Here is a 120,262-nt window from a genome sequence, read left to right as displayed (position 1 = left end):
ACCTACCACAAGAACTTGGCCTACCTCCAGCAAGCCAAAAGGCTCAATCCCCGCCAGGTGGTCGCTTTTCTTTGGGCGCTTCGAGTTTACCCTCTCCTATCGGTCATTCCCGCCTCTAAAATTGTTGCGCCCATTCAATGGGAGGTCGAGACCGCCGTTAAATGGGCGTTAGCAGCCGATCCTGGCCCAGGTGGTGAGCCATCGGGTCGTCTCTTTGTCCACCCTAACCTGCGAAAGAAGGTCATGGAATGGGGTCACAACTCACCCTTTGCTGCGCATCCTGGCTCTCGTCGTACGGCGGAACTTATTCGTAGACGGTTTTGGTGGCCGGGGATTGATAAGGACGTTAGCGACTTCGTTTCGACCTGTGTCACGTGCGTACAAAATAAAACGACCCACTCTAAGCCCTCGGGTCTTCTTCTCCCCCTGCCTATTCCATCCAGGCCCTGGACTCACGCCTCTTTGGACTTCGTTACGGGGTTGCCACCCTCCCGTGGCAACACTACCATATTAGTTATCGTGGACAGGTTCTCCAAGGTAGCTAGGTTCGTAGCCCTTCCCAAGCTCCCGTCTGCCAAAGAGACCGCCTCGCTCTTCCTGCACCATATTGTCAGGCATTTTGGGTTCCCCGTCGACATGGTTTCCGATCGTGGGCCGCAATTCACTAGCTGGTTTTGGGGGGCTTTTCTGGGTCTGCTTAACGCCAAGGCCAGTCTGTCCTCGGCTTTCCATCCTCAAACCAATAAAATAAAATTTGATTGATTGACAATATATAATAACACCAAAAGACTTGAAAGCTGATATACAACTATTTATTTTTTAGCTAAAATCTCCAATACATTTAAAAATCTTTCCTCTCTCTCTTGCTTCCCTATCCCTCCTTTCCTCTCTTATTCTAGCTTCTGCATCTCTCTTCTCCTCTCATGCTATTCTTTCCCTCTCTCTTCTTTCCTCTCTCTCTTCAGCCTCTCTCCATCTTCGTTCCTCCCTCTCCTCAGCCTCTCTGTCTTCTCTCGTCTCTTTCCTCAGCCTCTCTCTCCCTCTCATTTTCCCTCTCTTCCAACTCCCTCAAATAGTTCATTAAATCCCCCCGCCTCTTCTTGGAAAGGGGTTCCTTTACAGAGGGCAGTAGCTCAACAGCAGCACCCTGGCCAGATGAGGAAATAAGGGTGGGTGGACTAATTGATGGCCTCCCACCTATTGCCTCATCCATGGCAGCATACCATTTCCAGGATGCTGCTGTTGCTACACCACCCTCTGTACTCACCTCAGTGGGGGAGCACTTCAGTTCCTACAAAATTCACCTTGTATTATAACTAAACCTTCACTGAATTTTTTTTAATCTGATAAATTATCAGGAAGAGACTTACATTATATTTTTCCTTCAGGTTCTCCCACTTTTTTTTTAACATAAAGTGGCGAGATTGCCTTTGGCAGTTTTTTCTCCAAGACGAAGACTCTGCAAGATAATGGACATAACTGTTAACTACAGTAAAATGCATACACTGTCTTTTAAAACGGTTAATACTACATCTCTATTACATACAGTCTTTTGTAATTAATAGTGTACATGACCTGTAATGCAGATGTATTAATTTAACCAAAGTTACAAAGTTACAAAAACCTCATACTGCTGCATTCCTTTTACCGGTGAAGAGGGCCGCACTGGCCACCTTCCACCAGATGAGGATAATTGATGGTTACTGTATCAGTGTAGCAAAGTTACAAAAATCAATAATCACAAAGCTAGATATATTTTTATAGTATAGAATATGGTAAGAATAGGTTAGCCTTTCAATAGTATTACTAAAAATGTGAGGTGAATGCACGAACATCTTTATATCAGTATGACAAACAACCAAGGTTTAAAATAAAAGAAAATAAACAAAAGAATTTGACCTGCAAACCAATTGTAAACCAGATTATTTTAGTCATGTCTTAAAATCATTGCGAGCAAAATGGTCTAAAATTGACGGATGTGCTTCAGATTTGTTGCGAGTTAATCGGTACGACAATTAGTATTAGCTTGACGGGTCAACTAGCGAGCTAACAACAGGCATGAAAATGTACAATCTGGTAAATGTAGTGGTATATGTACGATCTGGTAAATGTAGTGATAAATGTACAATCTGGTAAATGAAGTGGTAAATGTACAATCTGGTAAATGTAGTGGTTATTGTACGCTCTTCTGCCTTGTCCCCGGTGTAGATAGCACTAGGTCCTGCGCCACAACATGAATGAAAAACGTTTGTATGATTGAAACGCAATTTGGCCTCTATGATGGATCTGGGCAGAAATTGCCGATTTCGGAAGCATTCTGTTTACTTATTAAATCAATATGATTATATATATATATATATATATATATATATATTAGGGGTGGGATGCGATTAAAAAAATTAATCGGAAGCTTTGTAATTAATTAATCGAAATTAATCGCATTTTAATCGCATTTCAGTATTTAACATGAGAAATATTAATTTAATAAAAGTTTGAATGATGAGTGAATCAATGAACATAATCATAAACTTCAACATCTTGTTTATTTTTCCACCAGTCTACTACACAGACCAATATATGTGTAGTGTGCAGAAAACAGTTCAGAACATTGGAAATTCTGATCAAAAATGTTTAATTTTGGGAGTTTTGCTCAGGATATTGGAAGAATTGAAGTAAATCAGATGTTTTTTAATAGCATTTTAGCAATTTCTTTAATTTCCCAGGCTTCTGCCACAGGCATCTCCATAGTGCCTAGAAGTGGTCTTCTGCATGCTCAACAGGGCCGGCGCCACGGGGGGGGCGAATGGGGGCGTCGCCCCCTCAGGCGAGGTGTCCCGCCCCCTCAATGTAAAAAATAAGACCCATTTATTTTACAACAATCGCTACATGGTGCCCCCTCGGCCGCTCGACAATCGTTACACGCACCAGCCCCCCCCCCGCTCAACAACTTACGTTCGCCCCCCCAAAATTTTCTGACACCCCCTCACTGTATATGTTCTGGCGCCGGCCCTGATGCTCAAAGCAAATGACTGGATCTTCATCATCTATAGATTCATCATCTATATGAGCTGTCACACCAAGATAATTCTTGTTGCTAACAGAGGTCCAGTGATCCCCAGTCAGAGCCACATTTGTGGCGCTCTTCACAATAACCTATTTTACTTCTTTCCTCATCATACAGCTGCTGGATTTTCTTCGACATTGTCTTTCTGGGGTGAGTTTCCCAAAACGTTCTTAGCGCCAAGTACTTCGTTACCTCATTCTTACATACGAGGTTAAGAAGTACTTGGCGCTAAGAACTTTTTGGGAAACTCACCCCTGGACGGTAGTTCGTAACTTGCATCAGTTGACGCAATTCGCAGCGCTTCTTGTAAGTCTTTATCTTCGACCACAGGGAGCGGACAACACAAATAATGTGACACGTCATGTATAAACGCGTGCGGAGTCGCGCGCTACGGCCACTCGCGAAAGTTTAATCCAGTCTTAATGGTCCAATGAAGGTAATTTAAAAACCAGGACATTTCCTCACAGGATGTGAATTACGGACGTTTGGGCACCCTATCGTACTAGGAATACATTTAGCAGCTAAGTTATCATTACTGACCTGCGCGTTAAGCTGGGCGTACACTGTGCGATTTTTGGCCCATTTTCAGCCAATTTTTCACTCGTTTCGGCTCAATCGCGTGTCGTGCATCGTATAGTTTACACAGGTATACGAGGAACGATTCACAACTCCCGATCAGAAATCGCAGCGTCGCAAGAATATCAAACATGTTTGAAATTCAAATCGCTCCTTGTGAGAGTATCGCACTGTTGAAGCAGCTCCACGAGCCGACTCTCCCTGCGATTTAGTCATACAGTTTGAGCTGGAGCTGAGTACACGATTTAAAATATCGCACAGTGTACGCCCAGCTTTAGCCGCAACATGTTTTGCGTTGAGGTGGTAACGAAGGGTGGAAGTGCTCCTGTGATAAGCGAACTCCTTCCTACATAAAGTGTAAATAACACTATTTTTGTTTGTAGCCTACTTCCATCTGGAAGTTTATATTTAAATTTCCCATCCACCAGCGTAGCCTCTTCAGTCATCTCCATCATGATCTTATTGTGCGTCCATATAATCTGTATGTCTGGAACTCGTGCACTGAGAAACATTCCACGGTGCAAAAGTGTCTCGTCCGTTAAATGCGTTAATTTTTTTAGTGCGTTAATTTTCCTGTAATTAATTAATCGAAATTAACGCGTTAAAGTCCCACCTCTAATATATATATATATATATATATATATATATATATATATATATATATATATATATATATATGTATGTGTAGGGGTTTCACCTACTAATCTTTTAAAGTAGATATAATTTGTTTTACCTTAATTATTAATCAGTGTGGGGATGTGCCTTGGGGTAGGCGCGACTCCACGGTTCACACTCTGAGAGACCAGGGTTCTCCCCGAAAAGATCAGGCCGGACTCCGAAGTAAGCTTCACCCAGATTTTAATCAGTGCAACAGACGTGAACATAGTCCCTCGGATCAGATAAAACAATAGTAAAACCTCGTGCAATAAATGGCTCTGGCGACATGTCGGGGCACACTCGCTACCCCTCCAGGAAGGTCGTTTTTTCTATAGAGCTTCTGTTCGGCCTTTTAAACGAGTAGCCCCGCCCCCAACCTTGTTAGACTGAACCAACATCTTGGAGCGGGACCACCCGTGCCGCCTGTTGGAACATCTATACAATACACATGAACATGATAATACACCATTGTTTGTTAATCACATCCTGCATGGTTATGATTTCCTGTCTTTCCCTTGTCCTCCTCCTACAGGATCAGTAGGGCCCGTCTCCCCCCCTCTACTGCCGACCGTGGGCTCTACCGGCCAGCACCAGGGAAGCCCTGGAAGACGGTCCTCCCCCCCCTGAGAACATAGGACATCCGGTGAGCTATTTATCTGCATACCCATACATATACATACACACAGTCCAGGTGATGGGTCAAGTCTCTGACCCCATCACACACCCCCCCCCCCTTTAGCTAGTCACTCGGTAGAGGGACGTGAGAGGAAGTCCGCAGGCACATTTTGAGTTCCCTTCCGGTACCGCACCTGAAACTTAAAAGGTTGTAAAGACAAATACCAACGGGTAATCTGTGCATTGGTGTCTTTCATCCTCTGCATCCACTGCAGTGCACGATGATCAGTCTCTAAGATGAAATCAGACCCCATCAGATAGTATTTCAGAGAATCAAGGGCCCACTTCACGGCTAGAGCCTCCTTCTCCACTGTTGAGTAGTTCATCTCCCTCGGAAACAGCTTCCTACTAATGAACAAAATTGGTCTCCGTGCATCAGCATCCCCTTGAAGCAGCACTGCCCCCAGGCCATGACCCGACGCATCTGTCTGGACCACGAACTGCTTCTCGAAGTCTGGGCTACACAGAACTGGCTCTGCACACAAACACTGTTTAAGATCATTAAAGGCAACATCACATTCTTCTGTCCATTTTACCTTTTGAGGCTTGTCCTTTTTGGTCAAATTAGTCAGTGGCGCCGCTCTATTGGAGAAGTCCGGAATGAATCTCCGGTACCAGCCAACCAGACCTAGAAAGGATCTCACCCGCCTCTTTGTGGTTGGAACCGGTGTTCTCCTGACCGCCTCCACCTTGTCAACCTGTGGACGTATTACACCACCTCCTAGGATATAACCCATGTATGAAACAGAGTCTTTTGCTAAACAGCACTTAGATGGATTGACCGTCAGACCTGCCTCAGCAATCTTCTGTAGGACCACTTGTACATGTTGCACATGTTCGTCCCAGCTAGTACTATATATTACCACATCATCAATGTAGGCAGCCGCAAACCCTTCAGTGCCCTTCAGCACTTCGTCCATGAGGCGTTGAAATGTAGCGCCCGCCCCATGTAGACCGAATGGCATCACCACGAAGTGGTACAGACCAGACGGCACTCGAAAGGCAGTCAGTTCACGGGCTGTATCGCTGAGTGGCACTTGCCAGTATCCCTTGCACAAGTCCAGTGTTGTAAGAAATTTTGCTCTTCCTAGTCTTTCAACCAGCTCATCTGCCCTTGGCATAGGATACGGATCGAAAGCAGACACGGCGTTGAGCTTAGAGAGATCTACGCAAAATCGCAGGCCCCCGTCTTTCTTGGGCACCAGCACCACAGGGCTACACCACTCACTCTTTGACGGTTCTATCACCCCCAGCTCTAGCATACTTTGTACTTCCCTCATCAAGTCTGGAATCAGGCGTGCTGGCACTCTGCAGTTCGTCTGTCTGAGTGGATCCGGTTTCAGCAGACGGATGTTATGTTGCATGATGCTTGTTCTGCCCGGCTCGTCTTTAAAGAGGTTTGGTGGAATTATGCTCCTAAGCTCTTCTTGTTGTTGAGTATTGAGGTGTGACAGATCAAGAGGGGTACTGGTCTCTCCTATACTAGGAAAATACTGTTCTTCACGCTCTTCCTCCTCTCCAACTGCTCTCACCCATAACTGTTCTGCTGGATTCAGCTGGCCCTCTCGCCACGCTCTTAGCATGTTAATATGGAAGGTTTGTCTTGATTTCTTCCTGTCAGGGAGAAGTAGTTCATACGTAGTCTTACCTATCTTCTGTAGTACTTCGTATGGTCCCTGCCATTTAGCCAACAGACCTGTGTCAGATGTGGGGAGAAGAACAAGTGCTTTATTGCCTGGTTGCAATTCTCTGTCTTTTGCGACCATATCATACCACTGTTTTTGGTGTCGCTGAGCTCCCTCCATGTTGTCTCTGGCCATCTCTGTCAGCTGAGCCATCTTGTCTCTCATCTTAAGCACATGTGAGAGCACATTGATCTTCCGCTCTCCATCTTGTCCTTCCCAAGCTTCTTTTAGGACATCCATTGGGCCCCTCACTTCTCTAGAATATAAAAGCTGAAATGGTGAAAATCCTGTAGAGGCTTGGGGAACCTCTCTATAGGCAAAGAGGAGATATGGCAACCACTGGTCCCAATCTGCACCCGTCTCTGAAACAAACTTCTTGAGCATGCTTTTAAGTGTTTTATTAAAGCGCTCAACGAGCCCGTCGGTCTGAGGATGGTATGGGGTGGTCGTTATACCCTTAATTCCTAATAGCGTAAAAACCTCTCTGAGCAATTTAGATGTAAAATTTGTTCCCTGGTCTGTCAAGACCTCTCTTGGGATACCCACCCTAGATATTAACTGGATCAATGCGTTAACTATTTGGCGCGTTTTAACTTTCCTGAGTGCAAAACATTCAGGATACCGTGTTGCGTAATCACAAACCACCAATATGTACCGGTTCCCCCCCCGACTTCTCGGCAGGGGTCCGACCACATCCATGGCTATGCGAGCAAATGGTTCCTCTATGATGGGCATGTTAATCATAGGAACTCTATCCGCACTCTGCTGAGGTGCTGATAACTGACACTCTGGACATGTTCTACACCACTCTGCCACATCCAAATGTACCCTAGGCCAAAAAAACCGGCTTGCAATTCTAGACAGTGTCTTAGCCTGTCCTAAGTGGCCTGCCCATGGCTCAGAATGTGCCATTTTAAGCACTGTTTGTCTCATGCATGTGGGTACCACCAACTGCTCCACCTCACCCTTTACTCTGTACAAAATGTTATCTCTCAATTTAAACTGGAGCTCGTTCTTACCCAGAGTGTTCCCCTGATTACATTTCAGATATAGGGGTTTAAGAGACACATCCTGCATTTGAAGTTCCCTTATATTCCCTGGTAGTTCTCCTGCATTAGTTTCTGGAACTGTTAACGGTTCTGAAACGACTGTGCCCTTCACTTTATCATATCTTCGTTCCCTGCGAGACTTCTTAATTTTAGGAACTATATTAAATGGCATTTCCTGCATTAACTTAATATTATCTGCCTCATTTTGTTTTGCTTGGCTTCTGGTAACCACAAACGCTTCTGCCGTTTTTTGACTCGATGTTAATAAGTCTATCAGAATTGGTAAGTCTCTCCCCAGAACCACAGTATACGGAATTTGATCTAGGATGCCGACATTCAATCGGTACATTTGCCCATTTATTTCAATGTCAACCGCCGCTGTCGGGTAGGTTTGTTCCTCCCCATGTATACATTTCACTCTGAGCTTAAGCTCTCGTTTTACGTGAAGGTTTGGCACACATTTCGCCGAAACTAATGTCTGACTAGCGCCTGTATCTATCAGGGCTTTAACCGTTTTGTTGTTTATTTTTACATCCACCAGACTCTCCTTCGTATCCGCTACCGGTTTAAAGCTATGCTCTCTTCTAGGGGAATAACACAACCGAGCTGAACTCTGCAATAACGGGCATACGTTTATCTTATGTCCGAGTTGGTTGCAATTGAAACATTTAAAAACTCTGTCCGCACGGTTTACAATCGCGTTTCTATCCCTCTCTGGTTTCCTATTAGTATCACGCCAATGCCTTTGCGCAGCAGCCTTACTATTTTGCCCATTTGGACCACCCCTAGCCATACCTTCAGGCCTACCTGGCTCAACGCGGTAACGTTGTTTGTTGGGATTCCCCAACTTGAACTCTCCGTCGGCCAGTCTCGCCGCCGCGAATGCTTCCGCCATTTCCTCTGCCTCTTCGGCCGACGATGGGCTTCTCTCGACAATCCAGCGTCTTAACTCGGGACTCACCATGCTCAGGTATTGTTCCAAGATAATCGTTTCTCCGATCTCTCCTTTAGTTTTTTCATTTGGCATCATCCACTTTTCATATAGCGACTTAAGCCTGGTGAATAGTTCCCTCGGAGTTTCGTCATCCTGGACCGTACAATCTCTAAACCTTTGGCGGTAGGTCTCCTTGTTTATCTCGTACTTCTGTAGGATTGCCTGTTTGATTTTACTATAGTCGCCTGTGTCGTCGGCGTCCATGGCGACGTAGGCTGCTCGGGCTTTGCCGTCTAACAGTGGGACTAGGTGTATGGCCCAGCTTCCTATCGGCCATTTAGCTACCTGAGCCATCCGCTCGAACGTCGTCATAAAATGTACTATATCGTCAGTATCTTTGAGCATTGGCATTCTAGGAGTTGGCCATATCGCGCTCGTGCAGGGTTGATGCTGGTGCGGGAATTCTGAAACGCCTTTCCGTCCTCCACCGGCGGTGTAAGAACTCCGGAGAATTTGGGACTGTGTCGCTTCATACAACTCACCACTTTCCCCGGCTTCATGTCCGCTTTCCGTGTGCCTTCTTTGCACTTCTTCTTGTATTAAATTGAACTGATGCTGCATTGTGCGCCACCGTTGTTCATTTTTTGCTGTTTCACTTCGCATGTGCTCATCTTTAGCCCTCTGCTCCGTGATAAAACTTTGTAGCATACTGCATACGTGCTCAATGTCTTTGCCCGAGTCGCTTGGCGTTATCTCCACTTGTCGACTCGACATATCGTCCTCCTCCGTCCTTGGGTCACTTTCGTCTGTGCTGTGCACGACGGGGGGTCTCTTTGGAGCCATCCTTTCAATAACGGGGTTGTCTTGAATTTGTTACTTGTACAAGCCGTCTCCTGCGCCTTACTTCTACAAACTTACAAGACTTCTCCGCTGCCACCATTTGTGGGGATGTGCCTTGGGGTAGGCGCGACTCCACGGTTCGCACTCTGAGAGACCAGGGTTCTCCCCGAAAAGATCAGGCCGGACTCCGAAGTAAACTTCACCCAGATTTTAATCAGTGCAACAGACGTGAACATAGTCCCTCGGATCAGATAAAACAATAGTAAAACCTCGTGCAATAAATGGCTCTGGCGACATGTCGGGGCACACTCGCTACCCCTCCAGGAAGGTCGTTTTTTCTATAGAGCTTCTGTTCGGCCTTTTAAACGAGTAGCCCCGCCCCCAACCTTGTTAGACTGAACCAACATCTTGGAGCGGGACCACCCGTGCCGCCTGTTGGAACATCTATACAATACACATGAACATGATAATACACCATTGTTTGTTAATCACATCCTGCATGGTTATGATTTCCTGTCTTTCCCTTGTCCTCCTCCTACAGGATCAGTAGGGCCCGTCTCCCCCCCTCTACTGCCGACCGTGGGCTCTACCGGCCAGCACCAGGGAAGCCCTGGAAGACGGTCCTCCCCCCCGAGAACATAGGACATCCGGTGAGCTATTAATCTGCATACCCATACATATACATACACACAGTCCAGGTGATGGGTCAAGTCTCTAACCCCATCACAATCAGTCTTATTAATTTAGAATCAGTCTCATATTCTAATTATACCAGAACCATAACATTTAGTTATCAACTAAGGGTAATTAATGGTTTGGTATCTGAAGGATTTAACTATGAATTCTTTGGAGGTTTTGGCAACAACCACTTTTGAATGACATCAACACAGACAATTTGGTGAAAATAAATGATACATTTATTTTAAACCAACTATTCTAAAACAAACAACATCAACAAGGATCAGTATATTTACAGTGATGACTGGGTATTTAGTGTGTGTGTGTGTGTGTGTGTAAAAAGGGGAGGAGTGTAATGTGTGCACGCGCTTGTGCGCGTGTGAGGAGGCGGAGTTGTAATCTCAGTTCTCCTATAGAGAACAAAGCAACTAAAATGGTGCCGACTTTAAACAGTAGAGCAGCGCGACGGTATGTTAATGAGCTCAGCTGGTTTATTCCAACGTGGTCAGAACAAAGAGTAATGGAGCTGGCTTAATAACTAAAAATGAATGTGGTGTGTCTGAGAATGGGAAAGACTACAAGTTGTCCATTAATCAGATAAATAAAAGATGGTGGCATGCACAGCAAAGAGAACTTTGTATGTACAAATCTTGATGAAGATTATGAAAATAAAGTTAAACACATTCAGAATGTATTAACAGAAAACTTGGTTAACTCTGCAGTTCAAGTAACTTTGCCCTTCTATAAACTATGCCCAGCGGTTAGAGTCTCACGTGTTGAGGATTTGGGGTAGTGTCGTCGTCCTCCCTGAATTAGGAGGGAATTTCCACCGCAGGCTCCTCGTTGATAAAGCGATGTCGTCCAGGTGTGCTGGGGAATCGTCCAGGAATGAGTCTCGTTCACGGTTTAACAACAGGGAATTGATCGCCTTTGTTTCAGTCCGTGTGGCCGCGTTAGCAAGCTTGATTGAAGTAGTTAGGTGAATCTGTTTCCGCAGTAACGTTGATCGGTTGCTGGTTAGATTACAACGTAACTCGGGCTCGTTAATTAACTAATACGACTTTCAGCTGTTTGCTGTTAGTCGTAGCAAAGTTTGCATGCTCTCAAACAAAACCAGATAGAGAGAAATGGCGGAGCCTCTCTTTAATAGGTCTAACCTCGGTATCAGTCAAACCAGAGAGAGAGAAATGACGGAGCCTCTCTTTAATAGGTCTAACCTATGTGTCGGTCAAACCAGAGAGAGAGAGATGAATGGCTGTCCAGGGTATTTAAACACCTGAACTGTAGACACACCCTTACTTCCGTCAAAGCAAGCTTGTTCAATGTGTTGCCAGTGGTACTGCCACCTGCTGGTTTAGCATGGTACCTACATATATATATATATATAACACACACAAACACACACAGTTAAGGTCAAAATTATTAGCCCCCTTATGAAATCATATAAAACCCTTATCCTTCCAATGACTTGGGCCATAACCTTGAGTCTTTATAGTTTCTGTGTGTCCACAAGAACAAAGACAACATCTGCATAAAGTCAAATAAACATTGTTATTGGTTTGCTTCACTGAAACAAGAAAAAAGCAAAAAATGCAGTGGTCTCCGAGCATGGACCCGAACCTTGAGCTCCCTCCACAGATTCTCAATAGGATTGAGATCAGGGCTCTGAGAGGGCCACTCCAGAACGTTGATTTTGTTGTCTTTCAAAAAGGTTTTGACCAACTTCGACATGTGCTTTGGGTCATTGTCTTGTTGGAAGACCCAACGATGACCTAACCCTAGACTGGCAGCAGATGACCTGATGTTGTTCTTCAAAATTTCCACATAATCCTCTTTTTTCATGGTCCCATGCAGCCGAACAAGGTTTCCTGTCCCTGAAGCACCAAAACAGCCCCACAGCATTATGCTTCCACCAGCATGTTTCACTGTGGGGACAGTATTTTTAGGGTTGAAGGCCTCGCCCTTCCTACGCCAAACAAAAGCAGCATGCATATGCCCAAACAGCTCAAGTTTGGTTTTATCAAACCAAAGGACAGACTTCCAAAACTCACCCTTATGTTTCAGATTGTCTCTGGCAAAGTTCAGTCTGGCTTTGATGTGCCGCTGTGAGAGCAATCGGGTTTTTCTTGGACAATGACCACGAAGTCCACCACGATGAAGAGCCCTCACAACAGTCTTGCGTGAAACATCAAGTCCAGAAGAAGCAAGTTCAGCAACAATCATCTTTGCAGAGGTCTGGGGATTCTTGTTGACATCTCTGATTATTTTTTGCTGCAAAGTATTAGAAATCTTGCGTTTTCGACCACGGCCATGTTTATTTTTAACAGACTTTGTTTCTTTGTGCTTTGCGATGATGCAACGCACAGCTGTTCTAGAAACCAAGAAACGCTTGGAAATGGCAGTATATCCTTCCCCCTAAAAATGAAGGTCCACTATCTTCTGTCTGAGGTTCAGACTGATTTCTCTTCTTTTTGGCATGATGATATTGCTTCCTACAACAATTATAGAGCAACCCTAGAGTATCCCTTTCATTCAAGCAGTCAAGTAATACTAAAGCCCTATCCGGACGGGATTAGTTTCTCAGGGGGTCCTGGGGTAATTTTCTCTTTTACGGGGGGTCCTCTGTGATTTTAATCCCGTCCGGAACGAGCATGTCTGTGTTTTTCTCAGACGTCCTCAGAGAAAATTACAGGCGGAATTACCTACTGTTTTTCGCTGTACTCCGTGGACGTCTGGTAATTTTAGTCCCGTCCGGATCCACATGTCTGAGTTTATACATGCAGACATCACCTCGCGTTTAATAAAACAGCTATATGTCCACTGCCACGCACCGTAGTTACACGTTGGGCGTGCGTTTTCACATGCTATCACGTGACAAGGCGATGTCATGTGACCGAGAAAGCCAAAAACTCACGGGTCCTCCTGTTTTTTCAATTGCTGTCCGGATGCAAGAGTTTTATCACTGAGTACAAGGGTGAAATATTTTTCACAGACGTCCCCCTGAGAAACTAATCCCGTCCGGATAGGGCTTTACTCTGCTTCTTGTAGTCACTTAAATAAGGTTCAGTGCTAATTGATTGCTCAGGTATGTTTTCAAACCTAATTTATTGGTCAGGTGTGGTTTGAAACTAGGCCTGTGTTGAAAAAATCGATTTTCCTATTCAGAATCGATTCGCATATGATGATCTGATAATCGATTAGTTTATTACATTTACCGAAGCGCAGACAGCGCACATAAAACACGTTTACATAGAACATGTGTGACTCAAACAACGACGAGCACAGGACGCTGCGCGAACACACAAATCCCACGAGGTGAGACGGATGATCACAGGACGCACCCGCACCCACGGAGCTACACTGACGCAGACGAGTAGACGCAGACAACGTTAACACATGCCCAAAAGGGAGGGGTCAGGGACCGTAACGTGACAGTTCTGTTCTTATATTCGCACTTTAAAGAAAAATACACGTTTACATTTTATACTTACAGTTTATTAAGTGTGAGCACTTTTAAAATAAAAATGTATTTGGTAGCAACAGCTTTTAGGTGAATTCTTAATTATTTCAATCATAATAATAATGCACTGGTTAGTGTCCCAGTAGGAGTCCACTGTTGCAGATATAGACACCTCAAAGATGTCCGCTGTTTATTGTCCTGGATTACCTTTCTTGAAGGTAGATTTATGATGACCCTTTTCACCAGTCTTCCAGCCATCAGTAACTACCAACTACCAGTAACTATTTGCTGATTAATATCGATATAATACTAGTTTTAACATGTTGCTTCTGTACATAGTCAGGAAACAGCTCAAATACATTTTTAATAACACTAAACCCCGAATTGGATCAAATCGGATCGAATCGATTAAATCGGATTAAATAAAAATAAATCGATTCTTAATCTTCATGTGACGTCAGGTGCAGCTCGAAGGATGAGACACAAATCCCGGCTTGGTCACAGACGTCACGTTTATTGTGACACAGAATAGCGCAGTATGCGCACGTTTAAACACGTAACGTAGACCTGAAACGTTCAGACTTATACAACGTTCACAGAGAACATTCAGACTCAGACAACGACGAGCACAGGACACTGCGCGAGCGCACATTAAATAGACAAACCACATTAGCCCCGCTTGATTACGAGACGATGCACAGGTGAGACGGATAATCACAAGACATAACCGCACCCACAGACAACCACAGACGCAGACGAGTACACGTGGACCACGCAAACACACGCCCAAAAGGGAGGGGCCGGGGTCCTCACCGTGACACTTCAGAATCGGAATCTTCAGAACCGGATCGATTCTTGGAATTTGAATCGATACCCAGCCCTATTTGAAACCCAGTTAATTGGCTTTGAAAACACAAAATCACATGGGGGCTAATAATTTTGACCATCTCAGTTTTCACCAATTTGTTTCATAAAGAAATATTTAATATTTATTTTACATTCCAAAGTGGAGCAAAACAGGCCTATATCATGCATTAATAATTTACTATATGAAATGTTATGCATATTGCAAAGAATTGCCAGTATTTTAGGGGAATAGTTAAAAGTTCCTAGGGGGCTAATAATTTTGACCTTAACTGTATATATAACTCTATATTTATTTAGAGCTTATTTTAATTGTTAAATTTGGCAAAGGAGTTGGTCACCCAATGTGTGGGACAAGAGAAAACGGCCATTTTTTGAGGTGGTCCAAAGGTATTCGGTCTTTTGAATAATATCTAAGGAGCTTATTTTTCCATCAAATTTTACAGTTTGTCTTATAACAAGTACATTGTTTAAAAAAATAGTCATTTAGATATTTGAAATTTATGTGGTGGGACAGGAAATGTACCAAAATCCTGGAATGAGCCAAATAATGTGATAAAAAAAGCTAATTATTTTTAATAATTTTGAGTACATGTATAAATATTTAACTTAATTAAGTTTAACGTGCTGGGAAATATAGACATGGACCTTGAAAGTGACGTACAAGTGCTTGTACAAGTGCTTCCACCTTGTATAGGTGTATGAATCCGGCAAACATGACTTTGGCCCCGTCCAAATTCGCATACTACACTACTATATAGTAGGTGAGAAGCAGTACGCAAGCAACCTAGTACGTCCGAATACACAGTATGCATTAAACCAGTACGCGAAACGTACCCGGATGACGTACTGCATCGGCAGCCATTTTTAAGTATGTGACTGCAGCACACTGTCCTATCCCATGATTCAACTGGAGCAGCGGAGGAGTTCGAAGTTAGAAAAAACTAAATGACGGAAAGCGGCGAGCCAGCAATTTACAAGTGTAAGTAGATACAAACACAAAATAAAACATAAAAAAAATATGAAGATGTGCAAAGCAAGTGCAAACCAAGTGCCGTTACAAGTAGTGTCACTGAGAATGAAAAATACAATTTGTTAGATTACATATATATAGTTTTTACATTTTTTATTAACGTAGCTAGCGAGTACAAGCTGAGGTAATCTTGTTAGCTCGCTAGTTAACCCGTCAAGCTAATACCGATTAACTCATATATCCGATAACGCAAAAAATGTGGAGCTGTTGATTTCTGTATTTTTTTTAGTGTTTATGACCATCAGCGAGTCCAAGCTGAGGTAATCTTGTTACAGGCATGAAAATCTGTCACCTTTCGGCTAAATTCGCCGTTTTGAAGTTGAAAAGGGTGACCTACATGAATCGTGTAGATCCGAGAAGTTTGTTTTTTTTTTTGGGGGGGGGGGGGGGGGGGGGGGAGATATTATATATATATATAAATTACTTCCTCTTGTATATTGTTGAAATGCATCTCCTTTACTTATGAAAACAACTTCTTTGGTCTATATTGTATTGCATGTCAGTTTTTACACTATTAAGTTGTGTCCCACAACATGCGTGCAGCCCTGTTACCATAAGGAATTTTATCTGGCAGAGAAAGAGTTAAAAAAAAATTTTTACTGGCACAAAGGAAGTTACATCACAAGGACATTTCCTGCCCACATGGCAAGACCAATGGTAAGTGCTCTTAACAATTTTCAAGGCTTTTCTTTTTTCCAAATGTGTTTGTCCAAGTTGTGTGTGTCACTCAGTGAATGCAACTCTGTTCCTCATATTGTAATATTGAGTAGAGTCAAAATTTACTTTATATACTTATATAACCATATTTGTCCTTGATCTTGTATACATAGCTAAATTTTAGTTAGCATCTTTTCCTGGGGTAGACCACAACTTAGCCTAAATTTGCAAGCTTGTTAGTCGCAACCCTGTTACTGCATACCAACATACATCTAATTTAAAAAAACTGCTTCCATACCTGAGCTTGACGAATCAAACTTTTTGATAGTCTATAACCTGTAGCTAATAAATATATGACTAAAAATTATCAAATTGAAGATCAAATTTTCAGAAGTGGCCACCCCTGAAATGTACCAAAATCCTGGAATGTCTCATTTAATGGTTTCTATTCAAAACGCTCAATCTTGATGGCTTCACGTTCTCTCATGTTTTCGCCCTGGAATTACAAGAGGCTTGTTAACGTAATATATAAGAGAACTGTTCAGTCAGATAGCTATTTGTTGTAAAACCAAGTAGTTACAATTTCAAGCATTTTCAAGTACTTTAGCCTTCAAGTACTTTAGCCACAATGCAACATAAAAAATTCATCAGGTACATGTTCATTCCCGTTTTTGAGGGGTGTTTCTTTATACTACCACATATCGTTTCGGAGACCACTGCAAAGAATGTCACGTGCCAAGTATAAACGCCTCCGCCGTTCGCGCGAGGTGTGCGCTACGGTCACTCGCGAAAGTATTATCCAGCCTTAACTGATACACGGCTGAACGGTTCATGTTTCAGTTTAGTTCACGGCCTCAGGGACCAGGAGATGAGAGTGTATTATGTCATGTAAAAAATCATAAAAATATATTTTTTCCGCCGATCGAATTCCACAGACAACCGGCGAAAAAGTGAAGACCCACGTATGATTTTCCCCATTAATATCTTATAAAAACCCGTGAAAGAGTGAATTCACAAAAGCTGAAGCGCGGCACAGGATCACTAACATAATACAAAAAATAAATATGAACTAACCTACAACTGAGTACAAAATAAATATTTTATTATTTTTATTTATTTATTTCTTATTATTTTTATTAAGAGCAACATTAATATAAAAACTGAAGAAAATATCAACTTAAATGTACAATCAAAAAGAATGTGAGTGAGTGGCAGCGCAAACGTGAATGACGTCCTTAGCAACAGTTCTCTGGGTGACAGTGCGTTCAGTGAACAAATCAGAGAGTGAACAAGAGCCTTCAGTTCAGTAAACAAATCAGAGAGTGAACGAGAGCCCTCAGTTCAGTGAACGAATCAGAGAGTGAACGAGAGCCCTCAGTTCAGTGAACGAGAGCCCTCAGTTCAGTGAACGAATCAGAGAGTGAACGAGAGCCCTCAGTTCAGTGAACGAATCAGAGAGTGAACGAGAGCCCTCAGTTCAGTGAACGAATCAGAGAGTGAACGAGAGCCCTCAGTTCAGTGAACGAATCAGAGAGTGAACGAGAGCCCTCAGTTCAGTGAACGAATCAGAGAGTGAACGAGAGCCCTCAGTTCAATGAACGAATCAGAGTGAATGAGAGCTTTCAGTACAGTACAGAATTTCAGAAGGGGAGGCATTAAATAAGTGTGTTGCTCAGTTTTTCTGTTTTATTTTACCGATGTATATCCCACAATAATTATCATTTCCGCAACGGCCATATACTCCGCATGGCAGTAGTACGTCACCTAACAGGTGGAAACATCAGACTGCCTAGGAAGCTGCTTTTCTTATTTGAGGGCTGCGGCAGGAACAACAATACAAGGCTCCGATGCAGACATGGGTAAATGTCGATTCAATGAAGTGGCTGGAGGATGAAAAATATTGTGGCTGGCTGAAACCTTCCAGTGATTCGTATGAGGTGCGATGTGAACCTGCCGAAAAACATTCAAACTTGGTACAATGGGCTGTAAAGCGCTGGATTCTCATATGAAATCTGAAAAACACAAGCGACATGATGGCACTCGTAATAGTAATATGCATATCGAGTCATTCGCTGCTAACTGCAGTTTAACTGTAAGTGCCAAAAATGATTTGTCTACTGTGTAGTGCGACCAAACGTCCGTATTTCCCGGGACGTATTTCACGTCCTGTCCCGGGTTTTTATTTTTAAGTGAGGAAATGTCCTGGTTTTTAAATTACGTTCATATGACCATTACAATTTAAATGTACAGGCACTAGGGCACTGCGCACGGCGCTGCATGTGCCGTAATCCCTAAGCCGCGTCAAGCTTGGTTTATACTTGACGCGTTGCGACCGGCGAGAGGTTCCGCGTGCCGACAATGACGTAATCGCGGTGGCTCCGCCCCTGTGCAAGGTCCCTGCCTGGTCGCAAGGTCGTGCACCCCCCCCCCCCCCCCCCCCCCCAAAACAATTTACACTCGCCACCCCCTCCAGGTTGGCAACCCTGGTATTATTTTTTCTTGTGAGATGTATTAAAAAGGTCTTAAAAGTAATTGAATTTGAGATTTTAAAATGTGCAGATAATGGTAAACATCTGTAAGGAGGTTATACTGTCAGAGGATCAGATAAACACAGATGGCACAGTTTTTGCAAGAAGAGCAGGTCTTACTCTCAAGTTCAAACTCTGGCTCCATATATGACAGCCCACTATCCTCCTCAATTCACTTCTCTTCCTGTCCTGACAATGTAATCCTCCAGAGGGGACTTTTTCAATCTTTCCCACTGGGATGCCAGGCTATACAGCTCTCCATGTAATGTACTAACAGTTGCTCTGTCATCAAACCTCAATAGACACTTGCTAATCTCTTGGAGTGCTGTATTGGGGAGTCCATTTGCCCTTATCTCTGGAATTTTTTTAGGGTCAAGGCAAGCAAAATCTGAGGCAAGCTTTGCATTGGCTGAAAACCTCCTATCTATGCTGACAACAACAGTGTCGAGAATTACATTATGGACCTTAACCTCAAATGCAGTATCAGGTGAGGTCACTGGATCATTCTATCAGCTCTCCTGGCATTCTTTTTTTTTTTCGAACACGTTTTTGTGGAAGTGCAATCTCCACAACAAGCTCACTGTCTTCCTCTTCCAGTTTCTCATTGGCCCAACTCGCAAACACATCAGCTGCTCATTTAACTCCCTCAAAGTCCCTGACATATTTATTGAGACTATTCTCTGTCCCCTCAACCAAACGCTAAGCTGCCAAAATATCCATCCCATGTGTCTGTATATTACCTATTTCATTTGTTCTTCATTTTAATTAATTTGTCCTTTAATTTAATTTGTTCTCATTTGAATGCATTTTTAGCATTCTGAATATCTGGGTACTGGGTATCATATAGAATCTATCCATCACATCTGTTCTGTGTGCAAACTTGTTACATAAAATAGGTTTTTTAGTTAATTTTTATCCTCTCTACCTGTTGACTCTGTAGGCCTGGTCTCTCCATGCCTACTCGGTTCACCAGCAGGATCAGACTGGCTTATCTGCTGCTTTGAGGCTACAAAAACATTTCATTTAAGGGTTAGCCTATTTTGCTGAATAACATAACATGCTTGAAGTTTTGTTAGATTTTACATTACAAATAACTATCTTAGTCTAACAGAGTTATTTAAACTATCTTCTACCTGTCCCTTTGGTAGTCATGGTCTCCTCGGGATCATCAGTAGCATCAGAAGGGGTTTGCTGCTCCGATGCAAAAAAAAAAACATTCCATTAATGAGTTTGGTTATTAATATATTACACTTCTGAATTATGTTAATTATTTTCAGCTTGAAACTGGACATGTGATTAATGGTGTATATTGGGCTCAACAAAATAAACTATGCTAAGTCGACATTGCAAACGTTGCGACATTGCAAATAGCTGACAATTCAAGATTATTTCTATATCTGGTTACCGGCTGCAGCTGGAGTGTGTCCTCTGAAAAACAAGTTTGTTAATTTTGCACATTTGGCAGCTTCTTCCATCTTCTTTCTTTTTTTAAATCTGGCCTTTTCGGCTCCACCTTGCCTCTTTTTACCCTCCATCACCTCAGACTGATGCTTTGCTGTATTTAATTTTACCACTCCAGAACCAACTTAAACATTTGCCATTCCCTCAGATGGTAGAACCCACCCAATCTACTGCGACGTAGGGGCTGTGTTGTCAGATGGATCAAGAATAAATATGTAGTTGAATGGAGAATGAATGCAAGATGAAGTTTAGATAAGTGTCAAAATTATTGTTCCCTCCCTATCAGCCCAAACTAGAGATTGACATGAGCCGGCCCATCGGGAATCCTCCTGAATCCCTCGATTAGCCACTCAGGCTCTGTCTGGGGGCCGCATACAACTTAATCAGATCTCAAGAGGGCCAGATTAGTAAACTCATTCCAAAATTACAGTCCACTTTTTTTCTTTGTATTAGTGCAAAGAAGTAATTTATACACTGCTCAAAAAAATAAAGGGAACACTTAAACAACACAATGTAACTCCAAGTCATCCACACTTCGTGTTCAGATAGGAAGCAACACTGATTGTGAATCAATTTCAACTGCTCTTTTGCAAATGGAACAGACAACAGGTAGAAATGAGAGATTTTCAACTAATTTCAAAGATTTTTATTAATTGAGATCTAGGATGTTATTTTAGTGTTCCCTTTATTTTTTTGAGCAGTATATATTTTTTATATGAAATTGATTGTCATTTTACTAAATATATTATGAATAACGTTTTACTTTTTTCTTGAAAAATCTGACAAAAATAATTTTTTTCCAACTCATTGTTTCATGGTACTTTTTTCAAGTCCATTGTAATGGACGTCATGAAATGAGTGTAAAATATAATTAAACCTTAAGAAATAAAATGGACATATTGTAATATAATTATCACGCAACAAATTATCACATATGACCTATATATGTAGAACAGACTTTCTGCATGTGTGCTTTGAAGCAGTTAACCAGACCCGTTGTTAAGCGGGGACTCACTGTATTCTGGGATGGACATTAAACTTTAGAAAAATCCTGTACTTTATTATTATAAAATATATTAAAAATAACTTGAAATACTGTCACTTGAAGTGTCTAGAAATAAATTTAATGCTAATTGATCAGGCTAGCATGAACATAAATTTATATTTATGAGGGGAAAAAGGTCCTTACTCCTCTTCCTTTGCAATTTCAGAGCCATGCTTGGTTTGTCTGATGACTAGTGCACTCTCGGGTCAGTGGACAGGTCAAGACTTAATTGTAATTGGATGATCATGAACCAATCAGTGACAAACATGATTTCACTTTAAAATATCACAGATTTCGATTGGTTTAGGGCAAGAAATATATGTCCATTCCAGTGGACGTGGGGTCTGAAGGGGTTAAGAGGGTCCCAGGGTCAACAGAAAAAGTGGGTAAAGCAATAGAACTGACTAAAACACAGACAATATAGCGGACAATATAGGAATTGCAGATTTTAAATAAAATTGAGTTCATTATTATTTAATAATGCAGGTTTATTGTTTTTTTCCAATTTATTTAGTTACAATATTTAAATACAAAACAAGTATACACGCACGCGAACAAAGGACCAGGGGTGTTAAACAAAAACATGCAATTATGTACACAGAAATTGTCCTTTTAGCTTTTTCATTGGTAGAATCTTTTGTTATTGATTTGACATATAGCTCCACATCTTTAATAAAGTGAGGAAAACATTTTATTAGCAAATTTGCATTTATGAATATAAAATTTAGCAAAAAGGATAAGCAAATTTATTATAAAAAACACTTTGCATCCTTTCTGGGGAATTTATAGAAACAAAATAAAACATTTTCCCAGCATAAGGATAAATTCCTTAAAATATTGTTATTAATAAATCTACTAAATCCTTCCAAAACCATTGTGTGAAAGAACAAAGCCAAAAGAGATGCGTTACAGATTCTGGAGGGCTATCACAAAACCTGCAATTAATATTTGTCTCTTTGACATTTTGCCATATAGTGCACTGAAAAATAAAATATCAAATGACTGGCAGCAGCGACTGCCAAACAAAAACTTTTTAAAGTAAAAAACCCTGATTTAAATTAAATGGACAAACAATAAATTTACAGAAAAATTCATTAAACAGTCTGCAGAGAAATACTGTTATTTTACAGATTTTTCCTGGATTATTATGATTTTGCACTTTTAATAAAGTGACAGCACTGATAGTTTTGCAGAGAAATACTTTTATTTTACAACTTTTTCCTGAATAAGTAAAATTAAGCACTTTCAATAAAGTGACAGCACAAAAAGTTCTGCAGAGAAATACCATAATTATACAGATTTTTTCTGTCCATATTCATCATGACTTCCAGGACAAACTCAAATGTGCAATGCAAATTACAAAGTTATTTTATACAAATTAAAAAGTATATTATACCAGTGTTGAGCACCTCAATGTCCTCTATCATCACTTTTAATCATTTAAATCCCCAGGACTGTACTCGGTGTCTTTGTCCATCAACTATATCAGTAGCCTGAACACAACTACAAACACATAACACTGATGTGAAATGAAAGATACACTCTTATCCAGAGCGCCTTACGAAGTGCTTTGCCATCTGTTCACAGAATTAATTCTAAGTACATAGATAGGTCAGAATTCAAGATACCATTGAACCAGAATATTACTAAACTACAGAAATCAATGCAAATACCTAGAAGTACACAAAAACATAGGCTGAATATTGCAAAACTACAGGAATTAAAATGGATACTAGTGTAACAGGAAGACTCCGTTACAGAGTGTGCCTGAAAATACAGCCCGGTTTAATTAAGGGCACCGCCCATAGTGAATTAGTGCACATCACGAAGGGTATTTAAACTCTCGTGTGTTCTCGTTAGCTCGGAAGCTGATTGACGGGACGAGAGACGCGCTCGGGTCCGGGTGGCAAGAGTTATTACTCATTCTCATGGAGTTTCCGGGTGGCAAGAGTTTTTACCCATTCTCGGAGTTTGAGATTGCTCGGGGCTTTTAGAAGCTGACTGGGTGTGTTGTGAGCTGCATACGAGCGGTAAGTAGGCTGATGATAATGAAATACATTCCATGTTGTTGGAATCAATTAATTTGATGCATTTGTGCGCGTGCTGTAGGTCGCAGAGGTGGCCAAGTCGCGGGCGATCTGAGTCATTCCAGCTATTGCACGGTAGGGCCGAGCTTGAGCGCAGGCAATGTTTTTAAATGATGTTCGTCTTAGTTAAAGTGTGTTCCTTCCTACAGGAGCCATTAGAGTGCGCGTGAGAGCTAGACCACTGTTTTCTCCCCTTTAATTTTCTGTATAGGAATTGGAGTTTGTTAGTGGCAGACGTGTTTTGTGGAACGTGATTTACTGTTGTGTTTTTATTTTTAGCCCGGCGGTACGGTTGGAGAAAGGTGGGAGCAGAACGAGTGAGGTGTTGGCGGCACCTACCTATTTGGGGTTTATTTGCAGTGAATTTGAGTTTATTTGGAGCGCGTTCACGCGAACGTGTGGTGTGGGTTATTTGTGTATTGAGTGGTTTGTTTGCTTTATTCTTTTAGGTGCGCGCCAACCCCCGCTGGTGGAAGTGAGGTAACCTGTGTTAGGTAGCTGCTCCGGAAAGTCTGTGGCTGTACCGCACGGTGCTTCTTTTTAAGAATGTCCGGTGTTTTATATTTTGTATAATAAATGATCTGCATCTCAGTCTCTGCAGTCCAACAATTTTATTTTCGCTGGCAGTAATCTCGCGCGGGTGAAACGTTACTGATTAGTTTCCCTCTAGTTGAGGGTGGCGTAGTCCAAACTATTATAATCGTCGCTGTGTGACGCGGTGAGCGTTACATTTTGGCGTAGTCGGCAGGATTAAAAGGCTGACGTGCAGATTGAGTTTCTTGGGTGTTTGTTTATTGTTAGTAACAAGGGGGAGAAAAACAGTGGTTGGCTCCGGAAGAGGATCCGCAAGACGACGTGGACGAAGACATCTTTGTTTTAGAGTGTAAATTGGGTTTTAAATATGGATCAGCAGCTCAGAGAGCTGAGAGAACAAGTTCAGCAGCTACAAGCTGATAATGAGACACTACGTGCTGCTGGGTCACCTTCTAGTAGTAATGTAGCAGGTGCTGCATTAGAACAGGCTGTTGATCGTTTTGTTTATGTGCCACGGGAGCGGAAGTGCCCCAGGTTTTCGGGAAAACCATCCGATTTGTTATGGGTTGATGATTGGATTGAGGAAGCGCGTAGGTCCATGGAGGTTCGCCGTATGACTAGTGCAGAGCAGGCTCTGTTTTTATAAGACCATTGGGATGGGGTTAGGTATAGGGTGGTTCAGTGCCTGGATAGTGGGGGCAGGGTTTACACTATTCGCCCAGAGGAGGGAACAGGCCCCGATAGAAATGTACATCGGGCTGAGTTGCGGGAAGTTCCTGGCCGGCATTTGGTTGCACCAGGAGTGCACCTAGTAGGTCAGAGCGAGGATGAGAGCGAATCGCCGCTGGAGAGTGAAGATGAGGGGGATATCGGTTTGTGGATTGAACCACACCAGTCAGGCTCTGCCTCTAATAGGCGGCTGGAGTATCAGGAGGGTGAGTCCATCCCTGTAGGAGTAAATCCAGGGGATGTGAGGAGGACGTCCAGAATGACTGCAGGTCAGCATCCCAACCCTTTTAACCTCCCACGCTCAGTGGCGACATCATCAAGGCTGTTAGTTCACCCTCCACTAGAGATGAGACCAGTGCTGCATAGACCCTGGGAGTGAGTGGGGAAATCACTGGGACAGTGATTTATTGTATGAGGGGGGTAGATGTAACAGGAAGACTCCGTTACAGAGTGTGCCTGAAAATACAGCCCGGTTTAATTAAGGGCACCGCCCATAGTGAATTAGTGCACATCACGAAGGGTATTTAAACTCTCGTGTGTTCTCGTTAGCTCGGAAGCTGATTGACGGGACGAGAGACGCGCTCGGGTCCGGGTGGCAAGAGTTATTACTCATTCTCATGGAGTTTCCGGGTGGCAAGAGTTTTTACCCATTCTCGGAGTTTGAGATTGCTCGGGGCTTTTAGAAGCTGACTGGGTGTGTTGTGAGCTGCATACGAGCGGTAAGTAGGCTGATGATAATGAAATACATTCCATGTTGTTGGAATCAATTAATTTGATGCATTTGTGCGCGTGCTGTAGGTCGCAGAGGTGGCCAAGTCGCGGGCGATCTGAGTCATTCCAGCTATTGCACGGTAGGGCCGAGCTTGAGCGCAGGCAATGTTTTTAAATGATGTTCGTCTTAGTTAAAGTGTGTTCCTTCCTACAGGAGCCATTAGAGTGCGCGTGAGAGCTAGACCACTGTTTTCTCCCCTTTAATTTTCTGTATAGGAATTGGAGTTTGTTAGTGGCAGACGTGTTTTGTGGAACGTGATTTACTGTTGTGTTTTTATTTTTAGCCCGGCGGTACGGTTGGAGAAAGGTGGGAGCAGAACGAGTGAGGTGTTGGCGGCACCTACCTATTTGGGGTTTATTTGCAGTGAATTTGAGTTTATTTGGAGCGCGTTCACGCGAACGTGTGGTGTGGGTTATTTGTGTATTGAGTGGTTTGTTTGCTTTATTCTTTTAGGTGCGCGCCAACCCCCGCTGGTGGAAGTGAGGTAACCTGTGTTAGGTAGCTGCTCCGGAAAGTCTGTGGCTGTACCGCACGGTGCTTCTTTTTAAGAATGTCCGGTGTTTTATATTTTGTATAATAAATGATCTGCATCTCAGTCTCTGCAGTCCAACAATTTTATTTTCGCTGGCAGTAATCTCGCGCGGGTGAAACGTTACTGATTAGTTTCCCTCTAGTTGAGGGTGGCGTAGTCCAAACTATTACATTTTGGCGCTGTGTGACGCGGTGAGCGTTACACTAGGGCTGGGTATTGATTCAAATTCCAAGAATCAATCCGATTCCGATTCTGAAAATTAAGAATTGATTTATTTCGATTTAATCAGATTTAATCGATTTGATCCAATTCGGGGTTTAGTGTTATTAAAAATGTATTTGAGCTGTTTCCTGACTGTGTACAGAAGCAACATGTTAAAACTAGTATTATATCGATATTAATCAGCAAATAGTTACTGGTAGTTGGTAGTTACTGATGGCTAGAAGACTGGTGAAAAGGGTCATCATAAATCTACCTTCAAGAAAGGTAATCCAGGACAATTGAAGAGACACACAGAGTCTATCAAACTAACATATCGTCGTGCTTGTGCTCCTCCGTAGGTGAGCTTCAGTACAAGTGAAGTACAATGAACCTATTAGTGAACCAATTTATCACTGTCAGTTTACAACACAGAATTACTTAAACTTAAACCACATAACTCGATGGCAGTATAACACATTCTTTGCTTCTGCAATTTCTTCAAGTTCAAATTTTTTTTTTATATAACGAGCACTAACTCAAATGACATACAAACTCAAAGGTTCACTTAACAGTCCACCTGGTAGAACTAATTCCGGAACCTCTCCGGTTTCTGAACTATACCTCCGCTGGACGTCTTAAGTCTTTCCTTTGGCTCACATCCCAAGGCTTCCAGGTGAGGTGCTCTCTCTCAATCACATGACTCCTTAGAAACTCCTTTCTCCACTAGGTTGTCACCATTGCTCTCTTGTAATAGCAGCTCTGGCACCAATGGGGCACCCTCTTCAGCCATCTGTATAGCTAGGCCCTGGCGCTGCTGTAGCACTTGGCTCCTTCGTCGTCCAACCCACACAGGAATCACTTCACCATCATAAGGTTTCAGCCGATTGTGATGCATTATCTGGCTGCGTTTCAATCCTTGAATCTCATATAGGACAGGACCCCGGCGTGCAGAAACGATGAAGGAGCCCTTCCAAGGTGCCTGGAGCTTGGGGCTTAGTCTTTTCCTTTTGGTGTCATCCCTCACATACACCAAGTCACCAATGTTGTAGGTGCACTCTCGTGCTCGAACATCATACACCTTCTTCTGTCGTTCCTGTGCAGTGCGGAGGTGTTCCCTGGCTGTGTTCTGTGCCTCCTTGAGTCCCTCTTCCAGGTTGTAGAGGAAATCAGTCACCTCCATTCGGGAAGATTTGAGTTCTGCAGCTCCCAACTGGATATCCTGGGGTTGGTGAACCTCTCGGCCGAACATAAGCCGATTAGGCATGAACCCAGTGACTGCATGCCGGGAACTGCGGTAGGCTGAGGTGAGCAACGGCAGGTGCTCATCCCAGTTCTTTTGGTTTTGGTCTACATAACATCGGATCATCTGGAGTAAGGTTCTGTTGAACCACTCCACCTGTCTGTTAGATGCCGGATGGTACGGGGTGGTTCTGGTCTTGGTGATCTGCAGAAGCTTGCATACATTTTGGAACAGGGAGCTTTCAAAATTGCAGCCCTGGTCAGTGTGCAACTCAAGGGGGGCTCCAAATCGAGCAACAAACTCGTACACAAGCTTCCTAGCTGTGGTCTCTGCCCCTTGGTCAGGGACGGGGAAGGCTTCGACCCATCGGGTGAACTGGTCAATTATGACTAGAATGTACTTATTCCCAGAGCTGGATACTGGAAAGGGACCAAGGATGTCTAAGTGGAGACGGTCGAGGGGTGCTCCAGCCTGATAGTTTTGTAGCTTGGCTCGTTTCAGCAGCCCTGGGGCTTTGCGTGCACTGCAATGTTGGCATCTCCTTACAAACAGATGCACACCCTCACTCATTCCATACCAGTGGTAGCTCTGACGTAGGCGCTCGAGAGTTTTCACTTCCCCTAGGTGACCAGAATAGGGAGGGCTGTGACAACCCTGTAGGACCTCTTCTTGCATGGAAGCAGGGATGAGCAGTAGTGTAACACCAGGTTTGGACACCAGTAAGTTGTCAACACCACAGAAGAGCAACAAGACACATCAAACATACTTGAGGGTTTATTTAAGCAAATAACATCAGACACATGAGAGGATTGGAGGGGTAGCTGCTCACCTACAGGGGCAACACTACAAACAGGGAGCACAGCAATCATACAACACAGCTACAAAGCTCACTACAAAACCACCCAACCATTTGGTGTGAAAAGGGTTAAAACTATTACAGCTCATCAGAAGTAAACCTCTACAAAACCTGGACTAAGCCTGTAGTTAACAGCTAGACTCCTCACCCCAGCCAGTGGCCCCAATGCACAAGCTTGAACACCACTAATTAGAATTACCTTTATTAGCTTTAAAACAATATCTAAAAACATACATCAAACACACATTGCCGAATCCAAAATACTGCCTGCACTAAGCCACTAGCTAGAATAATTGGTGGCGCACAGTGTCCCAGTACTGGTTGGCCACCCAGTCTGAGACAAGCAAAAATCAACTGAATTAAACACGCACACAACCATGCACTAAATCACACGTTGAAATGGCACCCACTCATACACTCCCCCAAATCTCAGCAAAACCCAACCACAGAGATCAAGCAAATCACTGATAAGTTAACCAGACCAGTCAAACAGTCTCAACCCACACACCCACAAACAATATCTCACACGCCTAACACAGACACTCCAAAAGAAACCAACCTGTATGCCACCAACCTTACCCCCTGCACAGAGGAGACCAAACCCCCCCCCCCCCCCAACTTCCTGCTTTTAAAGGGGAGCAATCATTTCAGACTGGGCACTTTCTGTCACTCAGCGCCACAGCTCCCCTATTGTCCCAGCCCAGGCATTACACCCACCCTGAACACAGTCCATTCTGTTACATCAGCAAGACTGAATGTTGAGCTCCTACCCTGTCCCAGGAATAATGGAGAACTCCTCCCTGCAACACAACCTGAGGCCAACAGAGCCAGAACTTCCTCACTGCAGGGCTCTCAAGCATCACCTGATCTTTTGTAGGGAGCGTTCCCGACTCTTTCCACATGTGGAGGGTAGAGAGGACAGGGTCAGCTTTCTGGAGTCTGGCCAACTCTTCAGAGCTGACTGAGTGGAGCCAGTTAATGACTGGAGTCTCTGGCATAGGTTCAGACACTTGGCTTGCTTCCATCGATTGAATGTTGTCACCAGCGGTCTCACAGCCAGACTGGACACATCTCACCGCCAGCGGCACCACATCATCGACATCATCCTCAACCCTTGTCCACTGCTCATGAAGTCTTTGACAGTACTTGCATCCTTGGCATGGAAGGTCTGACGAGTTCTTTCCAGCTTGATAGCAGTCACACTGATACAGGCCTCCCTCTGTTCGCCTCGACAAAGCGTCAGCATTACAGTGTTTACGGCCTTCTCTGTGCTCGATGTGGTAGTCATACTGGCTCAACTCCTCCAGCCAGCGAGCCAACTGGCCTTCGGGGTATTTGAACCGGAAGAGCCAGGCGAGACTGCCATGATCTGTTTGCAACAGGAACTTTCTGCCCAGTAGGTAGTGGCGGAATTGGCGGGTGTAACGAACAACAGCCAGTAACTCCCATCTGGTGACGCAGTACCTCTGCTGAGCTGGTGTGAGTTGGCTACTGGCATATGCCAGAACCCGCTCCTCTCCCCACTGTAGTTGTGACAGGACTGCTCTTGAATACTGTGGCTTGATGCGTCAGTGTCAAGAATGTACTCGCCTCCAACAATGGGGTATCCCAGTACTGGTGCAGTCATTAGTTTTTGCTTTAGTTGTGTGAAAGCATGCTGGTGCTCACAGGAATGTAGCACCCTTCTTTAGCAGGTTGTGGAGTGGGCTCGCCAGTTCTGCAAAAGCTGGGACAAACTTACGATAGTAATTACATAGCCCAAGAAAGGCTTGGAGCTAGGGGTGGGCGATATGGGAAAAAAATAGTATCACGATTTTTTTCATAAAATCACGATTTCGATTTTTTATCACAATCTTCCATTAAAAAAAAAAACAAAAAAAATGGGGCTACAAAGCTTTCTTTTTAAGCAGATTTAAATGAATGATATTGCAATTTTCCATGTGCAAACATTGTAAACAAAAAATGTAAACAACACACGTGACATTGTGTCACGTAGGGCTACGCCCCCCTCTCCTAGCTGTCACTCCGGTTTCCCTGTTCCTCGTGACTGTGGGGCAGTCACGGCCTGGCGGTTAGGGAACTGGTCTTGTGACCGGAGGGTCGTGGGTTCGATTCCCAGACAGGCCATGACTGAGGTGCCCTTGAGCAAGGCACCTAACCCCAGCTGCTCCCCGGGCGCCATGGCTAGGGCTGCCCACCGCTCTGGGCACGTGTGATCCACAGCCCCCTAGTAACCACTAGTGTGTGTGTATGTTCTGACTGCACAGATGGGTTAAAAGTGGAGGACAAATTTCGATTGGGGTGTAAAAATCACAATTGACAAAATATGGCACATTTCATTTCACATTTCATTTCATTTTGTTCCCTGCTCCTTGAGCCCGCCTTGTTGTGTGTTTCTATGGTTTCCCCACGTCTGCCACGCCCATGTCGTTATTGTCTTCACCTGTTTCCATAGTTGCCAGGTTTGCGGTTTTCACAGCAAATTGGGCTTGTTTGAAAATCCAGCCGCGGGAAAAAAAATTCTGGGGTTGCGGGGTGCGGTTCTTTGGGCTACTTTTGAGTTGGGCCACCACGGGGGTTACAAGTCAACACAAAGAATCGATCGCGATATAATACTTAATTTGTCTCCATTTTAAACACCCCCCCCCCCCCCCCCCTCGTCAACTACTTTGGGCTAGTTTAGGCTGGTGAAGGGCGGGTTTTACACTGACTTTGTGCAGGATATTTTTGTAGGACCTGGCAACCCTGCCCGTTTCTAGTCTAGTTCAATATATTTATAGTCCCCGTGTCTCATATGTCGGTATCGGTTATTTTGTGCTACTTACCTGTTTATTCTCTTGCCTCGTTCGTGCTCTAGTGGATTTAACTGTTTCTGTTTCATCTTCTCTTTCTCTTTCGTCGTAAGTGCCGTTCAGCCTAGTCTTTGTTTCCCCTGCCTTGTTTTGTTCTTTGTGCCACCATGCCCGTTTATATTTCATGTTCGGACTGCCTACCTGTTATGACCCCTGCCCAGTATTACGACTCTGTCCATTCAATAAATCTCGCTCTCCTCAGCGTTTGTGTCCACCTCCCTGCTCTGCGTCACGCAGTTCCTTACACTGTTAAAGTGCACTATTGCACTAAATATTTCCCAGCACTTTAAACTTAAAGTTAAATATTTATACATATAGTCGAAATGATTCGATATAATTCGCTTTTTTATCACATTATTTAATGGTGGTTTATTTTCAAAACGAACAATCTTCACGTCTTCACGTTCTCTCATGTTTCGTGCGGGAATTACAAGAGGCTCGTATTTGTTAACGTAAAGAGAACTGTTCAATCAGACTGATATTTGGTGTGAAACGAAGTAGTTACAATTTCAACCATTTTCAAGTACTTTAGCCTAAATTCCAGCACTTTTCAAACCTGAAACACAAAGCAACTTTAAACTTCGTCAAGTAAATGTTCCTTCCCCTGTTTTTGAGGGATGTTTCTTTATACTACCACATATCGTTCGCGCGAGGTGTGGCGGAGTCGCGAGCTATGGTCACTTGTGACGGCTGCCCCCGCTGCCCGCATTGTTTCACTTTTGGCATATTACTTGGGATGTCTACATCTCAAGTGATTTAATAAATTTGTTGTACTGGCATCGGACGTTTTCACGTGTTCTTTGCACACTTTACATATCGCTGTAGTTTGGTCTTGGTCAGTGGAAGAAAATCCGAATCAATTCCAGATTACAGAGGTGGATTTCCTCTTCTTTACCAGCTCCTCGGTTTGGCTTTCAGCCGTCGTTGTCCACGCAGTTTTTAGCTTTTACAAACACAACATGTAGGCGTGGAAGACACACAGTTCGCTGTGATTGGTCAGTCATACGCCCTACGTCTGACGCATGGGTGGGAACCATCATAAAAAAGTCATTGCACTGATTGGCAAAGGCGATCTATACGATTTCTCTAATTTGGTAGATCGCCTCGATTCTCCACTCGTTATCGCCATTCACGATTTTATATCGTCATATCATGCACCCCTAATTGGAGCTCTCGCAGGTTGCTGGGGGGCTCCCAGATCTGTACATCCTTGACCAGAGCGGGGTTTGGGCGGATTCCGTCGCCACTCACAACATGGCCTAGGAAGAGGACTTCCTCCTGAAGCAAGTGGCACTTGGATGGCTTCAGTTTCAGTCCATAGCTGTGGAACCGCTGGAAGACCTGTGCAAGCCGACTCAGGCTTTCCTCCACCCCCCTACCGAGGACGATTACATCATCAAGGTAGATCAGCAAGGCGTCCCACTGAAGTCCTCTAAGGACGAGCTCCATCGCCCTTTGGAATGTGCCTGGAGCATTGCAGAGCCCGAACGGCATATGGGTATACTCATATAGCCCCCATTTGGTGATGAACGCCGTCTTCTCACGGTCTCCATCATCTACCACTATCTGCCAGTAGCTAGACTGGAGGTCGAGTATTGAAAACATAGTAGCACCCCCAAGAACATCAAGGCATTCCTCAATCTTGGGCAAAGGATACGCATCCTTGACTGTCAGGTTGTTTAGACAGCGGTAATCCACACACCACCGCATGCCCTCATCCCTCTTTCGTACCAGGACGACCGGAGAGGCCCACTCTGATGAGGAGGGCGTAACGACGCCTGCTTCAAGCATGGCTCTAAGATGCTTCACCTCTTCACATTGGAATCCAAGAGGTGTCCTTCTCATTGACTGGGTGCGTGTTTGACTGGACTACATGTGAGGCTGGTTTGGCTTCCTCTCTGATGGTAGGGAATCTTGTATTTTTGCTCTAGTTTGCTGGCGCTCTGCATATGTAAACTGAAATTGGTCAAACTGCAACTTTAGGTCCCCTACTGAGTGAACGAGGGCCTTGACTTGGTCCGCCAGCTCAGCAAACTGATCAGTGGTTACATACTGGGGGGTCTGCACCCTACGAGAAGTAGCAGTGAAGCTCTCACAGATGTCCCCATCTTCAGCCCAGGAAACGCGCCTCGCCCGGCTCTTTTTTTTCCACCCATATTTGGGCCTCTGCCAGGGAGCACGGATCTCGGTTCATAACTTCATAGGCCACCTTTTGATTTCTCAGACCCTTGAGGAAGGCATCGGTTGCCAGTTGATCCTGCAGCTCGAGATCCACCCCTGGGTATGCAAGTGTGACGAGGCGCCGCACCTCTTCTGCAAACTCAGCTGATGTCTCTCTACTTTGCCAAAGCTCTCCTAGCCTCCTCCTTACTGTGGTAGGCGGGTCCCTCTTTCCAAAATGCTACTAAGAGAACATAATCCTCCCTGGTGCGTTCTGGCAGCGAACAGACATAGCGTATTGCAGCTCCCCGTAAGCAGTCTGTCTATTCATGCAGTCTGTCTATTCTCTCCGCGGTACTCCACCCATACTTCCTGGCCAGGCACTCAAATGGCAACAGAAATGAGTCCTAGTCATCATTTCCATCAAAGGTGGCAAGTTTAGGCTGATGCACTTCCTGCAGAGTGTACCGACTGTTGTGGCCAGAGCTATTCACTCTCTGCCCCTCCTGGTAGAAAAACGAGCGCTGGGCTTCCTGCTCAGGGTCTCTACTGCTTCTCTGTCTGCTAGGTTCAGGTTCAGGATTGACATCCCTCCTGATTGGGCCAGAGTTGCGAGCCTGCCTGGAAATTACATCCAGCTCTGCAGCAAAGGGGCCCCCAACATAATCTCTTGGTCTCACAGGCATCTCCCAAGAAACCGAAGGTGCAGCACTAGACTCTGGCATACGCCTATCCCGGGTATGATGTGGTGCAACTTCATCCCCTTTTTCACCAGGACAGCAAGAGGTGGTGTGACTTGCTGTACAGCTGGGTCTCCCCCTGTTATGTGTGTCAGGACAGGGTTAAGCATCATTTGCAGCTGCTTAGTCTGCTGATTTTGATTATCCAGCAAAGCTTGTAACCATTTCAGGGCTCTGTCAGACTCAGGAGATCCTGCTGAAGCTCCTTGTAGCTCCTCCGTCATTTTATTATCCTCCTGTCCACAAGGTTGTTTGTGTTGTTTTTTAATTTTTTTTTACCTTTGTCCTTTACCCTACTTATTTATTTATTATTGTCTTTTATCTTACTTATTTATTTATTATTGTCCTTCTATTCCGTTCATTTGCTTGTTGTTATGCTTCCTGGGTTTTTATTATGAAGGAGAGCCGTAATGGTGGACAGGAAGTAGATCGCACAACAACGGCAGGACCTATTGTAGCATTAGATCTCGAATCCTGTCAGCCAGCTAGTTAGTTTTCCCCCACCGGGTTGGAGTACTCACGACTGGGAGAGTTTTTGGACATCCTGCTTCTGACACCAGTTGTCGTGCTTGTGCTCCTCCGTAGGTGAGCTGCGGCACTTGTGTGGATGACGTGAGTGGAAAAACTTCGCACGACAAGGAATCTTCAGTTTACCGTTTTTACTGAAACCTCGGCAGGTCAGTACAGAACATTCAGCATTACAGCAATAATAACAGATTGTCAGATGTACGGGCTCTAGCTCGGGCACAGAACAGCAGTTTGCACTGTCCATGTGATGAGCCGTGAGCACCGCCTGTTTACATTACCATGGCAACCATTCTAACCAATCAGCATCCTATGCCCATCCTCCAATGCCCGATAGCATTCAAGTTTGTTTTGAGTCCGAATTTCTTTTTCCCAATGTTCCAGATAATCCCTTTGACTGTGTTTGATGATGTGGTTAATGTTTGGTTTTGAGGTTAAAGCAGTGCTGGAACGGGGCTGTTGTCTGTTACTATCTGTTAGAGGGTTAATAAGCCTCAGAACCAGCTGACTGAGGGGGCTCTTCTCGGGGTTCAGTTCTTGGGTCTGTAACGTCTTAAAATGTAGCGTATCACTGGGACTCGTTTTCAGGTGCATCCAGAAATTTAGAGCTCGGTTTTGGATATTGATGAGCAATGGGAATCGGCCTAATTCTGCCCTGCATGCATTGGTTGGTGTTTTTCTTTGGACTTTTAGGGCGTACTCACACTAGGCACGGTTTGCTCGTTCCGTGCTGGGGCCCGGTTATCCCCCCTCCCCACTCCCCCTCTGGCCTGCACTCACACTGGCTTCAGCAACCCGGCCAGAGCACGCTTACGTCATCACAACGCCGCTTTATTTGGAAAAAAGCGTGCTCGCACAACACTATGGAGTTCACGATTCTCTTTTTATTGTATTTTTGGAGTCGTTTTGGGAGTGCAGAAACACGGTGCAAGCACAGATTTATCGATAATTTAACACAACGATTGTCTGCTAATCGCTTTGCTGCTATGACTGTTTAACGTGAGCATCGCATCACTGACGTCATGTTTGAGTTCCAGCGAAATGAACCAATCAGACGAGGCACCAAGCGGGCCCGGGCACGGATAGCGCTCACACTAGATGCGAACCGTGTCCGAGTCCAGATGAATCGTGCCCTGGCCCACCTCTTCAAGCGGGCCCGAGCACGGTTAACTGATCCGGGCCCGGATCACAGAGCCTAGTGTGAGTACGCCCTTAGAATCATTCTGCAGAATTCTGCATGCAGGGCTTCAGCTGGATGCTTGTCCCATCTAGTGTATCCTCTCTCAAGCTGAACCTCACTGTTTTTCTCTGCAACTTTTTCTCCGATTCTTTCTTCCTTCTGTATCTTATTTTTTGTCTTCAAGCTTTTCTCCCTTTTTATTTCACGCTCTCTCACGCTCTGCCTCTTTCTCCTCATGGGTTGCTTTAAACTCTCTATTATATTCTGGAGTTCCAGATCTCTCTCCTCTCGGTCTCCTCATCCTCTCTCAAGTTGAACCTCACTGTTTTTCTCGGCACCTTTTTCTCTGATTCTTTCAGCTTTTCTTTTCTTCTCTCCATCTCCTTCAGTGTCTTCAGTGTATTCTCTCTGGTCATCACATCCTCCATCTCACTCTTCTCTTCCTTTTTTCGTATTACAAATCTCTCCAGAGAGGCCACTTTGTCCTTTATTTTCTGGAGATCTCGTTCAATTTCACTCTTCTCCCAGGTCAGGTGCACCTTTCTCTCTTCCTCTGTTCTCCCATGTGAGAGTGAGCATTCTCCTTCTTCAGCACTGCTATCCTCTTCTATAATTTGTTGCAAGTGGGGTAATATCATTTCAATGTTTTCTAAGCACCTCCTGATGTTTTCAAGTACTTCCTCTCTGCTTAGGACTGCACTGTTGAGCTGTAACAAACAGGCACTAGTGTTAGTGTTAAGATCTGGTACTTTATTTTCCTGATCTACTGAGGATCGGCCCCTGTTGGGTTCTGTCCTACTCTGCTGACTTTTCTGACTGTGTCTGTAACTCTCTCACACACAGTACTGCCACAACACCTTCTACAATACACAATAAAAACATGTAACAAACACTTTAAGCACATAAGGTGCAATTAATGAGTGAATTAATCTTATTGCAGAAACCCTGACATGATAACTCACTTTTCTCACTGTAGGCCCAAACCTCTCCAATCATTTGCCACTAATCATAAGTAACAGAATAGATGGATCCGGTCACATGACTTACATTTCTCATTACTAGTGGCAGAGCTAGACTTTTTTTCAAGGGGTGGCCAAAGGGTGACCAAGGTTTTATCAGGGGGGTCCATATACAAATTATGAACGAAAGGAAACACATTTTCTCTTCAAATTACCATTTCCAGTGGGGTGGCAGTAGGGGTGGCAAGGGCTCTGTTGGGGGTGGCAATTGCCACCCCTTTGGCTTCTGCACTGATCACATGCCCCATTTTCTATCTCTATTTGTCCAGAGTGCTCAGTACTTTCAGCTGTGGTTGTTTCTGCTGGAGTAACTTTAGCTGCTGTCTCTCACGCTCAGCTATGTTGGCGCTAGGGTTGCAGCGGTAACCGGTTTCACGGTATACCACGGTATTAAAATGCACGGTTACCATACCGTGTGCGTTTGCTTATTACCGGTAAAAAGCAAGCCAGCGGAGAAACTGACCCGCGCATGCGCAACTCCGCTCCGGTTCAGCTACTCAGCACACAGCGGTGAGAATGGCAGAAAGTGCATCAGACTTAATTTTTTTAACAAAAAAAAAGCTAAACTAAAATCAGCGGCGAAAATGACGTAATCGCGGTGGCTCCGCCCGTGCGCGAGGGTCTCACGCGCTGTCGATTCGCGAGGTCGTGCACCTCTGAATTTTGTAACTTTGCGCGCGCCGCGCCTCAGCGCAATGAACAATGTCATGTTTGCAGGGTTCATACATCTTTATAAGGTGGAATTAAAGCACTTGTACGTCACTTTCCCAGCACCTTAAACTTAATTAAGTTAAATATTTATACATATACTCGAAATAATTCGCTTTTTCATCACATTATTTAATGGTTGTTTACGCCCAATCTCAACGTCTTCACGTTCTCTCATGTTTAGTCCTGGAATTACAAGAGGCTCGTATTTGTTAACGTAATACAAAAGAACTGTGCGGAGTCGCGCGCTACGGTCACTAGTGAAAGTATAAACCTAGCTTTTATGGTCCTTGCTTTCACTGGATGTGAAAGACGCCATTAATTTACATGCGTTCATTTTCAAATTCTAACGTGCCTGTTTTTCATATGTTAAAACCAGACTCAGTGTGAAAGCCTTAAAATAGAAATCTCTATTGTGAGGGTCATGTCAGAAATAAATCCTCTCTTTCTGCAGTATCTGGTTATATTCCAACTTGGCAGTACAACGGACGTTTACAACAGTTGTTGATCAGACACTGACCCAGGCTCAGTTTATCAGATATTAAATTATTTAAACTTAAATAATTATACTGAAATCCATGATTTAGGTTTCTCAAATTTTGCAGTATTTATATAAACATGTGTACAGCTTTTTTTTTATTTAAAGGAGACATTTTGTATACAATTGTTCCAGGTTTCTACAATAAATAGTTAATTGAACAAAAAAAACTTGTTGTAATTTCTTTAAGGGTCAGTGTATCTTTTAATAATATACAAACAAACTGTGATACCGTGATAACCGTGATACCGCGGTATTGTCTGAGACGGTTATCATACCGTGAAAATCTCATACCGTTGCAACTCTAGTTGGCGCCCTCTGGTGTTGAGTTTGTCCTGCACTCTCTCTGTTCTTATTTTCCGAACTCTCAGCTCTGATTTGGGAAATCAGAAATAAACAGTTCCTTTTAAACAGTCTGTTTTTGTAACACATCTGCCAATTTTTGACAAATATGTATGACAATGTAGGTTTACCTAATTTCATATAAAAAATTATGCTTCTGAATGTTTATATGATTCATTTACCCTCATGTCACCACTGAACAAATCCTAGTCGTCATCATGCCGATTAGAACTACTTTATAAACTAAACTAATCTAATGTTTTGCACAGCTAACCAGACATTTGTTGACACGCAATGACCTAAACCAGGGGTGGCCACCCCGTCAGAGAAACCTGCTCAGCCACACAAACATCATAAAGTAATAAATGTTACACACAAACATCATAAAGTAATTTTCATAAACACATACTTCGATATAAACGTAAAGATCCGAAACGCCCCTAAAGCGATAGACTTAATTTCTCAGAACAAGAATAGACTGTTGAGTTTCAATTGAAAGTTGTTTTTTTTCTGGCCATTTTGTGAGTTTAATCGAAGCAACAATTGTAATGCTCCAGATTCTGAACTAGCTCAAAGGAAGGTCAGTTTTATAGCTTCTCTAATCAGCAAAACTGTTTTCAGCTGTGCTAACTTACTTGCACAAGGGTTTTCAAGGGTTTTCTAAATATCCAATAGCCTCCTTACACAGTTAGCAAACACAATGTACCATTAGAACACTGGAGTGATGGTTGTTGAAAATGGGTCTCCATACATCTATGTAGATATTGCATTAAAAACCAGATGTTTACAGCTAGAATAGTCATTTACCACATTAATAATGTATAGAGTGTATTTTTGATGCATTTAATGTTAGCTAAATTGAAAAAAAAAAAAAAGAACATTTCTAAGTGACCCCAAACTTTTGAACGGTAGTGCATGCATATATATATATATATATATATATATATATATATATTGCATATATATATATATATATATATATATATATATATATATATATATATATATATATATATATATATAAAGAATATTTTAGGGTGTAGAGGGCCCTGACAGTTCCCCACTGATTTAAATACAAATCACCCGTTTGCTAATGCTGCTGATGCTGGGTCAAGCACTGATGCAGCCCAGGGGAAGAGTCGCCACTGCCAAAAACAGGTTAAATGTACTAAATGTTGGCTTACATTTCAAATCTCATGTTTAGCTGAATAAACATGTTATCAACCCCTTTTAATGTACAGTATGTAGGCTTACAAATTCATGTTTAACTGAATAAACCGTTGAACACGAGTACATTTTATTGAGCATGTTTTTTTTTCAAGTATCAAACTAGAACAGTTTCCTCAAGCAGTCATTGCATTTTGGAAACAGGAGATGAGCCCCTGGTCTAATGCACCCTCTGTATTAAGAAACCCTATCTCAAAAACTGACTTTTAGTCATTACTTGGGTAGCGCGCATATGAGCCATTTTAATCTAATTTCAATTTCAAGATTTCAGTGAGATTAATCTAGATTAAAAGTCAGTTTTTGAGATAGGGTTTCTTAATACAGAGGATGCATTAGACCAGGGGCTCATCTCCTGTTTCAAAAATGCATCAATGACTGCTTGAGAAAGCTGTTCTACTTTGATACTTGAAGAAAAAAAAACATGCTCAATAAAATGTAGGCTACTTGTGTTCAACGGTTTATTCAGTTAAACATGAATTTGTAAGCCTACATACTGTACATTAAAAGGGGTTAATAACATGTTTATTCAGCTAAACATGATATTTGAAATGTAAACATTTAGTACATTTAACCCCACGGACGAAATTTGTAATTACGTAATTTTTTTCAAAAGCCGGTTTTGGTCCTCTGCAGTTTTAACAGTTAAAAAGAAAATTTAAATAGCGACGAATCTAGCGCTAGGACCATGCAGAAAATGACCGCTCCGAGCTCCGCTCCGGTAAAGCTGGGCGTACACTATACGATATTTTTTAAATCGTGTACTCAGCTCCAGCTCAAACTGTACGACTAAATCGCAGGGTTTAAAAGTTCACAGCTCACGATTCATATACTCACACTATACGACCCGACGCTCTCATGCGATCTCACGAGGAGCGATTTGAATTTCAAACATGTTTGATATTCTTGCGACGCTGCGATTTCTGATCGGGAGTTGGTCGTGAGGTGTGAATCGCTCCTCGTTTACCTGTGTAAACTATACGATGCACGACACGCGATTGAGCCGAAACTCGGCCCGATCGAAAAATAGTCGCACGAGTGAAAAATCGGCTGAAAATGGGCCAAAAATCGCACAGTGTACGCCCAGCTTAACACTTTACGTTCATAAAAATGAATTTTCCATGAAGCAAACCTGGCGACTTCGTGAATGTATCCATGTAAACACACGTACGATTTGTAATTCACAGGTTTGAAAACTCGTTCTCGCCCCTACTGTGCAATTTGGTTAGGAATACAGCCGAGCTAAACTATCAAGTTGAAAGTCATCATAGTTTGCTTACCCATTTTGACCCAGTTCCCAACCCAACTTTAAGAATAGATTAACGGCGATAATTTTTATATCGCCCGATAAGATTATCAAATTAACGACCGCCGTTAACGGCCCACCACTAATAAATATATATATATATATATATATATATATATATATATATATATTGGGCGACGCACCACGAAAGGATGAAAAGGAAGTTTTTTTTTCTCACATTCTATCACGGCTTTTAACTAGCTGTTCTGGACAGCGTCTCATGCCCCTGAATGCCATTGTCCAATCAGCGTTGAGGTGCATTCTCTGTAGTACCGCCCCTTTTTGGGCGATTTGAGTCAAACTGAAAATCGTCCCTACTGCTTGTCGTTACCCAATCCAAACCGGGAACCCAATTTTGACTGCGCATGCGCAGAATTGTACGTCATACAATTTATCCCGCCCTTTCCGTTTTACGACGCTCTTCTTTGAGTGTTGGAAAGTAGTTGGCTACGTGGTCATGGTTGTTTTGTTATCTGCAACAATGAAAACCTTTGAATTCTATCGTGCCGTTCAGGTAAAATAGTTAATACAGTTATTTATCCGTGCAGGCTAATCAGTTATTAAATATGTTTGCTATTTGGTTTTGCAGGATTATTTCCTGAAAGGTGAGTTTGCTTTCACCGTGGGGAGCAGAGACCAGGTGAGAATACGGTTAGCATCTTCCAGCTTCATGCTTAAAGGCAGGTTTAAGTTACCTATATTTGTTTTCCACAAATTATACATAGTTCTAACCGCAGTTTTTTTTATTTAAACAGAAATGTGTTCGTTACTTTATTTTTTTCTACAGAGAACAGACTCTTCTACACAGGCCCGAGCAGGCGTTACATGCGCCTGGTCGTGCTGTCAGAGGACGAGAAAAGATCTGTTCTGATGGAGTGCCACAATAACCCTGGTACTGGAAACCATAATGGCATCAGGGGTACCAGAAACAGGGTCATTGATGGCTATTACTGGTCTACACTAAATAAAGATGTCACTGATTGGGTAATGTATTGCAGCTATAATGTTTTAGTACTTACACTTGCAATCCAAGTGTTTCAATTTGGCAAACAGTTTTCTATCTGTATTAGGGGTGCACGATATGGACTAGAATTGCGATGTGCGATAACATTGTTGGATATCCCGATATCGATGTGAACCACGATAAATTAAGATTAAAATACAGAAATGTGGTGTCTCTCTGAACAGCAGCACGTTAATTTGTTTTGTTTTTTACTGTGTAATGAATCCAGAATAATTCCAAATATTTTGCAGGTTTATTCAACAATAGATTCAATCTAGGTTTATACTTTCACGAGTGACCGTAGCGCGACTCCGCACACCTCGTGAACCTCCGCGAAAGGCGGAAGCGTTTATTCTTGCCGTGTCACATTCTTTGCAGTGTTGTCCGAAATGATATGTAGGCCTAGTAGTATAAAAAAACACCCTTCAAATACAGGGGAATGAACATTTACCTGACCAATTTTAATGTTGCTTTGTGTTTCAGGTTTGAAAGTGCTGGAATTTAGGCTAAATTACTTGAAAATGCTTGAAATTGTAACTACTTCATTTCACAACAAATATCTTGTCTGATTGAACAGTTCTCTTGTTACGTTAACAAATACGAGCCTCTTGTAATTCCAGGACGAAACATGAGAGAACATGATTGGGCGTTTTGAAAATAAACATCCATTAAATAATGTGATTTAAAAAAGCAAATTATTTTGAATCATTTAGAGTATATGTATAAATATTTAATTCAATTAAGTTTAACGTGCTGGGAATTATTGAAATGGACCTTGAAAGTGACGTACAAGTGCTTGAATTCCACCTTGTATAAGTGTATGAACCCTGCAAACATGACTGTTCTCATTGCGCTGAGACGCGGCGCGCGCGCGAACTTACAAAATTCGAGAGGTGCACGACCGCGAATCGACAGCGTGCGAGGCCATTGCGCACGGGCGAAGCCACTGCGATTACGTTATTTTCGCCTCGCGGACCCTCGCGCCGCATCAAGTGTAAACCAGGCTTAATCCAAATCGCGTGTCTGCTGCGCGTGTTCGCCTCACTCCAGGGTTGCCAGGTCCTACAAAAATATCCCGCACAATATCTGCAAGTGTAAGTTGTCGGCGGGGGGTGGCGAGTGTGAAATGGAGACAAATTAAGTATTATATCGCGATTGATTCTTAGTGTTGACTTGTAACTTCCGCAGTAGCCCAACTCAAAAGTAGCCCAAAAAACCGCACCCCGCGGCCCCAGAATTTTTACCCGCGGCAGGATTTTCAAACAAGCCCAATTTGGCGTGAAAACCGCGAACCTGGCAACTCTGCCTCTTGCCTACTTACGTCACGTGATCATAGTCTGCAGTGTGAATAGCTCCCTCTATTGCTGGACGAGGATAATGCAATTTGAGTTTGCTGTTATTCAAGGAGTTATCGTGGCTCTTTCGATGTGTTTATCGTGAAACTTCACATCGCGATAACGATAAAAATACGATTAATCGTGCAGCCCTAATCTGTATTAAGTTCTCTGTGAACATTTAGTGAACATCTTCATTAACTTAATTGTTAGTAAGTAAATTAAGTGTAAATGCTGATCGTTACATAAGAGGTATTTATTTGCTCAATAAGCAAAGAAGGTTAATTTTTGTTTTAGTAATCAATAGATCATAGGACTATTGCAATATTTTGATTATATTACACTCCCTTATTAAAGATGCATTTTACAAACCAATTGTTCTGCATTTTTTAAAGTCAAATGTTGCCATCGCTGCCAGATGAATGATCCCATTAAAACTGTTGTCCCTGTTTTACATTCTATTAAGGTGCTGTTTACAACATCATTGCAGTCAAGGTTTTACAATTATTTAAATAGGCTAAAAACTCATATTTGTATAGGTGAAAGAAGCCTGGGAGGTATTTGGCTTGGATTTAATTGGACCACTACCCAAAACTGCACATGGCAACATTTATGCTTTGACCATGACTGACCTATATACAAAATGGGTTATTGCTGAGCCTCTGCAATCAAAAACAGCGAGTGAGGTGTCCTTGGTGATGACTAACAAGTTGTACATGTTTGGTATGCCCAGGAAAATTATCACAGACCAAGCCAAGAGTTTGTCAATGGGGTAAGGACTTTGTCACACTTTAAATTGTTTTGCTTTACCTATATTGTCTTTGCTTTACATGCAGTGTAATGTTTAAATCTGAAAATATATTAAATATAATTTGTCCACAGCTCAATGAACAAATATTCACAATGATGAATATTAAACACGCTGTGTCCAGTGCGTATCATCCTCAGACCAATGGCCAGGTAACTTGTACTATATTTGTGTGCTTTATATGTATTGTTGCTACAGTTTTTACTCACAGATTAATATGTACAAGATGAACAGACAAACCAAAACGTCAAACGTGCTCTGAGAAAATATGTAAATGAGAATCACAATGACTGGGACATTCACCTACCAGCTGTGGTATATGGCATCAACACTGCCAAGCAGGTTTGCATACATAAAATTATGTCTATAGTATCAACCTAAAAGGATGGAATGATTAACTTTTAATTCACAGACTTATAAAGTTATAGCAAATAACAGTGTAAACTTTTTTATTGCAAATTTATTTCCAGAACTCTACCAGGTACAGCCCCTATTTTCTGATGTTTCACCGGCACCCTCGTCTGCCTGACGTCATCAATGCCTCTCCTATGGGAGATGACTTTGAGGTTGCTGACCCAGAAGATGACATTAATGGGAAAGTTCCAGAAATGAAGATCCTTAATGAACAGGTTTGCATGAAAACTTTACCATAATCTTTGTTACTGTTGTACATGTGTTGTTTTATGAGTGATTATTTTTGTAGTTCCTTAGCAATATAGAGGCAGCACAGAGGAAGCAGCAAAAGACCTTTGGAGACCGGAAGCAAAAGTCTGCCACGGTATTTGCAGCCAACATTGGGGACGAGGTTCTTATTTCCCACGACTCTAAGAAGCGCCACACTGGAGACAGTCTTGGAAGTCTGCACCAAGGACCATATACTTGGTCCAGAAGGTCAACATATCTAGACTTCAACCATATAACAGAGTAACAAGTAAGTGTTAAAAATACAAAATGAAAATTTTATGGAAAAAATATGAATTGTGTATATTACAAAACAAGATGAGAGTTAAGACATTATTATTAAATACAGATTATCTGATTATCTTGCATGAGGCAACATGGATACACAGTGTCACTTTTCGTACTATCAGATGTACCGACTGAGAGGACATATTTGCGGGACCATTGCTATCCTCAGCTGGAATGGCAGGTGGAACACCCATATGCTCTCTCGGGTCTGCATTGGGAGAAACACCTGAACCCTCTTCAAGATGAGCTGGTTAGCAGTGTGTCTATTCTGCAATTTTCCATTTTATTGTTATCTATGTTGATGACTTACAGTTGTTGATCTTGATATTTAGCTTAATTATGTCCTGGATATTAACCGTCCATCAAATGAACTGATCGTGATACCTGTCTGACATGTGAGGACTTTTGGAGCCTGGGATTGAGTTGGTGCATGGAGTCAAATGTGAGCATTTTAAATGTGACATATCTTGGTGTATTACATTATAAATTTATTCTATACACATGACTTATATCATCAAAACTGTTGTCTGTGATCATTTCCAGATTGGAAATGCATGCCTTAGGATTGTGGAAGAAGCAGCACGGAAACACGTAACTGCTTGTCCTATTTTTTAATACTGAGGCTCCCTAAATATCTCTTTATTTTGTATTTGGGCATATTTGTAATCTTTGTACTGTATAGGGAAAAGATGTTTATATTTCGGACCTCTACGTTGTTGCTACATCATGGGTTAAAGTTCTCCGTCACTACGACGGATTTCCGTCATTTGATTTTTTTGGGGAAAAAATCCGTCAAATCATAATAAACCACACGCGCGTGCGTGCTATCTTTTGTGGCCGAAATATGATTCTCACTGGCGCTCATCAACGCTGGATGGATGACGGCGGTGTCATTTGATTGACTTGCGGGTCATTCCGCCTTCAGATTTACGGACATTATGTAGAAAAGTGACCTCCCTCCTGCCTGGCGTGACCGTAGCGCGCGACTCTGTACACCTCGTGCAAACTTGCGCGAACGGCGGAGGCTAGTTGACGCGTCACATTCTTTTTGCAGTCTTGTCCGAAACGATACGTGGTAGTATAAAGAAACACCGCTCAAAAACAGGAGAATTTTAATGTTGCTATGTGTTCCAGGTTTGAAAAGTGCTGGAATTTAGGCTAAAGTACTTTAAAATGTTGAAATTGTAACTACTTCGTTTCACAACAAATATCTGTCTGACTGAACAGTTTTCTTGCATTACGTTAACAAATACGAGCCTCTTGTAATTCCAGGAAACATGAGAGAACGTGAAGACATTAAGATTGGGTGTTTTGAAAATAAACAACCATTAAAAAATGTGATAAAAAGCGAATTATTTCGAATCATTTCGAGTATATGTATAAATATTTAACTTAATTAAATGTAACATTGAAAACGTGTTGAAATGGACCTTGAAAGTGACGTGCAAGTGCTTTAATTCCACCTTATAAAGGTGTATGAACCCTGCAAACATGACTTTGTTCATTGTGCTGAGGCGCGGCGCGTGCGAAGTTACAAAATTCGAGAGGTGCACGACCTTGCGAATCACCAGCGCGCGAGGCTCTCGCGCACGGGTGGAGCCACCGCGATTACGTCATTTTCGGCGCACGCACCGCCCGCGTCGCCCGCGACGCCCGCACGCGCCGCGTCAAATATAATGGCTTAAACCAGGCTTAACATGGATGGTTTTGTTCTGTTTGTATTTAAAAGCTCTATCCAGTGTAATTTTTTTGTAACATACCTACTTAAAGCAGGTAATCTTACGGCTTATGTTTTTGTGCATAGTGAATTTGATAAAAACAAGAGAGCTTCATACCTTTTAAAACTCACCAGGATTCACTAAATTTGACTTGATCTTTAAATAGTTTTCTGAAGAGGACCCCCAGATTTATGTACATTTATTGCTCAGGTGTTGCATTTTGTCGCTTCATAGATTCTCTCTTCTCTCCTTACACAGGCTGTTTAGATAAATATACTTTATAAATGTGTTTATTGTGTAGAATTAGGCAAAAGAGGTCGTGTCCCAACTACACCACATTTTCAGTAATTGCTAGCATTGTCTTTTGCCAGGAAAAATTTTCAGTCAAATGAAAATTTCTTGCTTTAACCCATGTGCTACATGGAAAGACAAACATGCAGACCCACAGCTCAGTTTGCCGGTAGGTTTAGTTGCGGTATTTCTTTTACTACTAATGAGATCTATTTTTAGGATAAGATGTGTATGCAGTGTTGCATCTGACGGTGCCAATGTTTGTACGTTCCCTTTACTACCAGGAAAGCATCAGGTCAAAAGATGCCATTCTTTTTCCTTCCTGGAGTAGGCAGCAGGATCAAGCAGATCACTATTTACTCTGTGTTGAGTGCAGTTTTGAAACATTGATTTTAGCTTTCGTTGGAAGTTGGTTTATTGTTTTATATTTATTTTGGAAATATGAATTTCAGGTGATATGGTATATGGATATGGATATGAATAGGCCCAGTGCTTAATTTGTAAATCAAACGATGCCGGAACGCAAACAGTGGCATGAGACAAGGGGTCACTGAGGCCAACAATGTCACCGGATCGCACACAAAACGCAACGCTTAGGCGCTCAAATGTCAAAATAACAAAGCCAATTCGTATATATAATTTACTTTTCAATTATTTACGTGTGTTTTATAAGTGTTTTAAGTGCAGAAATGCATTTTAAGTGCATTTTCAAGTACTTTAGCCTAAAGCCAGCACTTTTCAAATCTGAAACACAAAGCAACATAAAAATTGGTCAGGTAAATGTTCCTTCCCCTGTTTTTGAGGGGTGTTTCTTTATACTAACTACCACATATCGTTATGGAGGACACTGCACAGAATGTGACGCGGCAAAACGCTTCCGCCGTTCGCGGAGGTTCACGCGAGGTGTGCGGAGTCGCGTGCTACGGTCACTCGCGAAAGTATAACTAGCTTTACAGGAGAGACGCGGAAAGGCATCGCTAAAAAGGAGAGCTCTTATGTGATTTAGGAAACCTGAATGTGGATTTTGTGTTTAAATATGTATTTTATAGAATTGTTTGCTCAATTAATTGGTTCAACGCAGACAGATTTCATCATAACTTATAATTAGTAGGCTTTAAAGTTACCAGAGACAGTTCCCGGAACGCACCCTTCAAAATGAGAGTTCATGGATCCTGTTCCGGCAGGATCCGGCTCAAATTAAACCCTGAATAGGCCTATGCCTAGTTCAAGATGAGAATAATAAAAAAAAACACTTCTCTACCTTAGTGGGACTTCTGGCACTGGGAGGAGTCAGCTAGCTTCTCATAATCCGGGGCAGTAGGAGCTGAGCACCAGCCTTAAACAGGCCGCGAGGTGGTCATCAACAGATGCAGGTAGACCAGGTTCAGAGAGAACAGATGCAGGTAGACCAGGATGAGGGAGAACAGATGCAGGGAGACCAGGATGAGGGAGAACAGATGCAGGGAGACCAGGATGAGGGAGAACAGATGCAGGGAGACCAGGATGAGAGAGAGAACAGATGCAGGTAGACCAGGATGAGGGAGACCAGCAGGATGAGGGAGAACAGATGCAGGGAGACCAGGATGAGGGAGAACAGATGCAGGGAGACCAGGGTGAGGGAGAACAGATGCAGGGAGACCAGGGTGAGGGAGAACAGATGCAGGGAGACCAAGAGGAGGGAGACCAGCAGGATGAGGGAGAACAGATGCAGGGAGAAGTGCCAGATAAAACAAGCAAGATGAGCAACATAGCTACTTTGCCGTATCCCACAGATCCTTCACACGTTTCAGTGTTTAAAATCAAGGGTCATGAATACATTTCGATGTGCTGCAGTGTGGGCCCATCCCAGCCAGATATACCATACCCCAAAAATACAGAGGGGAGATCATTCCAGAAGCAGTGGTTTTCCGGGAATGTGTGGCTGGAAAACTCCCCTGCTGGTAATTCCATGCATTGTTTAAGCTGTCAGCTTTTCCTTTCTGAGGAAAAATACAAAAGTAAAACAGCCTGGACAACTGATGGCATCAGTGGAGTGGAGCACTGCTCTTGAAAAAATCAAGCAATGCTCCATCACAGAGATGCACATTGTATGACAGTGTCCTGAAAATGCATATGGAAAAGGTTTCTAAAGCTAAAGTCACCAACACTAGGCCCCAGGTATCACTGCTTTCCAACAGATGCCAAAATGACATCATTGCATCACTAGCCACTTACACCAGAAAGGAGATAAACCACAAAATAAAAGAGGCTGAAATGTTTTCCATCCTCCTTGATGAAACCTCTGATGTCTCACACAAAGACCAAGTGTCATTTGTTGTGCGATATTTACATGATGTGCAGATCAAGCGGCGATTTATTGAAGTCTGCAACGTAGAAATAGTTGGATGTGCAACAGAAAAGGCAGAGTTTCAACATTCCAGTACCTACTGTGGTGCCTGGTCAAGAGAGGAAACAGACAGTGCCAGTGCGTTTCCAACACAACCCAACAGTGTCTCAAGTAGGTGCTCAGTTTGAGTCAGTGGAGGCATATTTCAGGAGTAGCGTGTATTTCACCTTTCTGGACATTATGACTGAGGAGAAGAACAGGAGTTTCAAAGGGGAGAACACTGGAAGCCCTACATCAAGAATCATTGAGTCATTCCAGCCCTTAACTAACAGGGCACACCAAACACAGAAGCCATGGAAGCTGAGCACATTCTCTGTGAGTTCTATGGAGAAGATGAGGAGCAGCTTGAGACAGAACTAAAGGTCTCCACTCCAGGTTCACTTCAAAGAACCTACAAGAAATATTTTCAATACTGAGGGAAAACAATGGCTAGCTGAACTTTCTTGCCTTTGTCAAAATGATCAAAATATATGCAACATTACCAGTGACGACAGTTGAAAGATCAATTTCCAAGCTGAAAATCATCAAAAGTAAACTAAGAAGCCTGTGTGGTGAAGAAAGTCTCTCTGACCTTCTCTTGCTTGCCATTGAAAAAGACATTGAGATAAATCACGGTGAGGTCATCAACATCGTTAAAGTAAAATGGATTTTATCAGTTGGTGGTGTGACTTTTGTCCATTAAAAACTCACATTTAGAGAATGTTACAATTAAAAGTCAAATTTCATTTAACATGTGCGTGTAATTTTTTTTTGAATGAAGTGTTCCACATCTGCTACAAAGTGCCCTCCAAACTCCCCACCCGCCGAGCACTCCCAAAAATGTCTGTGCACGCCACTGCTTTCTACATATATCAGGACATACACTACTAACAAAAAGTTAGGGATTTTTGGCTTTCAGGTGAAATTTCAGGATGAACCTGAAATGCACTGTAACCTATTATTAAAAAAATAATTGATTTTCATAGGTCTAATTCAATACGTTTAGTAAAGCTCTTCATTGCTAAGCAGCTAACCTTGTCAATCAGTTCTGTTAGCCACTACTAATAGCAAGGATTCCCAAGTATTGGCAAGGTAATGTTATGAATCAAGTCGACAATTTAATAAATGTTAAATTTAGTACCTTGCCATTAGAGCAGATAATTTCTCCATCAGGGTAGGATTGTAACGTTAGCTGCTGTTTTGTTTCAGGGTGCTCTCAACCTGAGTAAGGTCACCTTCATTCATAATGCCGCTGTGATGACAGCCTTGATGTTTGCTGCTTTTATTATTATCCTCACTATAGGATTAGCCATTCCGACCAAAGTAGCGTAACACATACACTTTAGCCAATCCTTGCATTTCAGACCTAGCTTTTATCAATTTTAGCATAGATGCCGGACACACCATTGTATTCCAATTAATAGTTTAATCTATAAGGCTTTTCCTCCATTTTAATTAGCTTTAATCTTCATAGCTTTTAGGTTGGTTAACATTGGTTTAAATGGTCTGTGGAAGTCTGCTTCAGTTAGTTTGTTCCTGCCTCTGGTTCAGTTAATAACTTGACAAATCTCTGAACCTAAACCAAGTTTTCGACCTTATTCATCGTATGCATTATAAGGTTACATTGTTGATATCCATTAATCAATTTGTTCACTAAGCCAATCACTGTGGCAAATATATTTTAGCCAATGGTACTTCAACCCCAGGTAATGAGACTGATAGCGTTATTCACCTATTGCCGTTATCAAAACATATTTCCCCGAGAGTTCAGGGTGGTGCCTCTTATAATTATTCATAATTAATCAATATTGCTACGTACTATAGGTATAAAGCCTTACATTTTTTATCTCTTGAGACTTCAAAGGGTTGCCTCAATGTTCCCACATGCTCCCCACAAATGTCTACAAAATGTCACAATGAAAGGAGATTCATTAAGCTGACATCCCATTGGCTATTTAAAAACCTAAATAAGGATAATCTGCCAAAAGGGTTGGATCCAGTATTAGCACATGAGATTGGCAACAATACTCCATGAATGATATTTCTATTCCTATAACTAATTCCTATAGCTATTTTTGTTTTTATTAGTCCATTCTCCTCTTTCCTCTTCCTGCTTCCTCTTTTATAAAACCCTCCAGTTTATTTTCAATGTCTGTGTTCGAAATAGCCTACTACATACTACTGGTGTACTGCTTGGGCCCCAAATCAGTATCCAGTATACAGTATGCAAATAAAAATAATTTTCCAGTATGCGAAACATCCCCGGATGACGTACTACTTCTGCAAAAAAGTTTCCAGTACGCGAATACTGGCACACACTGGACTTGGTCTTCTCCTACGGGCTGCAGGTGTCTAACATAACTATACATGACGCTGTGTTCTCTGATCACAGCCCTGTAATATTTGATGTAGACCTTCCCCGCGTCCCTAAACCTTGTACCCAGCGTTACAGCCACCGTAATTTAAACTCTTCCACTGTTACTCAGTTCTCCACTGCTTTTATTCAGACTGTAACCCTCTCTGGGGCTGAGGACGTGAAGGCGAGCCAAAACGATTCAGCAGTGATCCGTTTCACCAAGCTTCCGTAAGAAGTCATAGAGACGGCTAAAACGGATCACTGCTGATTGCGCCTGGAGAGTCTAGGACTCACTCGGGTGCCTCTAGTGTTGTTAGGAGGAATGGCAGCCGAGCCCGCCCTGACAACGCAATTGACTTTCAGTTCCCGACCTCAGAAGTTTAAATTTCTGCCAGCATTTAATTTTTCACCATTAATATTTTTTTTACTCAGTAACGTGAGGGGTTTCAAATGTAGTGAAGTAAAATTACTTAGGTCAAAATTTACTCAAGTAAAAGTAAAAATTACATATTGCAAAAACTACTCAGAAAATTACAAATTACTCATAAAAAGTACTCAGTTACAGTAATGTGAGTAAATGTAATTCGTTACTTTCCACCCCTGGTTTTTAAAGCCTTAAGGGGACTGGCCCCTGCTTATATATCCGAGCTGTTACATCCCTATAGGCCAACCAGATCACTTAGATCTAATGATCAACTACAATTAATTATTCCTAAGGCTAAATTAAAGCACAGGGGTGAGCGTGCCTTTGCTGTCATAGGCCCCAAACTATGGAACACCTTGCCCCTGCATATAAAAACTTCCCCTAGCTTGCCTGCCTTTAAATCATGCTTAAAGACCCATCTCTATACCCTGGCATTTGATACCTTGTGAGCCTCCTCTCGTCTTTTGTCTTTATTTATTGATCTATTCCTCCATTCTATACTTTTGTACTTTTATTCTTTTGTGTATTTTTCTTTTATGATATCTTTTACCGGGCGGCACGGTGGTGTGGTGGTTAGCACTGTCGCCTCACGGCAAGGCGGTCTGGGTTCGATTCTCGGTCTGGGCTGCTCTGTGTGGAGTTTGCATGTTCTCCCTGTGCCTGCGTGGGTTTCCTCCAGGTACTCCGGTTTCCTCCCACAGTCCAAAGACATGCGTGTTAGGTCGATTGGTCATGCTAAATTGCCCGTAGGTGTGAGTGCGTGCGTGTGTGTTGGCCATGCGGTGGACTGGCGACCTGCCCATGGTGTACCCTGCCTTCGCCCGGAGATGTTGGGATTGGCTCCAGCCCCCCCGTGACCCCGACTAGCGGGATTAAGCGGTTCAGATAATGGATGGATGGATGGATATCTTTTACCTGCTATTGTGGACAGCACTTTGGTCAACTCTTGTTTTTAAACGTGCTATATAAATAAAATTGGAATTGGAATAGAGCTATCTTCGTGGTGTACTGCATCCCATCATGCAACACTACGTTCACGTGACCCCATAGTATGCTTTGCTTTTGTCGCATACTGGAAACAGTACTGCATACTACTACGAGGACCAGTATGCAGCATCCAGTATATACTGAGTGCAGTATGTAGTAGGCTATTTCGAACACAGCCAATATTTGGATTGGTCCGGTAGACCACATGTCTATAGGCGCTTTCATAGAGGGATGTAACTGAAACTCCTATGGCTACGCCTCCAGTGATGAATGACAATAAAGAGTCTGATAAAACACCAAAAATTGTGTGCCTTTTGCAATCGTCACAGTAGTTATATGAAAGTTAAACTAAAGTTTTATTTAAAAAATATTTTGCTAAATGAAGTAACTAGAAGATGTTTATTCATTACAAGATCATTTATTTTCATTTTCATCATTTCCACTGTTGTACATGATTACACATGGTGTTGTTCTGTGTGATATTCTGGGATGGATTTAATTATTTTTCATTGTTTCCTCAATCCACTTGGTGAAAATACAGACCTGTTGAAAAATGAAGAGTTTAAAAGTTAATATTAAGGATGAAAATGCTTTCAGTCTTTGAGTAGTGCATTAGAATGTGTTATTTTCAAGAGCGTTTTTACATATAATTAAAAATTATATCCAACATATTCATAAGTAACACTATCTTTTGTATAATTAGGAAAGACTGTATCAGCTAAACGCAAGTTTATTGTTGGACAGTAACTTCCTGTATTTTATTGCAATGAGGAGAAACATTTTAGAGTAAGTTAGTATTAAATCTGTATGAACACAAAAATGAAAAATATTACATGCAACATGTTCACAAGTATCAGTAACCTTTTGTGTAAATATGAAAGACTATTAAGTACATAACACCTGAATTTTGATATAAAACTGTTAAGTCTCAAAGTCATCTCAGACTATATATTAATGAGGACAAACATTTACAATATGTGCATCATGTTTGATCATACTGTGATCACACAGTATTCAATTTTACCTTGGTATAGACACCAGGGTAGTCCTTCTCAGCACAGCCATAGCCCCAGGAGACAATACCCTGCAACATATTGTTACACACCACAGGACCACCAGAGTCACCCTGAAAGAGGGACGATATTAGAGAGAGAGAGAGAGAGAGAGAGAGAGAGAGAGAGAGAGAGAGAGAGACACTGTTATACAGTGTAGAAAGCCCTATAAACCAAGGCAGGTTCTGGTTGGTTGTCAATAGAGAGGCCACTGTGCTGCTGCAGGGTCCCAGGATACCTGACAGGAGTCCTTTCCTCCCTCCAAGTAGCCAGCACAGAACATGGAGTTAGTGATCATGCCTGGGTAGGCGTTTTCACAGTCCTCTTCAGAGAGAATGGGGACCTGCACACACTGCAGTTTGTTTCTGTCTGCAGCTGTAATCAGACAAAAGCAGATAAACATCAGAAAAAAAGACAATCAGATTTTATTCACAGTCATAGTATAATAGATTACGTTGGCTATTGCATAACTGCTTTATTTTGATTGACTACAAGTACTGTCATGGAGCAATGGGGTGGATGCAAATGCTGAGAAGAATGAGGATTTTTAAGGACAAATCCAAAATCAAAGTCAGGTTCATGGTCCAGGGTCATATAGTCAACATGGATCTTTATAGTAAAACAAAACAAACAAAAAAAACTGATGAACTGAATTAAGTCAGACTAGAAAATAAATTTCAGGGAAATAAATAGAATCAATATAAAGACAAGGATCCACAGAGTCCACATTCACAAAAAGACCATCACAATAACCAGATCCAAACAAGACAAAGGACAGGATTTAAATACACAAACTAGGGAAATAGACTAGATACAGGTGGAACAGATAATCAGAGGGCAGAGACACATATTGGAAGGTGGGACAGACAGGCATGGAAAAACACTAGCACATGGGGAAACAAACAAGGAAGTGTTTGGGGAAAGGGTAGGCAGAGCTTAGAGAGACCAACAGCAAGATTGACAGGAGGGGGTGAAGCTGGGCGTGACAAATGCATCTTTTGTTCTAACAGTAAATGTTCCAGTTTGAAGCCTTAACTTACTGGAGCTCATGGTGTTCCCCCAGCCGGAGACGATGCACTTGGTGCCAGCAGGGGGACAGGATGTGGGCAAAGCAACTGGTTTCACATACTCATTCAGGGAGGCAGGCTTGCTCAGCTTGATCAGCATGATGTCATTGTCAGTGTCCCAGGAGTCATACTTGGGGTTTTTAATGACCAAGGAAGAGGAGATGAACTGCTCTGTGCCTTCAGGCGTCTTGATGTTGTGCTCACCCAGACGCACCTCAATGTGACTAGAAGGTTACAAGAATAGTATTCGATTCCTACCTTTATACTGTTCCATGTCAACTGCATTATGTGCCATGACTTACGATTGGAAGCAGTGGGCAGCAGACACAACCCAATGTTCGTTGATCAGAGAGCCACCACAGAAGTGATAGCCCACGTTCAGAGAGACTTGCCAGGGCTGGGAGTTGCGGGTGCACTCATAGCCACCAACAATCTTGTCATCATCCAGAGCAACTGCACACAGTCACAATTTGTGTATGCCAGAGAAGATTCAGTACATTTGTATAGCAGAGTATATTCAGTATCTATTCAGTCTCTATATGAATGCAGATTCAATACAGTTGTCTATTAGAGCACTTATAATACAGTTGTATATTGGAGAAGTTCAGTATATTTGACTGCAGTTTGTGAAGTTCATACTTACAAGCGGCTCCTACAAGCAAAAGCAAAACCAGAGACCTCATGATTCCTGTGTGATCACTGTGGATAAGAATCCAAGTTCTCACCCATATTTATGCAGACCATGAGTCCCATATTCACCAATCAACAGTCAGCACCTAAAAATGAAATGAACTCTGATAAGCTGCACTGTAAATGAATAATGCACCATTTTTTTATAAAACTCAATGTAGAGTGTAATAATGCAGATATTGCAAATAAATGTCTAAGTAAAACTAACACAATTATGAAACTGGATGTTTGATGTTTTAATGTCAGTATACTGACATTAAAACATCAAACATCCAGTTTCATAATTGTGTTAGCATGTGTTGGTAATATTTAAAATTAATATTTTAGGTATTTAAAAAATAATTTATTTATTAAAAATTAATATACAATTATTTTAACATAACTAATAGTTAATAAAAATTCCAACTAGTCCAAATAAGTTATATACTGTAGCACTTTTCACAATACATGTTGTCACAAAGCAGTTTTACAATATCGTGGCTCCATTTCCAAATCTTAATGATTTAGAAAGCCAATCTCCTCTCAAGGATAGGGAGATGAATGCTCTTTGCTGTAGTAATAATACTGCAATTCTTAGATTTTAGTTTTTTTTTATTATTTCATGTCTTTATTTTCAAATGTCTATACACCAGATTTTCTGAGTTGATCGATCCCACTGTTTAAATTTCAAAACTTAGTGTATGGAAATAACTCACTTTGGGTGAATTATGTGAACCTACTACTTACATGTTCATGAATTCAGCAAAATTTTCCATGATTTATCATGGTGAGATACAGAGGAAAATACTGGGATTTTTTTTAGTGGGAAAATTTATATTTCTTAACTAAATGGTCAATATATAATCATACTAATTTCATATACTAAAAATATGTTTTCAGGCAGAAATTAAAAGGGAATGTCTGCATTGACCTGTGATGTCCACGGTTATGACCTTGTTTAAACTTTTTACAAGCCTTTCAGTTGCTCAACAGCTGTGTGAGTCTCACCCTGTACCTCTGTTTCTAGAAACATGACGTTTTGAACAGAGGTCCTTCATGAGCTGTACAAACAAGTACTTTGGAAATGTAGATGTGGCAGTAAAGATATGAGAGATCCAGTGGAATTTGAATTGAAACCATGAAATCTTAAAACAATACCAAAGACTAAAGGAGAAATAGACAGAATGTGGAAAGAGAATACCAGTGGCTGCTGGTGCTAAAAGTTTTGAGGGGGGCACAAAGAAACTGAAAAATCAAAACCCATACAAAAGTACACAAAAAAAGGTAACACACATATCCCAGCGAGATTGTACCATGCTTGGTAATAGCGGAAGAATAAGTGTGTTACATAATTAATATATACAAAATTAAAGTTTAAAATATATGGTAGTTTGGTTAGGATTTGATTCAGTAGCTACCTTAGCTACCAAGTTAGTATATATTTTATTTAATAATATTTTATTGGTTATATGCCAATTAATTAAGTTTTTTTTAAAGCAGTTTTCACAGTCAGTTGAAATGAGTAGATCAGAAAATTGTTTAACTTTTGATATTTATTGCACATCCACAGACCAGTGCAGGATAAAATCCTTTAAAATCCCAAATCTTTGGGGAAAAAAGCAAAAGTAAACAGTTACACTATATAAAGTGCATTTACATCTATGAAATTAAATTAAATTCTCTCAACCTGAGACAACTGGATCGTTTACAACAGAAGTAAACTTAACAATAAAACCTCTATTCTTAATTAAATAAATCAAATACCCAGTCTGGTAGACATTCAGGAACTTCAAGTATTTTCTTAAATAATCTTTATATCGCCACCTTGAAAATGCTATTTTTTCTTCGACTTGCTCCTGACTTGCTCCGTTTGTGTCGTGTCACTGGCGTGCTTCGGCGCGCGTGTAAAAACACTGGCTCTGATTGGCTATCATAACGCTGCCTTAGCCAATCGCTTACTGACTTGTTAAGTTAAACAGGTGTTACACCGAGAACTGTGACCTATCGAGATCTGTTACTCCTCACTAGCCTGAGCAGCGGTCCGCTCGCATTAGTATATCAATATATAGTAACGCACCGCTTTTAATGACCAGTAACGTAAACGGCGTTGTAACGACAGGAAAAGTAACTAATTATATTATCCCGTTACTGACAAAATGACGACGTTACCTATAACGGCGTTATTCGCAACACTGTTTGTAACATAATGCAAGATTTCAGTCAGATATAAATTTGTTGTGAAATGAAATACAGTTAAATTCAAGAAGTTTCAAGAACTTTAGCCAAAATTACAGCACTTTTTAAAATCTGTAAAATGCAACATTAAAATTCAAGCATTTTCAAGAATTTTGAGCACCTGTATGAACCGTAAAATTGGGTCTGTCCGTTCCAAGCTCTTTTACCCATTTTTTTTTCAGTGGAATGCCTGGTTAAGGGTCTTGTTTGTAAGGATAAAACTGAATTTTCCTTCATTTGGACGAAATTATGTGTCATCTTAAAAATGTAAACTGTACAATAACGAGTTAAATCGTCCCCGTCCTCTTGGTCAGCTAACACGCTGTCAGAATTCCATATTTTTCTTCCATGTGCTTGCTCAATAAAAGTAACATTTACTTTGTTTCCACAATGTTTTTTTATTATTTCTTTTAGTGTTTCTGAAAGCCAACAAGTTGAACTTTGGAATGACCTTATTATTGCATTATGTTTGTTCTACAGAATAAAATGTCTGAATGAGTGCTCATCACTGGTGATTCCATACGGTATACGGTACACATGTAATGTCACAGAAATTCAGTGGATTTAATTCTTATATATTCTTACATATCTTAAAAAATAAAATGTAATTTACATGAGTGTTTATGTCTAAGTAGCATTTATTCTCTGGATAATTTGATGGGGGCAGCGCCCCACTGCACCTTACTGATGAGTTGCCACTGGTTGTGCAGCAGTCTTGATGTTTCTCAATGATTTTATTAACAACTTAACAACCAATAAAATTAGGTTAACCTATGTGTGATTTGTAGGTTTGTGTGTCACTATCAGAGGTGGAAAAAGTACTGAAAAATTGTAATTGAATAAAAGTATCATTACTTTGCCTAAATTCTACTCAGAGTAAAAGTAAAATTACCCATCTCAAAATTTACTTCAGTAAAAGTACAAAATTACATCATTTAAAATGTAATTTGAGTAAAAGTTACTTAGTTACTTTCAGTTATTTAATGCAAAATCTAATTTGTTTTAAAGTAGTTTTAATCGATTTCAAAGCGTATTTAAGTGCACATCCACACTTGCAAAAATCAGCTGGGCTCAGGAACATACTTCCTCACGGCACAAGGACAATCACAACCTGTACCATAAAGTGCAAACAATTTTCAGTCCTATTGCCCAGTGGACAACATTATGATAAGAATAAAGAAATTTAAATTACAAATTATTAAAAAAACAAAATGCACACAAAACTAAATGCCCATAAGATACCACAAATCAAACTAAAATGCAACAGGATTCCACAATTTAAAAGTAAGTGCTCACAGGATACAACTATTCAAAATACAGTGTCCACAGGATTCCACTTTTCACAATAAAATGTCTACATGATCCCACAGATCCTGATAGATTGAAAATTTAACTGTATGATAATTTCCACCCACTGTGGTGACTAGCTGTCGTTAGCGTACCACCGCTAGCTAGTTTCGATTCATTCCTTTGATGCCCTCGTGCGCGTTGTTTACATATTCCGCTCCCGAGGAATATGGAGCTGTGAACCTTATTTTGTTGGAACCTTAGTTTGCTTAAGAAGTTATCTAGTACAGATATTGTTTATTGCATTTTAAAGCTGTACCCCAAGCCAGCTCTCCCCCTAATCACCGAATTCTGCCTTTTACAAACCCATTAGCCTATTGGATTCAACTTTTTTGCAGGTACATTTGCAGGTAAATTTTCTAATTAAATTTATCTATTTAAACTTAACCCAAATATTTTATTATTTAGTCAATATTTTAGTATGAATATAAAACATTTAATATTAAAACCTTAACCCCTTTTCAGAACCCTGAAAGCAGGGAGTCCCCCTGAGGTCAAACATGGGAAATGGAACATTGCACTTGTAGCACAATATCAAGACTACATAAACCATCAACCCCCTGGGCACGGACGTAATTTGGGGGGGACACATGTCAAAAGCCGGCTTTGGTCCCCTGCAGTTTTTACAGTTAAAAACAAATGTTTAAATAGCGACGAATCCATGTCCCCCCACTTTTTCAAAAGCCGGTTTTGGTCTCCTGCAGTTTTCACGGTTCAAAAAACAAATATTTAAATAGCGATGAATCAAGCGCTAGGACCACGCAGAAAATGACCGCGAGTTCTCACGCTGGAAAAAGAATAGTAGTTTGCTCTGGCGCCACAACCCCCCCCCCCCCCCCCACCCCCCTCAACGATTGACACACATCAGCATCCCCCCCAACATCGATTGATACACACCCCCGCAACGCCCCCCGTCAACGATTGACACACACACACACACCCCACACCCCAGTTCTCAAGCCATTTGTGTGTCCCCCACCTATGAAATCAAAAATACGTCCATGCCCCTGGGCTCAGGCCCTTTGACTTGTAAGAGGCTGCCAGCATGCTGGAACAAACAGGTAAGATGAATTAACTTCAAAACCCACAATAAATAGTTAAATATGCATGGAATATAGTAAACCTCTACACCAGGGGTGGCCAACCCATCAGAGACCAACCAATGGGGCTTTCCAGTTCAAAGGTTCACCAAAAGGTTAATTACCCGAAGTCTCGTTGACTCGTTCTCACTAGTGACACCTGCTGTGCAAAAGGATATATGACACTCAATTAATTCTGAGTCAGAGAAAACTGGAATGTCTGTGTATAAAATAAAATATTTTTGCCACGTCCCAATGAATATAAAAGTGTGCTTTTTTCCCTACTCGGGCCCTGGGTAGTCAGGTCCACTTTTCCCCCCACTACCACACCCATGCTGGGAGCACAAGAGTGCTTGTGGAACTGAAAGACAGGAAACTGCAACAGATGGTACAAATATAAATTACTGATTTTTATTATTTTTTTAAGAAGCTTTTTAACAGTGTTGAGGTTGAGTCGATTCCTTTTCCTACCTAGCTTACAACTAGCTTACAGTCTATAATAATAAGAATAATAAAAATAGCTGATCTAATCTATTTTATAACAGAACTTTAACCACTAACTCTAGCTAGTTAACCAATGTACATCTCTCACAACACCAAATGTCAACTCAAAACCCACAAAGGGCAGCAAGGCTCAAACTCCCTTTATGTGGTTGTGACACTCAAAATGAAATGATGACGTAGCCCACTGAATCCGAGGCCTCGTTTGTCATCAGTCACGTGATTTTTAAGGTAATGACACACGCCTCAAACCGGGGCTTCATCTGGCATGCACCTTTTTGCTCAATACAGGCTCAGAGGCATTGCGTCAAATGTTACATCACTACCAAGAGCCTCTCTTTTTTACTGTGTTACAGCAAAGAGCCACATGGGCATGCTTGAACATCACCCATCCCTTCCTCTCTCTCTCTCTCTCTCTCTCTCTCTCTCTCTCTCACACACACACACACATGCACACAGAGAGACCTCTGCTCAGATTTATTGTAAATGTCACACATAAACAGTGGGGGGGGGGGGGGGGGGGGGGGGGGGGGGCAGTCATGGTTTGGTGGTTAGGGAACCGGTCTTGTGACCAGAGGGTGAGTTCGATTCCCAGGCCTGAGGCCATGACCGAGGTACTCTTGAGCAAGGTCCCTGGGTGTCAGGCTAGCGCTGCCTACCCTGCCAACTGTTCATCTTCATATTTTTGCTGTGCATCCCCCCCCCCCCACTGAGAACCACTGAGCTAAGCGAGCAGCACATAAAAAAACATAAACACAAACTTTGATATAAACATAAGGTGATATGCTTCAGGACACGGTTGGAGGAGGTGGGCCAAGGCTCGGCGAGGTTGCTCATGCATGCGCACGCACACTACGAGCTCTGTTATGTACACAACTGTTGTTTTCTAGGTAAAAAGTGGATAACACTTGTTACAACGCCACTGACCTGCGTGCAGGTGAGAGTGCAAGCCAGCTGGGGAGCTGCATGAAATGAGGCAAAGAGCCGCATGTGGCTAACGAGCCGCAGGTTGGCCACTCCTGCTCTACACTATCAATTGGCCACCCTGAATAGTGCAAGATAATCACAGTTGTTTATTTGTTTTTCAGAGTCCTGACAAGGTCCAACTGGTGTTTTCCACTGCAGCCCTGTGGGTACCAATAAGAGTTTTTAAAACTTTGAGTTTGTCTTGTGTTTCTGTCCATTACAATAGCTCACAGCATGGAACGGACGAGAGCTCTGTTACAGATGGACATGGTCAGCAATAATACTCAAGTAGGCTGTGGCATTGACACGATGCTCACTTGGTACTAATATGCCCAAAGTGTGTCAGGAAAATATCCCCCACACTATTGCACCACCACCACCAACCTGAATCGTTGATACAAGGCAGGATGGATCCTTTTATGTTGTTGACGCCAAATTCTGACCCTACCATCAGAATATGCAGCAGAAATCAAGACTCATCAGACCAGGCAATGTTTTTCCAATCTTCTATTGTCCAATTTTGTGAATTTGTGACTTGTAACCTCAGTTTCCTGTTCTTAGCTGACAAGAGCTGGGCAACAGCTGGGCAACATTAGCTGGGCAACACTGTGGCTTCGTGGTTAGCACGTTTGCCTCTCAGCACTGGGGTCTTGGGTTCAAGTCCCTATCTGAGTGGAGTTTCCATGTTCTCCCTGTGTTTGCGTGGGTTTCCTCCGGGATCTCCGGTTTCCTCCCACAGTCCAAAAACATGGAGGTTAGGTAAATTGGCAGTCCCTGACAAATTCTCCCTGAGTGTGTGTCTGTGTCTCTATGTTCAATAAAAAGTAGTGTCCGAGTGTGTGTATGATTGCTTGTATGCCCAGTGGTGGATGGTGCTCTGCCACTAGGGTCTGTCCTCTCTCCCCTTCCTGCACCCCATTCAGTCCCCCAGGGGGCTGTGGCTTCCGGTAGAGAGTACGCTGTGCGCAATTGGCTGCCACTTCTCGCCTGTGTGTATGATTGGTTGTCTGTGACTTGTACCTGTGTTAAACTGTAAAGCGCCTTGGGAATTTGGAAAGGCGCTATATAAATCCAACATTCATTCATTCATTCAAGAGTGGCACCCGGTGTGGTCTTCTGCTGCTGTAGCCCATCTGCCTCAAGGTTTGATGTATTGTGTGTTCAGAGATGCTCTTCTGCATTCTTCAGTTGTAACGACTGATTAATTGAGTTACTGTTGCCGTTCTATCAGCTCGATATACCATAGCGATAGCGGTGCTGGTATATTCATGCTTTAAAATTGCCTGGAATTCCCGAACGGTCAAGTGATCTTATCCAGCTAACTAACTCCTGGCACATTGTCTAAACCGATAAAGTGTCTTTAAGGCTCCTGTCGAACACCTTCCCCGAGCTATTCACCAGCTTCTGAGAGATTGTTGGGATCTGTGAACCATCTATGTTGAAATGGAACTGGTTGTAGACCTTTCCCCTCTTCAACACCAGTGACCAAACCAAAGTTTGAAAATGTTTAAAAGAGGAAGCAGGAAGGAAAAACAGGATAGTAGACTAATAAAACTTAAAAAGGCCCAGTAATATCATTAATTAAGTATTCTTGCCGTTCCAGTGTTGTAATGCTGGATCCTACCCTTTTGGTGGATTATCCATTATGAGGATTTTAAATAGCCAATGGACTGAAATGTAAGCTTAATGAATGTTGTGACATTGTGTGGACATTTGTGGGGAGCATGAGGGAATTGTTAGGAATGTCAATCACACCCGTGACCCCCAGAAGGCGCCATCGCCGGAATATTGACCAGCACACCTGTCTCTAATTTGCAACTCACCACACCCTACTTAAGGACTTTGTTCACAAGCCACCAGTGTGAAGTATTGCCTCTCTGAGTGTCTCTACCAAGCCTTATTCTTGTATTGCTATCTGACTGTGATTCTGGTTTTTGATCCCTGCTCTGGCCTTTGATATCCTCCTGTTTCGCCTAGCCCTTTTGTACCTCTGCCTGCCCTTCTAAAGTCTTTTTTGGTTTTTGACTATCGCTGCCTGGTTTTTGACTCTCCCTTTTTGCCTCGCCCTTTTGTGCTGCTGCCTGCCTTCCCTACGGGGTTGCCCCTTTTGGGATCACTGCCAGGCCCGTTGACAGTCTTGCTGGGGCCCGGGACAAGAAAGTTTCATGTGCCCCCCCCCCCCACGTCATTTGAATTTTCTCTGTAGCAGACAATCCTTGTGTTAGGTCATATAGTATATAATATAGCCACACATCAAAGCTGTTTCTGACAGCTGACTGGTTTATATTTGACGCGTCGCGAGCGGCGCGAGGATTCGCGAGGCGAAAATGAGGTAATCGCAGTGGCTTCGCCCGTGCGCGAGGGCCTCACGCACTGTCGATTCGCGAGGTCGTGCACCTCTCGAATTTTGTAACTTCGTCATGTTTGCAGGGTGCATATACCTTTACAAGGTGGAATTAAAACACTTGTACGTCACTTTAAAGGTCCATTTCAATATTTTCCAGCACGTTAAACTTAATTAAGTTAAATATTTAAACATATACTCGAAATAATTCGCTTTTTTATCACATTATTTAATGGTGGTTTATTTCACAACAAACAGATATTTGTTGTGAAACGAAGTAGTTACAATTTCAAGTATTTTCAAGTACTTTAGCCTAAATTCCAGAACTTTTCAAACCTGGAACACAATGCAACTTTAAAATTCGTCAGGTAAATGTTTTTCCTTTCTTTTCTGCGCTCCAGATTTCTGTATTTACTTTAACTATCCACCACTGTATTTCCCGCTGTTGGGCGGGTACCAGCCGGTTACGGTCGCTGGATCAATCCATTTTTCAGTGGGAGGCGGGGGTATGCACTTAAGTGTATGCACTTAATGGAAAATATGCAGATAGGTAAAAAACATATATTTTAGCCATTGAGCTTATTTTGAGTACATTATTTTATATTAATGAAAGATTTCAAGATTATTTAAAAATTATAGACTTTAAAAAATAAATTGCTGGGCTCTTTGATGGGCCCCCCTGGCCCTGGGGCCCGGGACAACAGACCCGGTTGTCCCCCCCTGTCGACGGGGCTGATCACTGCTCATTGTTTCTCTATATTAAAATCAAAGTATTATACACCTGCTTATGGATCCATCTCTACCCTCGGGTTCACCACCGTTACAGGAATATTGAGGCAGCATTGCCTCTAAGTCTATGCCTGAAATTGCTCTCACTATGAGAATGATTATATAATTATAATGTGTGTGTTTTTGTAACCGTCCCAGTGCTGTCTAGCGACTTTTCCCAGGTAGGGTGTTCTGAGCTGTTTCTTGGTGGACTCGCCCACAGAGGATGGCCACTTCCGGGAAAAGTGTGTTACCGGCAGCAGGCCCGTCGACAGGGGGGGACAACCGGGTCTGTTGTCCCGGGCCCTAGGGCCAGGGGGGCCCATCAAAGAGCCCAGCAATTTATTTTTTATTTAAAGTCTATAATTTTTAAATAATCTTGAAATCTTTCATTAATATAAAATTATGTACTCATAATAAGCTCAATGGCTCAAATATATATGTTTTTTACCTATCTGCATATTTTCCATTAAGTGCATACACCCCCGCCTCCCACTGGAAAATGGTTTGATCCAGCACCGACAGCGGGAAATACAGTGGTGGATAGTTAAAGTAAATACAGAAATCTGGAGCGCAGAAAAGAAAGGAAAAACATTTACCTGACGAATTTTAAAGTTGCATTGTGTTCCAGGTTTGAAAAGTGCTGGAATTTAGGGTAAAGTACTTGAAAATGCTTGAAATTGTAACTACTTCGTTTCACAACAAATAGCTGTCTGACTGAACAGTTCTCGTGAAGACGTTAAGATTGGGCGTTTTGAAAATAAACAACCATTAAATAATGTGATAAAAAGCGAATTATTTCGAATCATTTCGAGTATATGTATAAATATTTAACTTAATGAAGTTTAACGTGCTGGAAAATATTGAAATGGACCTTTAAAGTGACGTACACGTGCTTTAATTCCACCTTATAAAGGTGTATGAACCCTACAAACATGACTTTGTTCATTGCGCTGAAGCGCGGCACGCGCGAAGTTACAAAATTCGAGAGGTGCACGACCTTGCGAACCGACAGCGCGCGAGGCCCTCGCGCATGGGCGGAGCCATTGCGATTACGTCATTTTCGCGCGAACCCTCGTGCCGCTGGCGCTGGGGGGGGGGGGTCACATGAATCTTTCTTGTCCCGGGCCCCAGCAAGACTGTCAACGGGCCTGACCGGCAGCCCTAGGCCATCCAGTTGCTGTGGGTCCGGGACATCACAGCTACGTTGGGTGCTCTGGGAGCAGCTGCACTTGGTGGAGGGGGCCACATTACAACCCCAGACCTCTCCCTTCAGGCATGTGTACATGTAGTCTGCGTCTATATATGTACTTCCTGTGGGTGTAGCTGTTTGTGTATGTGTTCACCTGTCTAATTAGTCCAATGTGTTATAAGGGGTGCTTGTTATGTGTTACGAATATATTGTGCGAGTTAGTCTTGTCCCTGTCTTTGTGAGGCTTCATCATGTCTGTATGTTGAGTGTTGTATGGCACTATACTCTGTAAGCACTAAGCTGAATAAACTACATGTTTTGGGTCTGAATTTGTCTCTGAATTCTTGCACAACACAAGGAAGGGTTGTTACTATGTGAGAAGGATATACCAATTCGTTCTATTTGAGAGTCATTTATTATTTACCCGTATACCCCTACAACCTAGCCTCCCAATGTCAGCCACACAGTGGCACAATATCAACAAAAAAACATGGACTATATAACAAACTCATAATAACCATTATAATTATATAATCAATCTGATAGTGAGAGCAATTTCAGGCATAGACTTGGAGGCAATGCTGCCTCAATATTCCTTCATGCTCCCCACACATGTCCACACAATGTCACAACATTCATTAAGCTTACATTTCAGTCCATTGGCTATTTAAAATCCTCATAAAGGATAATCCACCAAAAGGGTAGGATCCAGCATTACAACACAGGAACGGCAAGAATACTTCATGAATGATATTACTGTGCCTTTTGAAATTTTATTAGTCTACTCTCCTGTTTTCCCTTCCTGCTTCCTCTTTTTAAAATCCCTCCAGTGTATTTTCAAACTTTGGATTGGTCCAGTAGGCCACATGTCTGTAGGCGCTTTCATAGAGGAATGAGACCCAAACACCTACTCCAGACTATGAATGACAGGAAAGAGTCTGACAAAATGCTACAAATGCTGCCTCCTGTGCAACCATCCCAATACAATGTTTCATAAAAATAATTTTTTGCTAAATGAAGCAACTAGAAGATGTTTTATTCATTACAAGATAATTTATTTTCATTTTCATCATTTCCAATGTTGTACATGATTACACAACATGGTGTGCTGTGTGATATTCTGGAGTGGATTTAATTATTTTTCATTGTGTCCTTAATCCAGTCGGTGAAAATACAGACCTGTTGAAAAATGAAGAGTTTAAAAGACAGTTAATATTTAGGAAGAAAATACTTTGTCTTTGAGTAGTGCATTAGAGTGAGTTATATGTAAGATATTTTGACATATAATGAAATAAACAAATTACATAAACATATTCACAAGTAACACTTACCTTTTTTACATATTATATGCAACATATTCGCAAGTAACACATTATTTATAGGAAAGAATATATTGATTAAATGCATTTTTAAAATTAACTGGCAATATTATAACGTAATAAGGAGAATAATAACTGAATTATAATGTAATAAGGAGAAACATTTTAGAGTGAGTTAGTATTAAAGCTGTATGAATACAAAAAAGTCACTAACGTTTTGTGTAAATATGAAAGACTGTATTGAGTACATATTATCTGAGTTCTGATATTAAACTGTATAGTCTCAGACTATATATTAATGAGGAGAATCTTTTACCATATGTGCTGTTCAGCATGTTTAATCATACTGTAATCACACAATATTCAATTTTACCTTGGTATAGACACCAGGGTTGTCCTTCTGAGCACAGCCATAGCCCCAGGAGACAATACCCTGCAACATATTGTTACACACCACAGGACCACCAGAGTCACCCTGAAAGAGGGATGATAGTAGAGAGAGAGAGAGACACTGTTATACAGTGTAGAAAGCCCTATAAACCAAGGCAGGTTTTGGTTGGTTGTCAATAGAGGCCACTGTGCTGCTGCAGGGTCCCAGGATACCTGACAGGAGTCCTTTCCTCCCTCCAAGTAGCCAGCACAGAACATGGAGTTAGTGATCATGCCTGGGTAGGCGTTTTCACAGTTCATGTGAGAGATAATGGGGACCTCCAGACACTGCAGCTTGTTTTGGTCTGCAGCTGTAATCAGATGGAAGTAGATAAACATCAGAAAAAAATACAATCAGATTGACAACAACATTTTTGTTCTACCAGTAAATGTTCCAGAGTGAAGCATCCTGAGGCCTTAACTTACTGGAGCTCATGGTGTTCCCCCAGCCGGAGACGATGCACTTGGTGCCAGCAGGGGGACAGGATGTGGGCAGAGCAACCGGTTGCACAAACTTATTCAGGGAGGCAGGCTTGCTCAGCTTGATCAACATGATGTCATTGTCGATGTTCCTGGAGTCATAGTTGGGGTTTTTAATGACCTTGATAGAGGAGATGAACTGCTCTGAGCCGTCAGTTGTCTGGATGTTGTGCTCACCCAGACGGACCTCAATGCGACTGGAGGGGGACAAGACTAGCGTTAGATTCCTACCCTTATAATGTTCCATGTTGACTACCCTATGAGTCATGAGTGATATCACTTACGATTTGAAGCAGTGGGCAGCAGACACAACCCAATTTTCGTTGATCAGAGAGCCACCACAGAAGTGATAGCCCACGTTCAGAGAGACTTGCCAGGGCTGGGAGTTGCGGGTGCACTCATAGCCACCAACAATCTTGTCATCATCCAGAGCAACTGCACACAGTCACAATTTATGTTTTTCAGCGAAGATACAGTACAGTTGCAAAGCAGAGCATTTTCAATATTTATTCAGACTCTATATGAAAGCAGATTCAACACAATTGTAAATTATAGCACTTACAGTACAGTTGTATATCGGATAAGTTCAGTATGTTCGACTGCTTAATTGTTCAGTGTTTAAGGTTTGTGAAGTTCATACTTACAAGCAGCTCCTACAAGCAAAAGCAAAACCAGAGACTTCATGATTCCTGTGTGATCACTGTGGATGAGAATCCAACTTCAACTCTCCCATATTTATGCAAACCAGGAGTCCCATATTCACCAATCAACAGAGTCAGCACCTAAAAATAAACTGAACTCTGATAAGCTGCACTGTAAATGAATAATGCACAAAATTTGATAAAACTCAGTATTGTGTGTAATAATACAGATGCAAAAAGCTCCCCAAGTAAAACTAACACAGTTATGAACCTGGATGTTTAACTGTTAACTGATGTTTTAGTGTCAGTCTACAATTATCATGTAATGGTAATATTTAAATTAAATATTTTATTTTTTTAAGCAAATATTTCATTCATTTATTAAAAATGAATATAAAAAATGAGTTTAACATAACTAATAGTTTAACATAACATGCTAAACAAGCTGGACATTTAAAAAGTTGTTTGTGCCAGTCATTAAAACATAATGCTAACAATGATTTAGAAATCCAATGTCCTCTCAATGATTAGGAGATGAATGTTCTCTCTTGTAGCAACAATAGAATAATTCTTAGGTTATTTATCTTTTTTTTAATCATGTCTTTATTTTCAACTTTGCACCAGGTTGTCTGAGGTGTTTTTATCTCATGAATGTTCTGATGATCTTCTTCTCTTTTAAATTTTGTAACACTTCAGACTTAGGAGGAGGACACGTGTGAAATACCGGGCAGGGCTCTTCCAGAGCTGGGCTGGGATTCAACATGATCGCCATGCCTACATGGAAGGCACATGATTTACAGGGCATGACACTACACTATACAAAACAGTAGGGCATGAAGGGGAACTAACATTAAATGGTAAATAATTGGTAAATAATATTGGTAAATAATAAGGATGACTTAACAACAGAACTCAGAACACTGAATATTAACAGTATAGAGAACTAGGTACCAAACCAAACAGAGCAAACCAAGAAAACATAACAGTATAGCTGAACAGAAACCATAAACCACAATACTCATAAATCTACATCAAAGACAGGGACTTCAGGGAAAATACCAACTACAACAGGTAGGGATTAACAAGGTGGAGTATAAACCATGGGGAAGCAAGGGGCTCCAACAACATAACCACAATGGGACAATTAGACTATAAGCTATAAGCTAAACACATATGACCAAACATAGATATAAGGGAATATATTATTAGGGAAATAAGATAATAAGATATATTAGGGAAATTATGAGAACCATGGCAATGAAAAACAAAGGCGGAGCAAAGTACAAGAAAACTAAACAGACAAGAAGAGCTGGGGCAGACCTAACAAATTTCAGAACTTAAAAAATATTTACTATGTTTATTAATTTTTCTTCATAATTTTCCCATTCTTTATTTTCACCTATCTGCTTTATTTTTTATTGAATTTTCTCATTTGTAAAGTTCTAGTTAAGTACATGCCTTGACTTATTTCTATTACCATATGGAAACACTCACTTTGGGTGAAGTACTGGAACCTCTTAACTGCTGTTGTCATTCCTGCTTCTACTTAAGGACAAAAGAAAAGTATGTATTCATGACTTATAATCAGCAGAATTTGCCATAACTTATCATGGTGGGATACAGAGGAAAAAACAGGAACTTTTTTATTGGAAAATGTGTTTTTCTTAACTAACAGGTTATTACATTAATTTCACAACAAATTCACTAATATACTACAAATATGTTTTCTGGCAGAAATACAAGGGAAACGTTCTCATTGGCCTGTGATGTCCACGGTTATGACCTTGTGTCAATGTGTAATCAGCACAACAGCTGTGTGAGTCTCACCCTGTACCTCTGTTTCTGGGTCATTCCAGGATTTTGGTATATTTCAGGGGTGGTCACTTCTGAAAATGTGATCTTCAATTTGATCATTTTAAATCATATATTTATTATCTACAGGTTATAAACTATCAAAAAGTTTGATTCGTCAAGCTCAGATATGGAAGCAGTTTTTTCATTATTAGATGTAAATTGGTATGCAGTAACAGGGTTGCGACTAACAGGGTTGCAAATTTAGGCTAAGTTGTGGTCTACCCCAGGAACAGATGTTCACTGTAAAATTTAGCTATGTATACAAGATCAAGGACAAATATGGTTATATAAGTATATAAATTAAATTTTGACTCTACTCAATATTAGTCTTACAATATGAGGAACAGTGTTGCATTCACTGAGTGACACACACAACTTGGACAAACATATTTGGAAAAAATCTTGAAAATTGTTAGAGCACTTACCATCTTGTCCCACCCAATGTGTGGGACAAGAGAAAATGGCAATTTTTTTGAGGTGGTTCAAAGGTATTCGGTCTTTTGAATAATATCTAAGGCGCTTATTTTTCCACCAAATTTTACAGTTTGTCTTATAACAAGTACATTGTTTAAAAAAAATAGTCATTTAGATATTTTGGATATGTACATTTGAAATTTAAGTGGTGGGACAGGAAATGTACCAAAATCCTGGAATGACCCTTCTAATAACATGACGTTTCATGAGCTGTACAAACAAGTACTTTGTAAATGTAGATGTGACAGTATAGATAGGAGATAGTCAATGGAATTAGTATGAAATCTTAAAGAAATTCCAAGAAAAAGAGAGAATGTTGAAAATGAATACTTTCCCCTAGGGGTGTATTCAACTAAGGATTTTCATAGTCGAATCTGATTCGTCAGCTTTTCCCTTTAGTCGACTAATAGTCGACTAATGGTTTATCGTTTATTTTTTTATTTAGAGCACCTTAAACGGGATCCCGTTCTCATTCAGGACTTTTTTCCTCTTCAAAGTAAAAACCTAAAACACTCAGATAAATGAATAAACACGGTTGGTTGGCTTTATTCAGCTTTTATTTATTTACTTTTTTTTTAATGAAACGTTAGAGAACATAACTGTAACCGTCAGTGCGCATTGCGCATATCGAACTGTCAGACAGGCACTGAGCAAAATGTCAAAAATATTTTAAATAAAATATGCCTGCCTGAAAATATAAAAAATTGGCACACAACAGCAAAAAAATACAAGGAAAGGTTCAAGTAACGGGATTTAAAAGCAAACAACAACAAAAAATGTTTATAGGCATACTTGCCGAGATGCACCGCGACGAGACGAGACGACACGACTGAAACGACAAACGTTTTTTTTACGCGTTTTAAATGGTATGCCATGTTGGTTGTTGTCGTGCGAAATGAAAGACGTTGATGACATAACTTGCACTTTACTTTGTTTGATTATGTTTTTCAAAATACTTTTGAAGTTTTTTAGTAGCCATTATAATCTCGGCAGGTGCTGCGCGTATTCTGTAGCGTGTTCAGCTCCGCTCGTTTGGATTGTGCAACAGCAGGGTGTGGTTTATTAATGTGTAGTAAGGAAGATGCCTATTGGTAATGCGCAAACATCATTTAAAAATATTTATTAACAGAAATTAGGATGACTTTATTTGACAAAAGGCTATATATAACGAAAACAAAGACATTTCATGTAACAACTAATGCTTAGCTGCATCCTTGGGCACCCCCATGCAGTTAGAATGGTAGCTACATTCGACTATGACGTTCATAGTCGACTAGGGGGTATAGTCGACTATAGTCGAATCAGCGACTATTGCAGGTCACCCCTACTTTCCCCAGTAGTGATAGGACCATTTGGGGATTTAATCACCAGGCCTGACCAACAGAGTAATGACAACATCAATCTCATGTAATTATATTCTGTCTTTTATTTTGTTTGCTATTTTGTTTAACTATGACTTTGTTGGTCATTGCTTGTAATGTTGGCTTTCATTTTTTTCTCTTTAGCCCACTTTTATCTTCAGTGTCATTTTCAATTGGTTCATTAAACTTTTCAGAAGGAGACTCACATTTGTCTTATCGGGTTATCGGGGCCTCACCCTGGAGCCAGGCCTGAAGGAGGGGTTCCTTGGCGAGCGCCTGGTGGCCAGATTTCTACTCATGGGGCCCAGCCAGGCACAGCCCGAAGGAGATACATGGGTTCACTCTCCCATGGCCCACCAACTGTGGGAGAGGTAGTAGTAGGGTTGGGCGGTGGCCGAAGGCGGAGGCCTTGCCATACCTACCCTCGGTTGCTGAAGCTGGCTCTTGGGACATGGAACTTAACCTCTCTGGTTGGGAAGGAGCCTGAACTGGTGTTCTGGTTGGGAAGGAGCCTGAACTGGTGGTCTTCTTGGAGTCTTTTGAGGGGATACTGGAAGGGGATCCCATTGTTCTGCTGGGGGACTTCAATGCTCACGTGGCCAGCGCCAGTAAGACCTGGAAGAGCATGATTGGGAGGAATGGCCTCTCTGATCTGAACCTGAGTGGTGTTTTGTTATTGGCCTTGTAGCGAATACACTGGTTATTAAATAATTATGAATGGGGCACCATCCTAATTGCTCAGGAACCAATATTGTGATAATAGAAATAGGTGGAATATTGTTTAATCAGTCTCATTACCAAAGGGTTAAACAACAACAGAGAATAAAAAGCAACTATCGACGGTCATTGGATTTTAAATGGCTAACATAAGACGCCTCTAACTAGCGTAGGACCCAGGGAGGGACACGAGGTTTTAGAAAGAAATTAGAAGAGGAGAGAAAAAGGATTCAGGCAGAGGCTAATGGTAACAACAGTTACTAAACTGGACTCTGGGAGGGATAGACGTAATTGGGAGACAACAGATTGAACTGTCAACCTCAAAGCAGCACGTGAACTCTGAGTGTCTTACTGTGATGCAGGCCGGGCACGTCCGTGTGATTCCGGTAAGTCAAACTGGTTGATTTGCAGAGGTTTATTCAAAGCTAAACTAAAATCAATTCTAAACTAATTCTGTTGGTCAAACAGAATTAACTTTAACTTGACTTGAAAGACTAAACGAAATGAAAGTAAGTTTGATGACGATACATAAACTAGGTTAAATACTTTTCTCGAGAAAATAAAGAAGATTAAAATAAAATAAAGAAGAATCTTCTTAGTGATTGGACTCAGTTTGAGCTTGAATATGCTTACATTTGATTAATAGCACACAAACTAATACATACATTTACATTTACATTTACAGCATTTAGCAGACGCTCTTATCCAGAGCGACTTACAAAAGTGCTAAGTGTTTAGTCAGAATATGCATCTCTATCTAGTATAAACAGGTTTAAGTCCAAACTACTCAAGCTCAAGCACTGCCATAAACAGTTGCCAGTGCTGATACCTAGAAAGAAGACAACAAAATATAAGATTAGACACAGAGCAATACCTAGCAAGACTGAATAATACATAGATACAGGAGTAGAAAACTACATACTTTCTGAGGTGTATGCAAACATACTTCTTCTTCTTCTTTTGGCAATTCCCATTTAGGGGTCACCACAGCAGATCAAACTCCTCCATCTGGCCCTGTCCTGAGTGTCCTCCACTGACACACCAGCCACTCTCATATCCTCTACCACTGCATCCATAAACCTCCTCTTAGGTTTACCTCTCCTCCTCTTGCCTGGAAGTTCCATCCTCAAGACCCTCCTACCAATATACCTATCCTCCCTCCTCTGTACATGTCCAAACCATCTCAATCTCGCTTCTCTAACTTTATCTCCAAAACATGCTACATGTGCTTGTTACGTGCATGGAGTGCACGTTGTGTTTTCTTCTGTCTACACCCTTAGGTGCACTCGTTGCTGCTGTTGATCGCCCTCTGGCCGTGGACAATCAACATTGGCAAGCCCCTCCAATCTGGTTACAGTCCCACCAATCCGGTTACAGAAAGGCTCCCTCGGCTGACCAATGGGACACTGTGGAAGGCGGGCGTTCTGGAATAAACGATGGCTGCAAGGACGGAGAGAGAGAGAGAGACACCTGATTGCTTTTTGATGCTGATGTTGTGTGGCTGATGTTGTGTGGCTGATGTTGTGTGGCTGATGTTGTGTGGCTGAGTGGTGTGTTGTGCAGAGTGTTGTGCAGAAAGCCAACATTGTTCTAGTTGTACGTTTCATGTGGTGTGTGAAGGGGGTTACCAGATTTCCTGTATACCCCAGAGTGTACACTGTGCTCACTGTTCATGTGGGAGGCTATGGTGGGGTAGGTCAGTGTTTTTTCTTTTGTTTGTAGCCTTGTTTTGTTGTATAGATGTTAGGAAGGAGGTGGGCATCACGTTTGTATGTTTGTTAGGTTAGGGGTTTTGTTAGGTAGGGAAGAGTTGTCTTATATTTCTTTCCTTGCTTTGATGCCGCCTGTGACCCACCGTAGCCAGACCTGTGTATGTGGTATGTGCTTGGTAATTGGGCATTGCCATCTTTAGCCCGTTTTGAGATATTACTACTTATGTCTAGACTTCTGTCTATGTACATCTGGTTTGTGTGTTGGCTCTCTGGACTAGTAAAACATCCAGTTGCTCTCAGCTTGACTCTGTGCCGTGTATTTATCATATTCCACCCTACACCCAGTGACAACCCTGTGCACCCATAGAGAGGGGGACGTAACAGTGCTGATCCTCTAATAAACTAATTTCTGATCTTATCCTTCCTTGTCACTCCAGATGAGAAATCATTTCAGACACCTCCATCTCCCTCACCTGTCTCTTTGTCAGTGCCACTGTCTCCAGTCCATACAACATAGCAGGTCTCACTACTATCCTATAGATCTTTCCTTTCATTCTAGCCGACAACCTTCTATCACAGATCACCCCAGACACTTTATGCCAGGGGTGGCCAACCCGCGACTCGCGAGTCTTTGCCTGGTTTCGTGCGGCTCCCTAGCCGGTCCGCGGGCTCACCTGCACTAACGGGGCGACACACTGCTACATTTTCGTGGTGCGCGGTTTGTTTACAAGCCTAGCGAGCCGCTAATACTTTTAAAATCGCCGTAGTGGAAAACACGCATTTGACTGCCTTCACAGCTAATAATTTAACACCCCCCCCCCCGCTCAACAACTTACACTCGCCACTCGTTTAATTAGTCCAGGTGATGCGGGAGCGGGACCACATATACATGTAGAAAAATCCCGCAAATTAATAGTCTAGAAAATTATAATAATAACAACGCAATGATTTCCATGCATAAGGAACAGGATGAAAACAACTAATCATTAAGTAAGTAAGCAATAAACTAATTCAAAATATTGGCTAAGCAACTGATCACGTGAACATGAAGTGTGCGTCATTTTTTCATTTTGATACCGAAATGGCAGAGATTGTAGATGGTCAACCAGTTTCAGCTGTGGGAAATTCAGTTAAAACAGGCGAATACACCACAATTAAGCCAACTACAGGAAAGTCTGATGTATAGAAGTCATATTCCATTGTAATTAATGGAGATGGAAATCGTCTACCATTTGCTTGTTGTGATAAATATCAGAAAGTGTTGGTGTACATCACCTGACGGCATGTGTTTGGACTGTGGTAAGAAATGGGACAGCGTGATCCATCAATATATTGCTGTTTTAATAAATACATAAGAAAATTTCAAGTACTAAATCTAATTAATTCAATTCATATTAGGATTGCGGGCGTGGGCGACAGAAACGTGTATGTGGCGGGCGGGTGCGGGATTAAAACAAGCGGGAGCGGGATTTGAAAAGCCGTCCCGCGCAGACCTCTATCCTGCACTACCCTCACATACTTTTCTGCTACTCCTGACTTCCTCATACAATACCACAGATCCTGTCTCGGTACTCTAAGTCAACAAACACACAATGTAACTCCTTCTGTCCTTCCCTATATTTCTCCATTAACACTCTCAAAGCAAACATAGCTTCTGTGGTGCACTTAACTGGCATGAAACCATACTGCTGCTCACAGATCTCTACCTCTCCTCTAAGCCTAGCTTCCACTACTCTTTCCCAGATTTTCAGGCTGTGACTGATCAACTTTATTCCCCTGTAATTACTACAGCTCTGAACGTCACCCTTATTCTTGAAAATCGGCACCATTATGCTTCGTCTCCACGCCTCAGGCATCTTCTGACCTTCCAAGATTCTGTTAAATAACCCAATCAAAAACTCCACTGCTGTCTCTCCCAAACATTTCCATGCCTCCACTGGAATATCATCCAGTCCAACTGCCTTACCACACTTCATTCTCCGAATTGCAGCACTTACTTCCTCCTTGCTCACCTGAGGCACTTCCTGATTCACAACCTCTACCTCTTCTAATCTTCTATCCCTTTCATTCTCTTGATTAATCAGTTCTGCAAAATACTCCTTCCACTTTCCCAAGACACTCTCCTCACCAGACAATACATTTCCACCTTTATCCTTTATCATCCTAACCTGCTGCACATCCTGCCCATCACGGTTTCTCTGTCTGGCCAATCTGTATAGATCCTTTTCCCCTTCCTTAGTGTCCAACTTCTCATACAGCTTGCTATATGCCTTCTCTGTAGCTTCTGCCATTGCTCTCTTTGCCTTATGACACATCTCCTTATACCTCTGTTATACCTTATACCTACTTTCTTCATCTCGCTAAAAATCCCAATTCTTTTTAGCCAACCGTTTTCCTCTCAAACTTTCCTGAACTTCCTCATTCCACCACCACGACTCCATGTCTATCTTCCTCTGTCCTGAGGTCACACCAAGTACCTTCCTAGCCACATCCCTCACTGCATTTGAAGTCTCATCCCAGGTATCCAGAACACCACCACCATTACCCAGTACCTGCCTCACCTCATCCCTGAATTTTACACCACAGTCCTCATCCTTTAACTTTCACCACCTGATCTTAGGTTCCGCTCTCACTCTCTTCCTCTTCTTCACCTCCAAAACCATCCTACATATCACCATCCTATGCTGTTTAGCTACACTCTCCCCTGGTAACACCTTACAATCACTGACCTCTTTCAGGTTTTGTCTCCTACAGAGGATAGTCTACCTGTGTGCATCTTCCCCCACTCTTACATGTTACCCTGTTCTCTTCCTTTTTCTTAAAATAAGTGTTAACTACAGCCATCTTTATCCTTTTAGCAAAATCTACCACCATTTTACCTTCTGTATTCCTGTAACGGATAGGCTGAGCAGGTGGGACACAATTGCAGATTTGAGGAGTTTTAATGAAATAACGACAGAAAACATAAAAAAGGGTGTTGCATGTTGCGTATTGACAGTCACGCTGTCTACATTCTGAACAGGGCTGCCTCACTTTAGCCTATATTCAACATTAATTTTCGTCAGGTAAATGTTCCTTCCCCTGTTTTTGAGGGGTGTTTCTTTATACTACCACAAATTGTTTCGGAGAACACTGCAAAGAATGTGACGCGGCAAGTATAAACGCCTCCACCGTTCGCGCAGGTTCGCGGAAGGTGTGCGGAGTTGCGCGCTACGGTCACTCGCGAAAATATAATTCATAATAAATAATCCAGCCTTGACGCAGCTCAGGGATTACGTCACACTCAGCATAATCTTTTTAATTTAATGGTCCAATTAAGGTAATTTAAAAACCAGGACAGTTCCTCACTTAAAAAAAAACCCCGGGCCAGGATGTGAAATACGGACATGTCCCGGGAAATATGGACGTTTAGTCACCCTACTTTAAGAGAGCTGGACTTTTTGCCATACCCTGCCATGGCACGTTTAACGGCTTCGGCTCTTTCGCCGGGGTCTTTATACGTCTTGTCGTGTTTTGTCTGGAAATGTATCCCTGTATCCCTTGGGGTGAGAGTTGTCTCCAGATATCTTTTTTTGAATAAAACTGAGCAGAATCAGGATCTCAGGATGATCTCTTCAAAACACTTGTTTATGTCACGCTACAGCCCCTGACCCCTCCCCTTTGGGCGTGTGTTTATGTCGTCTACGTCTAGTCACCTTAGCATTACAGTTTGAGAGTCGGCAAAACATTTTAAATATAGCTGTCACTAGAAGTGTGGATATTTGTTTCTTTGTGTTTCTGTAAGATTATTTCTAGATGCAGAATATCAGTTATGTAGTAAAATATATTCTGATAAAATCAATTAATACTGAGTACATGTATCATAAGTTGTATCATAATATCATAAGTTGTGTCCTTAAGGGCTGGAAAATTGAATACCTCTCTGGGGGTGATAGTGAAGAAATACTTGGGTGTCTCCACTACAGAATTCTGTGCTTTTCACAGTCTGTCCATAACAAACACCATGTTCAAGCACAGAGGTGTCCATAAGTGCATGTGGCACCAGGACACCTTAGGTTGCAGCTCGATGATTGTTTTTGTAATTGTAAGATAAGTTAAGATATGATAAGATAATCCTTTATTAATCTCGCATCGGAGAAATATTATAGCAGCAGAGAGGAAGGGACAGAGAAAGGAAGTATAAAAACAATTTAAGATAAAAAATTTAAAACAAAAATCTATATGTACAAAGGTTTACAAAATGTATGATATTGAAAAATATAGAAAAATGTAATAATCTGATGCATGGTGAGATATTGCACATAGACGTATTGTATATTGCACATTTGCCATATTGATTGCACATTGTTCTGCATGTGGTAGCAATGTTAAACATTAACTACAAGTAATTGGGAGCAGCGTGTGATGGCATGTGGAAAGAAGGACCTGCGGTATCTCTCCTTTACGCACCGAGTGTGCAGCAGCCGGGCACTGAAGGAGCTGCTTAGTGCAGTCAGAGAGTGGTGCATGGGGTGGGACAGGCCCTTCAGCATGTATTTTAGCTTAGTCCTCATTCTCCTGTCTCTCACCACTTCTACCGGGTCCATTGTGTCGTCGGCCTTGTGACAGTGTGTCTTGGAAACTCAGGTGAAGAGAGGAGCTGAGCTGTCAACCAATCACCATTTAGCGATGAGTTGGATCAGATGGCGGGCAAGGATGCTGGACAGACCTGGCAGACCCAAATTTACCAAATGTATTGTGAGGGTTTGCTGGGAACCTCTGACAGAGGAACCTGTTAGAAAAGGTCTTTAACTCCTACATCCGCCAGAGCTATGACCGCATCCCGAAGGAAGCCGGACACATTAAGTCCGCATGGGCCTTGTTCCGCGCCTCCATTGTCAATGCGGTGGACTGGAGCTGTGGCTGCAAGGCTGTCGTGGTGGCAATCCCTGAACCCGATGGTGGACACTTCGGGTAACGGAGGCTGTCATGCTGAAGAAAGAGTCCTGGTTGACTCATGGGACTCCGGAGGCAGTCCGAGTGACTTTCCATTGGCTCCAAGAAGTTTCTGGAAAACCGTCAGGCAACTCAGGAGGGGAAAGCGGTTCCCGACCAACACTGTATACAGTGGGGCTGGGGATCTGCTGACCTTGACTGGGGATGTCATTAGGCGGTGGAATACTTCCATTATCTTCTCAGTCCCACCATCACGTCTTCCATTGAGGAAGCAGAGCTGGGGAACTCGGACAGGGGTTTTCCCATCACTTGGGCTGAGGTGACCAGGGTAGTTGGGCTGAGGTGACCAGGGTAGTTGGCGGCAAGGCTCCGGGGGTGGATGAGATCTGCCCTCAGTTCCTTAAGGCTTTGGATGTTGTGGGAATGTCCTGGCTGACTGGCTCTTTGCAACATTGTGTGTACATCGGGGGCAGTGCCTCTGGACTGGAAAACCGGAGTGGTGGTTCCCCTTTTTAAGAAAGGGGACTGGAGGGTGTGCTCCAACTATCGGGGGATCACACTCCTCAGCCTCCCCGGTAAGGTCTCTGCAGGGGTATTGGAGAAGAGTGTCCGGTCGATAGTCGAATCTCAGTTACAAGAGGAACAATGTGGGTTCCATCCTGGTTGTGGAACACTGGACCAGCTTTTCACTGTTGTGAGGGTCCTAGAGGGTCCATGTGTTCTGTGGATTTGGAGAAGGCATTCGAGCGTGTCTCTCTGGGATTCCTGTGGGGGGTGCTCCGGGAGTATAGGGTATGGGGCCCGCTGCTACGGGCTATCCAGTCCCAGTACAAACAGAGCAGGAGTTTGATTCGCATGGACGGCAGTAAGTCAGATTAGTTCCCGGTGGAAGTTGGACTCCGCCAGGACTGCACTTTGTCACCGATTCTGTTCATGACTTTTATAGCATAGCCAAGTAGTGGAGGGGGTTCGGTTTGGTGGCCTCAGGATTCCGCGTCTCCTTTTTGTGGTCCTGTTGGCATCATCGGGCCAGGACCTACAGCTCTCGCTTGATCAGTTTGCAGTGACCGAAAGAGTGAGATCGCGAATATAAGCGTCCGAAATGAGTTCTCTCAGCAGGGTGTTCAGGCTCACCCTTAGAGATAAGGTATGGAGCGCAGTTGAGGTGGTTCGGGCATTTGGTCCGGATGCCACCTGGGCGCCTCCCTACGGAGGTGCTCCACAGTGGCATGCACAGACATTTTGAGGGGTGTAACGTCTGTAACTCGCAAAAACCGGAGGACGAACATATTTGTGAAGAGAGCTTACTTTTATTTGGTACACAAGGGGTTAAAATCTCTGTAATAATGGAGAGAGACGAAAAACCCACACGAACACTTGACGAACCCTTCCGGGATCGATGAGGCATAATTAACCCGACACACAACAGTAAATAAAAATCCTAAGCTATTATACATATGCAAAAGATATAATCAAGATATACATGGACAAACTCACAACTAAAATTATTCAGATTAACACAGGATCAAAACTATATTCAACAAAGACACAAGGAAACGAATGACTAAATCAGTTTGACCAATCCAACTAATCGAATCAAAGACAACACAAATACCAAAATAACACCCACAAGATGAATACTTAAACATATAAGAATCACGTAGAATGCCAAAGAACACAGGAATTACAGACAACTAAACTTTAAGCAAGAAACGACAAAAACAAGAACCAACAAAGAACATCTCTAATTAAACAAAGCACCGTAAATCAAAACAACTCCAGAAAACGTAAGCACTTCTAACCGGGTACATGAAAAAAAAAAACATTAATCTCCTCAAAGAAACACGAACATTAAAGACACATGGCAAAACCTAAATAATACTACTGGAAGAGAGCATTACCAGGAACAGGTTAATCTAGCAGAGTTTTACCAGCAACTCTTGCGTGAGCGCAGACGCACATACATGGCCAAGATGCAATGACAGACAAACTATGGAGAAAAGCAAGAGGACTAAATAGAAGAAGAACAAGGAATTAAATGCAACACAGGTGAAAGCAATAACAAAACAAATTAAACAAAAGGCGTGGAAAACCAAGAAACAAACACACTGCCAGGGGTACAGCTCATCTGAGGCAGTGAGGGAGCTGTGACATGTTCCATTGGAGAGAGAGAAGCTTGCGCTTTGTGATGCACAGGTGTGAGCACACAAGAGGATCCCAGATCTGAACCCAGTTAAGTAGATGGGGCTCCATCAACGGAGAGGGCGATAGCCTGTCGAGTGAAAGGGTTCCAGCCAAAAAAAAGCAGGGTACCATGTCTGTCAAGCCAACTGGGTGTTGCTTCAGCATCACAGCACACAAATTGGCCAAGAGGAGATAAATGCATCTTAAAATCTGTTTCAAAATAAACAGTGGAAAGCAAGCCCCAGTGTCTGACTGCTTCAATGACCAAATAGGGTAATTGTAGGGCAGTCATGGCCTGGTGGTAGGAAACTGGTCTTGTGACCGGAGGGTCGTGGGTTCGATTCCAAGACCTGAGGCCATGACTGAGGTGCCCTTGAGCAAGGCACCTAACCCCAACTGCTCCCCGGGGGCCGGGCTAGGGCTGCCCACCGCTCTGGGCATGTGTGATCTACAGCCCCCTAGTAATCACTAGTGTGTGTGTGTTCTAACTGCACAGATGGGTAAAAAACAGAGGGACAAATTATAATTACGGTGAAAAATCACAATTGACAAAATATGGCACATTTACAATAGTGGTCATTACACATGCAGCTACAGATGTTGCATTTATACATAAACGGACATAACACACATGCAGCTACAGATGCTCTATTTATACATAAACGAATATAACACACATGCTTGTCCTAGGTGATGAATAGCTAAGAGTTACTTATTTCATGTCATGACCAAAGTTATATTTTAACATATCTAGCCCTGGTTCAGTTTATCCTTATGACCTTTGTTTCTTTATTCTGTATCAGAATTTTGTTGTATGGTTGTGTTTTAAAGATTAAACTGCAATTACAATAATTTTGTAAGTTAAAGATCTGTTGCTGATTACAACTTAAAGTGGTCATGCGGTCTTAAAGATTTTTTGGAAGGTCTTTAAAAAGTATTTAAAAGGTATTAAATTTTATTTCAGTATTTAAGCATATACGTGTATTTAATATTTGTAAACAGCTGACTCCAGTGGAATTAGGGGCTAGGACAATCAATCAATCAATCAAATTTTATTTATATAGCGCTTTTTACAACAGTTGTTGTCACAAAGCAGCTTTACAAGTGCCGAGTCCTAGCCCCCAGTGAGCAAGCCAAAGGCGACAGTGGCAAGGAAAAACTCCCTAGTTTTTTGCATGAGGAAGAAACCTTGAGAGGAACCAAGACTCAGGGGGGGAGCCCATCCTCCTCTGGCCGTCACCGGTCACCATGACAACAACAACAATATAGACAGAATGTAGACAGAATGTAAAAGATGCAATAATGTCCATTTAGACAGAATATAAAAGATGTAATAATGTCCATCATGGTGTAGGCATCCGGTTAGGCAGGAGTTGGCCGGCCCAGGATGGATCGCTTGTCTCTCCTCATCTCATTATTCCTCAAGCAGGCGGGCAGCCATGTGGAGAAATGAAACAGGGAAAAATTAGCTCTGTATGAGGACATATACAGGACAGGTAAAATTATAAACATTTCTGGAGTGTGGCAGCAACTCCGGCACTAAGTTAAATTATTACAGCCTAGCTAAAAAAGGCAGAACCAGAAGGTAACATAGGCTTGGGGGCATTCTGAGACAATGGCATCCGTCCACTGCACTGTCAACAAACTTGAGTGACCACGAGCAGTGACAGGATGACAGCACCAGTGCCCCAGTCTACCATAAAACCCTTCGTCTATGAACCTCTGGATCTGTACCTTTATCTAAGGGGGATATTAATTATCAAACGCTAGACTAAATAAGTGGGTTTTCAACCTAGATTTAAAGATTGTGACTGTGTCAGAGTCCCGGACACATTTAGGAAGATTATTCCAAAGCTGGGGGGCCTTATAAGAAAAGGCTCTTCCCCCTGCTGTTACCTTGTTAATTTGTGGAACTAATAACAGACCAGCACCCTGTGATCTTAGTTGACGTGGGGGTTCATAGTAGGAAATAAGTTCCTGGAGGTATTCAGGAGCAAGCCCGTGTAGTGCTTTATATGCTAATAATAGAATTTTAAAATCAATACGAAATTTAACTGGGAGCCAATGCAGGGCTGATAGGACTGGTCTAATATGCTGAAATTTTCTAGTTCTGGTCAGAACTCTAGCTGCGGCCAGTGTGCAGTAATCGCATACTTCAAAATGGCACCCGATTCAATAGGCCTTCCTGGTACTTTTCGCTTACTGTTTAATGCCTACTGTGTATTTGAACACACTACACCTTATCTCGTGCAGCTTTGGCCTACTGAATAGGAGGGAAGTATGGCATTTCGGATGGAGCTACAGAGTGTAGACGACGACAAGGGTGTGAATGACAGAGGGGCGGAACTATCAATTACAATTATTTAGTGTCTACTTTGGTGTCCTGCCAGACAATGTTAGAATTTGCACACACTTTTGGATATGTCTATGAAAATTAAACCAATGTTTCATGAAACAAACACACAAAAACTAGAGGATGTTTATTCATTACAATAGAATTTATTTATTTTCATCATTTCCATTGTTGTACAGCATTACACAACATGGTGTTTTGCTGTGATGTTCTGGGGTGGATTTAATAAGTTTTCATTGTATCCGCAATCCACTTGGTGAAAATACAGACCTGTTGAAAAATGAGTTTAAAAGATACATTTAGCATTTACGAAGGAAAATACTTCCAGTCTTCAAGTAGTGCATTAGCGTGAGTTATTCTTAATAGCTTTTTTACATACAATGAAATAAAAAAATTACATACAACATATTCACAAGTAACACTGTTACATATTATATGCAACATGTTCACAAATACCACTGTGACCTTTTATATAATTAGAAAAGACTATTGAGTAAATGCAACTTTAAAGTGAACTGGCAGATGGTGGTTTCCTGTATTTTGTTGTAATGAGGAAAGTCATTTTAAAGTGAGTTAGTATTAAAGCTGTATGAATACAAAAAAGTCACTAACGTTTTGTGTAAATATGAAAGACTGTATTGAGTACATATTATCTGAGTTCTGGTATTAAACTGTATAGTCTCAGACTATATATTAATGAGGAGAATCTTTTACCATATGTGCTGTTCAGCATGTTTAATCATACTGTAATCACACAATATTCTATTTTACCTTGGTATAGACACCAGGTTGGTCCTTCTGAGCACAGCCATAGCCCCAGGAGACAATACCCTGCAACATATTGTTACACACCACAGGACCACCAGAGTCACCCTGAAAGAGGGATGATAGTAGAGAGAGAGAGAGACACTGTTATACAGTGTAGAAAGCCCTATAAACCAAGGCAGGTTCTGGTTGGTTGTCAATAGAGAGGCCACTGTGCTGCTGCAGGGTCCCAGGATACCTGACAGGAGTCCTTTCCTCCCTCCAAGTAGCCAGCACAGAACATGGAGTTAGTGATCATGCCTGGGTAGGCGTTTTCACAGTTCATGTGAGAGATAATGGGGACCTCCAGACACTGCAGCTTGTTTTGGTCTGCAGCTATAATCAGATGAAAGTAGATAAACATCAGAAAAAAATGCAATCAGATTGACTACAAGAAGATTTTTGTTCTACCAGTAAATGTTCCAGAGTGAAGCATCCTGAGGCCTTAACTTACTGGAGCTCATGGTGTTCCCCCAGCCGGAGACGATGCACTTGGTGCCAGCAGGGGGACAGGATGTGGGCAGAGCAACCGGTTTCACAAACTCATTCAGGGAGGCAGCCTTGCTCAGCTTGATCAGCATAATGTCATTGTCGATGGTCCAGGAGTCATACTTGGGGTTTTTAATGACCAAGGAAGAGGAGATGAACTGCTCTGAGCCGTCAGTTGTCTGGATGTTGTGCTCACCCAGACGCACCTCAATGCGACTGGAGGGGGACAAGACTAGCGTTAGATTCCTACCCTTATAATGTTCCATGTTGACTACCCTATGAGTCATGAGTGATATCACTTACGATTTGTAGCAGTGGGCAGCAGACACAACCCAATGTTCGTTGATCAGAGAGCCACCACAGAAGTGATAGCCCACGTTCAGAGAGACTTGCCAGGGCTGGGAGTTGCGGGTGCACTCATAGCCACCAACAATCTTGTCATCATCCAGAGCAACTGCACACAGTCACAATTAGTAAGAACAAATTCACTATAGTTGTATTTCAGGGTGGATTCAATGCACTTGTGTATCAAAATTGATTAAATATATCTCTGAATCTATTCTGATACACAAGTGCTCTCTATGAAATCAGATCAAAGAGGTTTGATATGTTTGATTGCTGAAGCATTCAGTGCTATTGCATCTGTGAAGTTCATACTTACAAGCAGCTCCTACAAGCAAAAGCAAAGCCAGAGACCTCATGATTCCTGTGTGATCACTTTGGATGAGAATGCCACTTCACTCATATTTATGCAGACCAGCAATCCCAGAATCACCAATCAACATTCAGCACCTAAAAATAAACTGAATTCTGATGACACAGGTGTTTTTTTCCAAATAATTAGTGGAATGCCATAAATGTATTTACTTCATGTATTCAATTTATTACATTCTTATTTTTGTACATGTATGAGTAATGTACATATACTCCACTACTTTCAATTTTCAAAGTATAAACTTGAACTTGCATTTAAAATAAAGTGTAAATATAAATGTTGTATCACACAAAACTTGTTGAAATTGAGATCTATGAAATGTCACTCAAATGGTCAGAGAGAATGAGGTGCAAAATAGGTGTATGTGAAGTGAGTGCTGAATATACAGTTTTACACAATTCTCAGGCACAATACTGTGATTTAAGATTTGTCGCCCACTATCATAATCCAAAACTCCAAAGCTATCATAACTTTCCCAGTAATTAATATATAACATTTAGCAATAATTCAGTAATCAAGTAAAAAACAAAAAGCCACCCGATATTTTTCTCACCCAAAAGATTTTCGAGTTGAACTTGTTATAACAATATCTTTTTAGATTGTTTTTTTTGTGGTTAAAACCCTATTGGAAGCCCTGTTAAAACAAAATTTTCCAGTTAATGAATTATTTAATGCATGTTTTTTTAATATTTTAATGTCACTTCAGAATTATTGTTTCACTTAAAGGGGTAAACGTGTTACAGTGTGTGACAGTGTTAGTTGTATGCATCTGTTGTTTTAAATCCTGTAATCTTCATGACCTTGGGTAGGTTTTCCACATGGAGACCTATCAGTCTCTCGGCACCTGGTCATGTTCTCATCCTCTGCCTCAATCTGCCTCAGTCTGCTTTATATTTCCACGAAAGAAATGAAAATGAAATAACAGGGTGCTCTCAAATAACACAATTTAATCAAATTCCAATCCATTCTGAAGCCTGAGACAATTTTAATATTACAGTGTGTAGAACTGCATCACTAATGAGTTCAAAGAAAACTGATGTTCTCTGAGTTAATTAATGTCACATAATCGATGGTAATTTCTTTTCAGCACAAAAAAGACCCAAAACAGGAGAGCACCACCTGATTCCTCATAGAAGACACAAATAAATTTTGGGTTCATTGTACTACCATAATTCTGCTATATTTACAGTGAGGAAAATAAGTATTTTAACACCATCTGACTTTGCAAGTTTGCAATTACAGAGGTCATATGTTTCCTGTAGTTTTTCACTAGGTTTGCACACACTGCAGCAGGGATTTTGGCCTATTCCTCCACACAGATCTTCTCCAGATAAGCCAGGTTTCTGGGCTGTCGCTGAGAAACACAGAGTTTGAGTATGAGCTGAGTTTAAAGGGTGGCTGGCTAGGCCACTCCAGAACCTTGATATTCTTGTTATGGTGCCTCTCCTTGGTTATCCGGGCTGTGTGCTTTGGGTCATTGTCATGTTGAAAGACCCAGCCATGACCCATCATCAGTGCTCTAACTAAGGGAAGGAGGTTGTTCCTCAAAATCTCGCAATACATGGCTTCAGTCATCCTCTCCTTAATACAGTGCAGTTGTCCTGTCCCATGTGCAGAAAAACACCCACCAAGCAAGATGCTTCCCCCATGTTTCACAGTAGGGATGGTGTTTTTGAGAATGGTACTCATCATTCTTTATCCTCCAAACACGGTGAGTGGAATTAAGACCTAAAAGTTCTATTTTGGTCTCATCTGACCACAGAACTTTTTCCCATAACTCTTCTGGATCATCCAAATGGTCATGGGCAAACTTAAGACGGGCCTGGACGTGTGCTGATTTAAGCAGGGGAAACTTCCGTGCCATGCATGACTTTAAACGATGACGCCTTAGTGTATTACCCACAGTAACCTTGGAAACAGTGGTGCCAGTATACTTCAGGTCATTGACCAGCTCCATCTGTGTAGTTCTGGACTGATTCCTCACCTTTCATTGCTACGCCTCGAAGAGAGATCTTGCATGGAGCCCCAATCCAAGGGAGATTGACAGTCATGTTTAGCTTCTTCCATTTTCTAATAATTGCTCCACCAGTTGGAGCAGTTTTTCACCAAGCTACTTGGCAATTGCCCCATAGGCCTTTCCAGCCTTGTTGATCCTTGTCTACAATTTTGTCTCTGGTGTCTTTGGACAGCTCTTTGGTCTTAGCCATGTTAGTGGACATCAGTGGTGTAGTCCTAAAAAAATAAGTGAGGGGTCGACTTGGGTGTGGCGGGATGGCGAGTGTAAGTTGTTGAGCCTGGGGGGGGGGGGGGGGGGGTATTAAGTATTATATCGCAATCGATCGATCACCAGTGGTTGGCGAATTACTAACGCGTCAAGTATAAACCTAGCTTTAGACGTAACAGTCTCAGCAAGAGCAACACCTGTTAAAATAAGTGGGGGGACAGCGTCAAAAATATATTAACAAAATAAAATATTTTAAACACCTGTTAAAATAAGTCCCCCCCCCCACCCCCTTGCAGGTAGACTTTTTAGAGCAGGTGGACTTTTTAGAGACAGATTAACAAGTCTTTGAGGGCCAGAATGTTTTCTGATTGGCAGGTGTTCAAATTGCAACAGTAAAACACAGATAAATAAAAAAAAAACATACATGATTTTTGGATTTTTTAAATTAGATTATGTCTCTCACAGTGGATATGCACCTAAGATGAAAATTTCAGACCCCTCCATGATTTCTAAGTAGGAGTCCTTTTTTCCCGTATTTATTTATGCTTTTTGCTTAATTATATGCTAAAACACTGTCTGATGGTAATTTGACACAAAGTCAGTGGCTGCATCAATTGTGCAGAGCTGAACCACACAATTTGTCCACTATACACCACAGTAATAGATAGCAGTCTCAGATAGTATGTGTTGTATTTGGCTTTTCTCATTTATTTAATCCATTTCAAGTTGTGATTGATGTTGTGATTGGAGCCATTGTTTGACAATGCTTGAGCACCAGATAATTATCTGTGAATGTGGATGAAAGCCTTCCCCTCACATATAGTTCCTTCACATCGTGTACGTCTATGTCCAGTAGCACACTTACCATCAAACTGTTCTGGTTCATCAACATTCAGATCAGCCCTTGTTAATTTGGCTAACATCTGAATTGCACGACTCTTTCTCTCATGATTGAATCGTAATTGATTTGTAGCAATAGAAGTCTTGCCCATGGTTTCTTGTTGTTGGTAGTGTTTTTGTTTTTTGTTTTTTGGGAGTGTAACATTTTGTCTACTTCCAGGTCTCATGATTGAATGTCAATTCAACCAGATTGATTGAACCAGGTCGGCTGTCTTGATCACAATTACTAATCAATGTAATAAATATATTATTCCAAGGTAATCAGTTTTATAATAATTCCTTAATCAAAAATGTGCTAATTTGTTGTGTATGTTAACATTTGTGGGAATTTGAATGTGCATAAATATGCTATATCTATAGTTTGATAGAATTTGACACAGGTAACTTCCAGGAATATGTTTTAAAATGTTGTATAATATTTTGTAGTACTGTATATTTTGCCTATAGCTTTGAGTAATGCCGGCGTATTGAAAGAACAATGTGAAGTATATTAAATACTTTTATTTTGAAATATGCTGTGACCGGACGTTTCTATTGTTAGTGGTTTGTTTCACTTCTTGATAATACGGACAAGATCTATGTCCTATAAAGCGGCATATGCACAGGTTAACTAGATTATATAGCAAAAATAAACCATACATTAGTATTGATATCTCACTGTAAGAGAGCGAACTGTTATTTATATTTGCATATCTACAAAATAAGTATCTTGAGATAGCAGGTGGGAATTTGGGCTAGAGTGTCCTTCACGATTCATCTGCGAAATGCACCTCACTCTTAGAGCACTCATCTCTCATGGACGAGTGGCCCGTAAAATGGGTCTTGGTCCTGAGTCCAGAATAAATATGCTTCGGAACATTCTCACGGGTTTGGTTCGGCACGAAAGGATTGAGACTACTCGAGCCCGAGCCGACGAGGTTCGATTTTATGCTGAAAAGGTAAGACCGAGCTAGCTAGCTACATTAATGTAGCAAGATAACGCTAGCTAACAAATTCTGCTTGGTAATGCCATGTTCAACATAATATAATCTTCCAGCAAATCCTCAAAAATGCAGTTGCTCATAAATATAATGTGTGTGTATATATATATATATATATATATATATATATATATATATATATATATATATACTCAGATTTTGTGCCAAAACAATGTTTGCTTTATAGCTAAATTACGTTTTCTTACCAGTAACACAATGTGATCCCGGCGTGAGCCAGAAGAGAGCAGTAAAATCCTTCGAAATCTACAGAACGAAAACTTGAAACGTGATCTTGACAATACCAAAAATCATGCTATGATGATTTTAACATGCTATGACTTCTGTTGCCTGTGTATCAACATCATCCGCATCTATTTCACTTACATCTTGCAGTGTACAGTTTTAATTTTGAATTGTCATGTCATAAGTATAACATCACCTCGGCAGCTCAGTCCAGGAGTCTTAAAACACTTATAGTTGTTGCAATCATTCTCTCACAAATGTTTTGACTAATTTCGACATTTGCAAAAAAAATGCATATGCAAAAATGCAACACGTGTGTGTGTGTTTGTGTTTTTAGTTGATTGACTACGCCAAAAAAGGAGCCACTGACGAGAAGGCGATGAAAATGGCTGATTTTTGGCTTACGGTATGTGCTGAAAACCGATAAGTACATTACTGCATACAGCATAATGTTTTTTGAAGAAACCAACATGCATCTGTCTATTTCAGGAGAAAGATTTGATTCCAAAGCTTTTCGAAGTTCTTGCTCCAAGGTTTGCTAACCATTCTTGTGGCTACACGCACATGGCACGTATTCCCAACCGAGAGAACCTGGACCGTGCTGTCATGGCTGTACTGGAGTACAAAGGCAACCCTTTCCCTCCCCTGTTTCCCGTCAGACGTGAGAATGAACTGAATCTGCTTAACCAGCTCCTAAGGGGCTACAAAGAAGAGAAAACACAACTTGCTACTAAAATTATGGACTCGTAGAAGATTCATTCACCACATACCACATTGCTTTTTATGTAATAAATTTAGTAAACCTGTCTTTGAATTATGTCCGATGTTTCCTGAGCACTGGAACCATGCCTACTGGTTTAAGAGAATACATATTTCTGACTGTCGGAGACAATAAAATGTAACACGCAGGTTGTTGTGAAGGTCAGACTTGTTAAAGGTCTGATGACTGTGTCACTTGGGCTTCAGTAAGGACAGTAATTGATTTATTCGATCTCCTATATAATATTGGAATTTGTGGCAATCAAGTTCTTTCAATTCTTTTCAACTTCACATTTACCTCTAGGAACTTTGTATTTTGAGCACACCATGCTGCACATAAAAACAGCTGTACTGCTGTAAAAAGCCAAAATTTGAGGGACGTGTGGGTTTTTTCCCATTTATTTCAAATGCATAGCAAGTCAAACAAAATGCCTGAATGCAATGCCTGTCTTCCATTTTTCAAACTCTATCTTAAATAATAGGGATCATATGGTGGACAGACAGGGGTAATGTTCAGTTAGCAGGGTATGAAACAGCCTGTCGTCATACCCTCACCACACGTTGCATTACTCCAGTACTGAGTCTCCACACCCAGGTTTTGGATACAGCTGTAGTGCTGAAGGAGAGTGACCTGCTTAAGTGAAAGGGCACATTATATTGAGCACCCATATTTTGAAAACGGGACGTTATAGAGTTCAGAAAATACAGAACAAAGAACAAATCTGTGGGCAAACATTGATCAAGTCATGCCCATGGTAAAACCATTAGAACAGATGAGCCGTGTTATTGAACCAATCTAATTTAATTTGGCAAAGAGTATGAACAGCATACTAAAGTCATCTAACACTATATACATTTATTTTTTAAACAGTACAACAGATGTGCTCTTTATTATGCCTTTCTGTTGTGCTCATCAAAAGTCCAAATCTCTCTCTCTCTGCATCTGCTTTCAAAGTTTGTCACATCTGTCAGAACATAAACCTTGCATTTAAGAGTTGGGTGATTCTGGCCACTCACAGAATTGTTAGGCCAACAGAGCACTTATTTATGGGATATTTAAGTTACAGAATACCGCACATGCTCCACCATCTTTGATCAGTAGTGTCACAACATTTTAGGAAGACCAGAATTCATCCAGGAACTAAATTTAAATTAAACTAAATGTATTCCATTTATCCAAGATAATCGGCATGGATATTGTAACACTAACAATACTAATGATAACTTTAAAGATATTAGGACCTTATCAGATTTGAAGCATCTAGGGAATGTATATTTGTATACATCACACCCGTGCTCTGTAGAAGACGTGTGAAACACATCCTACACCATAGGACATAAGCATTTATGACTGTGAGTCCAATACGTAGCACTCAGGTAACTGGTCCAGCTCAGGTGGTCCTTTAGGAGTCTTCTGAAATTATCATAAAATATGAGTATACATGCTCAGAGTCTTCCAGAATTTAACAAGTGGCTTGATATTGGGCTCTGTGCCTACTAAACTAAAACATGTGGATATAAATTTTACTACCTACACACCATGTACCAGTCTGCCTCAGTATATGCTAATAATGTCTACTGAACATTGGTATCGGAGGAAACAGTTTAAGAATAAAACATGGAGATAAACAGGAGCACTGTGCATCCTGGACTGTTAGAACAGTCACCTCTTGGTCACATAATGAAGCCATGTTCACTACAGTCTACTCGCTTAAGTGAAATTCTGCTAAAGGTTCACCTCAGAATGGAAACAAATGTGAAAATCCTGCATGTACATACAAATGAAAACTGTTCAACATAACTGAAAACAAACAAGCACAAAAAAGTGCAGTGGGGTCGCAAAGTGAACAGAGCACCCAGATTCCTACCGCAGTGACCAGACAGTACTGAGACTCTTATCGCAGTGACCAGACAATATGGAGACTGCTACTGCAGTGATCAGACAATGATCCAACTCCAGTGATTAGGTAATACTGAGACTCCCAGCTGCAGTGATAAGACAATACTGAGACTCCCAGCTGCAGTGATAAGACAATACTGAGACTCCCAGCTGCAGTGATTAGACAATACTGAGACTCCCAGCTGCAGTGATAAGACAATACTGAGACTCCTAGCTGCAGTGATTAGACAATACTGAGACTCCTACTACAGTGAGTAGAAGCTGCGGAAAATTAGGAAGAATGGCTGTGGTACACTGCCTCACTCATAAGCTAAACAGTGAGATAGATTTTCTCTTACAAACTATATAATGTGTGCTGTCTAAATTTAGACCACTAGCTCTTAAATCTAGGCACACCAACTGTTTACACTCAAGAAAATATGAAGACATAGCACAAACATGCATGGTTTACAAATACTGACTTGGTGTACACTTTACGTGCCACTGCACATGTTTATATCAGCACAAAGATGGTTCTAAGTGCATTCAGTGTGAATCAAAATATAAACCTTGTTTTCATTAAACAGTATAGACAGGATACATCCAACGTGGGTTTTTTTTTTATCAAAGTTTCATGTGAAACATAAAAATATGCAGTAATCTCAGTTAAAGGACAGGTCTGCCATTCTGATCTGATCAATGATCTCATGTTTCATTTGACTGACATGCAATGAGTACATTCCTGAAACAAATGAAAATTAATTTCAAACCAGATAAAAATCTGACAAATTATTTTTTGATTAAAATTGTCCCATTAAGGTGATTTTACCATATGGTTTGGCTACAGAGGATCTAAAAGTTTGGAAGCAGATATTCTCACCTCTCTGGGCTATAACATAATTTAATTGGTTACAGTCAGTTTTCATTAAAGAATCATTTTTTTGACCTTCATGCACAACAAACAACTGAAACATGAGATAACTTGCATGTCATTAGGGAGAGAAATGCTGTGGTTTAAAAAATGGCATTACAGTTCAAATGCTGGTAGCAGCACCACTTGAAAAATAAACAACGTGTAAACAAACAAGAGCAACAAAAACTTAAAAAAGTTAGCACACTGCATGCTCTTGACTATTATTTACAGTTCTGTTTTCACAAAAATCTCAGTATGCTGAGACAGTAATTTCGATGTTGTGTATGAGTTACCATCTGTTCATGTTATACTGTGCTGCCTACATCCAAGAGGTCTTCTTAAAAATCTCCTTCATTTTGCTGAAATATTTATTGCTTTTTATTCAATTGTGATCTCAGCTTTCCCTTGTGCCCCATTACAAGCACCTCCGTGGCTATTCCTGCCATGAGCATTCACCGAAAGACACTGGGAGTAGTGCCTGTTGGGATCTTTCTCAAACAATCCAGAAACACAATGTTCGAATCCAGAGCAGCATGCTCGCACATGGTCTGTCCTCCAAATCTCAGCACCCTTCGTCTCCTTCATTGTGTTATGGCGCTCATGCCTTCTTCACCCTGCATACTGAAATACTCTGTAAAGTGGGACGCTAGTCTGGGAGGGGGTGGAGAGAGGGTGGGGTTGCGTGGCGGTACGGGAGGAGGGGGCGGACTAAATGTAGACGAGAAGTCAGTTGTCGTGGTGATGATCTTTTGTTCACTGTTCCGAGCCACTTTCTGCTGGCCCTTCCATCCCAGTGTCTCATCCATGGGTTTCACAGGAGCCTGATGAACAGAAATATGTTATCTAATGTCATGAATTGTTATGATATGAAAAACACGAAACAAAAGAGCTTGTGAATACTGAACAGCTCAACCTGAAGAGACACTACAGTTGGTCTCTAATACTGTTACTATTTGTGGAGGTCTGTTTCATATAAATATGAAAAAGTGTAAAAGTCTTCATTCTAAAATCAATTCCATTATATTTTTTCACACAGTTGGTTTCACTCATTAATTCTACCTGTTGGTTAGAGCTAATTAGCAAAGCAAATTGACTTGAGGAATTTTGCTTTCTGAAACTGAACACCTATCCAAACCTCCAGCAGGACTGCTAATAATCATTTAGTTTTGGTCATTCTCTATGAAGTTCTGTATGGTGCTGAGAGGAACATCTTCAAATGTAGCATATTAAAATGTAGTTCTTACTGTCTCTCAGTAAGAACACAGCTGTCACTGATATCTCCAAGGAATTAATTAACTGCTGGAATTGCTTATAATGTAGTATGACAGAATCACAGCAGGTAATACACCTAAACAAGCAATAAGCAAAAATTAATGCGGACCTGAGGCTTATCACCAACAAAAGCTGCTCCTGAGTGTATTTTAGCAACCGTGCATGTGCTGTTGCTATGAGTGATGCAACAGCTAGTCAAGTAGCATCACTCATAGCAACAGCACATGCAAATCAGTCGTGCACAGGGACAGTCACATCACAAATGTCAGTTAAGCACATGGGCAGAAGGGACAAAGCATATTGACCAGCCATGCTGCATTAATAGAGGCCAAAATTAGAACTGAAGCCAGGGGTGAGATAGTCAAGAAAAGTCTGTTATACTAATTGTAAAAATTCAGATGCAGAGTAAACATGTCAGCTGACTAGTGGCCTTAAAGGTAAAAAGTGTTTAGCTTTGAGAAGCTTTAATCAGGAAATCAAGTCTGGTTGTAAACAAAAGTAATAAATATTTAGTAAGATTTATTTATTTTCATAGTTCAAATTAAAATGTATTTGCACTCCGTTTTATATATTTCATAAAGAAGCTTTGGTAGATATGTTGGTGCTGTTGTCTGGCTGTTTTCACACATCCACACCGGTTTGTTGTGTTTTCACACATCCACAGAGGTTTGTTGTGATTTCACACATACACACCGGTTTGTTGTGTTTTCACACATCCACAGAGGTTTGTTGTGTTTTCACACATCCACAGAGGTTTGTTGTGTTTTCACACATCCACACCGGTTTGTTGTGTTTTCACACATCCACAGAGGTTTGTTGTGTTTTCACACATCCACAGAGGTTTGTTGTGTTTTCACACATCCACAGAGGTTTGTTGTGTTTTCACACATTCACAGAGGTTTGTTGTGTTTTCACACATTCACAGAGGTTTGTGGATGGTGGTGTGGAGGCATGCTGATGTCTCATAGTGGCCTCATGTCTGTTCTACCTTCTGACTCTTCCCTTTAACTAAGCTGTTATAGCTATTGATCTTCCAGAGTCTCTGCTGCATACTGTTACTCATTTAAAACCGTCCAGTGCTTTTCAGAGTTAACTAACTCTGAGGTATTTTTTCTGCTAAGTTGTAAAACTACCCCCTTGTCTTTTCTGATGATGATTCAAGACCGACCCTGAAAGAAGTTAAAATGAAAAGCCGAAGCAATCCATTTATCCGTTATGTTTTATTATTTGCCATCTGGTTTGGACTAGAGATGGATGGATTTGCCTTCTGAGACTTGGTTCCTCTCAACATTTCTTCCTCTCTCAGGAAGCTTATCATTGATATCCTTCCCTTGACTTACTCATCACAGATTCTCCACATGTATGATTCATGAAAATGTACTTTATCATATGTTGAAAATGCAATATTAATGAATACGTTTTAAATTTAAAAATGTAAACAAATTTAAGAAAAAAAACAATTATTATAACCTGATTATAACCTGATTATTTAATAACGATTTGCTCGTATTTGTTTTTCCCTCTTGCCTCTTACTGAGTGAATGGAGAAGAGTTCTGTGAAATTTGGTTGTGAGTCTCCCAGGAAGGAGGTGTTTCCGTAGGCGTGATGTGGGAAGTTCTCAGTTCCTATTCCTTTAGGGCTGGAAAGCAGGATGCCAATCTGAGATGTTCGCACATGGTAAGGGAAGTTCTTGTTGGCTGCTGATGGACGGGTGATGGCCTTTAGGAAAGAGAATAGCAAAGCTATGCAAAACCAGTACTAAGTGTGTATCTCCTTCAGGTGCAGAATGAACAACACCTCACAATAGTTCAACTGCATCTAACATTAATTAATCATGAATATTCAAATGGTAGGAGTGGTTTGCTTTTCATTAAGAATTCTGCCAACTGAAGATAAGTTAACATTAAGGCTATATCAGAAGGTGTATGTCATAGGTTTGCTACAGCAATTAATATCTTGACCATCCTAGTACTAATTTACCAAGATAGATTTCTGTGGTTTTAACTTAATTGTATTTGGAGAAAATATGTCAAAGCTACAGATGACAGTTTTTCTAGTGATTAATGTCTTAACTAAAAGCATAAGTTAGTCACTCAATAAGTTTTGATGGAACCGTAATATTGCAGACAGCGTTTCAGCACGTCAACTGACCAGAAAGACAATGTGAGCGTAGAGATGAATGCCCAGCTGAATGCCATTCACGATCTTCTCTCGGGCCCAGCGAGATATCCCGAAGTTGGCAATGAGGGCCATGACTGGCACAGCAAAAAACCTGGAAGATGAATGCAGACAATGTAGGCACTGTACATCACACAAACAGCATGGAAATGCAAAGGTGTGAAATGAATCAACAGCATTAACTGTCATCAGTGTGGTTCATCCTAACTGGGGAGCTCTGGTATGAGCAGCTTATCAGGTCACTAGAGCAGTACGTTGTAGAGCAGAATACAGAGAGTACTCACCAGAGAGTGTATGCAGCAAAGAAAGGGATGTAGAAGGGCTGTTTTTCTGGGAAGTGCTTAAGAGACACCAGCACTGCATAGCAGAACCACACATACGCCAACAGCTGTAGGCCCATTAGTCCGTAGCCAGCAGGACTGTCATAAGCATACAGCACTTCACCTGGGTCAAAGAACTACACACACGAACACACACACAACTACAATAATCAGGCAAGGTCTCTGTGCCTGATTCTGACTGAATGTTTGTTATAATCAGGCGTTATAAATGAGACATCACATTTGTTACTCTCCGACTCTCACTTTTTGCTTTGGTTCAATCATGGTTCCAAATTTTGATGCAGATGGATGTCCAGTTTATGTTTTTCTTTAGCCTTAAAAGGTAAAATGGCCAGTGCTGGTCGATTCACTCTGTGCACTCTGAAAGTGAGCAAGAGCTGACAGAGTCGTCCGAAATATGTTGATGGGCTATATGATTCTATGCTGGGCTGTGCAGAATACAGAAAGTTGGAGAAAGTTGGAAAAATGCAGAAAGTTGGCTTATGCAGGTTTGCCTAAGGTCTCTGGTTGGTATAAGGGTGAGTTGGGAAGGCCACTGGGAGAGCAGGAGCTCTATGCTCTACTACAGGGCATGAAAGGAGGGACTATTCCAGGCATCTATGGATTTCCAGTAGACAAAGACTACTTTAAAGCTTTTGGCTGTATACTAAAAGAGAGGTTGATGGATGGAGACTTGTCCTTGAGTTGCAGGAGGGCTGTTATTACCCCAAAGCCAAAGAAGGACGACCCACATGACATTAACAGCTGGAGACCAATACGTCTTCTTTGCTCAGATCTTAAAGTGTTTTCTTTAAGGTTAAATAGGTTAAGATACGTGATGGGGCAAGTCGTTCATTTGGGCCAAAACTACTGTGTGTCAGGACAGCCTGTTACAGGTAATATTTGATTAATTAGAGATATTTTGGATGCGTCGAAAATGTAGGACTTTGATTTTGACCTCATTACTATTGATCACGAGGACATTTTTGATCATATAAAGCATCAGTACAATGACACACTTTAGAGGCTGTTGGTTTTGGTCCATCTTTGTGCTATGATACAAGCATTGTACAAGGACATTGAGAGTGGGCTGAAAATCAAAGGTAGTTTCAGTGCTTCCTTTAAGGTTGGTCATCGCATACTGCAAGCTGGTGCATGGTCTGGAATGCTGCACTGCCTTGCCATTGAACCACTGCTTTGCCTCAATTTGCTGTGCAACATCAGAGTTCGGCCTGTCCAAATGATGTAACGGCAGGTGTGCATTCTGACGTCAGTAGTTTAATTTTCAGAATTTGGGAAAATATTAGCTGCAGGGGTGAATTGGGGAAAGAGCGAGACACTTGCAGTGGAGAACTGCTAAAGGGACCTACCCAGTCTACCAGCAGGTCAGATCTGGTGCGGGGGTAGAATAATGTGGGTGGAAATCTAATAATTAACCTACACAGAAAAAACAACTGGGAGGGAGTAGTTGAAAATCTGAGAGGAAGATTAGCAAAGTGGAAATGGATTCACCTGCAAATATCTTTCAGAGGGAGGACGCTAAGCTTCAGCGCATTGGCACCAGTTGGGTTTTTTTGGATCGTCCTCCTGGGCTATTGGCTTATCTACTACAAGCTAGATATTTTTCTGGGATCACCTCCAGTGGGTCCCACAAAGTGTGTTTTTACTTCCAAAAGAAGAAAGAGGATACCTGTTAAGCAGATGGGCCACTTTCTGCTTGCAGTTTATTTAGAGATTTCTGTCTGGTCCAGTGGATTTCTACAGTTTGTTTGAATTGATTGCACTGCTTTTACTGTGGACTATTTCAAATTTGGTTATTATTTAAGACTGTTAGACTACAGGTAAACAAGCTCTCTCCTTTTTGGATATTATAGGAGTTTTTAATAAAAGGAACATGTCTGGATGTGGGAGGTAAAGGTCTTCCTGACTTTTGAAGAGAGTCAAACTGTGGTAGGTGGTGGACATAGCTGGATGAAGAAGAGTTTGTGTGCTCAAACGCTCAAGGACGAGCTCCTTGCTTAATTCCTCATTCTGCTTATCTGCATTGGTGCCCAAACAAATTTCTCCCAGAAGGTCGTCGTCTTGGTTACCTGCTCCTACCCCTACCCCTACACAGAGACTGTCAGAGATGGCTCTCGCCTTCCACCGCGAACTTTGACACAAAAACTGTGTGCCAGGCCTCTGGCTCCCCCTCCCTATCCGAATGAATCACGCCTCTCACTGCTTTACTGTCTGTGTATCAATGCTTGTATGTGCTATGGGGATTTTTTGCGTGCACACAGACTGTTGTCCTGTTGAGAGAATAATCTATGGTCATATTTTTGTCTCCTCCTAGTGTTTATCTCTCTACGTTTCTCCCCCACCCTGCAGAGTTGGCGGTGCACACGAGGTGAAGCGGCTGCTCAGGGTTCCCAGTGCTACACTGGGTCCCAGGGAAATTTCATGCCTTGTACTTGTACAATGTGTGCCAATTAAGTTTTCTGTGTATTTTGTGTGAAGCCTGGCTGGTGTTGGGGTGGTAGCCTCATGACCAGACTTGAGTCATGAGATCGTGGATGAAATGCCTGGAGGAAGGCTCTGTTACAGGAGTACTGGAGCAGGGGTGTGGCTCCCAATACAGAGAACCCATTCCGAATGAGAGTAAAAGTAGTCTTAAGCTTACTCCCAGCTGACAAATGGTTATTGAATCCTTACACTGACATATTAATATGCAATTGATTAGTGATAGTTTCCAGTAGTTTCCAGTAGACTTAAAAGTAATAAATACATCTTACCTCAGCTTCATAGATGAACAGGATAATGTAGGTAATTGTGTAGACAGTCATGTAGATGGACAGCTTGACAGAGCCACTATGACTTATTCTTGCTCTAAATGACAAACTTTCTGTTAATGTGCATGCCGATATCTCAGATATGTCAAAAGTTCACACTGCAGAGGAGTGCATGACAGGTTCTCATGCCGACAACAATGCATAGTACCATTTAATGTTAGATACACTAGTGATGTTACTGAATTCAAACTAAATATGTGAATACAAAATCCCATAACAACCTCATTCACCATCAGACGTATGCAGCATGCAAACAGTCATACTATTGTCTGTAGAGGGAACATGTGTCAAGTCAACAAAAATATATCCACTATGCATGGTTAAGGCTACTCATTGTTACAGACAGAGGTTCTATTATTGATTATAAGCTGTGTTGATAATGATAAATTATTATAATATTCCAAAGAACAATGTAGCAAAGCATATTTTAGGGGCCCTTACCGTGTCACAGTGAAGCCTTTCCCCAAGAGAATCAACATCAGAAGAAAGACCAGGAAGCTAACAGAGAACAACAATTTCCCTAAAAGTATTAAGACAGAGAGACAAACATTCTTCTTTACTAAATATTCTTTTTAACAATGCTAATAAGAATGTTTACTAAATGTTTTTAAATGATATGTTTTCTATTTTTCAAGCCATGCCATATTCAAACTGTGGAATCCCATCAATTATCATCATAAAATGTAAAGTTTTAATGGAACTATAGCAAAATGGGTCAGGCATCAAAATAGGCACATCTCTCATGTGTATACACTTATCACATTTCTCTGTAGACATTATTTTAACAACATAACAAGATAAACCCTTATTCGTTGGTTACTTTAAAGAATTGCTGCAGTTTTATATTCCCAAAGGTCTCTGAAAGAGAATTGGTGCTGTTATCTTTGAAAATGAGGGCATCCCATATACTAAATTAAGTGCTAGAAATAATTGTGACACAGTTCATTTCCTTCTGGAAAATAGTGTAAAAGATCTTGTAAAATCTCTCTGTGCAGTGCAGTCAGTGCAGGGTGATGCAGTTTCCCTATAGAACAGAGAACCGAACACACTGGATGATACTGTTACAGCTTAGGAGGCAGTAATTCTAAAGGGTATTTGAAGATATATATACATATATACACACACGCACACACACACACACGATATATTAGTGGGAAGCCACTAATACTACAGACATATGAAGAAGGCCAGCAACACAGATCCCTCTGTGTGGAGAGGCGGGCCTGGCAGGAAAGGGAGACGCCCACTCCCACACACACACACACACACACACACACACACACACACACACACACACACACACACACACACACACATCTCTCGCTCACTATTGCCCTCCTATTAACACACTCACATCACCTGCCACTTAATCACTGTGATTGTTTGCAACACTTAAGCCCACAGGTCCTTTCATCCACTTTTTCACAATGAGCCTAGCTGAGTCAACGCGTGGAGTCTTGTTCTACAGCCCTGCATTGCGTGAAAGAGACTTTGAGTACATATCCGATACAGCTTCACTTGACCCGGAGCGCTTAACTTAAAAAAAATCTCATACTAACAGACTGCATTTCATTTTGTGTCACTTATTGTATCTGTCTTCACTTCACTTAAGACGCTCCAGTGCCACCTGACTCCGCTGCTTTCTCTAATATAACGCCTCCAGTGTTACAAAATGTTTCTGACGGTGGAAGGTGTCCTAAATATTAGAGTAGATTAATTGAAAGAAACCATAAAGATATAACTACCATATATAAACTTTTAACTATAACTTTACAAACCTTTTACAAAATTAAGTATTGTCCATGTATTGCGATTGTGTTCTGATTGTGAACACTTTGGTTTCATATTGTATGCTGCATTACTGCATGTCAGCATTATTTATTGTTTTGCATTCTTTAATGGTATTCTATTCTGGTAACTAGGATGTAGATGAGGTTGTCATTTATACAGAGACCTTCGTTTGGAGAGGACTATGCCCCTAAGAGTGGACAGATGTATTTGGGCACAGTTATAACAAAAGTACATGGGACGTTAGTTCTGATAATTCTGATGTGTGGGAGGTGACGGGTCTAAAGCACACTGGGTCCAGACTGGATCCAGACTCCAGTTTACCTCCTTGGGCTCCACAGGCTCCTCATATTCTGTCCATGAGTGATTACACTGATGTGCAAATATATGAACAAAGCTCAGAACTGCTTCACTCACCGAGTATTTTCAGACTTCCATTCCCGAGGCCATCTCGGGCATACAGGCCCCAGTAGATACAGAAGAAGAGCAGACTGAGAACTAGACAAGAGAGGAAAAAGAGGAAGAGCAAAGTAAGACAAGCAGTGAATACAGGAGGTGTCAAGGGTGGGAGAACAGAGGAACTTAATAATACAGTAGAACAACAACCAGAGACGGTAGATCAGATGACAGTTCGGAGGTTAACGCTAGGATTTGGATTAGGTTTACTGTTGGGATTATTTTTGGGATTAGGAGTTAGGGATTGGAGTTAGATGTGCAACAGTATGGAGTACAGGTCTCTCTTTCTCACCCTCTACACCAGCTGCAGTCATGAACATCTTATAGGTTGTATGGAGCAACTGTCTTCCTTTCAGATGATCTAAAAGGGTTACAGAGGGAGAGAGAGAAACAGAGAGTGAGAACAATCTTCTTAAATGCAAAACCTAGGCAGAATTGCTTTAATAATACTTTAAAGGGTTTCTTTTAGGAGAGGTTATCTGTGGTTTAAGTCCGTCTGAAAGGTTTTGCAAAAACATCTTTATTATTTAGTTTCTGAAAGTCATGAAAATTGGCTAGTATGCATGGCCATTCATAATAAATCAGTGTACGCTGTAATTAATAATTCAGTGAGGAAATATAAACTCACATGCAAAGTAGCAGGAGAGAGTGAACACTGTGGCAAATATAACCAAGAAAGTGATGTCTGTTTCCAAAATCCCTAATGCAGACAAAAGCAAGAGACAGATCTGTAGCTAAGGCTACACATGGGAACAAGGAAAAGATCAAATCAATACCTTAAAATCACTTTGTTACAATATCATTCAATTTGCCTAAAATGCACAACCTCAACTTAAGTATTACATAACCATATATGAACACTATTATATCATGGATAACCAGGTCTTACCAAACTCATCTGCAGAGAAATGTTGTGTCCAGAACGACTGCCCATTGGTTAGTTTCATCTCATACTCCAACTGCAGCCCCCCTCCCTGTATGTGTTTCAGTTACAGAAAATGAACAGGTAACAACCGAGAACAGATCAATAAAGCACTTCAAAGCATCACATTTAGTTTTAGAGATGTTTGGAGCTCAGGTTTAGTAACCAGAATTATGCTTTGATTGCTCTTGGCAGTGTAAACTGCTCCGTCCACATTGAGCATATGAGCACGATGCTACAAGACCACAAAATCAATGTGGTAGAGATGAAGTGATTCTGAGGAAATGAGGGAATTAGAAAAGTGTCACACAGGAGCAATTAAATCACCCAGCATCACCATATGCCATTAAACAACCTCACACCACCCACGTGACCACATGCTGACTGTGGACAGGCAATGCTGGTTTGATTTCACTCCTAATGCACTAAAATCTATTTTAGTATCAGAACTCTAAAATAACCTTAGGAAGGAAGGATGGAAGGATGGATGGATGGATGGATGGATGTGCCCCCACCAGGGAGAGCTCATGAGATCTCAAATCCTTAATGGATGGAACAGGGTGTTTAATTAAAAGCTTTCACGGGTGAGGCTGATTGGTAAGCGTTCTCTCAGCACAGCAGTACATGCACTGGCATGTCAGTGATGTTAGCGCTGCTGACACAAAAGTCAATTTGAAGGCCACACGTGAACAAAGGGCAGCCTTGATGAGGACTGTGATGGAACTGCTGACTGCTGTCAGAGACGTGATGCATAGGACAGAGACACGATGTGGGCTGATTAATGGGCTCTCTGTATCACTGGCAATTCAATTACATCAAAGTGGGTGAAGACACAAGATGGTAAAAGATAAAGACAAAGGTAAATTAAAGGTAAAAGATCTTGTACACATCTATGGACATCAGACCCAGCTCCCAATACAGTGATGTTCAGACCCAGTTTGCGGTATAAGGATGCTCAGATCTAGTTAAAACTGTCTCCAAATCCTGGCTTGCTAAAAGAACTCAAATCAAATCAAATCAAATCAAATCAAATTTGATTTGATTTGATTTTATTTGAAAACTGTCTCCAAATCCTGGCTTGCTAAAAGAACTCAAGATTAAGGAAGGAGACCAACCCATATAAGATAACATAGGATAACAATTTCTATATCTCTTTACCCAGAAACAAAGTATATAAAAGGGTGTGATATTACTAATTGGGGATGCTAAACTATGGAGAGAAAGAAAAACCAATGACAGGTATAAACAGAAAGCAAACAAGGGGAAATAATCTAGTCTGAAGAAGCCTTAGAAGCTATCTAGACACACTACTTTCCACTGGTGAAAACAATCACCTAGTATGATCACTCTTATTTGACACTGCTAATGGTCAAATGGTCCCAGGGATAATTACAAAATGAGAGAAAGAGCAAAGGATTTCATCACCACCACCGCACTGTTCAGACCCTGTTGCCACTACAGTGATGTTTTCCCTCATTACTCTAGGGATGCCTCTCTAAATTAGGCACTGTTCCCATCCTGGGCCTTTTTGAACAAAAGCGCAGTGACTCATTCTGGCTCCCGTCATCAATCTGGCTGGTTCCTTTAATATGGTTGCGTTGTTAAGTCTGACTGATTAAATTAATAAGGATGTTAATAAGGATGTTAATAACGATGACTAGTCAACATTTTCTTGCCCCTGCAAGAATGTGCAGCATGCAACATATGCACTCTAACCTGTACAATTGCACTAACACTCCTTACATTATTCTATCTCTATTTGCAGTCACCACATCACATCACTGCTAATTTGCAGTTAAACTCAATGCGCACCTGCCCTGCCCACAAGTCTCTAGCAGTTGTTATACCTCACGTTTCTGTGAATCTGCCAGTTCTGCCCATTAGTTCAAACCTGCCTACTGTGCCAATCCCAGCAACCCAATCCAATCTGTCAACCCTCCCAACACTGCCAACACTGCTAAAACTCCCAACACTGCTAAAACTCCCAACACTCCCAACACTGCTAAAACTCCCAACACTCCCAACACTGCTAAAACTCCCAACACTCCCAACACTGCTAACACTCCCAACACTCCCAACACTGCTAACACTCCCAACACACCTAAGACTCCCAACACTGCTAACACTCCCAACACATTCAAGACTCCCAACACTGCTAACACTGCTAACTCTGCCAAAACTCCCAACACTGCCAACCCTCCCAACACTGCTAACACTCCAAACACTGCTAACACTCCAAACACACCCAAGACTCCCAACACTGCTAACACTCCCAACACATTCAAGACTCCCAACACTGCTAACACTGCTAACTCTGCCAAAACTCCCAACACTGCCAACCCTCCCAACACTGCTAACACTCCAAACACTGCTAACACTCCAAACACACCCAAGACTCCCAACACTGCTAACACTCCAAACACACCCAAGACTCCCAACATTGCTAACACTCCCAACACACCCAAGACTCCCAACACTGCTAACACTCCAAACACACCCAAGACTCCCAACACTGCTAACACTCCCAAAACACCCAAGACTCCCAACACTGCTAACACTCCAAACACACCCAAGACTCCCAACACTGCTAACACTCCAAACACACCCAAGACTCCCAACACTGCTAACACTCCCAACACACCCAACACTGCTAACACTCCCAACACACCCAAGACTCCCAGCACTCCCAACACTCCAAACACACCCAAGACTCCCAACACTGCTAACACTCCCAACACACCCAAGACTCCCAACACTGCTAACACTCCAAACACACCCAAGACTCCCAACACTGCTAACACTCCCAACACACTCAAGACTCCCAAAAGTCCTAACACTGCTAACTTTGCCAAAACTCCCAACCCTCCCAACACTGCCAATACTCCCAACACTGATAACTCTGCCAACACTCCCAACATTGTTAATTTTGCACACATCCCAACTCTCCTCTTTAGATGCATCCTGGGGGTCACTGTCTTCCATCCTGGTCAAGACCTAACCTTATTTTATAATTACTATATAGGCTACAGTATTTGGTCTGCAAGTCAAATTACAAAGTCAAGTAATCACAAATTGATTACGGTAAACCGCCCGTTATTTCTTTAATAATGACGATCACTGTGTTAAAAAACCCTTCATGTTGTTCTAGACTGTGATGGAGAACACAGCCAAAACTACAGAACTCATACTGCTCTTACAACTTTTTATGTGTATGTTATGCAGTAAATTTAGCATTTGCAGTATGTTTTGTGCCAAAGGCTGAGGGTCAATACTCACCCCACACTTGCTGAGGGCAATGTACCACCATCTTTCTCTGACAGAACGAAAACTGCGTCCTCCCACACAGCTCAGCATTTCTTCATCACCCTCTCCTTCCACCTGAGACAGAGACAATTAAACACTCTTTCCTACACCTCTCATGAATCCAGAGACACTAAGGAAGAAGGAAGCCTCCTGGTTCTTACCACACATCCGGACCAGGTGTAGCGGGTGGTGAGATTAATGACTTGGTTGTTTTCAGGTCTTAGAACTGCCTCTTTCTGATAGCAATCCTGTTCAGACGCATGATTTAAACATAGTTTAGATTATGCATTTGTACATACATCTGAAGTGAGAGATACACTGAGCTTTTTACAGTCTATTAAAGTGCCTCCAATTTATTACAAATGAAAAACGTGTGTGTGTGTGTGTGTGTGTGTGTATACACACAGCCCAGCCTCTCCCCTCCAAGTATACACAGCAGCACACTGTGACATCAGCATCTGCTTCACCTTATTTGGCCTCTTGTACACAGCTGGCCACTGTGAGCTTTCATCAAAGTAGAGCAATATGTTCTGACAGCAGCGTGACTGAGCAGGGAAGAGAGAACCAGAGAGAAATGGGTGAAGAGAGGATAGACAAACCATCTCCGTCACCCAGCCTCATGAAGTAAATAAGACAGGAGATGACAGCTTGGGAGAAAGGGACCTGAGAGATTGACAGAATGAGACACTGAAGCCACTCTAGAAGGAACAGACTGGATACACTAATAAAGGACACAGAGAAACAGAGAGTAAAGCAAAGACTATACAGTAATGGGCAGCAGTGATTTTCTAGAATTTGTTTTTAATGACAAACATTGTTTATGCCCAAGATCCTTCATGCCCGGCTAGCTTCCTGTGACAGACAAATCAGCATTCCACACACATCAGCATTTTTGTCTAAATTAACCCTTTAGGTACTGAAATGTAATCACTTTTCCATCATGCAATACACAAAGTTGGTGACTCACTACAAAAATGACTAAGAATGAGATTGATGGTGTTGTATTTTTATCCCTGAGTACTGAACCTAAAGCCCTGGAATACAATCAGTGGATTCACATCAGCTAGATTTTTCCGATCCCAGAATAATGTTAACAAGATGACAAAGCATAATAAATACAACCTAGAGGTTTCATCCCTCGAATTGCCTGCAGTCTTACCTTGGGGTATCGGAATTTAAAGTCCAGTCGGCCAAAATCAGTGAGGAAGCAAAACCTCGTCAGAAACACCCAGTCCTGTAAGAAAGGGTCAGATTGAAAGAGTTGGATGTATGTGGCAAGATGAAAAGAGAGAAAGCTAAATTACACTTAACATCTCAGCATTTTTCTCCAGTGTGGTCAAGTAAACGTACTGAATCTTGAGAAGCAGCAGGACATCAGAATCTTTTTTCCAGGGTCCATTATTTTTCTACACATTTTGTGAATGGATACCAGTATGAATTTTAATCTACTTTGACACATTAAAATCCATGGACTTCATGAGTAAAGCATGAGTGTCACGTTGAGGACGTTTTGCCACGAAAGCAAGGATTCCCGTGTCTCGTCCTTCGCCCTGCCCGCACGTCACAATGAGATCAGACATTAACAGCAGATTTGATTGCCTCTCTGGAGTCCTGTTTAAGTTTCCCCCTTAACCTCTGTATTTAAGTTAATTATTTTCACCCATGGTGGAAAAGAATCAACCATAGTGGAAGGTATTATTTCATGTGCACAGGCTGAAATCTACAAATACTGTCAGGTAGTGAAAGGCAATCTTGGTTGTAGGCTGCAGTACAGATATCCTACGAATGGGCTAGCGTTCTCTTTCATCTTTTTTCTTTATCCTTCCATTCATACTTTGACACAGCACCACCATGAGAAGTTATGAGAACTGAGAACGTTTTATTTGTGGGTCTTTTAGACAATGTTAGACTTGACATGTGCTAAAACCATTTTTTCTCCAGTGCTTTAGTTCCACTGATACCAACATCAGGTGTTCACTGGTTTTATAAGCTCTACTGCTTTAGACAACTGTGAACAAACAACAAATTTTGAGTCCTCATGTCCCTCTGGAAACTGAATTTTCAAAACTAGAATATTTACATTCTAGGGACTATGTTCTATGTTAAATATGAAATCACTAAATATACTGTTAAATATTTATAAATATAAAATGAACAGTTCACGTCCACTGTGAATAAGCTCAATTTGATCAAAAGTCCAAAAGTAAAATTGTCTAGCTCTAATTCATTCTCTAGAACTATCAGCTCAGTCACTTATCCTTGCTCCTTTGGGCTTCCACACATCTAAGTGTAAACCACCCTGTCCCAATGCTGTGGACTGTATGCTTTAGTGATCTGGCCATGTCTCAACTTTCAGCCCATTTCCCATATTGCCTTTATGCATTGTCCAGTGTTGGTGGTCTCCACAGCAACTGCTCAAGACTCCTAGGAGTCCTTGACGATAGAACACAGAGCCTCTCTGACCCAGAATCACTCTACTTAAGACAAACAGACTGCTCAGTAGCCGTTAAGGACATTATATCGCTTCTCCTTACACACATATACAAAAGGACTGTTCAGTAGACGATTAAGATGATATGTCTCCTTACAAAACATATATAGTTGTGTATATGACACAGCCATTCTTAGTCAGCACTGAGACGAAATCCCACCCACACTCACAACAAAGCTCAGTTTTTTGCCTTTGTCATAGCGATGACCACACAATAAACTTTGCAGCTGCCATAGAAACCTTGGAGGTGCAGCTCCTCTTAGGGTCTGTCCGAGACATTAAGTTAGCCTCTTCCCTTTGTCCGGTTAGTCTCAGTCTGAGACACCAGGTCCACCTCTCCCCTCCCCCTCTGCTTAGTTTCAAAAGATGCTAGTTCTCCTCTAACACCCTTCTCTTTACTGACAGACAACTGCTTCACTACCCGATCGCATTCACCCTCTTTTCCTGAACAACACACACATTTGTCCTAGAGAACTGAACAGAGTAACTGTGTTTTTGTTCCAAAACCGTACTGGATTTTCCTCCTGGAATGGGCACAACTGCTGGCTCTTCTGGTAGGGACATTATATGTATTTCAAAAGAAAGAAGGCTGTCGCTGTTGCTACACAAGCCAAGTTACGGTATTTCTCCAAGCATAGAGAAAATCATTCATTTGTAGTAGCAGGATGAATATCATTCAATAATTATTATAAGTTACATTATCAATAGATATCGATTGATTGATTGATTGATTGATTGATTGAATAACCTTTATTGATCCCACGGGTGGGAAATTCAGTTTCCCCAGGGCCCCGGTGTAAAGCACAGAGATCCCAGAGTGGCCACAGCATCAAGAAAGCGCCGCCATTTACAGATTAGGGGAGAAACATAGAGAGATAAACATTAGGAGGAGACAAAAAAATATGACCACAGATTATTCTCGCAACAGGACAACAGTCTGTGTGCGCGCAAAAAAAGCCCCATAGCACATACTATAGATAATGATATTATCAGTTAATATAGCGACTTGAAACCAAGACCCTAGTGCTGACAGGCAAACATTAACCACCAAGTTACCGTGCTGCCCAGACATGTAAATCCAGTAGTTGTATCCACTATAGCTGGATATGTTCCAGTGTAGGGTGGATCTGTGATGGTATATACACAGAGAGCTTTCACAATAGCCACAAGACACCTTGTGGATGCAACACTGTGATTGGTAAAAATGAAAGAATTCAATTTTACTTATTGTAGATGAATATGTAAGGCTATTTCCAGTTTGGGTACAAAACAAGTCCGAAGTGCCTGTTCTAGCCTTCAAAAAAAGGAAAAAACCCTTTTGTCAAATGTATGCACTTTATTTCTTATTTGCACTGAACTCTCACATAACTGCAAAAGACAAATCATGGCATTCAGAACAACAAAGCAAAACAAATAAATAACATTGTTGCATAGTGGTTTGTATAACTAGACATTGTTAAAGTGTTTTGCATACATAGACAAAAAGTCTGAGTCATGGGGGTATTGCTACTGCTATATTTGAGTCTGGTGGTCCGTGCCTTAATACTGTGTAGGATAAGGTAGAAGTAGCTGGAATCCTCAGTATTGGATTGGGCTTTAGTCAGGAGGGTGTGAATCTCTCAGCTCAGCAGTGTCATATCCTTTAACCCCACATCCTACCACTACAGTCTACTGTGCTGTAGCGGTGTCAGGGGCACAGGACTTCCTGTCCTGAAGTAATTAAAGTGTGTGAGGAGCTGTATCTCCAGACCGAGACAGTTCAAGCATGTTGCACCTTCCAGCCAGCAGTTACAGGGTTGTGAGACTGAAGGACCAAGAGCAAGCCTTCATGTCCATGTTACAGGGTTACAGGGGCACTGTCCTGTATATATTCTCGACCTCCTCCATGACTCATTCCTCTCTTTGACTATCCCACTCATGACCTGCAAACGCAGCAGTGTGGATGTTACAGCTGCACAGTCTTGTGAGTGTACGTTTGGCCTAAGAACAAGACCCCATCCTGCTCATAGGAAAGTCTCTAGAGTAGCTTTCCTGCACAGGTCATGTGTCTGCCTCATTGCTGTAGGGCAGAATGTGGTTTAATCTATTTACTTCTGTAACAAAGTAATGTGTTGCATTGCAGTTTAAATTACACTTTAGATTACAGGTACTGACTTTATCAGAATGTAATTACTTCAACACTTCAATCCGTTTTAAACGAAAGGCAGCAGTGCATGAAAAACCAATGCTCATAACAAAATTATACTGCCCAAGAAACCTTCCACTTGATGAGCAGTCTGTCTGTTGTTAAGTTCTGCTGAGGTTATGTTCTCACATTTTTAAATTAACTTTACTGTGATTGGCTATTTCATCCTTGATAGAGGACTATTTCTGCTTGTCATTGTCCCTTTCAGCTGCTACATATGTATTGTAGAGCGTAACTTTAAAGTATGCCATAAAGTAATGAATACTTTATGATTACTTCTTCCCAGAGAGTGTTTGTATGTCCAATTGAAGAGAAGTGATTGGATCATTTGTAATGGATTAATTTCTTCATATGGCAACTGCAACACAGACCCAAAGGTGCGGTATGTTACACACTGAAGTGGGTTAAAGTGCTGATCAGTAAAGACCTGTTACACACTGGGTTAAAGTGGTAATTCAATGTTGATGTCATGTTCATGGGTTCTGAGACATATTCTACAGCAAACCTGTTTGAAAGTGCATATTTGGGAGTATGATATGCAGTATCTCAATATGAAATATGGCATCGGAAATTGACATTTTATATACCTGTTGTTGCTTCTGCATGTTTACCAGCTTTCCATATAGACCCGCATAAGAACACAATAACTGGAGAGGGTCAGGTAGACCAAGTTACCGTATTCATGCATGTCCAGTTGTCCAGTAAATGAGCGAGCAGGTGAACTATAGATTGAACAAATCATGGGAGTAACCGTACTTCGTACAGGGCTGGAGACAGACCTGGTGGAGCTGCTCCTCAAATTCACACTCTTTAAGAAATCAAGTCCTTGAACAAGGGTGTTCACTGAAACCAGTGCTGGGACTGGAAGCAAAACTCAATTTGTAAAACTCAATGCTCAGATGTCATTCTCAGGTGTTATTGCTGGCTTTGTCAAGCCTATCAACATCGAACAAGTATCAGCACTATGGTTAACAAAATTTTGGTAGTAAATAGTTATATTTGTCTTAATTTTTTAAATGTCTTAATATTTGTCTTATTTGTCATGAGTGTGCACCCTACCCTACTCACCTCTGGTCAGAAAGTCTAATAGCACCATTATCACAGTACACTCAGCTAAACAATGCGATGGTCTGTTTTCAAAGCACAAAGCACCTTGAGGTTTCAAACTATGTACTTGGCTTTTTCATAAAGCTAATGTGCAAGGACAGCTACTGGCCACATGTCATATTAGACATGACTGAACTGACCAAATTGTACCACTGCCTCCTGATGCTGCCTATCAAACTCCACTACCCAGAATACTCCAAGGCAGTCATGTGGATACCCATCAAACTATCTCCACCAAACCAATCCTGATTCCTCATCTCCTGAGTACTGATTGTGACCAACTGGTCCTTATTATTTTCCCATGTTTAAATGCCTGATCTGATCACTTGCTCTTTGCAAGGTATATTAATTTGCGTGTCCATACTAAGCGTTCTGGTATTATTCCGTGGTTCCAACATTGCCCGTTTTTTGGATTATGTCTTTGGGTTGGCCGTCTGTTTTGTCTACTATGTGTATTCCGCTGAACATCTCTGTGTTGAAATCATTTGCTCTACTCTGGTGTTGATCCCTGCATGTTTAACATTTACATCTCTGGACTGGCCTTTTGTCAGTAAAGTTAATCCTCCAAATTCTACCCACAAGCGTCTGCATTTTCTGTCTGCATATTTCTGTCTGTATATTTCTGTCTTGTTGCGCAAAGCTGTTATATAAAATATTTTCAGAGCACACTTTCGAAATGTAGTGGGGACAAAATCATTTCTGAAAGTTTTGGGGACATGTCTCCAGTGTACATTACGCCTATGGAATAAACTCGCCTTCAGTATCACTACTTTATTCTCAAATGCATTCTTTACTATATGAAGAGAGAGAGATGACAAAGTGTTCCAATTACGTTTGTGTCATCGTACAAGACCACATTAATTAACACTAACCCAAGCTGCAATATGCGGTTACTTCACAACATTGGAGGTTTCCCCTTCTCTGTCTGTCTATCAGTCTGTCTGTCTCTCTCTCTCTCTCCCCACCATGGCTCTGTCCACTTACTAAGCTTCATTAAAAATTAATTACTAATGAACTACTATGTCAGCTCAACTCCACTGTGGCTTTAAATGATTCATTATGGTAGTTACACAATATGCAGCATTTAAATACATTAACACAAACACACACAACTGTTGTATAACTAGTTTAGATGCAACACACACATACTTACTGACAGACAGACAGACAGACAGACAGACAGAAAGACAGATAGATTAAAATCACACTCTTAACCTAACCAGGAGAGAAAATGGTTTGTGAGATTCCTGAAATGCTCTCAGATTTGTATTCAAAATGTGGTTTGCCATACAACAGTCATTTGTGTCTGAGGATGGTTGTAAAGCTCCAGGGTTCATATCAGCTAAGGACATGATCAGCTAGAGAGCTGTGTGATGGAGACCTGCTCTGAACCGCCACTGAAACACGCTCAGAGGGTTGCAGCACTCAACGTCGTCAGCTCTTAACATGAACTTGACAGCAGGATTCAGAATTTTACACCACAAAATGTAAAACTTCAATCAGGGCTTGAAAGACAATACAGCAAAACAATTTCCATTTTTATGTGTTTCATGGGTAGATTTTCTTGGCAAAAAACCACTAGAAGGTAAAAGCAGATGACACAAGCTACCTTATGAAACACACTGACGTTTTAGTTTATGGTAATGTTCTGCTCTCCAGAAATCATCCAGCATGCTACTGTGCGGCATTTTTATCTTTGGTGACATGCTGATCTGTTTTATCATTGAAAAACAACCAACAAATTAAGTTATAAAAACAGTGTATTTTGTCTCAGTTTCATAGAACCTTCAATAGGTCTTTCATACATCTATGGCTTCCTGAACCTCAATATCATGAATATGTTAGCAGCATCACAGCACTGTCACATTCCGTCTGCAAACTAAAATAAGTCTGCTCACCTGGGAAGAATTACTTAGGCTTTGGCTATTTGCAGGTTTCTATCTGTCTGATTTTCAAAGCCATATTTGAGCTTTAAGACCCACTCAAACATGGACTGAACACAAGGTCAGTCTGCATCTCAAGCCTTTGGAAAACACTTGTGCCATGGCCTCTCTTAGCCCATTATCCAGTGCATACATTTACAGTGTGAGAGAGGAACTGACATTCAGCCAGAGAGAACACGATGTACATAAACTCTGGCCACAGCAGTAGAGATCAACACTAACTAGTGTCTCACTTCTATTCAAATGTATATATGATCAAGCCACTGAGTCAGGGGGAGCACAGCTGAGTGAGACAATGAGGGTCTATATAAAGTCACTGCAACCTTGAAAGGACACAGTGGAGATTAATGGTCTGCTTCAGTAAATTCTCTAGGTCCCATACACCTAGTCCCAATTTACAGAGTTACAAATTACAGAGGACACCAAGAACACTGTTGCCAGTGTGAAACTTTGTGCACGTACCTGCCACTTTTACACAAGCTGTCTACATGGTTGCAACAAGCCGTACGTCACATGAGTGTGGAACAAATCTGGCAGGGCAGTATTTCTAGCATTAGTTAGCACTTAACAGAGGGAGAGAGAGAGAGAGAGAGAGAGAGAGAGAGAGAGAGAGAGGAAAAGTGAGAGAAAGAAAGAGAGAAAGACAGAGAGAGAATAAGTTTTGTGACTCATTCTCTCACATAGACTTTTCTATACACAGCTCTCTCAAGAATTTTATGTATCAGAGGGGTCAAAGGTGATTGATGATATTCATGCAAGCAAACAAGCAAATAACATCCGAATGCCATTTCAGAAAGATCCACTTAAAGAACTTAAGACCATGATGGGTGCATTGCTGTCAGTGAAGAAGTTAATAAAAAAAACAAATGGGAGAACCTCATAAAGAACACTCTCCTGCAAAAGCCTGAGCTTCGTACAGAACACTCTACTACAAAGGGCCGAACCTCAAACAGAACACTGTACTACAAAAGGCTGAGCCTCATACGGAACACTCTACTACAAAGGGCTGAACCTCCTATAAGGGTGTATACCCAGTAGATTTGGAAATGAAGCAAGCCTCATCTCCAGGAGGCACAGGAGCATCGAAAATTATAGTTCTGAAAAACTAACGCAGAAGAATCCAGGTTCCTTATTCATCCATCTACATGAATTCATGCAGTCGTGGTGTGTGGGCTCAACAGAGTGCGTGTGTGAATGATGTATTCTCACAAATTAGGGTGCTTGGTAACCACAGAGGAATGTTTGAACAGCATGACAGACACAGTGAATGTGAAGAGCTCAGTGGAGGTGAACAGCTTAGTGGATGAGAACAGCCATGTGCATGCAAACACCTCAGCAGATGTGAACCATGTGAACAGCTTGGCATGTGTGAACAGTGCTGCTTCTGTTCCTCAGTGTTGTGCACAGTTTCTGGGAGTCTACCTTATTGAGGATATCTGGGATGAGAGATGTGTTACACCATTCCTGCACAACACATCCAGCATCTTCAAGAATTCAAAAATAAAGGTGTAAGCAACACTGCTACAAAGGTGTTTACCTCATAAACAACAGACTATTATAAAGAGGTTCACTTCATAATCAACACACAACTACAAAGGCGTGTACCATATAACCAACACACTACAAAGATATTAAGCTCAAAAACTGGCAACAACATCTCATGAATGGCCATCACGCTATGCAACAGACGCACACAAGTACTGCTGTACTCGTCAAGTCCAAAATACTTTTCCCTCTGGCATACAGTCATGTAGCTGAATGTTCTCTAATAGCTATCAAGACTTGAGAACGAGATACAAGGTAGAACTGAAGAGCACTGAATAGTCATTCATTAGGACAACTGACGGAAAGTGATGGGAAAGAAGATTGGACTGCTTTTAAAACCTTACTGATAAAAAGATAATGGGTTCAAACTCCATATGTATAGACAGATGCAATAAGAATGTAATAAGACTGCATGTCTGCAATTCTTTTATGCTGATCAAGGACACATACAAAGCTTAAAGCTAACACATACAGGATCAAGAACCAGTTGCCAATCAGTTTGGATGCTTATTCCAGAGCTGTCTGAATAAATAAAGTAAGACACAAATTACATAGGCCTACATCATTTTGTGTTCCGTGTTTAAAATCAGATTCAGTAAAAAATGTGAATTTTTAATTCAGTGAAAAAATTAAATGGACACTTATTACATTATGCAAAAACACAAAAAAATGAACCAGTGAAAGACCTAAGTGGGCTTGAAATATGCCTAACCATATTTTATATTGTGTTTTATTTCGTTATGTGAACGAGGCTGGGCATATATTTGCAGGAGAGATTGGAGCTAAACTCTGTTCACCAGGACCAGACCTATCCGTTCTACAGTATGGTTCCAATATGTCATTACAATATGTCATTTTATTTCAGTCTTTAAAAATAACAGGTTTTATTTCCAATTTCTCGTATCTCTTTCTTATCTCTCTATCTGTCGTAACTCCTTGTCCTAAAAACATTGCACAGTATCGCTCAAACTTGAAAATACTACGTAGAACGACTGGGACACAGTGTGAACGCTTATAACTCGTGAGGACACGAAATTACAGATGCCACACCACCGGGATGTTACCGCGAAGCGCAGTCTGTAACCAGCAGTTAACCGGTCCGTCAGCTGGGGAAAAAAGCCTTTGAATAAAATGGCTATGTGTGTATATAACATGGCATAGGTGTTCACTTAGACAAGTTAAACTTTTAAATGAAATTCAAGGAGAAAAAAAGGTAATTCTGTAAAAATGCAGCATTTAGTTTTTAATGACTACACGTTTTGAACCTGAGGTGGGTCCCTCGAGCATGTGTCTTGTGTTTAAGGTAGTTTGTGTCCTGGATGAATTACATTTTAAATAGGCTCTCGCACATTGCTTGACTTGCACAATCGCGCAGATAATTCAGATATTTAAACACAGCGCGTACGTCTAATACACGTGTTGAAAGCACACGCCTTTCTCAAAATATGACGTTAGTGTAACATATAAATCATAAAGCCGATACTGTTATGTCAGCGCACACCTGTAACGCGTTACAGAACAATCGCGTGTAAAGCTTAAGTTGGTTACAGCGATGGCCTTCAGGTAAGAATGAAGACTTCAATCATATTTAAGCTACTGCATATGTAAGCGTGCAGTCATCTCACTGAAGAAGCTCGTGTGTCTGTTTCAGTTATCAAAGACAAAGTGTGCGTAAATACATGCAAAAGGGATGATCTAAACAATTGTCACCACAAATGGTTTCCGACAGTGGTGAACGAGAGAGACACAGAACATCGCGACGTAAACATCTCACCTCTTTGGTATTGACGATACCCCTGACGTATTTTCCCCAAACTGATTCGATGCATAAAATACTCGACAGGAAGGCAAGTCCTAAAACTCCATCCATTTTGACCTGCTCCCTCGGTTAGCAGGACTGCCGTACTCCTCTTTCCAATATCCGAGTGCGCAGGTAACCTTACGGTAGGATCTGCCTTGCACAGAGACAGAGTGCGCGCTCCCGTGTCCCAGCTGATGCATGTATCCCCAGTACCATAGGCCAGCGCGCGCTTTCATGACGTTCGCAAAGAATTCGGCAAAAAACAAACAAAAAATCCCAACGTGTTACTATCGCTTTATTACCACGTGTTCCGATAACGTGAGGCAACGCGTATATGATCATCAGACATGTTCTGGTGGTTAGCTGACACGTCATTTAAAAATTCACGTAGTTTAGTACGCCGACTTACTGAGCACGTTCAGTTTGGCCTTTTGAGAAACACAGAAACGTGTGGATCTAAGTGCACGTCGGAAGAATCTTTGTGTTGTTGTACATGAATAAATGAGTCCGTGTATAGCATTTGACGACAAATTATCCTAGAAAAACTGACTCGTGTGATAATTTATTCCACATCTGTCACACTCTCTTTGGCAGGCTATATTAATATTGTAGAAATTCAAGGAAGCATAATTTTCTACATCTGTGTGTGTGTGTGTGTGTGTGTGTGTGTGTGTTTGGAGTATCACTCTAAACATTGTGTGCTTGGTGCTGAAATATGCAAGAAAATTGCACATTTCAATGCGGTGAAGTTTGGGGTCACTGTGATTTCATGAACAGAGCATACGTTTGCTGTGCAGCCTCTGCAGCTCTGTAACCGGCAAGGTTGTCCCATGCCACCTCTGCACAAAGCCACAGACCACATATATGTCCTAAAGACAATGAACTCACCGAACGAGTTGTTTTATCTCTGTGCACTGAAACATATGCCAGTAAAATGACTTGCATGTGCACCAACAAGGTTCCCAAATGCATTTGGAAGCAAAACAGAACGTCCCATATTCTAGGTAGATAAATGTTTCAGAATCATTTCTTCTCATCTGGCTATAAAACCCAGTTCTAATTTCCAGTGATATTACACACAGATTCACCACATATGTGATATCCTATCATCTCAAACTGTAATCCTTCCACAATATTGAGGCTTTGCCTCAGTCTCATGACCATGTGAGAACACCCACTGGTCCCCGCCCCCCCCCAAGCACATTCATCACACCTTTGAACGAGTAATAACAGTAAACAGTGGTGTTAGAAATCTGTAGATCAAGGCATTCACACAACTGTCCTTCTCAATCCTGGTTTGTAGACAGTATTTTCATGACTATAATTGTTATTGAGGAAAGATGTTTTCATTTAACCATAAAAGAACATTTGTTAGCTCGAGAGGGGTGTTCAATGGTGAATATACTGGGTCTTAACTCGCATTGATTTATCAAGGCAATAAATCCTAGTAAATCATTTGATATTATTCTTGAGTGCGTGGGCTGCATTCTGGGATCAACTGCTCTGTGCAGACCGATTTCATTCACAG

The 120,262-nt window shown here is 41.6% G+C and overlaps 5 protein-coding genes and 1 long non-coding RNA gene across 7 annotated transcripts; 2 read left to right on the top strand and 4 right to left on the bottom strand.

The window, feature by feature from the left end:
• Window positions 1-34,493: 34,493 nt before the first annotated feature.
• On the top strand, window positions 34,494-46,217 carry LOC143519384 (uncharacterized). Its single transcript, XR_013132417.1, has 10 exons — window positions 34,494-34,586; window positions 41,341-41,391; window positions 41,539-41,735; window positions 43,628-43,860; window positions 43,971-44,238; window positions 44,367-44,525; window positions 44,600-44,827; window positions 44,988-45,115; window positions 45,198-45,307; window positions 45,409-46,217. It is a non-coding gene; the product is annotated as an uncharacterized LOC143519384 (long non-coding RNA).
• Window positions 46,218-53,415: 7,198 nt separating this feature from the next.
• Window positions 53,416-55,829, bottom strand: LOC143519382 (trypsin-2-like). Its single transcript, XM_077012759.1, has 6 exons — window positions 55,769-55,829; window positions 55,428-55,578; window positions 55,099-55,349; window positions 54,297-54,433; window positions 54,031-54,132; window positions 53,416-53,549 (listed from the first exon to the last, which is right to left on the bottom strand). Exons 1-6 carry the CDS (start codon window positions 55,806-55,808, stop codon window positions 53,502-53,504), a joined length of 729 nt encoding a protein of 242 aa, XP_076868874.1. The 5' UTR covers window positions 55,809-55,829; the 3' UTR covers window positions 53,416-53,501.
• Window positions 55,830-67,271: 11,442 nt separating this feature from the next.
• LOC143519381 (trypsin-2-like) lies at window positions 67,272-69,250 on the bottom strand. The gene is made up of 6 exons (XM_077012758.1): window positions 69,099-69,250; window positions 68,739-68,889; window positions 68,401-68,651; window positions 68,149-68,285; window positions 67,919-68,020; window positions 67,272-67,405 (listed from the first exon to the last, which is right to left on the bottom strand). Exons 1-6 carry the CDS (start codon window positions 69,136-69,138, stop codon window positions 67,358-67,360), a joined length of 729 nt encoding a protein of 242 aa, XP_076868873.1. The 5' UTR covers window positions 69,139-69,250; the 3' UTR covers window positions 67,272-67,357.
• A 15,568-nt stretch (window positions 69,251-84,818) lies between these two features.
• Window positions 84,819-91,085, bottom strand: LOC143519380 (trypsin-2-like). Its single transcript, XM_077012756.1, has 7 exons — window positions 91,004-91,085; window positions 86,640-86,788; window positions 86,282-86,432; window positions 85,944-86,194; window positions 85,689-85,825; window positions 85,457-85,558; window positions 84,819-84,955 (listed from the first exon to the last, which is right to left on the bottom strand). The coding sequence occupies exons 2-7, from the start codon at window positions 86,677-86,679 to the stop codon at window positions 84,908-84,910; spliced, it is 729 nt and encodes a 242-aa protein (XP_076868871.1). The 5' UTR covers window positions 86,680-86,788; window positions 91,004-91,085; the 3' UTR covers window positions 84,819-84,907.
• mrpl17 (mitochondrial ribosomal protein L17) lies at window positions 90,352-91,948 on the top strand. The gene is made up of 3 exons (XM_077012760.1): window positions 90,352-90,755; window positions 91,378-91,446; window positions 91,530-91,948. The coding sequence occupies exons 1-3, from the start codon at window positions 90,582-90,584 to the stop codon at window positions 91,788-91,790; spliced, it is 504 nt and encodes a 167-aa protein (XP_076868875.1). The 5' UTR covers window positions 90,352-90,581; the 3' UTR covers window positions 91,791-91,948.
• Window positions 91,949-94,232: 2,284 nt separating this feature from the next.
• On the bottom strand, window positions 94,233-119,077 carry tmem145 (transmembrane protein 145). Of its 2 annotated transcripts, none has more exons than XM_077012754.1 (15): window positions 118,708-119,073; window positions 108,822-108,896; window positions 108,130-108,207; window positions 107,824-107,910; window positions 107,636-107,737; window positions 104,327-104,411; window positions 104,066-104,137; window positions 103,730-103,798; window positions 103,399-103,479; window positions 101,635-101,713; window positions 101,137-101,230; window positions 98,327-98,499; window positions 98,016-98,136; window positions 97,398-97,583; window positions 94,233-95,412 (listed from the first exon to the last, which is right to left on the bottom strand). In XM_077012754.1, exons 1-15 carry the CDS (start codon window positions 118,801-118,803, stop codon window positions 95,173-95,175), a joined length of 1,638 nt encoding a protein of 545 aa, XP_076868869.1. In that variant the 5' UTR covers window positions 118,804-119,073; the 3' UTR covers window positions 94,233-95,172. The 2 variants fall into 2 exon arrangements, with proteins under 2 accessions (XP_076868869.1, XP_076868870.1); XM_077012755.1 differs by having other exon boundaries at window positions 95,239-95,412; window positions 97,391-97,583; window positions 118,708-119,077.
• Between the last annotated feature and the right edge of the window lie 1,185 nt (window positions 119,078-120,262).

This window comes from Brachyhypopomus gauderio, chromosome 7 (genome assembly GCF_052324685.1).
Source record: "Brachyhypopomus gauderio isolate BG-103 chromosome 7, BGAUD_0.2, whole genome shotgun sequence".
NCBI lineage: Eukaryota > Metazoa > Chordata > Actinopteri > Gymnotiformes > Hypopomidae > Brachyhypopomus > Brachyhypopomus gauderio.
Note: the sequence above shows the minus strand (reverse complement) of the source record. Positions and strands in the feature narration are given on the sequence as shown.

Excerpts from the sequence above, each read along its gene's own strand:
- LOC143519381 (XM_077012758.1), bottom strand. The coding sequence starts at position 69,138 with ATGAAGTCTCTGGTTTTGCTTTTGCTTGTAGGAGCTGCTT. Across the intron at positions 68,890-69,098 it reads TTTGCTTGTAGGAGCTGCTT|TTGCTCTGGATGATGACAAG; the intron begins GTAAGTATGAAC and ends GACTGTGTGCAG. Across the intron at positions 67,406-67,918 it reads ACCCTGGTGTCTATACCAAG|GTCTGTATTTTCACCGACTG; the intron begins GTAAAATTGAAT and ends ATTTTTCAACAG.
- mrpl17 (XM_077012760.1), top strand. The coding sequence starts at position 90,582 with ATGCACCTCACTCTTAGAGCACTCATCTCTCATGGACGAGTGGCCCGT. Across the intron at positions 90,756-91,377 it reads TTCGATTTTATGCTGAAAAG|TTGATTGACTACGCCAAAAA; the intron begins GTAAGACCGAGC and ends TTGTGTTTTTAG. Across the intron at positions 91,447-91,529 it reads TGGCTGATTTTTGGCTTACG|GAGAAAGATTTGATTCCAAA; the intron begins GTATGTGCTGAA and ends TGTCTATTTCAG.
- tmem145 (XM_077012754.1), bottom strand. The coding sequence starts at position 118,803 with ATGGATGGAGTTTTAGGACTTGCCTTCCTGTCGAGTATTTTATGCATC. Across the intron at positions 108,208-108,821 it reads TTAAATTCCGATACCCCAAG|TCACGCTGCTGTCAGAACAT; the intron begins GTAAGACTGCAG and ends TTCCCTGCTCAG. Across the intron at positions 101,231-101,634 it reads AAAGGCTTCACTGTGACACG|AGCAAGAATAAGTCATAGTG; the intron begins GTAAGGGCCCCT and ends TTTGTCATTTAG.
- LOC143519382 (XM_077012759.1), bottom strand. The coding sequence starts at position 55,808 with ATGAGGTCTCTGGTTTTGCTTTTGCTTGTAGGAGCCGCTT. Across the intron at positions 54,133-54,296 it reads GAGGAAAGGACTCCTGTCAG|GGTGACTCTGGTGGTCCTGT; the intron begins GTATCCTGGGAC and ends TCCCTCTTTCAG. Across the intron at positions 53,550-54,030 it reads ACCCTGGTGTCTATACCAAG|GTCTGTATTTTCACCAAGTG; the intron begins GTAAAATTGAAT and ends ATTTTTCAACAG.
- LOC143519380 (XM_077012756.1), bottom strand. The coding sequence starts at position 86,679 with ATGAGGTCTCTGGCTTTGCTTTTGCTTGTAGGAGCTGCTT. Across the intron at positions 86,433-86,639 it reads TTTGCTTGTAGGAGCTGCTT|TTGCTCTGGATGATGACAAG; the intron begins GTAAGTATGAAC and ends GACTGTGTGCAG. Across the intron at positions 86,195-86,281 it reads GCTGCCCACTGCTACAAATC|TCGCATTGAGGTGCGTCTGG; the intron begins GTAAGTGATATC and ends GTCCCCCTCCAG.